The sequence below is a fragment of the Astatotilapia calliptera genome, chromosome 6, assembly GCF_900246225.1.
Source record: "Astatotilapia calliptera chromosome 6, fAstCal1.2, whole genome shotgun sequence".
NCBI classification, from domain to species: Eukaryota; Metazoa; Chordata; class Actinopteri; order Cichliformes; family Cichlidae; genus Astatotilapia; species Astatotilapia calliptera.
The window spans coordinates 18,125,407-18,250,429 of NC_039307.1; the positions used below are offsets into that span (position 1 = coordinate 18,125,407).

General features: G+C 40.4%; 7 protein-coding genes across 24 annotated transcripts; 5 read left to right on the plus strand and 2 right to left on the minus strand.

The window, feature by feature from the left end:
- Positions 1 to 5,408: 5,408 nt before the first annotated feature.
- kitb (KIT proto-oncogene, receptor tyrosine kinase b) lies at positions 5,409 to 24,900 on the plus strand. 5 transcript variants are annotated; one of them, XM_026170761.1, is made up of 21 exons: positions 5,409 to 5,626; positions 8,382 to 8,657; positions 8,758 to 9,042; positions 10,773 to 10,912; positions 12,051 to 12,219; positions 12,381 to 12,570; positions 12,664 to 12,779; positions 13,040 to 13,154; positions 13,914 to 14,101; positions 14,523 to 14,629; positions 15,349 to 15,475; positions 15,574 to 15,678; positions 16,603 to 16,713; positions 17,288 to 17,426; positions 17,518 to 17,585; positions 17,727 to 17,818; positions 20,022 to 20,144; positions 20,533 to 20,644; positions 20,859 to 20,958; positions 21,601 to 21,706; positions 21,863 to 24,900. In XM_026170761.1, exons 1-21 carry the CDS (start codon positions 5,572 to 5,574, stop codon positions 22,004 to 22,006), a joined length of 2,868 nt encoding a protein of 955 aa, XP_026026546.1. In that variant the 5' UTR covers positions 5,409 to 5,571; the 3' UTR covers positions 22,007 to 24,900. The 5 variants fall into 5 exon arrangements, with proteins under 5 accessions (XP_026026546.1, XP_026026547.1, XP_026026549.1 ...); XM_026170762.1 differs by having other exon boundaries at positions 17,521 to 17,585; XM_026170764.1 differs by having other exon boundaries at positions 21,846 to 21,930.
- Positions 24,901 to 26,181: 1,281 nt separating this feature from the next.
- clockb (clock circadian regulator b) lies at positions 26,182 to 43,606 on the minus strand. 5 transcript variants are annotated; one of them, XM_026170768.1, is made up of 24 exons: positions 43,167 to 43,606; positions 41,240 to 41,331; positions 40,758 to 40,902; positions 40,375 to 40,463; positions 39,768 to 39,827; positions 39,316 to 39,464; positions 38,603 to 38,694; positions 38,308 to 38,397; positions 37,998 to 38,118; positions 37,539 to 37,652; positions 37,148 to 37,266; positions 36,953 to 37,035; positions 35,954 to 36,060; positions 35,702 to 35,849; positions 35,429 to 35,504; positions 34,941 to 35,085; positions 34,675 to 34,778; positions 32,918 to 33,052; positions 32,540 to 32,698; positions 31,685 to 31,885; positions 30,791 to 30,996; positions 30,545 to 30,677; positions 29,828 to 29,962; positions 26,182 to 29,560 (listed from the first exon to the last, which is right to left on the minus strand). In XM_026170768.1, the coding sequence occupies exons 4-24, from the start codon at positions 40,389 to 40,391 to the stop codon at positions 29,300 to 29,302; spliced, it is 2,655 nt and encodes an 884-aa protein (XP_026026553.1). In that variant the 5' UTR covers positions 40,392 to 40,463; positions 40,758 to 40,902; positions 41,240 to 41,331; positions 43,167 to 43,606; the 3' UTR covers positions 26,182 to 29,299. The 5 variants fall into 5 exon arrangements, with proteins under 5 accessions (XP_026026553.1, XP_026026555.1, XP_026026551.1 ...); XM_026170770.1 differs by having other exon boundaries at positions 40,758 to 40,899; positions 43,127 to 43,606; XM_026170766.1 differs by having other exon boundaries at positions 43,127 to 43,606.
- A 7,231-nt stretch (positions 43,607 to 50,837) lies between these two features.
- Positions 50,838 to 53,008, plus strand: exoc1l (exocyst complex component 1 like). Its single transcript, XM_026170772.1, has 3 exons — positions 50,838 to 51,126; positions 51,353 to 51,528; positions 52,626 to 53,008. The coding sequence occupies exons 1-3, from the start codon at positions 51,006 to 51,008 to the stop codon at positions 52,893 to 52,895; spliced, it is 567 nt and encodes a 188-aa protein (XP_026026557.1). The 5' UTR covers positions 50,838 to 51,005; the 3' UTR covers positions 52,896 to 53,008.
- Positions 53,009 to 54,148: 1,140 nt separating this feature from the next.
- Positions 54,149 to 56,353, plus strand: LOC113023277 (uncharacterized). Of its 2 annotated transcripts, none has more exons than XR_003272531.1 (4): positions 54,149 to 54,354; positions 55,350 to 55,406; positions 55,918 to 56,007; positions 56,096 to 56,161. XR_003272531.1 is itself a non-coding variant. In XM_026169302.1 (4 exons), exons 1-4 carry the CDS (start codon positions 54,266 to 54,268, stop codon positions 56,342 to 56,344), a joined length of 627 nt encoding a protein of 208 aa, XP_026025087.1. In that variant the 5' UTR covers positions 54,149 to 54,265; the 3' UTR covers positions 56,345 to 56,353. The 2 variants fall into 2 exon arrangements, 1 of the variants encoding a protein (XP_026025087.1); XM_026169302.1 differs by having other exon boundaries at positions 54,149 to 54,345; positions 55,350 to 55,557; positions 56,096 to 56,353.
- A 1,908-nt stretch (positions 56,354 to 58,261) lies between these two features.
- Positions 58,262 to 67,919, plus strand: smc2 (structural maintenance of chromosomes 2). The gene is made up of 25 exons (XM_026170784.1): positions 58,262 to 58,663; positions 59,234 to 59,383; positions 59,471 to 59,593; positions 59,685 to 59,723; positions 59,810 to 59,920; positions 60,014 to 60,058; positions 60,178 to 60,411; positions 60,599 to 60,748; positions 60,850 to 61,083; positions 61,236 to 61,395; positions 61,522 to 61,639; positions 62,918 to 63,056; positions 63,160 to 63,279; positions 63,420 to 63,624; positions 63,784 to 63,919; positions 64,149 to 64,273; positions 64,368 to 64,561; positions 64,714 to 64,857; positions 65,349 to 65,423; positions 65,636 to 65,755; positions 65,891 to 66,091; positions 66,177 to 66,293; positions 66,948 to 67,108; positions 67,194 to 67,341; positions 67,483 to 67,919. Exons 1-25 carry the CDS (start codon positions 58,496 to 58,498, stop codon positions 67,657 to 67,659), a joined length of 3,594 nt encoding a protein of 1,197 aa, XP_026026569.1. The 5' UTR covers positions 58,262 to 58,495; the 3' UTR covers positions 67,660 to 67,919.
- A 564-nt stretch (positions 67,920 to 68,483) lies between these two features.
- Positions 68,484 to 87,788, minus strand: ecpas (Ecm29 proteasome adaptor and scaffold). 5 transcript variants are annotated; one of them, XM_026170775.1, is made up of 50 exons: positions 87,728 to 87,788; positions 86,386 to 86,482; positions 85,532 to 85,662; positions 85,158 to 85,274; positions 84,728 to 84,846; positions 84,456 to 84,605; positions 84,161 to 84,338; positions 82,172 to 82,311; positions 81,867 to 81,945; positions 81,635 to 81,754; positions 81,385 to 81,470; positions 81,213 to 81,288; positions 81,072 to 81,121; positions 80,906 to 80,972; positions 80,639 to 80,761; positions 80,420 to 80,523; positions 80,108 to 80,231; positions 79,934 to 80,014; positions 79,582 to 79,798; positions 79,213 to 79,304; positions 78,899 to 79,033; positions 78,625 to 78,796; positions 78,231 to 78,403; positions 77,953 to 78,054; positions 77,545 to 77,683; positions 77,092 to 77,237; positions 76,802 to 76,856; positions 76,584 to 76,698; positions 74,878 to 74,946; positions 74,595 to 74,712; positions 74,346 to 74,513; positions 74,126 to 74,205; positions 73,866 to 73,971; positions 73,688 to 73,735; positions 73,486 to 73,604; positions 73,104 to 73,254; positions 72,953 to 73,018; positions 72,751 to 72,840; positions 72,532 to 72,598; positions 72,349 to 72,440; positions 72,193 to 72,259; positions 71,873 to 72,070; positions 71,432 to 71,643; positions 71,310 to 71,353; positions 71,033 to 71,225; positions 70,770 to 70,926; positions 70,342 to 70,447; positions 70,166 to 70,254; positions 70,009 to 70,080; positions 68,484 to 69,331 (listed from the first exon to the last, which is right to left on the minus strand). In XM_026170775.1, the coding sequence occupies exons 2-50, from the start codon at positions 86,405 to 86,407 to the stop codon at positions 69,192 to 69,194; spliced, it is 5,565 nt and encodes a 1,854-aa protein (XP_026026560.1). In that variant the 5' UTR covers positions 86,408 to 86,482; positions 87,728 to 87,788; the 3' UTR covers positions 68,484 to 69,191. The 5 variants fall into 5 exon arrangements, with proteins under 5 accessions (XP_026026560.1, XP_026026559.1, XP_026026558.1 ...); XM_026170774.1 differs by lacking the exon at positions 87,728 to 87,788 and adding an exon at positions 86,867 to 86,983; XM_026170773.1 differs by lacking the exon at positions 87,728 to 87,788 and adding an exon at positions 86,867 to 86,983 and having other exon boundaries at positions 86,386 to 86,485.
- Positions 87,789 to 87,878: 90 nt separating this feature from the next.
- kdm4c (lysine (K)-specific demethylase 4C) lies at positions 87,879 to 118,501 on the plus strand. Of its 5 annotated transcripts, none has more exons than XM_026170778.1 (22): positions 87,879 to 87,940; positions 89,554 to 89,720; positions 89,965 to 90,140; positions 90,881 to 90,995; positions 92,707 to 92,900; positions 95,930 to 95,979; positions 97,645 to 97,748; positions 98,008 to 98,145; positions 98,399 to 98,592; positions 99,196 to 99,419; positions 99,600 to 101,623; positions 101,722 to 101,833; positions 102,958 to 103,139; positions 103,552 to 103,795; positions 105,190 to 105,266; positions 105,641 to 105,696; positions 105,819 to 105,927; positions 111,670 to 111,864; positions 114,295 to 114,465; positions 115,273 to 115,392; positions 117,147 to 117,239; positions 117,385 to 118,501. In XM_026170778.1, the coding sequence occupies exons 2-22, from the start codon at positions 89,577 to 89,579 to the stop codon at positions 117,550 to 117,552; spliced, it is 4,890 nt and encodes a 1,629-aa protein (XP_026026563.1). In that variant the 5' UTR covers positions 87,879 to 87,940; positions 89,554 to 89,576; the 3' UTR covers positions 117,553 to 118,501. The 5 variants fall into 5 exon arrangements, with proteins under 5 accessions (XP_026026563.1, XP_026026567.1, XP_026026566.1 ...); XM_026170782.1 differs by having other exon boundaries at positions 117,147 to 117,224; XM_026170781.1 differs by having other exon boundaries at positions 99,199 to 99,419.
- The last annotated feature ends 6,522 nt before the right edge of the window (positions 118,502 to 125,023 follow it).

Below are 125,023 nucleotides of genomic sequence, written 5' to 3' on the forward strand. Positions count from 1 at the left end.
TGTACATTTCCGTATTATGATTCATATTGCCACATTCATTGACCTTGTTTATAGGTAATTTCATTGTTTGATCACGTTAAAATGTTCCTAATTTAATGTCTAAAAGCACTTGGAAAAGGCAGAATCCCATGTAAAATTAGTGCAACAAACTCTATTTTCATTACTGGAAATGACTGTATTTTCATGAGAAAGTTATTTTCTGTTATTTTACGGTAGTATTTTGGCGCCCCAGCTGCCGGAATATTACCGTTTTTTTAAGATGTTTTTTGTAACAGTGTAGCTGAATATGTTTCCAAACCAACTTCATTCTAAGCCAAAGACGAGAAAATATGGTGAAGCATATCTGCCCTTTGGTTTCACCTGCACAAGTGCCAAGGTAGGTCTCCCCTGACGCAGGGAAATTGTTTTTCCCTGCGTCAGGAGCACGCGCTGGGCTCTTGGTTTTTAGTTCACAAACACTTGTTGTAATAACTAACTACTCCTGACATTTTGGAGATGTTAGGTCTTTATACAGTAAAGTTACAGTGGGATACAAATAACATCAGGCTGTTCCTGCCACGATTTGTTCCCCCAGTTCAAATCACAGACTAACAGTATCCTACAGTTGTTTATGTTTTTGAACCCATTTTGCACAGAGAGGCAAGACTAAGAAGTCTATGCTGCAGTTCTAGTGATTGTTCCAGTATTTATTTGGAAGATATTTGGCACTAATTGTTGTTTAGAATGTTGTCATTATCTATCTTTGAGACAGAGTACGGTTGTCCACCAGTGCACTGTGCACTGATGGAATGATACAGAACTTTGCTACTCAAACTTAGCAGTCAAAGTGCTTTTTACTACAAGCCACATTCATTAGTGCTTTCTAACAAACAGAGAATAAAGTTGCACTGCAATGGATGGATTGTGGGCACTTTGGAGTTCACTATCTTGTCCAAGGCCAAGGAGGAACCAGGGATCAAACCACCAATTTTCTGATTGGTAGATGCCTACCTCTATCTCCTGAACCACAGCACCACAATGCATACAGCAAGATTGCTTTGATTTTAGTCACTATATAATGAACAAATGCACAGACTAAAAATTCAAACATTAATTAAAGACACGATGTATGTGCAGAAAACTGGGAGTGACTGACTTCGTATATAGTCCAGACCAATACACAACCTCTCCTATTTTTCCACACACACAACAGATATGGCTATGATATCAATTGCATTCAAGGATTTAAGGGTTGTACTGCCGTGCAGAGATGCTCTCTGACAGCTGCACACACCAAGGACAAGTGGTTCTTCACATTACCCCAGCAGCATGTTTTCTGTCTCAGTGAGTACAAAAAGGTCCACGAGTGTTTCAGTGCACATTTCTTTATGCAGCCACAACTACAAGGGCACCCACTGAGCATGCTTCCTCCAAGCTGTCTCCATGTGAACTAGAAAGCAGTAAAACAAAAACAAGTGAGTATAATCCTGGTCTTGTGCTACTCTCTGCATGGAGAACTCGTGTGTAATTTTAGTGCAGTGGCTGTGCAGACAAATATATGGTGACCATAAAATTCAGGGTACACAAACATCCTCGTGAACAACCTCTGAAGACAAAACTTATTTAGATGGACAAAGTTTAACAAAGGCTTAATTCACCACCAAAATACTTTTTTAAAAACATGATGCTACCTATTCATAGTTATAGTGTTTACTCAATGTCATAACCAAGGAAAATCATCTAAACTGTAAAATACATCAGTGTATCCAATCAGTTATATGAAAATAAATCTAAGACAGTGTTTTCTTCTTAAAAGTGTTTTTTAAATACTCTTAAATGTGTCTTTTTGATTATTTTTTTACTTAGCTTTTTGTCTGATCTGTTCAGTGGTCATAATTGATATACAAAACACCACAATTGAACCATGGATGGACACTTAACAACCACACAGAGGGGGTAAAAACAAAATGGACACAGATATCAGGTTTATAATGCCCAGTCAGCAGACAGAGAAGAGTGTTGGATTGCATTGGAAAAAAAGATTATACTGAGCTTTTAGTCCATCATCAGAAGGAGAAATGATGAGGTATTCTTTGGGCTTAAATGTCTGCGTGTGTGTGTGTGTGTGTGTGTGTGTGTGTGTGTGTGTGTGTGTGTGTGTGTGTGTGTGTGTGTGTGTGTGTGTGTGTGTGCCCGTTTGCCTGTTTGTGCCAACAGGCAAAGGTGTACATAGACACCTGCCTGAGGGCGTGAAGATAGCTCCATTTGTAGGTGATTGAGTTTGGGCGAAGGTGTGTGTTTGTGTATGTGTGTGTGTGCACCATGTTTGCATATATTTGTGGGGACCAGAAATTGGAAGTTTACTATACTTGTGGGGACCAGCAGCCCTTATGGGGACAAAATGCCCATCCCCATGAGTTTGAAGGCATTTTTGAGACTCAAAATGTGGTTTTAGTGTCAGGGTTACAATTAGTGGGAAAGCATTATGTCAATGAAGGTCCTCACTAAGATAGCTGAACGTGTGTGTGTGTGTGTGTGTGTGTGTGTGTGTGTGTGTGTGTGTGTGTGTGTGTGTGTGTGTGTGTGTGTGTGTGTGTGTGTTCACTAAAAAGAAGAGAGAGAGAGCGAGAGAGAGGCAGGGGGAAAGGTGAAAGAGAAAGAAGGAGGAGAGAGAAGAATGTACCACGTAATCTAATCTAAGTGGCTATTTTTCTTGTATAAAACCTGGGCTGCCCTCAATGAGACCGCTGTCCTCATCTGTCTAAAAGCAGTGAGTGAGTCATGCTGTAGGGCTATACACACTCACAACACACACACACATACACGCCAAGTCACAGTGAGTCAGCCCAGATCTGCTATAGATGCTCACCTCAATAATGAATAATGAAATAGGGAAAGGCATATAAACTGCTCAAATAACATGTGAACACAGTGGATAGTAGACATATGGATGATCCTGATGGACGCACACACAGGCACACAGTGACATCTTCACAGAGCACATGAGCAGCTGGACTATGGGCAGGTGAACAGGTGGATTGTACACCAGCACCTTGAGGTTTGTGTTTGTCCACAGGTGGAGAACATTCAACCGAAGGTCGTCACTGCCAGCTGGATGGAGTCGTCTCGAAAACAAAGGTTTTGTCAGCATTTCAGGGGATTTCAGTTTCCAGTTTCTAGTCAATGAATCAAAAGTTCCGGCCAACAGTTGGATAGCTTAGCTTCTAACAGAGCCTAGAATTAGCAGGACTATAGATAACCAAATGCATCCATTTCCGACTGCTGCTGGTCTACTGCCCATTCCCATTCTCCCACTCCATCCCCACTCCCCACAGGCTGCAGGTCTCAGACTGATCATTCATCGTCCAAGATTTGAACTACCCCCTAACCCCATCTGACACAACAAATGTATGACTGCTGCTGGTCTTCTGCTCTGGCCCTTCTTCATACATGTCAGGAAAGGCTGCACAACCAAATGGATTTGCCCTGCAGTGATTTTTCTGCCTTAATAATATTCAACTGATACCACCATCACTAGTCGCATTTTCCAGAAACATATAACACAAACAGATAAATCATTTCTTTAAAAAGTCTATAAAAAGCAATGTTATGCCTCTGTTCCAGTTTGTTTAGCCTCATCCCGCCATCATGTGCTATAAAAGGCACAAACAGCTGCAGGGAGATGCAGTGAGGTTAGAGATAATCATGTGTATAAGAATTTAACACAAACAATCCCAGTGTCTTCTCAAATATTACTCTTGAGCACCAGGAAACACGCACACGTACAGAAAAAAACATAATATTCAATAATTTCCCTTGTGGGATCAATAAAGTATCTATCTATTGATTTAAGAGGCACGTGAAACCAACACATAACCACACACACTTAAACACGCAGAGCTAGCCGAAAGGCATAAAACAAATTAAACACCTATTTATGGTCTCTCAGCCACCAGGAGGCCCTAAAAACAAATTAGAAGGGCAAATTTCTTTTCAGCATTCCCTGCTAAATGTTTTGTGATACCATTGAATAAAATGAGCCTCATTTAGCCTTTTAGGCTTTGTTCTCGCAAAAAACTCACATTTATTTATGATGAGCGTAGATACATTTAATGTCCAGATGTGAGGAGCAAGATTTCCAGGACTTTCACTGTTTTAGATGATGCTTTTGGGGTTTAGGGGGTTTGTGTTTACACGTTGTTTTTTAAAATGAAACCCAAAATGAAGACCACACGATTCCAGGAAAAGCTCAAATTTCATTTCCCCCCCCCCAAAAAAAAGCGCACACAGAACAAACTGTTCAGGTGGAAGCAATAAAACCCAATAATTGTGCTTGAAAGTGTGAAAGTGGGGGGAAAGACAAAGATAGGCAGCAAAACTACAAAAGGCACACAGAGAAAGTAAGAGAGGAAGCGACTAGAAGCGAGGCTTAACGGGGAGTAAGAACAGGAGCAGAAACTGCGCCAAAATCCAAAAACCACGACCATGACTTGAACATCTGTCAATAAGACTTCTTCTGCACAAGAAAGGCACATTTTAAGGTGCATCGTGCAAATCTCAGATTATAACAAAACGAAGTGAATGCACTTGATGATGTCTACAAACTTAAAGAGATTTTCTAAGAATAAGGTCACATTTTATAAATCTGTGTTAGAATAGTCAGGAGACCACACGAGCCTTCAAGCAATTCATGCTTGCTGTAATCATTCCTGCTGTTCTCGAGCATTAAAAGATCAGTTATTTCTAATGATGTTGGTGGTAAACAGTGTGTATAATTACAGCGCCCATTAACTCAGACCTGTGTCTGTGTTCCTACTGGCATCTAAAGATCTAATGTGGAAAAGTGACCATGTCAACCTCCGTCATATTCTGGTTAAAAACGTTTGCCTGACCTTGCACATTGCCAAATTAAGATTGTTTATTGGCTCTTTCTGGGCTATAGAGTTGATTAAATCTGGGAAAAGTGAAACCGCCATAATGCTGATTAGAGTTGGGAAATGTGACACTATGAAGTGCATCACAAACTGAAAGAGCTCCTGCGGGGAAACTCCTGCCAAGCGAGAGCTGTCATCACAACAGGACACGCTGGCCCAGTCGAAGTGTGAGGACAGGCTGCCGCCATAATAATACTTTATTACAATGTCTGTAATATAAAAGAATCACGTTATTTAACAGAACAGTTGATCCTCTGTATCCCTGCACCACCAGGACTTTTATTGATGGAAAATTTACTTATTCTTCCAAACGACTGAGTGAAGATGATTTTTATGGGGGGGGGGGGGGGGGGGGGGGGGTTCAGTAATAACAGACTCATCACCTTGGCCAGACTCCAACCAATGCGGGACAGCAAGGAGTGGCAATGATCCAGAGCAGGGGGGAGGGAGAGAGGCGATGCACTGTGTCTTTAAGCTCCAATGAAATCCATCAGGGGGAGCCAGGCTGCTGGATCATTGTGTCCGTGCGCTCATTACGTTGGAGGAACCTGTGCCGCGTTATCACGCTGGACGAGGTCTCGTTGTTTTAGACACAGGATGGTTTTGTCTGCGCTTGAAACGCATGGGGTAGAGTGAAAGACTTGAAAATCACCCGACAATGAGGTTCCGCTGGGTTCTTTGTGCCTCGTATTTTATTTTGCTGCCACTAACCGGTAAGAAAACCACTTGCGATGTTATTTCAGCGCGGCGTGTGGATATCTTTTTTTTTCTCAGTGTTGACTTTATTGCTTTGTTGTGTTTTTTTTCTCCCAACTCTTTGAGTGGGTAGTTTCAGATATTCTTACGTTTTATTGCTGTTATAGTGGTGGAATTTCTATGACGGCATCCTTAATGCTTTTCACCCTATGGTAATAATTCAAATCATTTATTTCTGTACTTTGTTCGTGCATTATTTTAGAGTCAGTGCTTCTTCGGGTCTTATTCCGTCTCCCACTGGTGCGACATGTGCTGCTGTCACCATTAAAGAGTCTTTTTTTTGCCTATATCTTAGAGTATAGACGTAAACAGCCGAGGAAAAACAGCGTGTATCTTTGCGCATGTTTAGCGCAACCTCCTGTCCGTTTACTGTTTTTCCGGACTGTTTCAAGTCAGTCATTTAGTACTAAAGGTAAATGTAAAGCTCTTGCCAACCCGCCAGCTTAAGTCTACAAATCATTTGTATGCATAACTGTTTAGTGGTGCGCTGGAAATACCTTTGGCGGGCAACAAGTGTGTGTGTGTTTGTGTGTTTGTGTGTCCCTGTGTGTGCTTGAGTGTTTTGTTTGAAGAGAATTAATTATTTATTCTACCCAAACGAAGAGGATAAGGTTGAGCATCCTACCAGAACAGCAAAAGAAACAAAGAAGAAGAAAGAGGAGAAGAAGAAGAAGGGGAAAAAAAGATACGCATCTTCTACCACAAAGCACCCGCAGCATCTTGACATCTAACAGCTCTGGATGTTAGGATCAAAGCTTCGTGTTTAGTCACATAACTGCCTCGGGTTTTGTTTTGTTTTTTTGTTTTTTACTACTGAAACCGTTCGCTTGTTCAAATAGTTCAAATCACTGGTTGCCAAACTCATATTCTGAGAGATGCAGCATTAAAAACATGCCCTCACACCCCGCGCAAACACAGATGTGGATATTTTGGAAGGGAGGGGGGATTCACATCCTTCTCCTTTTTGCTTTCTGAGCTCTGCTTGAGCCTGGAGGCACAACAGTCACATGAAAATCCTGTTTTTGAAATGGCTCTTATCATGTGCAAATCTAAGTGGGGGAAAAGGAGAGAAAGAAAGTGGGAGGAAGACTGGTGGAGCTTAAACTAAAATGTCAGCTGGGTTTACTCATCTTAAGGGAATAGGTTTAGGGACCTTGATGCATGATTACTCAGCGGCTGTATAACTCATAATTATTGATTCTCCAATTGAGCTGTCGTGGTTAGATAGCACTCTCTCTTCAGGGAGTCTCTGTCAATCATGCCATCCTGTTTAACCACCACACTGGGCACTCTGATCTTAAACGATCAATCAACAGAAAAATAACAGCAATTATTTTGATATTTTCAGTCCTAGTCAAGCCAGGATACTGTGCTGCTTTCTTACAGCATTTCAGCTATGAGGAATTGTTTGCTTTTTAGTCTCATGTGGTAGTATTTTTAGATCTCTGGAGTGGCAGTCTGCTAACACAACAAACAGAAAATGCTGTTTTTTGTTACAACATGTACTTCAGGATTTCTGACTCCTGGTAGCTATTTTCACAATTTTCTGACCCTTTAGAAACCAAGCTACGAATGGAATAATCAGAAAAATAAAATCTACATCAGCTTTAATCTGTACACCTGCTCACCTGCTTGTTAATGCAGATACCTAATTAAGTAATCACTTGGCAGCAGCTCACTGCATTTTGCCGTGTAGCAGCGATTGAGACAATCTACTTAATTTGAAACAGAGTATGAGAATGGGGAAGGACAGCGGTGTAAGTGATTTGGACCTGGCGTGGTTGTTGGTGCCAGGCGGTCTGGTCTGAGTGTTTCAGAAACTGCTGATCTACTGGAATTTTCTCTGCGAATGCCTTGTTGATGCCAGAGGTCAGATGAGAATGGCCAGACTGCTTTGAGCTAAGGGAACAGTAAGTCACATAACTGTTTGTTAGAACTCTTGTATGCAGAAGATCGTCTCCGATTGCATAAGATATTAAACCTTGAAGCAGAGGGACTATAGCAGAAGACCACGCCGGGTGCCATTGCTGTCAGCTAAGAACAGGAAACTGTGGCTACAATCCACAGGCTAATTAAACTTGACATTAGAAGATTAGTAAAATGTTGTTGGGTCCGATCAGTATAAATGTCTGCAGCAAAATTCAGATTGCAGAATTTTACATAAAACAGCATGAATGCATACATCCATCCCGCCTTGTATCAATAGTTATGACAGCAGTGCACGCGTCTTCTAATTGCTGCTCCTATAAAGCTAAAGCAATCTCAAACTGTTCACTGTTCACTGTACTTAAATGGCCTCCATAGTCACCAGATAGCAATCCAATAGAGCACCTTTGGGATTTGGTGGAACAGCAAATTTATACCATGCATGTGTAGCTGACAAATCTGTGATGCTATCATTTCAACATGGACCAGAATCTCTGAGGAACGCTTCCAGCGCCTTGCTGAATCTGTACCAAAAGCAATGAAAGCAGTTTTAAATGAGGCTATATGTTGAAAAAAATGTTTCGATTAAGAACAACATCTCCGCTATGCCTTCACTGGGTTTTTTTCTTCAGAGGTTGTATTTAATTATATTATTATTATATTAATACACCAGAAAGCAGCAGCATTTCTTTCCCTTCTGGTGTGGATTTTTATCCAAGCCGAACCCATTCAAAATTAGCAACAGGTCCAACATCCATCATCCTTAATGTTCTTCCTCTCTACCAGTGTGGTCAGAGCCACTCATCTCCCCCGGTGGGCCTCACATCGTAGTTCCCAAGAAGGGGAAGCTAGAGCTGCGCTGCTATGACAATGCCACAACGTCTGGCGCCCCGCCCAGGTTAAGGTGGTACAGGGACAAGTCTCGCAAGCTGGATGGAGAGGTGCAGGAGGGCAACGTGGCTTTCGTCAGGCTATCAGCCGCCCAGCTTAACCACATGGGTCGCTATATATGTGTGAATAACATCACACTGGAACAGAGCTCTATCTACGTATACGTGAAAGGTGGGTGTTTAACGGGGGGGGGGGGGGGGGGGGGGGGGGCATTTGGATGTTTGTCTTCACAACATTAATCCAAATCTTTACCTGTCTGTCATCTCCCTAGACCCCTACAATGCTTTCCTGCACATCATGATAAACATCAAACTGGTGCGAGAAGGCGATAGCTGCACCATTCCCTGCCTTGTTACTGACCCCGAGGTCACCCACCTGGGTTTGGAGACCTGTGATGGACGACCTCTGCCCTCTGGTATGAGTTATAAGAGTGACCTTCAGGAAGGCATCACCATCAACAACATTCAGAAGGAATACGATGGCTGCTACGTATGTGTGGGACTTCTTCACGGAGTCAAAGTGATGTCAAGTAAATACAATCTGGAAGTACGACTCGGTAAGTAAAAGTCAAAAAGCGATATGTATTATTCGTGTTTCCTGAAATTACCATTCATGTTAATGAGAGATTAGTCACTTTTGTCCAGAGTAATTAATTACTGGTGATATATTCCCTTCAGTGTGCATATATAGAAAATATAAGGTCTTGTTACAGAACAGAGCAAGCATCAGTGACAACAGGCAGGAGCCTAATTAAGTCAGACACAGCTTGAACAAGAGGACTGAGGAAGGAAGTGGGATTCAGAGCAGCTGGAAGATGTCCAGCAGCTGCCTGATGTATGGAAGAGTACCAGCTGAGCCATCAGCTGATGTGGGCTGGCACTCAGATGTTGTTGTTATCACCTAATCTATCCGGGTTGTGATCGGAGCTTGATTTTTGCAGCGTGACTAAATGAACACCATGTTTAAGTTGTTTCATGGGTGTTAATGAAGCTAAATGTGGAGGAAGAAAACAATGGGTTTACTGCCACATTCATATTTCTCTTCATACCTGAAATACAAAAACATCCATCTATGAGCAGCTGCTGAGAGCACAGAAGCATCTTTAGAGGAACTGTTTGAATTAGGAAAAGGGAAAACTGCAAAGTCACTAGCAGGCGAGGCGATGGTGAAGTGGAAAAACGTCCATACTTTACCCGTAATTAGTAATTGGAAGTTAAAACCACAGCATTTGCTTTCACTGATGCCTCTAAAAGCATAATGGCATGTCATTAGTTCTGCAGGAATTTGGTTTGATGCAAAATGAAGGATTTTAATTTATGAAATTCATAGCTGCCTAGACTTTGGCAGCTATTGACATTTTGCTCAATATCACCAATAAGCGAAATTGTAGCATCGTAAAAAGCCAAAGCATGAGCAGATGCAATATGCATTCATCCTATGGGAAATCCATCCAGTCTTGGTTAAGACTGGAACATGATAGCGGACCAACACTGGCAAATGCAGAGCAGCTAGCATGGCTAATAATAGACAGTCCAAAAGCCTTCTGTTCACTTTCTTTTTTAGCCACAAAGAGATATTACATTTTTACGAGCTACGTGCATCTTAATAAAATAAAATCGATCATAGATACAATTTAAGTTTGTGCTTCTGTCCTCTGCATTACATCAGCACTCTTTATGCGGACCAGCTGAGGGGCAGTACGGCATGGTGTCCTTTTGAATGATGGGAAGAGGGAGAAAGCGAGAAGTACGTTGAGGAAGGGAGGAGCCGAGGGATTTGATTCCCCCAGTGAACAAAGCTCTGTAACAGAGCATGAAGGCTGTGTTTGGGTTAAATAGAATTAGTCCAGCACAAACACAGCAACCGAAGCGGCGTCTGCAGGCATTTAATGCTGGAAATTAATCGTCCTGCCTACGTGGGGACAAGTGTCTGCATTTGGTCATGCTGCTCACGTCAGTATAAAGCTGCACAGTACAAACCGCATTGGGGTATTTTATTATGGCGTTTAAATAAGCAATTTACTTATTTTTATTACATTTTAGCACAAAACCACCACATTTTTTGTTTCAGGTCAGATGAAAAGCCGCCGTTTGGGATTCATGATTTCAGATCATACCAGTCCAGAGTTATTACAGTGCAGCAGAATGATTTCAGGCTCACATATGTCGTGCTGTTAGAAGTGTCTGTGTGACAATGCACAGGTGAAAAAAATGATATGATGCTGGTTTAGATGAACTCACAAATACAGCAGTTTGCTACAGTTGCTTTTTGAATCCCTTGATTCAGTGCCAGAGTTACGCCCAGTGATCACGCTGTCCCAGAAAGACAAAGTCATCTTGAGGACAGGAGAGCAGTTCGAGCTTACCTGCAGCTCCTCCAATGTCAACGCAGACGTCATTCTCAAGTGGGACTTCCCGTCAACAGCGGTGAGAATGATTCAGGGATTTATTTGCAGTTCTTTGTCAGGGATGTTTGGTTGCCTACTTGTCAAACAGTTTGCAACGTCCTTTAGAAATGATTTCATTTTGCACAAAGCTAACATGGAGAAAAGTGAGCTCATATCCCAAGTAATGCTTTAGAGACTTTTTCGTTCAAGAAACATGTTTCCAAAAGATTTGTGATGCTGTTTAACATGTAAACAAAAAGCAGAACTATATTTTCTGTGAAGAATTATACCCAATATTTTAATATTGAAAAAAAAGTTTGAAAAAAGACAAAAAAAAAGGAGAGAAATTCGTAAAAGTTTTGGAAACAGGTTGTAACTTCGCCTACTTTCAAGGTGCACGGTGAAGGGCAAACATGTGAAGAGGCTGATGGTCCAGCAACATTTGAAGCATGAAGAGCAACTTTCTGGTTCTGCCAGCATATTTCAGCAGCCTGTTCCCGTCATCACTGACAAAGGGTATAGGCTGAAGTAACAAAGTTGCTCTTCATACTGCAAGTGTTGCTGGAGGTTTGACCTTTGACGTGCAGAGGAGTGTCCAGACGGGGGGCTGGGGTGGCAGCTTGTGAATAGCAAATAGTTACATTGTGCTTTTTATTCATATTTGGCACAAATTCCACACTTTGTATATGGTTGTTACTTACAATTTCTTAGTTACCAGTATAGACATTTTATATACTAGTATGTGCCACTGCTACAGTATTGTTTGATCTGTGATTTTAACCCATTGTTAGGTGGTTGCTAGGCAACATGATGGCATCATGATGTGCTAAATGCAAAATTGAGCCTTGTGGATATAAATGAGATGCTACTGTCATTAAATTAAAATGATACTATTATTTGAAGCGTTGCAGGCGCATAAATGTTACACATAGGTCATTTTAACTCCTTGGTAGGTGATGTCATAACATCTGATCTAGATAAGAAACTTAAGAAGGCTAAGACGTCACTGTGTACTGAGCTTGGTCGCTCAACTTTTGATCATAGGGAGGAGGTGCTGACAGCCAGACTTTGTATGTTACAGTAAGACTACAGTTGCTGGATTATGTAGAAAACAACAGATCTGTGTCATGTTACACCTGTAAAGCATGCTTCTTTGCCTCCTCTTTGCCACTTTGCAGCATCCTTTTGAAACACAAACCTCACACATCCTGTCCGGGGGTTTGGGTTACGAGCGTTCAACCTCACTCTTGATCCCAGCTGTTAACCAATCAGACTCAGGGACTTACCGTTGCCATGCTCACAACGAAAGAGGCCGCAGTGACGAAGCGATGGAGCTCAAAGTTTACGGTAAGAATTGGGGGCTTTGTATTTATACTCAAAAATATATTTTCAAGTTGCCCCAGTAATGTTATAGTTATTTCTGAGGCCACACATACCTGGATGTGTGCAGAATGTTATCAACCTTTTGTTCATAAAACATATTAAACTTACACATTTCTGCTCTTCAGATCAGGGGTTCATTAAAATGTTAGTAAGTCAAAGTCCAGTCCAGGAAGAGGTTAAAGAGGGAGAGAGCCTGAGCCTAAAAGTTGAATTCGATGCCTATCCTGCACCAAGCTTCATGTCCTGGTCTTACAATGGGAAGATTCTCCACAACACCACAGAGCACGTCATCACTCTCCACCGAAACAAATACAGGTACAGTTAGTTAAAAGTGAGTACTTCAAGTAACCAGTACGCTAGTATGTCACTGTGGGTTAAAGGATTTTACAAATACACTTGTTCTATCAGATACAGCAGCAAGCTGAGACTAGTGAGGGTTCTTGGCTCCGAGGGCGGGATCTACAACTTCTCAGCCAGTCACAAAGACGCATCTGTCGATCACTCGTTTCATGTGTATGTCAACAGTAAGTAGCTCTCACATTTGTTCCTTTGGGTTGTATACTTAGAACACAGTTAGTAGCTGAAATAACAATCTGTACAGAAGAGTAGCTAGATAAATCAGAGTTTTACAAACTTTTCGCCTGCATTGATTTTAGTTAAAGGAAACCTCATTTTGATCAGCTGGTACTTTTCTGTAGTAATACCACAGGTAGCCAGTATACTGGGAGTCAACAGGAGATGCTTTGTACATGTGCTGTATACGACTTTCTTTTTTCTCCGTAAGGTAAGCCTGTCATTACAGCTCAGGAAGGGCCTGTTGATGGACAAGTGCGGTGCATTGCTGCAGGATACCCCGTCCCTAAGATCAGCTGGTACTTCTGTGAGCTGCCGCGCACAAGGTATCCCGAAAACGCAGCTTATATCAAGATCTTACAAAAGAGGATTAGGCCCACTGAAATTAAAATCTTAATTCTGAAAAAATGATCATGAAACAGGAAATCAGTTTGCCTTTGAAATTTGATTTATTAGTAACATATTATTAAGTAAATATCTAACCAAGCCTTCCGTTCTCAGGTTAGCGACTAAGATACAAATAGTGATTTGGCCCCACTGACGAGAAGCAGCTGTATTAAAGGTCCACATGAAGATATGTATATGTAAAAAAAAAAAAAAAAAAGAAAGAAAAGAAAACAACAACAATTGGCTACAAATATAAATGGCTAGGTTTTAGGATCGTAGGAACAGAAAGGATCATTTTATTCTATTAGAACAGAAGTAATGGAGACGATTGCTAGAAGGAGCTGCAGAAACAGCACCCGGTTTCCACTGGGTGATCTACATCAGCGACACCACCTCTGATGTGTTTGTTGGCTGGTTCATCTGTAACTCAGATGCAGAACTGTGCTCTAGTTTCACATCTATTAGACTTAAAATTGCTTTAATTTTTCCATCTTTTTAAATTTGTTTTAGACAATTTAGCAATTGATGGAAAAGCTTTTAACGCACTTACAGTAAGGAGCTGTAAGTTTAGTATGTCTTATTTTTCCTACCTCTCCTACTGGAGTGGATCCAAAGGCACTGAATCAATAAATTGATTTGTAAAGGCTGAAACCTGCTCTTGCACGGAGTGATCGTAAGCAACCTTAATGTCTCAACAGGTGCTCACAATTGCCCAATGCCACCCAGTGGGAGACCTCAGAGGTCACTGTCCTTTCAGAGTCAACCTTTGGTAGGAGTCAAGTGGAAAGCCGACTGAATGTCAGCAAAGAGTTCACTCAGTACCACACACTGGAGTGTGTCGCTTCTACAGAGGAGGCAGAGGCCTACACCCTGTTCTCCATCAGTGGTAAGACACTGTACGGACCGCAAATAGAGCTGCAAGGAGAGTAACACAGGTGAAGCGTCAGTGTCTGCGTGGTGGGGATTTGTCTTATATAGCGCGCCACAAATACGTTGTGCAAGAATTCAAAAAGACACACAAACCCATTGACCCTTTGTCTGCACAGGCCAGGTGTGTGGTTACTGGGTACAGATTGAATGAGATTAGTGTATGCTGACTATGCAAGCTGGGATTATATGGCGCAGACTCACTAATCCTTGTCACACAAACAAACACCACTGCTGCAGCTGTCTGTTTTAACGGTAGAGGATGTCACTCCGTGTGTGTGTGTGTGTGTGTGTGTGTGTGTGTGTGTAACTACCAAAACTTGGCTACTTCAATGCTCCATGAGATTTCTCACTCTGGGTTTGTTGGTGTTCATTCTCAGAGCGTGTGGTCCCCCATAAACTCTTCACGCCTCTTCTAACCGGCATGGTGGCTACTGGGGTCTTACTCAGCCTCGTGTTAGTGGTGCTGCTTTATAAGTACTTGCAGGTAAGGTAAAAGGAAATAAACTGTGCATGCCTTATGATTATTGTGATTTTAAGCCCGGGTTTAAGTAGGGTCACAGATTTGACGTAAATCACAAAACTCTTTGGCCATCAGCCCCTTTCAAACCCATGAATCAGTTTCAAAGATTATAAACATCAATCTCAAATCAGGATCATCAAGCAGCATTGACATACACTTTGCATCCCAGGAAAGTAAATGGCTTTGGGAGTTTCTGGCAAAGGGCCCATTCTCATTTACTAATGACTCATGCCTCCATCGTGTTTAGAGTACGTTAAAGTTAGAAGCATCTTTCTTTCGTTCTGCATTTGGCAGTGATGTTTTGCACGCAAGAGTGACGGTAAATTCTTTTAATCAACATGAATGTGTCCTAATGAATTTCAGTTGAATCAGTCAACCATTTGAAGTGCAGACATGCTGTAGTTAAAGGATTTTTGACACTGCGATCACGCCTCCAGCCATTAATTTGCCCCCCTGAGCATGCTGTGCTTATTGCTCTCAGATGAGTCAGACTCCTTGAGAAGTATCTCACGCATCTGCAGTGGGATCGTCAGGGGGAAAGTCTAGACTCGGGCTGACAACTAAAGTGCATCTTTGTAAAAGAGCAACGTGAAAGGGAATATGAGCTATACAGTCGAACACAACAAACAGTCCCGGGAAGCTGATCTGACGTCACTTTTTCTCTCCCCTCCAAACTTTAACAGAAACCAAAGTTCCAGATTCAGTGGAAGGTCATCGAGACTGTCCATGGAAACAACCATATATATATTGACCCCACCCAGCTGCCATATGACTCCAAATGGGAGTTCCCCAGGCAGAAACTGCGCTTTGGTAGGACAGTGTGTGTAAGAGTGCAAATGTACAGCGACTGTTATCATTTTTAGAGCATGAATGAAGTGTTAAAGTTTGTTTTTTGTGTTTATTTGAAGGTAAGACCCTGGGCTCTGGGGCGTTTGGAAAGGTAGTGAGGGCCACGGCATACGGATTGTGTTCTGCAGACGCTGTGACAACCGTCGCTGTTAAGATGCTGAAACGTAAGTCTATATTTTCCCCATCACCGTCTCTGTGTTGTAACAATATTATATAAAGTGGTACAAAGTACTCAGTACTGTACTTAAAGAGTGAAAACACCAAAATTCAAAGTGTTTGACTGCAATCCCATGTTTAAAATTGAATGAAAAATGATGAAAAATAAATCTAACCTGGAAGTGACAGAAATTGCAGTTCCTTAAGTGGCTCCGAAAGCAAGTCAGTGCACACAGACTCTGTGTTAATGAATACAGTGGGGCCTTTTGTTTTTTATTTTTAATAACTCATTTTGATACTTGCAAGAAGTAAAGTTAGTTATATGGAAGCTGCCTGCTCGTCCTAACCTTCGCTAATTAAAATCAGTAAACTAGATCGCTCACTTTTGGTCTTTTGGAGCATTTTAAAGGAATTACATGACAAATATTACGGCTTGCTGCTTGGTACAGCTTGTATAAGAAGACTGTGGCTCTGTTTTTACTCCACACTAATTAGGAGGCATGTGTGTCCGAGCTACTCACCCCTACAGTCTATGGGGCCTGCTTGCTGACAGAGCTTGCTTGGGTTAGCTGATAACTTAGCACTCCAACCAATTGTCCAAATATTCTGACTCGAAAAAAACAAACACTCAAACAATAACAACAACATAAACAAGTTTCAGAGTAGAGACGAATATGAAGTTGTTTTTTCTCTTTTTACAATTCTTTTAATCCCCCACATTTATGTTAGATTGGAAAACACTGGGCTGAAAACCAAATAACTGTTACACCGCCACTAGTGTCACTACTGGTACTGTTTCTTCTGTATTTCTGATTGCCGTTAGGCTTTTAAATATGAGAATACGCCAGTCACAAAGGAATACTTTCACTTTACGGCCTTTGATTTTGTGCTTATACGTCTTCCACTTTAATGTTGTGATGATGTCATCTCAGCCAACGCTCACTCCACGGAGAAGGAGGCGCTGATGTCTGAGCTGAAGGTTCTCATTTACCTTGGAAACCACGTTAACATCGTTAACCTGCTGGGAGCCTGCACCGTCGGAGGTGAGAGGAGTCACTACGAGCACAATTAGTTCACTCAGAATCAGATTTGCATGTGAGATATTTTTGGATTGGTTTTGTCGTGTCGGGGGCACATAAACCTTACACATCTGCACTCTTGTTTTATTGTTGACTGTCATGATTTATGATTATGAATATTGTCTGGGAGACACATTTGCCATATCCTCATGTGGTGACTCACTGCTGTACCCGGCCATTATCAGCATCTGCCTTCGATATGAAGACGTGATTCATTTTACCTTGCCACAAATCTGCTGTGTGTGTGTTCAATATTATTTAGCTGTCTAGACCTCAGTATTGATTATAATTTAGTTTGGTGTTTTTTTCCACAGATGTATGCATAAGCACTTATTGTGAGAGAAACAAGGAATAGTGACATTGTTTCCTCTGTTTAAACATGATCAGCTTTTAAACACCCTTGTTGTCAAGCCTCATCACTGTGTCAGAACTGCTTGCCGTTTCTTCTCATTTTCATTGTGCTGTCATGGTTTAAAAATCAGTGACTGATGGTTGTCGTTTTTGTATTGTTTTGGTTTTTGTCCCTGTATTCTGCCAGGACCAATTTTGGTAATTACAGAGTACTGTTGCTATGGGGACCTCCTCAACTTCCTCAGAAGGAAAAGAGAGTCCTTCCTAAACTCCAGAGCTGGGGATGGTTACTACCACAATGTCTCGAACCCAACAGAGTCCACAAGGTGCGTATGTGCAGGAATGCTTCATGGCGATGACAGCTGAAAGTGGCTAGTTTCTCTACTTACGTGTTTGTATCTGTGTGTATTTCTTTAGCAGTGAGGCTACTGGTGCAGGATATATGCCCATGCGTCCCTCTGAGAAAGAAAGGTCCTCTGAGTCAGGTACAACGTCGCTCTCTCTTTACATTTCTAATTACAATACACTGCATAACCAATAGCATGCCTCCACAAAGGATGAAAATTCCCTACAAATGAATCAAAACTGGAATTCTCGCATATAACTGAAGTGCATTGTGTGCCTAGATGACATAGATGAGCTGTCCTTGGATGCTGAAGATCTCCTCAGCTTTTCCTACCAGGTGGCCAAAGGAATGGAGTACATTACTTCCAGGAATGTAAGGCTTTTACAGACTGTTAATAAACAGTATATAGACTCGTCATGGGAGAGATTTAAAAGTGCTGTTCCTAGTTCATAAATCATGGCATGGCTCAGGGCCAATATTCGTGCAGAACTTTTTCTTTCAGCTAATGGCATCATTATAGTAGGAAACCACGGCATTGCTGCATTTCAAACGTATACTGCACACAAGCAGATTAAACAATTAGGCGTCTCTATTTAATGCTGTCAATTCAGCAATGAAAAAAATGCCAAATGTAACGATGAAGTTACAGAGAATTTGTTCAGTTATCACATAACTGCATCTTCCCCCAGGCTGTGTGGAGCATTTTAGCCATTAAGGCACTGCTTTGTTTTATGCCATATTTAGATTCAACGCACAAAGTCGACTAGGCGTATAAATCAAGTCGAGATAATGTCACATATCTGGATTGCATCTCAGGACCAGTGTTGTCTTTACAAACTTCTGTATTTGCTGACACACCCATACAACCATAAAACACTCAAGCTGCAAGCTGCACAATCCAAACATTGATGTTTTGCACACTGCATTAGTGCTTGCTGATTTACAGCATTTCTCACAGCGACTTTCAAACAATCAGGTAGAAGCAGAACTCTTACATGCGCTACCTTGTCAATGCTAGTTACCAAAAACAACGAAGTGCACTTGGTAGTTGTAGGACTACACAAACGTAGACGCAGCAGAAATTAAATCCTACAAGAGTGATCCGGTGGACAGGAACATGATTCCAAATGAAAGGAAATTAAATGAATTAAAGTTTGAAGAAGCTCCACCTTAGTTACATACAAACAGTCAGCCTTAAACCGCTTCAATTGCTCAGACTGTACTTTTTTATTTATTTATTTAATTTATGCATAGTTTGTTGGCTTATTTCTACTAATTTATCCATTTGGATTGCATTCCCTACCATATTTTTTCATGATTTCAGTAGAAACATGGCTTCTGTGCCCAGGTTACCTGAACAGTTAAAAGAAAATATGACATGAATTACAAAAAAGTCCAAAAAAGTTGGGCACCGTTTTGCCCCCAGTACCATCCGAGGCTTTTGAATTGAGTGCTGGATGATTCCTCTCTTCTTTAGTCCACAGGACTTGGCGTCCAAGTTTTCCAAAGAGAATTTCAAATTTCGATTCATCTGCCCTCAGATCAGTTTCCCCCTTTGCCTCAGTCCACTTTAAACGAGCTTTGGCCCAGAGAAGACAGCAGGGTCTCTGTATCATGTGCATGATAGAGCTTTAACCTGTATTTGTGGAGTGCACGGTGAACTGTGTTCACAGTGCTCACGAGCCCATGGAGGGATTTCTATGACAGGATCATGCCTGTTTTAAATGTAGTGCTGCCTGAGTTTCATATGATTTTCAGCCTTGTCCATTGCGCATACAGATTTCTCCACATTCTGTGGAATTGAAGATCATTACTCTGAAATTGTTCCACAGTTTGCAGATTCATTTTTTTGCCGATTGGTGAACCACTCCCCATCTTTACTTCATGTTACTGATCTGTTGCAATCAAATTCGAAATGAGCTAGATTTTTCTTAAATGCATTTTCTTTGTTTAAACGTTTGATGTTTTTCCTATATTGTGTTGTCATTCAAATATGGACTCAAGAGATTTGCAAATGCATGCATTTTGTTTTTACATAGCAGCCCAGCTTTTTTAAAATTATGATCGTAATAACACAATTCCCCTTTTGTTGTGTAAAGAAACTGTGCTCAAACACAGCTTTAACGGTGTCTTTCGCCACAGCTGATTCGTTTCTCACAGACACAAACTGGTGGCAGGCCAACAGAGAGCCCAAGCTGGTGACACTTTTTCTTTGTAACATAAAGATGAAAAAAAGTGTTTTACTTCCCTCTACGATGCAATCTTAAAACCGTTTTATTAACCAGTTACACTCTTAAATAAGACAAAAGTAACTGTTTAGAATGATCGTGTAAAACGTGGCACCCGTTTACCCACACATGCTTTCTTGAATTTTGTTTGGTCATATTGAGTCATTGTTTCTCCTTCTTCTACTTCTTCTTCTTTTGTAAACACGTCAGTTCGCCTTTTGTGTTTGCCACAAGCTTTACCGGCCTCGCCTCCTTTGTAAGCGTGCCCTGTCATTCACTGCAGAAACCGGTTGCTGTGTCAATGCTCATCGCTGTGTTTGTTTCTGCTGCCGCGTTTGTGTGCGCAGTGCATCCACAGGGATCTTGCAGCTAGAAACATTCTGCTGACTCACGGCAGGGTGGCGAAGATCTGCGACTTTGGCTTGGCACGAGACATCACCACCGATGCCAGCTATGTGCTCCGTGGAAACGTGAGTCTGTCTTTCCGTCTGTCAGTCTTTCGCTCCCTCCTCCTTTGTTCTTTGTTCCCGCTCCGTCTCCGCAAACCAAGACAGGAAAACTCCCACGCTCGCTTCTCTTTACTGAGTCTGAACTGCTCTATGAAACAATACATGTAGAATTTTTGTGAAGAAAGTTGGACAGCAAGCTAAAAAGGAAAAGATGAAAAGTTTGCAGTTACACTGGCCAAACAAGAAGAAAGTTCTGTTCATTTTGTACACGAAGGCATTATTTATTGAATTGTATTTTATAAAACTTTCATATAACTTTTTTCACACTGAAAATTTAGATTCTTTTTGATGGGCTATATTATATTCTTATAAATGAGGACACGAGTTCATGGCTCTCTCCCTCCTTCAGGCTCGTCTGCCGGTCAAGTGGATGTCACCTGAGAGTATTTTTGACTGCGTCTACACGATTGAGAGTGACGTGTGGTCCTACGGCATCCTGCTCTGGGAAATATTCTCCCTCGGTAACATTTCCATTTTATGCTTTACTTTCCTTTTACTGTTTCAAATCATCATTGTCATCCATTTGACTGGGGGTTTTAGTACAGGCTTATTAATGCTCACAAGCAGCAACATAGCTTAGGGCACGCACGCAAAGTGGTATTGATTGAGAAGCCAACAGTACCGTGCAAATCAATATTTTTTTCCTTTAAAAATGATGTAAAGTTGTTGTTGCAGGTAACAGCCCGTACCCTGGGATGCAGGTGGGATCTGCATTTTATAGGATGATTCAGGAAGGCCACAGGATGAGCAGGCCTGAGTATGCCCCCACTGAGATGTAAGTGCATGTTTGTGAGAATGAGTCTGTTTCATATACTGCCATCACAAAGGTTGCAGGAAGTCGTGTGTTTTTTTTTTTTTTACTATCAGGTGATAAACAGATTATTTTTTCAATTAATAAAATATGTGTTTTAGGCCTTGGTCAAGCACTTACTTCATCCCAACCTTTTTCTTTGATGATATAAGCAGGGCAGAACCAACAACGCCAACAGTGTAGAAGCTAAAAGCAGAGAACTGTTTTATTCAAAACAAATTATCACTCTGTTTTGTGGTGATCAATTAATAATTCTTTGTTTTTATTTATAACCTGGACTTCTTTTATTATAATTTTACATGATCAGTTATTTAAATAAATTATTTGGATCTAATTTATATGTTGTTTTCCATCAGTGGGTACTTGAACTAAATCAGCAGCAGTTAAGGTGTAAAAGCCAAATATGTTATTATTTGTTCGATGCTGCCTTATATCCATGACTAAAGTCATTTTCTACAACGTGACTGATGCAATATGAGCTGTTACAGGCTATGAACCTGTCAGCCTGTAGTTTAGATGTATAAAATAGCTAGATTGTTTTTGTGTTCTGGCTGTTTCTCTGTATCCCAGACATATAAACTAATGCCAGTGTGACCTGCGTTGTAGGTATGACATGATGCTGTCCTGCTGGAACCACGATCCTCTGAAAAGGCCTTCCTTCAAAAAGCTGGTGGAGAAAACAGAGCTGCTGCTGTCAGAAAATACCAAGAATGTGAGTGCAAGAACGACTCTTAGTCTTACTTTTGTAATCTGTCTTTTTTGTTTTTCACTCATTTCCCTACATTTTATCTCCAAAGCACAAAAATTATGTTGTTTTTTTTTCTTTCTTTCTTTCTTTCGTAAAACACAAGTCTGTGTTACTCCTCAGGTGTACCTGACCCTGAGTAATGCTTCAGGTCCTCCAGAGCAGCAGAGGGCGCCATCACGGAGACTGAGCTCAGTCTGCAGCACAACAGCCCCCAACCAACCTTTACTGCAGAACACAGCTGACGTCTTCCTGGACTATGTCTGACACACCAATTGGACACATACATAAATCCCCACCTTCCTGACCTTCCTCACCTCATACCACACAAACTACACTCCACTCTACTACAACTAACAGCTGATCATTTTAAACAAACTCTCAAATGCTGGCCTTCCTGCATCTTCCATACACACACACACTCACACATACAGAAACACACACACATATAGATATTGTACATATTGAGGGCTGCACTTGGCTCTCAGCCTCTATCTACTCTTGCCCTTTCAATATTGATCTCCATGGTAGGTATTTCAGGTGCACGTCTAAATAAAGCAGACCTCAGCACTAACCGGCCATCAGATACATCACCCATCAGCAGTGGGAAGAGTCTTGGCTCACATTCAGCCTTAGATTACATCTTAAGATGCTTTGGAGAAAACAAAAGGCTGCCAGTACATGTACATACCTGCACAGGGGAGATGATAGTGAACTGATAAATAAATAAACAGAGTTGATGCTGTGACTAGAGGACCTCTTTGTATCAGACTTGTCTGCCATTTCATAGAAATATTTTTGACATTTTGGGACTTTCTTGTTGAGAGATAGATGAGAAGAATTATACCATCCTCGTGTCGCCGCATGCAAATGAGGAAGTAAAGCTTAAAAACTGTAGTTTCTAGTTTAGGAGACACAATACACAGGTAATCAGCTTGTCTGGCTTGGTCCAATGGTAACAAAATCTGCACACCAGCATTTCTAAAGCTTGGACACTTGTGCAGTTGCTAAACATTGAGTAAAAGATATGTAAGATAGTAGAATAGCCCCTGAGCTGCATGCCTGTGGTAGTTTTGCCTTTTTAGAGTGTACAGCTTTGAGTTGTGCTTACGTAACTGTCACCATGCTGCTGTTGTAGGTGTTGAATGGTGTGGTTCATACAAAATTATCAGTCTGTGCAGTCTTTAACTCGTCTCCATATGTTCTTTATTGCTGTCTATCAGTATTTACCAGTGAAAGCCGATAAAACCAATCAGTTGAACTACAAGTTTGTCTTAAAGACGTTAAGGCCTGTAAGAGTTTGGCCCAAGAAACAAGGCATCTAACCAGATACTTGCTTTGGATGGCATCACTTTGGCCTTCATTATTAATGTGAAGATCTAAGATAGATATTTTAACACAGACATTGAAGAAATGTTTAGGAGTGCCTTCTCTAATCTGCACAAGATTGTCAAAGTTAGGAGACCCTGCCTTAGAGGGATGCTGAAAAACTAGTCCACACATTTGCTAATTCTAGTCTGGACTGATATATAATTGTGATATATGCCTAAAAAAAGCATCCATTTGATCAGAATTCCTGGAGGAAGGAACTTAAAACAAGATACTACTATGTGTTTGGTTGGCTGACGCCATCTCTGCCATTAAGATTAGACTAAAATGATAGAGCTTATATTAAAGGCTACCATTAGAAGTGCCTTCTCATTCTCTGTGACTCCAATGCTATGTGAGCAAAGATGATGGCACTGCAGCACTCATTAGAAGTTGCCATGGTAGTTAATGAAGTCTCAGTAATGGGTTTTTGCACATTAGAGGCACCAGATTGTACAGAAGCTATTCGGTGGCTTCTAGCTGGTATTCAGTGGTGACTTGGGGCAGATCCTTCTTATGAGACATGGTAGCTGCACTGTGATGGCGCTTGAAGAGCTTAATCTTGTGGAGGAATGTTGGGATTGAAGAAGATTTTTGACAAAATCCTGCTGGACTTCGGTGAGGGAAAGATTCTTGTTTTTCTAGAGGAGGTTGATTCTGCTGTTGAACTCACTGGGGAGAGATGAGGTCATTCAGAGCAACACTGCCAACCCAGAGTGGCTCGGTGCCTGAAGACCTCTGACAAAGATCCTTCCAGGAGTTTTTGCTGCTTGTGCGTGAGCATCATTTGTATCCTTCCTGAAGTTCCTACATACCCTCTGCCTCTCCGGAAATACCTCTGCATTACCGAGTAATGTAGGAATCATATGATTTAGAAACCAGGACACTGCCATTGTTTAAGGTATTCCATCAATCACATGCTGCCCCATCCGCTGGCTACACACGTGCCGAGCCCGTCTGACCCATTTCCTTTCCTTCTTTCACAAACCCAAGAATAGGTCTCAGGGTTCTTCCATGGTTGACAGTGCATCACTGACGTCATGAAATCGCCCGTGGTGGCGCTGGAGGGTTGAAATGGGGAACATGTCATGAAAAGGGAGTATAGGAGAAGCGTGAGGAGCACACTGCCCTGTGTCGCTGCTGTGTTTAGGAGGCATAGCCTTTCAATCCAGACATCTTGCTTAAAACATTCTGCCTAAGAGGGCAGACTGGATGTTGGAAAGGTTAATTGTTCTTATGTCACTCAGCAAAAATATTTTCCCAAAATGTCAAATCCTAAAACCTTAAAACTTGTTTTCAGCAGGCCTTTAAATGAACACGTTTCTCTAAGGTAGTACAAAGTGTCTTTGAAGAGGAAACAAAAAGAAGAAGAGAAGCCATAGCAGAGTGGCATGCAAGCGATAATTCCTAATGAAAAAGATAAAGCCATAAAAGTTACATAAACACGAATTTCCACCTGTGCGTTGTAGCTTTGAAAACTGTGACTTATAAACAACAATTGCTGTATGTTTTTATGGATAACTTTAGTCTCTTTAGCAAAGCCAGTGTGGCCAAGGATTTAGGACTGATTGTGTGCTTTTTACTGTATGTCAAACCTGTATGCAATGTAAATATCTTAGAGATGTGCCTTTAGACTTTTTTTTTTTTAAGTGAATGCATTTGTTTGTGACAGTTATTGGTGAGAGAGCAGAAAAATGTTTCTGCACTCTGGCTTTCGGGTTCTTGCAGTTTTGATACAGTTGGTTGACTTGTAATAATAAAGAATGTACCTGTGATGGTCAAACTAACTGCAATAAGTCTTTTATTGTTTTCTGTGAAACAACATGGAGTCGTAAAAGAAACTCTTGTGAAATGTTGCCTCAGGTTGCCAACATGGTCCAACCATCATGTGTCGCATGATGCTTCTTGATGAAAGGTTGCCATCCCTGTTCCATGGATGCATTTTAATGGCAGTAATTACTGTAGGAGTAATAGCACTTTTCAGTCAAACTTCTAATGTGAACCTCAGATGGGCACTAGGATTGCCAGCCAGATACACTATGTTGTCAAAAGTATTCACTCACCCATACTGACTTCAGGTGTTTCAGTCACTCGCATGGCCACAAGTGTAAAGAATTAAGCACCTAGGCATGCAGACAACTTTTACAAACATTTGTGAATGAATGGGTCACCTTAGGAGCTCAGTGAATTCCAGCAACTCTGTGCAACAACTCCAGTGGTGAAATTTTCTCACTACTAAATATTCCAGCTATTAGTGGTGTTATAGCAAAGTGGAAGCGATCGGGAACAAGACCAACTCAGCTATGAAGTGGTAGATCGCATAAAATCACAGTATAGCACGGCGCCACTGAACTCTAAACAAGTGCAGACGTGCTCTCTGGGGGATTCATGCTTCTCCATCTAGTAATCTGATGACCAAGTCTGGGCTTGGCAGTTGCCAGGAGAATGGTACTTGTCTCAGTGCAATTTGCCAATTGTGGGTAGGGATGGGGGTTTTTGGAGGAGAAGGGGGGGGGGGGGTTAGGAGTTGGGCTCAACCCCTTGGTTTCAGTGAAATGAACTCTTAATGCTTGAGAATACCAAGATACCAAGAAATTTTGGACATCTTGGTCCCAACTTTGTGGGAACAGCTTGGGAGTGACCCCTTCCTATTCCAACATGACTGCACAGCTTTGCACAAAGCAGAGGTATATATAGACATGGATGTGTGAGTTTGGTGTGAAAGAACTTGACTGGCCTGAGTCCTGACCTCAACTCTATAGATCACCTTTGGGATGAATTAGAACAGACTGTGAGCCAAGTCTTCTCGTTCAACATTCATTTTCTGACCTCACAAATGCGCTTCTGAAAGAAAGGCCAAAAATTCCCATAGACGAACTCCTAAACCTTGTAAAAAGCCTTTCCAGAGGACATAAAGCTATTAGAGCTGCAAAGGGTGGGCTGACATCATATTTAAACCTTATGGATTAAGAAGTTCATATGCATGTGAAGGTAAACAACCGGCAATAAGTGTACTTTACTGTGGGTCAAAAGGAAGGCCATCACTGGCTTAAAAACTGAGTACAACACACATGTCACATTTAATATTTGCAACTGTTTTTATTTTCAAATTGACCAAGATGGGAGAAGAGGGGATTATAATAATAATGTTAGCAAACATTTTGCTTCAAAATATTGATTACATCTGACTTTGGGGTAGATAAAGGAGCACAGTTCAAGAGCAGAAGAAGGGATAGAAATACATACAGTACAGGTTAGCATAGCACCGTTTTTACACTGAATACTGGTGTTTTTAACTTTGTGTATGTGTACAGTATTATACTAGATCTAGAACTGTTTAGAACCAAACGGTGTAGTGGAAAGGTGACCTGTGTATCTGTGTGGAAGGGGGAGCTCGCCGTCTTGTCAATGGCGTCCCGTATCAAATATCCTAGACCTCAACTTTGAAGAGATTTTGAACCCTTTTCCCAACCAAGATGTTGTCAGAAACATATTGCTGCAAACCAATAAAGTCTGTAATGGTGAAACATTCAGAGGTTCTTTTACGATAGACTGAAATTCAGATTGTAAGTTCTGGATTCTTGCAGTGAATTGTGAGTTTCGTTCACACCCCTCCATTTCCTTCATCATAAAGCCTGTCAAACAGGCGCACAGTTACAACATCCATTAGTCTCTTTAAAACACCATTACATTCTTTGGGCTGGGTATCAGTGACACAAACTATAAACATTTCATTACCCTTTAGAGATGCCTTAAAACGCACGCACGCACACACAAACACACTAATCTATACAGGACAAACAATTAATGTGAGACGAGTGGAAGACCTGATTCAAATATTAAAGCCCTCACTGTGTAATCTCGCCACTATTCCTTATTTGTATGGGGGAAAACAAGAAATGAGGTTTTATCCCCGCTAACAGCAATTTAGTCTAAGTTAAGCTTATGTCCAAGGGTTAACATTTGAGACTTGTCAGATAGTACTAGAGTCACTGTGAGCAGTCTGTTATTGCAGAACAATAATAGTACCCATCTTCTTTAGCCTGGCAGGTGACCAGTGCTCTGCAATGCCTAATAACCACTTTCCAGTCACACTTCTGTGCATGAAAATATACTGGGATAAAGCGACAGCTAACATGCACACAGACTCATTCACACAAACATATTCAAGTTGAGCCGTCCCACACACGGGCTCGCACAATATTGCGCCCAACGAGAGCAGACGTTCCTTGAAAATTACAATTCCTTTATACTGCAACGCAAGAACTGATTGGCTATCGCCAGGGGAAAGAAATACTGACCCCCAAGTGATATAAGAAGTAGGATCAAGGACAGGAGATGTTATATTCACACAAACCCACATGCACACTTTTACTACACTCTGAGACAAAACACATTCTAAATGCTCCTTTGCCAACATTTCACTTCCTCCAAACCAAGGCTTTTCTGTATGATATGGCTTAATCACTGAAGTACACAGGCTGAGCCCAAACCATTTAAAGTGGAGCGGGACCCTGTCCTGGTTTTTGACTGCTATTTGAGAACCGAGAGTCAAGTGAACTGGACTGCATGAGGTTTTCTGAGGCCTAGGAAGAAGGACGAAACACTGATGATACAGGAGACCTTAAGATAGTCAGCTGAAATTCAGATGCTTGGGTAGCGTGAGGTTAGCGTATTCCAATAAGAGTGACAACAGAAGGATTTCTCTGCAATTCTGCTCTACTGCGTCTCAACATCTACCCCCACAAAAACAACAAAAAAAACCCACCAGCATATTTTTATATGCTTTGATAAATAAACAACGAAGGCTCTAAAGAAATCTGGGGCAAATTTGATTCAGTCACCACTTCCTTTATGAATCTTCTTCCTATGGTCTTTGCAGCATCACTGTCTAATCCTTCTGGTCTGGTTCCAGACTGAGGCAGAAGCAAAAACTTTCCACATTCCTGAGAATACAAGTACCATCCAACAACTTCAAACCCTTTACTAAGTCAATTATTGTAAGACACAAGGGGCAACACACACACACACACACACCAGCCACAGACACTCTTGTTCACTCATTCACACAAAGATTGTTTTCTCAGAAACACTCATTAGCTCAAAGAATCACACAACAGATTACAAACAACAGGGTCGACAGTGATTTATCGTACACAACCACGTTAAGTGCTAAAGTTGAGGAGCTTGAGGATATACTGTTTTGTTACATATAGGGCTCTTTAACTTTTAAAAAATAATCCCTACTATATACACACGCATTAATTTTAATAGGGGTAATATCTTGTTGGAAAATATATGCCTTTGAATAGTCTGTTTGAAATTTAAAGTAAAAAAAAATTTTGACTATGTTATTGGCACTTGGAATCACTAAACCCGTCATATGTACAGTAATTATCCTGTAAATAATACAGTTAAACTGTAATCTAGTTTCTTGCCAAACATGATCTGGAATTAGAAAGAGAGCCTTTTTTTGTCTCAGAGACACAGTGTTCAAAAAACAACTTCCACAAAAAACACCCAAGCCCAGCCATTTTTTTAAAACACTCAGAACTTTAAAACCTTGTTCTGGACTTAATTTTTTTTTTCCTGGGAGGGGTGGTGGTGGTGGTGGTGGTGGTAGGGCGGGGAGGTCTAAGAGGAGTCAGTGCTCCATCTTTGACCACACTTGACCAAAGTAAAAAGTTATGTTGTTTTTTTTTTTGTTTTTTTTAAAGCAACTAATAAAAGCTTACACAGTTATTTTTTCCATGCAATCATATAAAATACTACATTTCTGTTTTCTGTTAGGCTATGGTGGATATTTACAAGTTTTTGTTTGTATCATACAGTAAATCTGTACAAGGCCAGTTCGCTTTGACACGCTTCTCAGAAAAAAAAAACAAAAAACAAAAAAAGTGACCATAAAGTGATTAATTCAGGTTTTCACGGAAACTGAAGCGTCCCTCACAACACCGCTTCTCATGAGAGGAAATGGGGATTTGAATCCATCCTGTTGCCATGGTGACAGTCTTTTGGTGAGTTCCTTGTGGACTCATTTTCCTCTTTCCTATGATTTGTTTCTTTCAGATGAAGGAACGATTTCGGGGGGGAAAAACAAACAAACAAAAAAAAAAAAAAAAACGTATGCAACAATCCCTTAAGAGTTCCAATTCCCCACATGTTCTCGCTGTACACACTCCCCTCCTCGCTTCACTGCTGTTGGCTGCTGACAGCGTCAGTCCTGTGCGATGACGGGGCTTTCTGCTGTTTCTGGGGCTGTGGTTTAAGCTGCTGCTGGTGCCTCTGGTGGTGAGATTGTTGTTGCTGCTGTTGCTGCGGTTGTTGTTGCTGCTGCAGTTGCTGTTGCTGCTGTGGATGTGTTGCCTGGGTGAAGGTTCCCTGCTGTTGGAGTGGGAAAGCTGCCTGCAGGATCAGCTGCGTAGACTGGTTGTTGTGGAGAAGACGAGGGCCCTGGCAGCAAGACAATGCAATGATATTAGACAATGAAGGAAATTCTTCTCCCTCTGCTCATTCTCTAGTGTCACTGAAAGTCTTAAACATTTACAAGTGTAAATGACACTCCGTACACTTAAGACACACTTTATATAATTTCATAATTATTCGCAATATCATAAAAATGAAATATCTGTACAGTAAAATTAAACATGAATGCTATCCTATCATACCATGCCTCTACAATATTTTAAATCAATGACATCTTCTGCCCTCTAGTGATACCTGTAGGAATTGCTGTTGTTGCTGCTGCCCCTGCTGGTTGCTTTGTGCCACTACAGCTGTCTGGTTTTGGCCGTCTGGTTGTCCTTGAGGTGCTTGGGCCGGCTGCAGAGTCAGCGTTTGGGTCTGCCCCCCTTGCTGAAGTGGTACAGAGGGTTAACAAAGGGAATATGTTGAGGTAAAGGAATAAAAATGAATTAAAAAGTTCACTCACTCACTGCTTTCAGGGTGAATGAGCAGCTACTCTTAGTTTTATCGTTATCAATTATTAAGATGTGTGCCATTTTTTCACTATTTAAGTAATTACCCAACAACCTGCAAGTCTTTGATTTTTCAAGCGTGCTTTTGGGTTTCATTTAATTATTAAAAGGGTTATGCTGTTTTTTTTAAACCCAAAATACTTTTTCTATCATCCTGAATCTCTTCGTTAACTACTTCCAGAACCACACTGTTGCGTTAACTAGTCTTTTTTTCCCCCTCCCCTTTTCATTTCAGTTACAAACACCTAGAAAATTATTGCTAACGAGCATTTTCAAAGCTACTGTGCCAGAATCATTACACCAAGCGTTAAAGAACACACATTTTACTATGCCAGGAGCAGTTTGTCAGCCCTGAGTGGCTCAGATATAATCATTTAAATGGGCTTCACTCCAAATAGTTTTGATCTTAGACAGAGAGAGGCAAAACAAAAGAAACAGACATCATTCAAACTGTGTTTACCTGCTGGCTCCCAAATGGGTTGTATGCGGTAACCACCTGCCCCATAAACATAGAAGTGGGAACCATGACTGCACCACATGCATGCATTGGAGCTGTCACAAGCTTGGTCACAAGCTGCTGCCCTGCTGGGAAGCTGGAGAAAGAACTAGATATATTTATCCATCATAGTAAATATTAGCTTTTCAAATGTACAAACTGTCAGATTGTCATTATAATGGGAATCAGGTTCGATTGTTCTGCACTAACCGGATCTGTCGGTCCTGGGTGAAAGTGGCCACAGCTGTGCCTTGCTGGGTGTTATTCTGCGGCAGGCTGGTGCTGATCTGCAGCACATTTGGCTGTCCTGGCTGGGAAATCATCATTGTGTTGTATAAAGGAGCAGATACAGAGCCCTGGGTCTGGGGTTGAGGTTGGGGCTGAGGCTGAGAAGCTTGCTGAGTCTGACGCTGGGGCTACAGAGGAGCAACAGCAAAGGCCATGACATTGTCTTTTAAATTAACGAAGCATTAACAAGATTATTTAAAGATTTTCTGTGGATTCGTTCTCCAGTTTCACTTTCCCCACTTTTACGCTGTCATGTGTGAAATTTACACATAACACAAAATAAATCAGCATGTAAGTCAAAGTGGTTTTTCGTAAGTTTTCTGTCTTCTAACTTTGAGACACAAAAATGAAATCGGTGAAATGTCTTGCTGCTGTCACACTCACCATTTTGAGCTGACTTCAAAATTGCATGAGATAATCAATAATTCACAACATGGAAATTTAAACTGTGTCTATTCAGAGGAAAGGCGGGGTTTAATGAAAGCCTCCACTATCACTGAGTGACCCCTAAAGTGTCACATTATTAAAAATGCAAACAGCATGAGATTTTAACATTTTATCCTCACAGCATAGCACTGTAATATCTGCATAAAAGTGACTAATACTGTCCCAAATTTAGGTAAGATTATTGTTCACAGAGAAAGCTGAAAGAAGACTACATGCACACACAGGCAACTTCTGAGATTAAAAGGAAATGACAAAATCATGGACATGCAAAGGAAACAGACAAACATTTTCATCTGATCTGAACTTTCAAAACCATTTTCATAGTATTTCCATAGCCTGTCTGCTTGCGTGTGTCTGCCGGTATCGCACCTGCATAAGGGTGTTGGTCTGCTGTTGTAAGCTCTGTTGAGTGGGAGGAGCCTGCTGCTGGATGGTGAGCTGCTGTGTTCCCGAATGGACAGGGTTAATTGTTGTTTGCTGGACCTGATTGGTCAACGTAGTTGTCTGCTGGACTGATCCTACTTGAGGAAGCTGTACATTCATGGGTCCACCCTGCTGCTGCAGCAACATCTGTTAGAATGGACACATGAAACGTCAGGCCACATTCAGATAGTAAGGAGATTTACAATGTGTGCGTGTTACTTTTACCAGATCTGTGCGTGACAACAGAATAATCAACAGAAATAAATTATCTTTACACAATCAGGAGATGGCAGTTTACTGTTTTCTATGAATAGAAGAAATATATAATGCATGCAGGATTCCAGTCCTGATCTAGGTCAAGCAAAACCAGGTACAGGACAATTCACCTACTTGGTCTGAACAGAGGTCACATTTCTTGTTCGATTAATTGATTATTTTTTTTCCACATGTGGAAAATATTACATCAACACTACTTCTTGGCTCTATCTGTATCCTGTGAACAGAATCCACCCTGTTGGTTTATTTTTATAATTAATTTTATTTTGCTGTAAACACTAGGTGCAGTCATACACACCATTTTCTCAATATACAGATGTTAACTTCGACATGAAGACAGAGAAAGAGTTATGAATAGAGAGAAATAAAGCAAAGTAATAGAGGATGACACAAGGTAAGTTACACTAGAGATATAAATAGACACTGAGTAAAGTGGATTTAAACACACCTACTGTAAGAAAAGGCTTTTATGTCATAAAGCAGTGCTGACCTAAAAGTAATCTTGCATACGCATCTACAGCCTACCTGTATACCCTGCCCCTGGACTCTCTGCAGCTGCTCCTGGATGTGTCTGAGCTCCTCCTGCTGCCGCTGAATGTTAGCCTGGATCATTCTGGTCCTCTGCTCCAGCTGCTCCTTTAAGTGCTGCATGGCATTCACCTGCGCTGAGAACTCCATCACTGGCTGCAGACGGAGAGAAAAAGAACAAGCTGTGCAATGTGTATGCAATTAGGATACACTGGCTAATCGAACTCCATAGTTGGGTTGCACAGTTAATTAAATGCCACAAGGTCCAAGACCTCAGAGTCCACATTATACAAGCATTTGAAAAAAAACGTTTGTCACCAATTAACCTGTTGTCAACAAACCATTTGAGCTCTTCTCCACATAATTATGTCTCACCTGCACATTTGTCTGGAGCTGCTGTTGTTGTTGTTGTTGCTGCTGCTGTTGCTGCTGTTGTTGTTGTTGTTGTTGTTGTTGCTGATTGATCATACCAGGAGCTACACTCTGCCCTGTAGTCTGAGAGCTCATAGACTGCAAATATAATGAAAACAAAAACTATGATTACAGGCATGAATTTTTCATTGTATTACACCACTTTATATGCACATGTTCAAGACTTAAAACTGAAATACACTTGCATTTATATAGTGTTTTTCTAATTTTACAGATACATACATCTACACAGGAAAATTTAGAATAACAGTTAACCTAGTATTCATGTTTTTGGACTGTGAGAGGAAGCCAGACTACCCGGAGGAAACCCACACAGGAACAGAGAAAATATGCACACTCCACACAGAAAGTCCCTAGCTGAGGTTTAAACCAGGAACTTTCTTGCTGTGAGGCAACAGTGCGACGCACATCTCTGAGTTTTGACGCCGCTTAACGCCCATTCAAAGCACAACAACTTTAGTACGTAAGTTGAAAAACACAGATTTTATGGTAATTGTGTATTTTTGATTGAAAGATTGTTGAAGTGAAGATGCAAAACAATGAACCTCTCACCATCCCAGCTAACACTGCAGTACTGTCTTGATGCTAACCGCTGGCCTACTGAAACCTCATCAGCATATTAACCTTGCCCGTTGCTCTCCATTGAAGTTTGAAATCAAAACTGTAGCTGAGAAATTTGATTACATGTATTGAAAATTATGGTGGTAAAATCAGGTCACATTCAACATAATGTGATATAATGGAAATTTAAACTCGCGTACAGGTTTTATGTACAGCCCAGACTTTAAGCAGCTAAAAAGATGCTTTATAATTTCCCCAGTGATGCTCTTTCAGGCCTTCACTGTAACTCTGGTTTAGCTCTCTGTCTTTAACAAGTGTTTTTGTGACAGCAATTTTTTTTTAATTTTTGCCTGAAGAGTCATTTAGTTTTAGTTATAATTTAGGGATCTAAGTTTAGGGTCAACTACATATCACAAGATTATCAAAACCTAAATGTGAAGTTGATTTATTTGCCTAAAATATAAAGTGTAAAAGTTTGTGTTTTTACTCCACAAGGTTTGCAAAGCATCTTATTTTCCCAGACTTAAAAAGCGAAATATGTCCATATGTCTGCTCTAAAATTTGTCATGTTTTCATGAGAAACAGAGGCATGGGAGCTTCCTCCACACCCTGTTTGCTGAGGGCAGATCAAATTCTGTGCATCCAACCTTGATGTACACAGAGAATACTGACAGGATCACTTCCAAAACTCGCACCGCCTCTCAGAACATTTTCATCTTGTTTTTATTCGTTGGTACAAGTGTCCGTAGATTTCATCGCAGTTTTTATCCTCATGCATTCGTTTTTATTTTAGTGATTTTGTTTTCGTCAGGGAGAAACAGGTTGTTGACAAAAACTATGATGAAAATTATTAAAATAGTAAATGGCCTGCATTTGTATAGCACTTTACTTATTATTTATTAGTCAGCAGAATTAACACTGTTCTTGAAGTCGGAAGCGTTTGTCTGCGCTTAGTGCTCAGATTACGTAAGAAAGCTTCAGGAAATAGTCAAGCACAAAAGTTCCACCAGGAACCAGATATGCCAATCCATAAAACAAAAAAGGAAACAGTGTTTTCTTGACCAATTTCTGTGTTAGTTATGGCCAGAAGTAGTTTTGTAAGGATTTTCTATGCATTAGCCAGCTGTGTCCTGTCTCACCTGGCTGCTGATAGATGACCGGCGCTGTGATGTCATCTCCATGGTAGATGCTAATGATTGCCGAGGGGGCGTGGCCGTGTCCATGTGTAACTTGGGAGCTGTCGCTGCAGAGAAAGTAATTGGTGGTCAATGGTTATTTTTAGATGATATCATTTTACTACAGGAGTTAGCCACTGAATTTTAATACAGAGAGGATATGTCACCACCTCCCCTTAACAGTATGTCAGTGTATGTCACATTACTTGTGCAACTGTGGGTGTCCTTACAAGTGCAGGTGTTGTCAGACACATGCGATGAGGACTTGCGGGAACTCCGCGAGGAAGTCGAAGGTGTTCTACTGTGGTCAAATCGCTCCAGTGCCTCCTTCAGGCTGGACGTATTGAGCTGTGACTCTGAGCCAGAGTCTTGACTCTGGAAAAATAAGAAAATACCAAAGATTTAAAAAACAAGAAAGCCTATCCATTGTATCTAATGGAGTGCATACAAGTGGAAATTACAGGCCTAAAAGGTAATTGAGGTACCAGCAGAAAATCTGAAGCATAAATTTCATAATCTAACATTGTAACAGCTCCTAATGAAGCTAAATATTGTACTTCAACATGTAATATATTTCTGGTATTTTTGCTTTCATCTGTTTCAGTTAGTCTTACGCAACAACTTCTACCACAACATTGTTTTTAGACTCAATTTTACTCCTGTGCTTGACATGTTTGTAATTATAAGGACCGTGCTACATGTTTTATTTATTTCTCACCTTATCTGCAGTGACTTCTGGATTTGCCTCCTCGATGCCGAGCTCTCTGCGCTGTTCTGCCCTCACCTCTGCATAGCTGCATTTTAGACCAAAAACAAAAACAAACAAAAAAAAAAAAAAAAGGGGGGGGGGTTGAGAAGATGGTTGACCAATAAAAACATAAAAATAGAGACATAAAGAGTCTTTTGTTAACACAAACTCAACATCGTTCCTGAAAAAGTCCAGTGATCAGCAATCTTCTGGAAAAGGGGAATAAAATAAACATACTTGTACCTGACTACTGTGTGCGTGCAGACAATAAACTCAGGTCGAGAGTTCCATTGATGGTAGGTGATGTAGTAGTGTGTCTGCAGCCAGATCCACTGTTGACCTTTCGTCAGGAAACGGTAGTAGCATGACTTCCCTTTACCATATTGCATTACTGAACAGAAGCGGGGCAGAAACAGCCAAAGATGTTACCAAAAACACTCAGAAAAAGGCTTTTACAAAAGATTTTTGCTAGTTTGACTTAAAGTAAGTGCTCACAGTGTTCGTGACATTTCGCTAGCGTCTCCAGGTCGTCCACATGGTAATAGTCGTACCCTGATGTCCCCAAAACCTCAAAAGGCAGGTAGCCTATAATTGGTGGCGCTCTGTAAAAGGTAAAAGAATTTTCTTACTCTGATGTAAAATTGCTGAACGGATACTTTTTCTAGAGAAATGCTTTATTTTCATGTACATTTATTTATTTTATTTATCCATCCATTCGCTTCCGCTTATCCTTTCCAGGGTCGCGGAGGGTGCTGGAGCCTATCCCAGCTTTCATAGGGCAAGAGGCGGGGTACACCCTGGACAGGTCGCCAGTCTGTCGCAGGGCTAACACATAGAGACACAGACAACCAGTCGCATTCACATTCACTCACAGATTCACACCTATGGGCAATTTAGATTGACCAATTAACCTATCCCCACTAACTGCATGTTTTTGGACTGTGGGAGGAAGCCAGAGTACCCGGAGAGAACCCACGCAAACACGAGGACGACATGCAAACTCCACACAGAAAGACCCCGGCCTGATGGTGGAATTGAACTCAGGACCTTCTTGCTGTGCAGCAACGCTGCTAACCACCGTGCCGCCCTCATTTATTTTATTTATGATTTGTTTATTTATTTTCTATGATTTCTTAACTTCTGGTGTCCTGAAAAGTGAAACTAGAAGTGTGGAGGAAAATCTCAATGGAGAAATAAATTGAAGAACAAGAACACAGTTTGTGAAGAACTGAAATGAAACATATTTGAACTATGACCTGGAAAAAGACCGTACTATCCTCTAGTTCACATTTAAATTTGTCAATAATGAATGAAGACAGAACTTAAGAGGTTAGATGCATGAATAAAGTCTCACATTTGCTAAACTGACCAATCATAATGTGTGTGAATGTGTGTTTCAGCCATCTATATAAGACAGCAGCCATGTGGGTGCAACTCAACCACCCAACAACCCGTTGTGATTGAGTATACAGGAGAAGAACTAGATCTGCCTACCGATGGTCTAAAAAGAGGAATTTCCATTCTAGACTGTGTCTTGATGTGAACTCTTCATTGGGCTCCTCCACCGTACACATTTCCTATGAAAATAAAATTGTGAAAATTAGATGTTTTGAGAGATAATTAATAGCTAATTGACAAATAAATACTTGACAGTCTAATGAGTAAAGTCAGTTCATGTCTGAATAATACCTTGATAAACTGAGGCTTAGCTAGCCGGACCGTGGCTACAAAGCACACCTGGTCATCAAAGGCAGGTTGTAGCGACCGCTGTAACACCCCTGCCAGACCGTTCCTAGTCACATTGGGAACTGCACAACAGTGTTACTTACTCAGCATGTCAAAGAATATAAAATGTGGTTCACAGAGCAGTACACAGAATAATATCTTTCTAGGCTAGTAAATGATATCTTAAAATTATGCTTATTTTCCACTTTTTGACTTTAACATTTAATGGGTTTAACACACAAGTTTAATGCTAGTTTGTATCTATACATGCAAGCTTGTTTGGAAAATAGTATTTAAAAAAAAAAAAAAAAAAAACATCTTCTGAAATTCCTCACATGCAGTGCGAGGGACATACCGTTACTGAGAGACTTGAAGTTGCCGATGAACTTAACATATTCATAAACAGGGGATTCTTTGGGGTCAATGGCCCCTCGCAGCATATGACAGCAGAACTCCATGTGATTCTTAGCTGGAGACAAAAAAGAAAAAGAGATTATAATTACCAAGGAAAAAAAATACAACTGCTTGTAAAAACATGCTGTTCATGTGCTCCACAAAGGTCATGTCCAGTCCAGCAGCTTCACTCTGACAAGCCGTGTGTTCACACTATGGTGACGTTTTTGAAATTTGAATCCTTTTTAACATTATTTATTTATCAATTTATTTGAGAAATACTTTTACTTGTGAGCATTTTTAATCTGATAATAATAAATAATCCTGTTTAATCATCAGACATACAAAAAAAAAAAAATTGTAAACCATATCATTTCAAATAAGCAGGTTTTATGGTACAAGATGACGGTGTGTTACTCACACTTTAGGTAATCAGTGCTAAGGTTCTCTAGCTCAGAGGGGTGTGTGGACAGAGCCTTGTACACTTCGGAGTGTTCCCCAACCGGCAGGAAGTTTAACAGGTTCTGGTCCACCAAATCCGCCTGATAAAACACCCACACACAGGCACACACACACATTCAAGAGGAATACAAATGAAGACAAGCCCTTTTCAATACACACTGGTCAGCCTGACATGTTTAATCTGAACCACACAAAAGATCCTATGAAAGCTTTTGTTATAATAAAGTGTATGACTAATACAGACACGGTTGCAGGGGGAGGTGATTTACCGGGAGGTGTTCTAGTAGTGAAGTGACACTCTCAGACACGTAGAGGATGTTGCCATCAGTCATTATTGCTATAAAGAACCCATCAAGAGCCTGTTAAAAAAAAAAAAAAAAAAAAAAAAAAAAAACAGTGTCAAATCCCATAAGGACAAACTTAAAATTGTAAATTTAACTTCAGATATAACTATACTGTACAAAATGAGGTGACACTGACCACTGCATTAATACAACTGTGGGTCAAGTGCCTGTGTTTTTACACAACAAACAAGATTACAGAACGAAACCTAAGATTTCTGACCTCCAGCATGAGCTGGGTGAATTCCTCATTGCTAAGAAATGGAGGCTTCCAGTCTTGCCTGATCTCACTCGACTCAGACTGAGCTGCAATCTCTGGTGAAGGACAGAGAATTCAGTCAGAACTTAATACAGCCATAGTGGAAAACGTCGAGGAAGAATAAGAGCACGAGAGGTGAGGGCATGTAAAAAGACAACAAAAACAGCATAAAGTTAACAGTAAACAACTGGGTGGAAAAATGTTTTGAGACTGCTATGTCCAGTATGAAAACAAGACAGTTAAAAACATACTAGGCGGAAGCTGGTATTTTATTATCTTGCAAGTCAATGACACTAGATAAAAACAAAAGGATCACTGACCTATAAACAGTGATGAAATAATTTAACATAAACACAATATCAGTATTCATAAAAAGTTAAAACTGCTGAAACCCTTATAATTATTAAAAGACATAAAGGTAGATTTACTTTAAGAATAACTTGTTAGGTCAAAAATACACAACTGGTTCAAATAGTTACCATTTTGTAATGTAAAATTACAGCACCAATGTCTCATAAAAAGGCAATAAAAACATACTTTCGCTTTCTAGTGATGAAGGTAAGCAAACCCTGATAAGGCTAAATCGGAATGATCAAGCTAAATATACAAAAAACATCCACCCTGTGAGGTGTTTAGCAAAAACAGGAAGTGAGACGAGCACGGCAGAAAGCTCTGACCTTTGTGTTTACACAGGAAGTCGATGCTTTTCTGCAGGATGGTGGACTTGTCCATCTTTCTAGTGTTGCCAGGCAACATTGTGCCGAGTTCCTTGATGAGGACATTGAACTGGTCTCGCCGTCTCTTCTCAGACTTGTTACGGGACACGCTGCAAGCAAAAATAGTTTTGAAATAGAAGGTTTAAGACATTTTATTTGGTTCTGTTTTCATCCAGTGTTTTGACTGGGCTTTAAAAACACAACCTTTAAAAAAACAGTAATGTAACTTTATCATAAGTGACCCTGGTTATGTGAAAGTCAAGGCAGAATGACTGTTGTGTGAATGGCATTAGGACAAAGTCAGCTCTGACACTGTGTATTAACAAAAATGTACTAACTCATGTTTAATCAATATTCTATGACTTTTTTAAGTCCATACTAGACTAATCTCCTCTCCAGCATGTTTATCTTACCGTTTTGCTTTGTCCTTTTCATCTTCTTCCATCAACCCATCAAAGATGCTACAATCATCCCTAAAGAAGGAAGAAAGCAAACATATTTACAGCCATTCACAGCTTTCAAGACTTACTTGTTTACGTTTTCCTGCATGTGCGGTGGCCTTGAAGGCAGGTATGCATTGTTAATAATAACCAATGACTGATGTTGGCTAATGAGAGAATTCCTATTGTACATGCCAGCAGCAGGTTTATTTTTGGGTCACACAGAAAACGGGTGAGAGAGAGAGAGAGAGAGAGCGAGAGAGAAAGAGAGAGAGAGAGAGCAGTAGAAGGAATGCGTTTTGTTTGCCAAGAAGATTAAGCGCATTTGTGTACTACGTTTCAATTAATATAGGTCAAAAAAAATCATTTGATGGGGACTCATAGATGCTATCCATAACTTTCTTTCTTTAAATGAAAAAATATTCTTTCAAAAGTAAAGAAATATAAAGAGTTAAAATAATGAGTTTTAATTTTTGAGCCAGATGTTACATACATATATTTTGTGATTTTGTACATGTGACTATGAACATATTCTGTATACAGCAGACAACATTTTGAGGTGTTGTGTGCAGCATTATACCCCATGCTTGATGTCATGGTGGCTGCTAATCAGGGCTGTGGCTGCAGTGATTTGTTCTTTAGGCGTGAGGTAGGCATTTGGAAGACCACCTGTTGAGACAAAAAGAGCAGGTAGTTTATTAGTTTAACTCCTAGTTATTTTTCATATTGTATATGAAGGCACTAAATGGGGCTTTGAAGTGAAAGCCTGAAAGGGTAGTCCCTTTTCTAACCATAACATTTGCAGATCATATCTTTTCTCTTAACTAGTTCCTTTCTTTTTAAAAAACACAGTTACATCTCCATACATGCATGCACACACTAAATAATAAAAATTTCTGACATTTAATAAACACTTTTCCATGCACCAGATTAAATCTGTGTGTCTGTGTATTAACTTCTCACCTCACTGCAGCCTATGCACGTGCTCAGTTAACGTATTTTCTCAGGGGGTTGTAGAAGGGGTTTGGGGTCAAAAGTGGAGCTGATGTCATTGGGGTCATGAGAGGGCACCAGGCCACAGGAAGGACATGGTGGTCAAGCAAACCTGCTGGAGAAATCAGAGCAGAAACTAATGGTCATGGGGAGACCAACCAGAGAGTTTGGAAACATAATAACCATCTCCTAGTGCACTGTCTGCCATTTCTTAAACCAAGATTTATTTTTATTTATTCTTTTTTCCCCCTTTAAAATCAGTTTCTTCCTTTTAATTTTGGTACAATATACATTATGGACATAAATGTATTTTATGAATTAAGATTATTAAATTACAGTATAACATGCGGCAGCATCTTCAAAGTGTGAATAACATAAATCAATACAAAAAAAAATACCCTGAAATGAAATTTACTTCTGCACTTACAATAGTTTTACATCATGTAACTTACATTCTGGAATGTCACTTGTTGGTATAATTAGCTGTTTGAGATCGCAGCCTTTGAGTTGCTGACAAATCTTGTGTGTGCAAACCACACCTCACCTGCAACACAAACATACACCCACTGTTTACCATGCACAGAAATTCTAGAAGTCACCCGAAAAATGCAGATGTTAGTTGCTGCAAAGTACAAAACAGGAAACCTGAGCTGCAAGTAATCAGCTTTTACACATAGATTTGTCATACCACTAAAACGCCAAAAACAAGTATGCTCTGTCTAAGAAACGGTTAAAAGTAAAAGGGATTTAATACTACTTTCATATAAAAAAATTAACAACAAATACCCCATTATCTCAGCAACAGTCCAATCATTTTACAGAGATATATGATCACAATTGAGGTGCTGGACCCAATATAACCTTGGCATTTTGTCATGAAAAATGACTGGTGATGACTTAGAGTAGTTGCTGATTGTTTTCCTGTTAATCAACAGTTCTGTTGTTTTGATTCTCAAACTGTTATGACCAATCTAGTCTTCGCATCAATGCTCAGTGTGCGTTTTCTTTTTTTATTAAAAACAACAGTCTAAAGATTTACTCTTTACATTAACACCAACCAGCACCACAACTGAACAGCAATAACTTGTGAGTGTTAGTGCTTTTTTCAACAAGCAAACTCATGCACAAGAGTCGAATAATCAATTTCAGCATTTGCTAAAGGCTTAAAAGATTAGTCTATAGGAGTCGCTTCCAAACTCGTCAAGTAGTCCCACCGGCACAGGGACAACAGACCACCACTTAATCAACGCCTTCTAAGAGGATTTTGCTGTATATAAGTGTGAGCAGAGAGGTCACGAAGACTACACTAACAACTGTGGACAGCATACTAGAGGAGATGCCCTCTCATATCTCCCTCATGTGTATAAAACCATCATAAGGAGATCACACTGGTGGTCCCAAGGCTATATTTCGGGATGCTGACCTGCACTTGGTGTTCTCTTCATGGCCAATAAGTGAAGCCTCGTTAAACTGAGCTTCTTCATTGGACGAAGACGTTGTAAACCATTCCCAATGAATTAACTCTCATATGAGCAACATGACCGAATGTTTTTCCGTCTCCCAAAACAGCAACGAGCCATAAGATAAGGCAATCTAGCGTTTAACATATACAATTTAATGCCACAGGTGTTAGTTATACAACCTAAAAGAGAGCAACCCATATAGCTAGCTAGCAGGCTAACTAAGCTTGCTACCGAAAACTGCCAATTTAACTCAGAGATTTAATGCTCTTACTGCCCCAGTTTCCTCATGCTCACACTCCGAAAACACTGAATGACACTCACGGGTAAAGCATTTCACATTTGTCAAAAATAAACAAGAGGAAAAATATGTCTATCATAGCAAGCTGGCGCCGAGCCCGAAGCTGTCACGCAACAACTGACACTGAAGATGAAATAATCTAAAATATTACCGTCGGGTCCTCAAACGCCGCGCATGAACATCCGCGCGGGGCAAGGTCCTCGCGTAAGCCGACAAAAACATGCCTATCCACCGCGGAGACACATCTATAAAACCAACGACGGTGGAAACATTTTCGCGGCAGATGTACATACACACATACATACACTGTTCCCGGGCACACGCGCGCGCGCTCACACACACACACACTGGCAAGGATACGCGCACGCGCTCGCCCACTCTTACACATAGACACTGGCTGCTCCAAATGTGGGTCACTGGGCCTTGCTCTCCCTCAAGCGTGCGGAAACAGTCCCGAAGCCTGCTCTGCAGTCCGACCGCTTCCGCACGCCGAAAACACCGTCTACAAACCACGGCTGCCGTGCTATTTCACGATCGGTAACCGCCACCAGCTTCGCGTATGCATTAAAAACCCTTACCTTGACGAATAATCGAGAGCAGCCTCCGTGTTTTGCTTACTTGTGAGCGTTGCAGCGAGGTGGTGGGGGCCAGGAGGACTTCGGGTTGGGGAGAAAAACAGGAGGCCTACTTCATATTACGACGTACAGTCATGCGCAATAGAGACAGCAGGGCGCACTATTTTGCAAGTACAGTAGCCGAGGGAAAACTGAGGGAATCGCTGAGTGATCTTCGAAAGGGGAAATGACTCCGCGTTTTTTTATGTGGCTTTTCCACACAAACTACTCCACTGTCCGAGCGACCGAGGTAGCGATTAAAAATTAAGGCATTTAAAATGTTTAAAAATGGCTGACGCCAGTCTGGATAATAGTGATATATAAAAATAGATACACAGTTTACTCGCGTTTTAAAAGCACCTCAATAGCAATATTTAAATAATATATTTAGATAAACTAATAATATCTCTACTGGCTGTAATTTGGGTTGCACGGTATTAACTGTGAATGTGACATTGGACGGTCGCCACAGGGGTGTAGAAGCAGGTTAAAGACAGCCCTCCTGATGACAAGGGGTTCCCCTTTTATCGACATTCAATCGCAGGCATTCACGGCCATGACGTTGTCCGTATTTTGTGTCGAGGTTCCCCCTAACTTTTTCTAAAGGTGCTTTTAGGCTTTAGAGATTCTTTTTATGAGGCATAATCTGGAATTCTACATCAATTTCATGTGTTTGCAGTGATAGATATCTACACTATACTGGTTACTGTCTTTATGGACAAGATGCTATCAAGACAGTACAAATCATATAAAAGTGTCACACCATAAATTGAACAATATCACCAAACTGGGAGACATTTTATTTCACTAGTCCAGCGGCCCTCAACATTTTTTGCACCACGGACCGGTTTATGCCCGACAATATCGGCCTTTAAGGTGTCGCGGATAAATACAACAAAATAAAACTAGTACCGGTACTGAAAAAAAGAAGATTTATTCATAACACACGTGAAAAGACCCAGGAAAACCAAGTTAATGATAAAAACGATAACAAAATAACGCTGAAAACCGATAAAAAACCCTGAGAACCATACATTTCACACCGGAGCCTCTACTCTTGTTGGCCGGTACCAAACGACTCACGGACCGATACCGGTCCGAGGCCCGGGGGTTGGGGACCGCTGCACTAGTCTACTTCCTTCTCTGTTCCTCTGATGTGAGCTGTAAATATTGCTCATACGTGGGGGAAGGATTTAGGCACAGAATAAATAGAGGATGACTGGCAGGAAGCTATAACCCTGATCAAATCTACCTTCATGTGCAAGAGACTCAGTATAATAGTGTTCACAGATTGCATATCACCGCTGATGTTTTGCACAAGAGTCTAAATTGATTTCCAGGTTCTGGAAAGTTATGTCTAAGGAAATTAGTGGAATGTTTAAAATAAGCTTCTTTATTATTATTATTTTTTTAAAGATCCTGGTGTTTTCCTCTTAGGTCTACCCTCTAGCGAGTTGCACCTAGCACACTACAGATTTCTGGAGAAGCTTCTTCTACAGGGAGTGCATAATTATTAGGCAAGTTGTATTTTTGAGGAATAATTTTATTATTGAACAACAACCATGTTCTCAATGAACCCAAAAAACTCATTAATATCGAAGCTGCATGTTTTTGGAAGTAGTTTTTAGTTTTAGCCATTTTAGGGGTGTACTGTTTTCCCTCCTTGTAAATCTCACATTTGATGATGGACCACAGGTTCTCAATGGGGTTCAGATCAGGTGAACAAGGTGGCCATGTCATTAGTTTGTCTTCTTTTATACCCTTTCTTGCCAGCCACGCTGTGGAGTACTTGGACGCGTGTGATGGAGCATTGTCCTGCATGAAAATCATGTTTTTCTTGAAGGATGCAGACTTCTTCCTGTACCACTGCTTGAAGAAGGTGTCTTCCAGAAACTGGCAGTAGGACTGGGAGTTGAGCTTGACTCCATCCTCAACCCAAAAAGGTCCCACAAGCTCATCTTTGATGATACCAGCCCAAACCAGTACTCCACCTCCACCTTGCTGGCGTCTGAGTCAGACTGGAGCTCTCTGCCCATTACCAATCCAGCCACGGGCCCATCAAGACTCACTCTCATTTCATCAGTCCATAAAACCTTAGAAAAACCAGTCTTGAGATATTTCTTGGCCCAGTCTTGACGTTTCAGCTTGTGTGTCTTGTTCAGTGGTGGTCGTCTTTCAGCCTTTCTTACCTTGGCCATGTCTCTGAGTATTGCACACCTTGTGCTTTTGGGCACTCCAGTGATGTTGCAGCTCTGAAATATGGCCAAACTGGTGGCAAGTGGCATCTTGGCAGCTGCACGCTTGACTTTTCTCAGTTCATGGGCAGTTATTTGGCGCCTTGGTTTTTCCACACGCTTCTTGCGACCCTGTTGACTATTTTGAATGAAACGCTTGATTGTTTGATGATCACGCTTCAGAAGCTTTGCAATTTTGAGACTGGTGCATCCCTCTGCAAGATATCTCACTATTTTTGACTTTTCTGAGCCTGTCAAGTCCTTCTTTTGACCCATTTTGCCAAAGGAAAGGATGTTGCCTAATAATTATGCACACCTGATATAGGGTGTTGATGTCATTAGACCACACCCCTTCTCATTACAGAGATGCACATCACCTAATATGCTTAATTGGTAGTAGGCTTTCGAGCCTATACAGCTTGGAGTAAGACAACATGCATGAAGAGGATGATGTGGACAAAATACTCATTTGCCTAATAATTCTGCACTCCCTGTAATTGCCAGAAAGTGTATTTCACTCAACTGGATTAAAGGTTCTAGTGTTACCATTGGGAACTGGGAAATCTTTAATGCTCTTCCACATGAAAGACTACAAGCGACTATAAAGAGTCATGACAAATTGTTTTTGAGGGTCTGGTCACTCTGTCTACACTATCCACCTTCTGGCTTTAAATACTTGCTTCTGGAGTACTCGGTAATATCCCAGAATCTCTGATTGTTAGCTTGATGGCTGTTGATGACAAGTTAACTTATTTATTTATTTATGTTTGTGAATTTGTTAACTATGTAATAGGACTGCAGTGGGATGTTGGGTGGGCTGGTCATTCTTTTGGATGTGTGTAAGACTCTTTGTTACTTGCTAAAACTTAATAAAGTATTTTTTTTAATCCAACAGTACCATAAGGTCATTCACTCATATATAACTTTCATACAGTGCTATGTTCTGTGCATTTATTTCGCTGTTTCTTTCTTTCTTATTCAGCTGCTCCCTTTAGGGTTCACCACAGCAGATCATCTGCCTCCCTATCTATAGCAGTCTTCTCTGTCACACCAGCCCTCTGCATGTCCTCCTTCATTACATCCACGAACTTTCTCTGTGGTCTTCCTCCTTTACTTTCGCCTCGCAGCTCCATATTTTACATCCACTATCCCTCCTCTGCACATGTGGAAACAATCTGAGCCTTTTCTCTAACTGTGTCTCCAACCCACTCAAACTGAGCTGTCCCAATGATCAATTCTGCCGTGTCTGCTCACCCTCCTGATTTTCTTTCTGTGCCACAGTCTACAAACCATAAACCATAGAAGGTCTCACTATCACCTTGTAAACCTTCCCTTTCACTTATGCTCCTCTTGGTTTGTTACAAATCACCCATACAATCACAATCTCCATCCTGCCTGCACTTTCTTCTTCACCTCTGTTATACACTGTCCATTGCCTTGAATCATTTATCCCAGGTATTTAAACCCTTCCCGTTCACTTCAAGCACATTATCATCCACGCCGACACAGGGAGAGCTTGCAAACCCCACACAATTTCATGAAAGCCATTATTTGAGTTTCCAACCTGGCTGAGGTGACAGTGCTAACCACTCCATCACTGTGTCACCCATAATTTACATACATGCAATATTTTCTTTAAACTAAAAAAGAAAACCAAAAAGAAATTATGAAATAAACCTGTGAAAACCTTTCTATGAGCAACTCTATGACAGGAGTAAAGATTTCAATTGTGAGACATGAAAAAAACAGAGGAACATTTTTTTTTATAACTTGAATAATTTTACAACCAAAAGTACCTCTAAATTAAACAATTATCATGTTCCCTTCCTGCAAGTCTCTGCTAGTCCACCTGCCCTTTTCTTCCATATGAGCAATGCACCACTTTGATGGTCTCTTAATCACGCTGACTTCATTCAGCGTAACTGTGTCCATTACTCATTCCTCACTAATGCCTCCGGGTGAAAACGACATGCTATGATAAGACATAACATAAAAACAATCATCCATTAATGGTTTTCACAGCGCAAACAATCATAAAATCAATCAATCTGAGGCCATGGTCCTGAGCTGGAAAAGGCTGGAGTGCCCACCCCAGGTCAGGGATGAGCTCCTGCCCCAAGTGGAGGAGTTTAAGTATCTCGGGATCTTGTTCACAAGTGAAAGAAGAAGGGAGTGGGAGATCGCCAGACGGATTGATGCTGCGGCTGTACCAGTCCGTTGTGGTGAAGAGGGAGCTGAGTGTAAAAGCAAAGCTCTCAATTTAGCGGTCGATCTACGTCCCTACCTTCGCCCATGGTCACGAGCTGTGGGTACTGACTGAAAGAATGAGATCACGGATACAAGCGGCAGAAATGCGCTTCCTCCGAAGGGTGGTTGGCCTCTTTCTCAGAGATAGGTCAAGCAATTCAGCCCATCCAGGAGGGGCTCAGAGTAGAGCTGCTGCTCCTCCACATTGAAAGGAGCCAGTTGACGTAGTTCGGGCATCTGATAAGGATGCTTCCTGGGCGCTTCCTTGGTGAGGTGTTCCGGGCATGTGCCACCATGAGGACGCCCCGGGGGAGACCCAGGACACGCTGGAGAGATTATATCTCTCCCCCGCAACTTGGATAAGCAAAAGATGATGATGATGGATGGATGGAATTTTATATTTGACAATGGTGACGTTAAACCGAACTGATGAAAAAGCCAAATGACAAAAAATAATGAGCTAAACTGAGTTACCTTCTATTTATGCAAAATAAATGCTTTATTAATCCCAAATTTAAGAATTTTTTATGTTACAGCTGTTGAAATAATAATACTTATTCTCCCCTCGAAGGCAGGGAGTATGTAATTGTATGTTTGCAGCGTAGCATCCACAGTTTGCAAGATATCATTTTTTCAAATTTTGCGTAGTGGTAGATACCAGTAACAGCTCAAGCTGATATCATTTTTTTGAAAATTCTGTAAAGATCAGAGCAAAGGAGGAAATAAGGAATAACATTTTTATGGGTCAAACCTCACAATAATATATGAAGCCTTTCGGAGACATGAGTACTTGGGTTGACCTTCATTAGCATTTTAGGTCAAAGTTGACCTTGTAAAACAAATTTGAAGAATCCATATTGAGTAATGTGTCATATGAAAGGGCATGGGGAGAGCTGTGCAACACACTTTTTATTTGATCAATGCGACGCCCTGGGGCGTCACAATGAAGCCATAATCAGCTGTTGTCATCGTACTGTAATCAAAACATCATAAAACGAAAGACATCATAAAAGAGTTTTAGTATAGCCCTTGCTATTCCGGGGGTGTTGCATTCTCTGAGTGCTCTTGTTGTTATTATGATTATAATTCATAGAATGTGGTATGTATATTGGACTATTTCTTGAGCTCTCTTATATCTCATTAATTCATTCCTCCTGCCTGGGCTCATTTTTCTCAGTCTCTCAGCTTCTTATTCCCGCTGTCAAGCTCCTTCTTCTGAACTCCAACTTCTCCTCCACTTTCCTCTCTGTCATCACTTTCACTTTCCTCACTGTACGTTGAGATTAGTCCTTATCTGCTTTTTAAAGGATTATCCACATTTTCCTATCTATTATTTTCTCTCCTTTCTGCTTTTTCCCTCACACAGCACCCCTGCATATTATGCACGATTCAGTCATTCTGTAATTGATCTCTTCTTGTCGCGTTCACATTCTGGGTTTCCTTTACTCAACGTGTTCTGTTCCTTCTTTCTTTCTTGCTTTTGTCTTCCTTCTTGCTTCCTGCTTTCTCCAGCGTTCCACTTTAACACTTGTTCTGCACCCTTCGTGTCAATCACCTTGTGGGTTCCTCAGTAACTTTATTGCATCTCATTCCTTGCGTCTTCAGCTGATTCCTTCTTCTTTTCATTTCCCCCAAGCCTTCATTATTTAGGATTCCAGCATCACATAGTTGATTTCCTCATCCTTGTTGCTATATGTTCCATTCTATTCATTATCTCTTTGTCTTGTTCAATTAAGCATACCTGCATTTCCCCCCATGTTACCTTCTAACAGTAATATAGCTGTTTTATCCCAATGATTTCCATTTCTTACGTGCACTTGTGTATTCCAGCACATACTGCACCCCCCCCCAAAAAAAACAAAACTCTAAACCTTGGATTACCCCAGCAAATGTGCAAATATGAATCTTTTCAATGTATGTGTCATATATACTGGGATAAATCAATGATAAGTAAGTACAAAAAAACCTCATGTGTTATTCATAAGATTCAACACTTGTATGTATTTGCTTTCCTCCCTATACTTCCTGCCTCTCCGCTCATTTTTCCATCTCAGAGGCAAAAAGCCTTTCAAGCGAACACCCACAAAAACCATCAACAACAACAACAATAAAGCACTTAGCAGAGGAGCGACCCATTTTTGTTTTCATAAATGTGACAAATCCAATGGAGCCACACTTTTTAGTGCTAACAAATTGGATCAGAGCTCCGGTCTGGTTCATTCTGGGGTGGTTTTGGCCTGTAGAGAAGTCCTCCCACAACGTTTTGACAAATCTGTCAACAGCTGGGATTCGTTCATAGGTGCAAAATGATGTCCTCCACAGCCTGGCATGTCTAGTAAATTACCTTGTGGAGCCATGATCACTAGAGCAGCTTCCTTTATATGCTTATAAAAATCACCCCCACCTCCCCACCCCTCATCTCCCCATTTAAGTGCTTCACTGTACTTGTACATATTGTCAGAGATTGAATTACTACACGGTAATGGAAACCATGCAGAGTGCTGTGGGACATCCGTTTCCCACACAACAACCGTTTAATCACGGACAAACACTGGGCTGTTTGCCACAATATGTATCAGTGTCTATATGTGAGTGAGTGGAGAAGAGGCCAAAAGACCACAAAAAAAAAAAAGTGAGACCGTCTGTTACATGTGCGCTGCAATGGAGCCATGCAACCACATGGAACCGCAGTTAGTTAATATTCCATCTGCCAGGGAACATGCACAAAAAAACATTGATCTTATATGAGAAGAGCTGCCCCCCCCCCCCCCCCCCCACACCCCCCTAGTTACTGATCATATATAATTAATGCTAAATATACATTTCAAATGCTTATCCAACCATGATATACAAACAGTATCTAAGATATTTTTGTCAGCTACAAATGCAAGAGTGAAATCCATATTTGCAGGAAACCGTCATAACATAATGGATCTTAATTGAAGCAATAAAAACGCAAATGATGAAGAGCTTGGCCTTTTATTGCCCCCTTTCTACTCACTCCCTCCTGGGCAAGTTGGTATGAATGCAGCACTTCAATCAAAGATTAACATACATCATCAGACCATGCCGATCCAGAGTGGACGGTGTGTGTGTGCGTGCATTTGTGGGTAGAGTAAGAGCTTATTTCACACAGAACCAACCCACAAACCCTGCATGCTTTCAGAAGGTCTGGGCACGGGGAGCATCACCACTTCCCTCCCCTCCCGCCACTGCTGGATTCCAGGGTTCTCCAGTGTCACAGTATTTTTGGGGGGGATATCTCATTCCTTTCTTTTGAGTTTCTCTCGCTCTCTTTGGTCCCCCTTCTTGCCGTTGCTGTTTTTTGGGACACTCCGATTCTTCTCCCCCTCTCTCCAGTGATGTCGTCTCTTCTGAGGGAGGAGATGCAGAGAGTTTTGTTTCGACCTGCAAAAGAGAGACTGGTGGAGTTCATTGAAATTGAAGAGCCATCGCACGGAAGACATTTTTTCTGTGCCTCAGGTAAACAGCTTGATTGTTGACTCAGAAATGTGCGTTTGATTTTTACACAGGAGTAAATATCTTCCTCCTTAAAATGTACATTTTTAATGTGTTTAATAACTTACTTCCTTAAAAGCTGTGTATACCTGCACCACACAGGGTGTGTTAAATCTATAAGGCTGGCTTGCTGATGAAAAGCCCGGTGCTGCAGTGCACCTGTTTGTGATGTTTTTCCATTTTTCCGCAGTTGCAAAAAACAAAGAAGTCCAGCTATGTATAGTGCACTGTCAGATGTCTGTGCCCCTAAAGTCTACATCCAAGAGATCCTTCACCAAACGCTCCTGCATACAAGAGTGCTACCGGAGGGCAGAGATCTGGTCCCTGAAAGACCTTACCCTGATTGATGGAAGAAATCCTGACGTGGTAATTAGCCAAATTCTTCTGTAACTTCCATTGTTCTTAACTGGCTAAAATAGAGACAAACTGTCTTTTGGGTAACTGTATGTGGATGGCATTCTTGATGACCACATAGACCGCATAATAATAATTCTGTGGACATTTTGCTTTATCAGTACCTATTAACTAAGTAATTAAAATGTATTTATAAAGTGCATTTAAACACAGTTTTCACCAACCAAACTGGTGCACCAAGTCACTGCACTTTGACCACCACCATAATGTTCTGTTTATGCCACAGCTGCACTAAATTAACAATATTTGTAATTATCCATGTCATTTTTTATGTTTCTGGAATGTTTAATCTACCAGTAAGTACCAAGCTCCTTAATGAAAATGATATTTTTAATGCTAAAATTGCTGTTGTTATTATTATTTTCATCCGTGATTTATATTAAAGCACACTAATTTTTTATTTTATTTTATTAAGATGGCAAATTACAGTGATTGCATTATTCCTAAACAGAAAAGGTTTAGTGATTGAATGTTATGCAGAAGTCCAGTGTACCGGCATTTTTCAAATATAAAAATGTGAAAACAAATTTTGTGTTTGCTTAATAAATAATAATATAACTTTTAGTTTTAAACACGTTTTTGACAGATTTCTAAAATACTGGTGCTTTCTTGTTTTTATGACAAGTGGTCTAATAAATTTGTTAAGCACTGTATGTATCCCATATACACACAGGGGTGTAAATACATTAAGATAAAATCATAAATGAATTTAAGATAATTCCAAGCTCCTTAGCTATTAAATTCTAGATGAGTTATGTTATTAAAATCTTTACTCCTGCTCTGGCACCCTCCCGTGACTCATCAGCAATAAATTTGACATTGTTATTTATCTATTTTTCACATTTTAATTAATCGTTTGGAAAATTTCTACAGTTGCTTAAACACATAATGTTTGTGGGCTAACAAGGGACAAGGTAAAGATGAATGGTCTATGGTCATTTGGCTTTAGTTGCCCTATAATAATGTAAGCTTTCTACAGAACAAACACAATAAAAAAAATGCAGTGATTCTTAAAGGTGCTCCATAAATATAATTTTCTTTGGTTTCAGGATGACCCTTGTTTCCTGCTGCACTTCGACGAGGTGCGTACAGTGACGGCCATCAGCTGCTCAGCCAAATATGCTATGGTGCGTGCCCTGGTTGCCCTCAGTGACCGGTACTGTCAAAGGTCACTGAACCTGAGGAACTTTGACTGGCCTTACATCAAGCCCACCTCCTTCTACTCAAACAAAGGGGACTGCGCTGTTCTGTCACAGATATGCTTCTATGCAATCAATTTGGTTTGTCTCTCCATGTGTCATGTGCCTCTGGATGGATAATAAAAGTACGCAGTTGTTGTGAGAGTGCCAGTTAAGGTGGGTGTTTATATTACAAAGTTGTAGCAAATACTGTACGTGTATATTGCTTATATCAGTTAGTGTGAAGCAAATGTAGGCTCGTAGCTTCAGTTAGCTGGGCTTTGAAGAACTCATATTTACAATGAAATATGTTTTGCATTAATGCTCTGCTAAATGTATCTTCATGGCAAATGCTAGCTATGTGCCATATTTATCATCTAATTTTGTTAACTTTTAATTATATAACCCTGGAAGTTATTATATTATATTCCATGTGCTGAATTTCAAAATAAATGTAGCACAAAAGAAATAAAGCAACTGCAAATTCCTTGCGCTTTTTTCTCCCTTTATCTTCTTAAACACAGGGTACGAATCATGTATTCTGTCCTCTTTATGCAGTGCACAGTACTGTTAACAGCACATGTCACAGGGAGCTGCGCTGCAAAAATCTCATTTAGTTTAATGAACCTTAAAATGTATTTGGTGGATATTTCAGTGTCTGATTCTGATTCCAGTATACTCTATGCCATTTCTAGATAAATAAATGATTAGGTATTTCCTCAATAGATGTATTACTCCAATGATGAGAGGCTTTCAAGCAACATTGGTGTACATGAACTGCTGTGCAAAACTCTTGAGCCACCTCTCATTTCTTTACATTTTGCTGGGAAAATAGATGCAACAAATTTTTAAACATCTGCAAACACGCACAGAAATACAATAAACAGTGAAAAAAAACGAGTTTGTACAATTCCAGTAAGCCTGAGTTAAGTTAGTTAATACTAAATACTAAGTTAGTATTCTGTATGACCAGCTTTTCTCTTTAACATAGCCTGAATTATCTTTGGAAAACTTGTAATTCCTGTAAGTAGTCTTTAGGAATAGCTCTCTGGGCTTCTTGAAGGACATCCAAAACTCTTCTTTGTATGTTGGCAGCCGGAAGAAAAGGAAATGGAAGAAAAGGCCTTTTCTTCCATTCTCTGTCAAGATGATTCCACACTGCTTCAATAATGTTGAGGGGCAGACTCCAGGGAGGTCGCGCCATACACTCTAAAAAATATTCATGGTGTTTGTAGGTAGAACTTAACAAAAAAGCATTTTTCTGCTAAAAAAAGTAAGTTGCCTACATGTACACGTTTCAGTGAGTTGAATAATCAATGTTAGAAGTCAGTGCAACACAAAAATTAAAAAACAGTTCCTTAACTTAAATGTTTGAGTATATTGAATAAAATACTTTTGTCATCAATCAACAACAGAAAATATTAAGTTTGTGTAACATGTAAAAATGAGTTTCAACATCCTTCCTGTTTGAATTGAGACCATTCAGACAGACGAGGGCAACCCCGTAGCATATGTTCGTATCGTGCGCAACAGTTTCTGGATTCTTGTGGCTTCGTGGGAGAAGAGGTGTGTTTGCCCTCGACTGTGTTCGGTGAGTTAAGTAAGTACTGAATTCTAAATAGATGAATTACAAGTTATATTTGTACACTCTAAAATGTCATATTAAAAAAAACTGAAATTTGATGGTTTTAATCGTAATTTAGCAGAGTAGAGTTGTTGTTGTTTTTTTAAGTTTAGCTAGCCGTTTCTTTTAGCTAGCAAACGTTCCTCACAAATAAAAGAGTACAGATACAATTAAAACATGTCACTTGTCAGGGTACATTTGGTTAGCTGATAGACTATGCCGACAGCAGAGCATGTTCAATTTGAACCCGTATATGTTCAAATTAACCGGTCAGTAGCTGCCTGCATTTTTATCATGGTGTCAGAGTAAATTCGTGTTTCCACAAGATGGTCTCGGGTGAGGTAACTAATTACTGACAGAGTCAAATGTGGTGAATTTATCCCTGACTAAAAGTATTTCTATCAATTGTGTTGATGTTCTAAGCTCGACTGGGAATTCTGCCTGAGATTAAAGTTGGTTGACCTAGCAAAAAAAAAAACCAAAAAACAATATTGTGTGTGTGTGTGCGTGCATACGACTTGCATTTGCTTTCTGTAATTGTAAGCATAATGTAAAGTGTGGGATTGTGGCATGTCCACAGTGGTATTTAAATAGTTTAAAAGAAATTTCTCTTGCACATTTGGATTTGACACCTTATTACAAGTTTAAACTGCAGTCTGTAGATGTCAATTTTAAAATTCAATTTTGTTCAGTCTTTATGATTAATCTTTTTCAGTGTTGCATTGTAGTGTTTTAGAGAAGGTTTTATACTTAAAATAGCTTGTTAACTCAAAAGCTTCAATAATTCTTTGCATTACAAAAGGTCGCAGTAAATTTCAAAATGCATTGGACTTGCAAAATTTGCAAGTTTGAAACATCAAGAAGGAATGAGCTCTTAAAGCATTACAGGCTTAAACATAGCCATGGTGGACTGTTTATACCTTGCCTGTACTGGGATTGTTACTGCTCATTTGAACATGTGCTTCTCATAGGAACCGAAAACACACTCCTCACTCATTGGATGACTTCAAGCCTGAGCTGATACAGAGGTGTGTCAGTCGTTTGAATGCAGGAGATGATCCTCTTGAGGAACATAATGAAAATCCATTGTGTGAAGATGTAGCAAATGAAGAGGATGAAGAAATTGGGGAATTGCCTAATTTAATTGAGAAACATTTAGCCCACCTACTACTAAAACTGGAAAGTATATTTAATGTACCTCGCAGGTGTATTGATGAATTAGTTGTTACAGTTACAGTTATAGTTCATGTCATTCTCTGATTCAGGTCCTATTCATCAAAAGCACAATTGTGCTGTTGATGAAATTTAGGTTACATTTACTTTTAGTCACTTTATCCTATTGCTAGCAAAGTGGGCATTTAAAGCAGGCCAGTGTGTAACAGTTTAAATTGAAGTTACAAAGATTAAATCTTTATTTCTTTTAAAAACATATTTAAAATCAATATTTGGCACAATGCAAGTCACATAAATGTAATAGTTTTGACTTTTCACCTAATAAACTGTAAGTTTAAGTTTTGTTTTGCTTTTTTTATTCTCCAGAGTTCGGTGGAAATGAAGAGAGAGGTCGCAATCCGTTGCCTGAAGGTGTATCTGAAAGAGAAGGAAGAGGATCTCTTCAGAGAACAGCTGGTAGGTGAATCTCGCATTCTTTTGTGTTTTATTTTTAAATGGCACATAAAATGCTGACATGTTTCCATTTAAACTACCTACTTGCCAGGATGGTGAACAACAGTTCCCAGAAGAAGTGGTAAAGATTGTAGACACCAGACGAGCAGCAGTGTCTCTCCCAGCTGTCGCTAAAATTGTGATTGAAGGAACAGCAGTCCTGGAAGACCTTGATGTGCCCAGAGTGTGTGCCTTAATGATGGGGCTTATATACACTCTCAATCTGAGCTACCCAAAACAAGTAAAGAACACTCTAGAGGTATTTCTGGAACTTGATGGGCTTAAACCAGTCCACGGGTAATGTCTGTTAAGTGCAAACTTCTGTCATGAAACGAATGTGAATTGGACTGTAGTATTCCGATGTGCCTGTTACGTTTTTGTATGCAGTCCTAGATGAGTGTAGTTTTGAGAAAAGTTTGTAATACATATAATCTTAGCTTTGGATTGTTCTGTTGTTGAACATTAAAATCTTTTGTCATTTCCTTGATTCTGCGACAAGTTGAACAAGTTGATACCAATTGAAGTTAATGTTAATGTACATGAAGTACTTTTTTTTTTTTTTTAGTCATTTATAATTAAAGGGCTGCTGTAATGTCTCATTTATGTTGTATTGACACAGAAGTGTATTACTTTGAAAATGTTTTGTAATAAAATAATCAATTGGAATAAGTGAAATGGCTTTGTGTGATTTTTAGAAAAGCTACTATAGAAACCTAAACTAATTGGCATGGATAATTGTGAGTAGGATACATGTAAAAAAGTTCGTTGGTGTAACTCAACTAATGTAATTTCTCAACTTAATTTTACCAGAAATTTTAAATTAATATTAGGTTGCATAAACTTAATTATGCTTGTGGAGGTCAAGGTAAATCATGTTGGTTTGTTAAACAAGTTGAGTTAGCCAAACCTAAAAATTTCTTGCTGGATTTACTTAATAATATGCAAAATTTGTAACTTAAAAAGCTAAGTGGAAATTGTTACCTCAATTTTTTTAAGTTAAGCCAACAAAATATTTTTTAGAGTGTAGCTGATAGTGTTCCACTGTATGTTTTTCTATCCAGATATGCTTTTAGTGCATTGGCAGTGTGTTTGAAATGACTGTCATGCTGAAGCCCCTACAAATCAGATGTTTTCAAGATGCCTGCGTGGTGGATCAAACTCTTATGGCACTTTTCTGTGTTAATAAGTCCATTAATTTTGACATGATCACAACACCAGTGGCTGAATTGTAGTCCCAAACCATGACAGAGTCTCTATAATGTTTTACAGATGGCTGTACACGCTGTTGCACCTTTTTCCTGACTTCTTCTCTACATATTAACAATGATTTATTAAAAAAAAATTGGTTTCATCACTTCATAAGACCTCTTACCACTGATTTTCAGTCCAGTTCTTATGTAATTTAGCATACCTCAGCGTTTTCTCCGTTTTCCTTCCTTAAGAATTGCTTCTTGAAATTCACCCCTCCACTGAGACCATTTCTGATGAGGGCTCAGCCAGATATCTGGCACACACACACACACACACACACACACACACACACACACACACACGCCAAGACCTGCAAAGGTTTCAGTTAATAGGTGAATCAGAAAATATTACTTCATGCCTGTTCAACTGTGTTATCTTTGGCATTTTATTACAATTACAAGAAGTTCCGGCAGCTTGGAAGCAAAAGATAAAGAAATTAGGGGTGGGTCAAGACTTTTGCACAATAGGTTACATAGGTTAAATAACCGTGGGTGTAATTAGTATTTGAATTCAAGGCTATAACTTCTAGTCAATGCTTTTAGCAAGAGGAGCTACTTTTCGTTATTTAACAGTCATACCTCATAGCGCTTCTAAGTGACAGGTTTTTCAATTTCATTTAATATTTCAGATTTTATATAAAGAAACATTTAATATCTAGCATAATTAAATTATCTTTATTAATTAAAACTATTTTTAGTATAATGCAGTATTTTCTCGACCGGCCAGGTTGACTCGGGACGATTTTACTAAATGCACTTGTACTTCATATCTACAGGTGGCGCCAACAAACACACGCGCGCGCGAGCGCGTGCGTCTAAGAGTTTTAGTTGCCTTGGAAGTTGCCTGACGAAAATAAATATATATCGCAATAAATATTTAAGAATCGTTGTTTCTTTGATTTTACATTGACGTTTATTTATTTTAAAATTGGATCATTATAATATACTTGTTGTGTGTCTGCATATTTTTAATGTAGTTAGGTTTCTTTGTTTTGTTTCCGGCACACAACGGACGCACGCACTCGCGGCTCAGGGTCTGCACGCCTGCCGCCAAAATTCAAGTTAGAAGAGAGAAGCTGTTTCCCAGTTGTCGGTTGTAAACACGGGGCTAATATTTGGTGCTTTCTGTTTAAGGTGGTGGTTTGTCACCTGGCTGTAACAAATCTTGCCTCCGGAATCAGCTGAGAGAGGAAACCCGAAAGATGTACATCAAGTCTATTATTATCGAAGGATTCAAGTCCTACGCGCAAAGGACGGAGATCAACGGCTTTGACCCACTCTTCAACGCCATCACAGGATTGAACGGCAGCGGCAAGTCCAATATTTTGGACTCGATATGTTTCCTTTTGGGTATTTCAAATCTCACCCATGTAAGTGTGCTGTTGTCCGTAAGCTAGCTTAAAAGCTATCAAATCCAGTGTTCCAGTTGTTTATATTTGATTACTTAAGAGTTTTTGTTGAGTTTGATAATGGCAGTGGTTGTATTCCTCTCAGTAACAAGCGAAAGTCACAAATTGTTATAGTGCTGAAAACTACTGTATTTTGCGAAACAAATTTAAAAATAAAATGAAGTATGAATACAAGAAATACATCTAGTTGTAGTTTCGTAGAAGCTGTCAATAGAGTAAGCATAAGAAGGTATCGACACTTTGAGACTGCGGTCGCTTCATGACTGGAAGTAAATAGCCGTCACGATTTGTTTATAACAATATTGTTCTCTCATAGCAAGTGACAAAAAATAATAAAATAAACATATCCTTTCTGAAAACTGACTCAGGTCAAACTGAACTGCCACAAAAGTGAGAAACAAAATATGAAGAACAACTGTTGAATAATACGAAAGTGCAGTGACCCTGAACTGAGGTTAACTAAGTAAGAAGCATGTGTAGTTGTTTCTCATTCAAAATTTGCATCCTTTTTTGTTTCATCTCACCTGACAGGTGCGAGCCTCCAACCTCCAGGACTTGGTGTACAAGAACGGACAGGGTGGCATCACAAAGGCCACTGTGTCCATTACCTTTGACAACTCCAACAAAAGCCAGAGTCCTCTGGGGTTCGAAACACATGATGAGATCACTGTTACGAGACAGGTGGGGAAAGAAATAAAGGAGGAAACTCTCTGACTTTAGGATTATTATGCAGTCCTTGTATTAACACGCATATACTTTTTTTTTTAGGTGGTAATTGGTGGCAGGAACAAGTATCTCATCAATGGAGTCAATGCCAACAACACTCGCGTGCAGGACTTATTCTGCTCTGTTGGTCTTAATGTCAACAACCCACATTTCCTCATCATGCAGGTCAGTCTTGTTTCAGCGGTGTAGTTGTGGTTGTAAATGGATATGATCTGTCACCCCATTCAAAGATTTTCCTTTTGTTTTAATACATTAGGGGAGGATCACCAAAGTTCTGAATATGAAACCACCAGAGGTAAGACAAACACTTTGCCCATTAGGAGGACACTTATTTCCCTCCCTTCTTAGGACTTATAATATTGAATACTTCTCTTCTTTCAGATCCTTGCCATGATCGAGGAAGCAGCAGGTACCAGGATGTATGAATGTAAAAAGATTAGTGCTCAGAAGACCATTGAGAAGAAAGAGGCCAAGCTGAAGGAGATTCAGACTGTATGTTAATTCACTCTGACTGTATCACTATCTATACTTGTTCGTCAGCAAACTGCTGCTGAAGCAAACCATTTGTTGTGTTTGCTCTTTCAGATTTTGGATGAGGAAATCACTCCAACCATGCAGAAACTGCAGGAGGTAGTTTGGCATTAAGATTTGAACCGACTATCTCTCTCCACAGGTTCAACCCGTGAAGCCTGTGTTCTTTTTGTTTTTACTGTTGTAATATCCATTTCTGAACCTTCCTCTGTCCACAGGAACGATCATCATATCTGGAATACCAGAAGCTGATGCGTGAGATCCAGCACTTGTCGCGGCTGTATGTGGCCTGGCTGTTTGTGTGTGCAGAGGAGACCAAGCTGAAGTCAGCAGAGAATCTAAAAGTGATGCAGGACAACATCGCCAAGATGCAAGCCAGCATGGCAGAGAACGAGAGCAAAGTCCAGGAGCTCACAGCCCAGATTCAGGAGCTGCAAAAGAAAAAAGACCAGGTACTTTACACTGGGGAAGAAAGGGAGCGATTTTTCACAATTTGATTTTCTTTTTCTGTAATAGTGGGCAGATTTTTTCAGTACCTTTGTTGAAGTCTTTAAAATAATTTGTATGCTATAGGTCCATCCTCTGTATGTTTTAATCAAACTGCAGCAAAGTAATCTGTATCAATCTGCTCGTCTGTAGGAAGTAAATGGAGTATTAAAGTCTCTTGAGGAGGCTCTAGCTGATGTTCAGCGTGTGGACGCCAAAGCTCAGAGTGCACTTGACTTAAAAAAATCAAATCTCAAAGATGAAACCAAGAAGAGGAAGGAGCTTGTAAAGAACATGGAAGAGGTAATGGATTAATAAAAATCTTGCTATTCTATGACTTGCAAACAAGGGCAATGTGTACATCTGAATCATTTATTCAAACTGTTGTTTTCCTTGATCTGCAGGACAAGAAAATGCTTGTGGTGAAGGAAAAGGAGGTTTCTGTGTTGACCAAGCAGCTTCAGGCTCTGCAGGAGGAGGGAAAGAATGACAGCGCTGCCCTCGAGGCAGCTGAGCAGCATTTCAAAGCTGTGTCTGCAGGTCTTTCTACCAACGAGGATGGAGAGGAAGCCACACTCGCAGGCCAGATGATGGCCTGCAAGAATGACATAAGCAAAGCAGATACAGAGGCCAAGCAGGTGAGTCTTGCTTTTAGAATAAATATTTTTGCAGAAGGCTGATTATGCTTCTGTGACTGGAAAACGTTTTTTTCACTGACCTTATTCCCTGGGTTCTTATTTTATCATGAATTTCCAACCATCTATTTTTTTTCTTCCTTATTTATGCTCAGGCCCAAATGACGCTTAAGCATGCCCAGGCTGAGCTGAAGACCAAACAAGCAGAGGTGAAAAAGATGGACAGTGGCTACAAAAAAGACCAGGACACTCTGAAAGCTGTCAAAAACAGCAGGGAGAAACTAGAGGCTGAGCTAGCCAAGCTCAACTACGAAGGTACTAATTCATGATTATTTATGTACCGGTATTTGTTTAAACAGGAGTCACATGCACTCACGTATGAGGTGCCTTTTCTGTATAAACCTGTGTACTAACTGGAGGGTTTTTTATGTCCTTCTGCAGATGGGAAGGAAGAAAGTCTGCTGGAAAAAAGAAGGCAGCTGTCCAGAGAGATAACTAAACTTAAAGAGACGCATGAGCGTCTTATGTCACGTTTCCCCAACCTGCGCTTTGATTACAAGTAAGAACTCAGATCTCATCAAATTATACCACATCTAATGTTATAAAGACATTTAATGATTTTCTAATTAGGGAAGTATTAAAAAAAATTAAAAAGGAGCACTGAGAAACTTTCATGTTAAAAATGTAGAGGTGTGTAAATTTATTTATTTATTTATTTTTATAAACTTGTATTCCTTTGCACACTTGGCTGACAGTTCCCTCACCTTTTAGCTTTGTTGTATTGTACCTGTGAAGGGGAGTCTTAGCCATTTGTTAATATATTGATATGATGGCAGATATATATGGGTTTTTATGTGGTGCCAGAGGACACAAGCTAATAAAATGCTAGGACATTTCTTTTCCCTCCTGGGTCCCCACTCTCTGTGGTCAGTTGTTGTTGGTGGTGTGTGTGTGTGTGTGTGTGTGTGTGTGTGTGTGTGTGTGTGTGTGTGTGTGCCCACAGTGCTGAACAGTCCAATGATAATAGTTCTGGAGTGTGTCAACACAACATGTAGTTACATTTCTGGGTCGTAGGGTTTGAAAGCGGTTTGCAGTTATGATGTTGGGATAAATCCCCAATAAAGCCCAAAATTTAATTTATAAGAATAAACGAACAAATGAATCACATCCTCTCTTTTGAAAGGCAGGAAAGAGACACTGTGTGGAAAATTTAAAAATAAAAAAACATAAGAAATATGTATTTCAATAATCTCTTAGCTACCTCAGAATATCTTCGATAATTATAATTTCCAATTATTCCAACTCTGTTAATTGATAACTTCATCAAATTTCTTCAGTATACTTATCTTAAAGACTTTGGCCAAACAAAATATGAAAAAATCAATGCTCGAAAACGGGATTTAAAAAAAATCATTAGAGATTAAATCATTCCTTGAAAAACAGGGTTTATGTGTTTTTAGAGGGAGTGAACACTACTTAATGAACTCAGGTGTGCTAACCTCCTAAGACCTGAACTCTTCCATGGCATGCATTTTTAATTTCTCATTGATATTTGGGCATATTGGGACCCAATGAATGTAAAAACAAAGAAATACCTGATGATTTTTTTATTTATTTTTTTACCTGATTTTTGTTTCTAAGAACAATGAGAGCCACATCTGAGGACATTCGTTTTAAATTTTGATAGAACTGTGGCAGTATAATGTCCTTGTAAGTGGATATCAGGCCCTTTAGAGCAAAATTTAGTATTTTGCTCTAGACAACCCAAAATGTGATGTCCACATATGTGGACGCCAGGTCCTAGGAGGTTAATGTTGTTTTTAATGTCCCTCTTTAGGGACCCTGAGCGAGGGTGGGACCGCAGCAAAGTGAAGGGGCTTCTAGCTAACCTGATCACAGTCAGCGACATCTCCTATTCAACAGCGCTGGAGGTCGTGGCAGGAGGACGGCTTTATAACATTGTTGTTGACACAGAGGTAGGTGTGTGTGACCAGTCTGTGTGTTGTTTATTTATTTATTTTCATTCACAGATCAGTGGGATGGCATAACTGAAGTTATTGATTTTTGGTTTTTTTGTAGGTGACAGGCAAAAAGTTGCTAGAGAAGGGAGAGCTGCAGCGAAGGTACACCATCATTCCCCTGAACAAGATCTCTGCAAAGACACTTAATGACAGAGTGATCAACGCTGCCAAGAACCTGGTGAGAGAATCTTCTGAGTGTTTGGGTTTGAAAATGTTTGGAGAAGTTGTAAAAGTGCACTTAATTTTTTTTTTTTTCCCCCGTTTACTGAAACTTACCATTGACTCTTATTGCATTCTTTCTGTCTTATCTTCATCCAGGTTGGAGTGGACAATGTTCACACAGCTCTGTCCTTAGTCGGTTATGAGTCTGACCTACGTAAAGCCATGGAGTATGTGTTTGGCGCCACACTGGTGTGCGACACTCTGGACAATGCCAAAAAAGTGGCTTTCGATAAGCAGGTGATGACCAAGACAGTCACACTCGGTGGAGACATCTTTGACCCACAGGGAACCCTGAGTGGAGGTGAGAGCAAGGAGGACGTGTGTGCTCTGTCATGTGTTATTTATTGGATTTTGTTGCCACTGTTTTATGATGACTTTGAACATTTTACCTGCAGCGATGGTTTTATTTGAACTCACTCAAGCACTCAAAAAGTAAACTGGCTTTTTTTCCTCCTCTCAGGTGCTCGCTCCCAGTCTGCATCAGTTCTGTCCAGCCTGAAGGAGGTGAAGGAGGTTCAGGACAACCTGAATGAAAAGGAGGCCCAACTTCAGGATACTGAACGGCAACTGGCCAGCCTGAAGGGAACCGCTGAGAAGTATGTACATGCAAACACACAAAATATGCCCATGTTTTAACTGTTTACAGCAAAACTCTTAAAAACCTTGTTTTTAAGACTTAATGCACCACAACGCCGTTTAGTATTTAAAAGCAGTGGGAAAAAAACACAACAGAAACACACTGTGATGTAGCTGCCAGCATGTTTTCTCACCTACCCTGGTACATTTCCTTGTTCTTTTCACCACACTTCTCTCTCTCTCTTGCAGGTATCGTCAGCTGAAGCAGCAGTATGAACTGAAGGTGGAGGAAGAACAGATTCTGCAGGCCAAGGTGCAGCAGAGCTCCTTCCACCAGCAGCAAGAGGAGCTGGAGAGGCTGCGCAAAGCAATTGGTCAGAGAAATCAAAATACGTGGGGCAACAAAAAACCATCCAGTCTGCACTTTGTGTTTTCTAACTTGATCAAATGTGCTGTTTGTTAATCCAGAGGAGAGTGAGGAGACGTTGCGTGTTACTAAGGAGGTGCAAAAGCGGGCTGAAGAGAAATACAAGGTGCTGGAGAACAAGATGAAGAATGCTGAAGCTGAGAGGGAGAAGGAGCTGAAAGCTGCCCAGCAGAAACTCAATACAGCCAAGGCCAAAGCCGATGCCTTCAACAAGAAGCTGAAGCAGAAGCAGCAGGTTAAATGAACTTTTGACTGCTTTGAATAATTGCTACAATATACAATAATATATTTTTAATTTTAGCCAGAATTTTAGTCAGCCGGTGTGTGTCTGTCTGTTTTGTGTTTTATTTATTATTTATTTAACGCTTTCTTTGCTCATGTTTGCAGGAGGCTGATGCTGTGGCCCTGGAGCTGGAGGAGCTGCAGAGGGAGCAGGCTGGCTACGAGCAGCAGATTCAGGCTGTAGACGAGGCGATGAAGGCCATCCAGGAGCAGATTGACAGCATGGCTTGCACTGTATCCCAAAACAAGGTATTTGGGCCATTTTGAACATGCAAAGTAGCTCCCAGAAGTCTTTTGGCAAATAGACTTAGATGAGTTTATTACTGCTCCACTCCAGGGGTGGAACTCGTTCACGTGAACTTAAAAAGTGTTATGATTTATCACAATCAATTTGTCTGTGTGGGTTCTCAGTCATCCAGGTCATGACAGTCTTAAGAGGTTGAAAAAGAGGGCGACTGGACTCTCCTTCTTTTGTTAAGCTCTTACGAATCCCAGTCGATTATTAACTCAGATCTTTTAAGTAAAAGTCTGACAACTTTAATTAGGCTGTTACAGGGTTTCCACGTAGTTGTTTTGGTCCTCATTATGAATTATATAGTTTTTCTCTTGTGGATTATTGGGCTGAGCATGTGCCATCTTTCTATGTAAAAAAAACAAAACAAAAAACACCATCAAATGTGATGTTTATAAATTTAAGTATCCAAATGCTTTCCTAATTTATTTTTTCTGTTGTAATGTAGGAGGCAGTGCGTAAAGCCCAGGAGGAGCTGGCCAAACAGAAGGAAGTGATTGTGTCACAAGACAAAGCGCTCAAGGTATATCTATCTATACATCTATATATATTTATTAATTAAATAATGTTACAAGCCTTCCACAGGAGGATTGTTGTTGTAACTGCAACAGTTTCAGTTTCTGACTCAAACATTTTAAAACATTTCACACTCCTCAGCACTGAGAGCTTCACAACTGGTTAGAACTTTCAGATATGACTGATTAACTGAATTGTTTGTCCATCTCAACCCTCCAGACAAAGTCCACTGAGGCCAATAAGCTCAGAGAACAAAACAATGAGGTCCAGCTGAAGATCAAGGAGCTGGAACATAACATCAGCAAACACCGCAAAGACAGCCAGGATGCTGCTGACAAGGTACACGCAAACTCTCATTAGCCCACAGTCCTCCCACTGCAGTAACACTTAATGTTGTCTTGATCCAGAAGATTGGAGTGAGTTTCATCTTTTCTCGTATGACTTGAGCATCATAAACACGTTTCCATCTCTCAGGTGACTCGGATGCTGGAGGAGCACGACTGGATCAATTCAGAGCGCCACTTTTTCGGTCAGCCGAACACTTCTTATGATTTCAAGACCAACAACCCGCGTGAAGCAGGCCAGCGGCTCAAGAAGCTGGAGGAGACCACCAGCAAGCTAGAGAGGAACGTTAACAAGAGGGCTATGAATATGCTGAACGAGGCAGAGGAAAGGGTGAGGAGGGACGAAAAAGTATATTTGTAACTCAAAGGCCTCAGCTACTGTCTGTTCCTCCATGTAACATCATTCCCTTCTGCAGTACAATGATCTGATGAAGAAGAAGAGGATTGTGGAGAACGACAAGGCAAAGATTTTGCAGACCATTGAGGAGCTGGACCAAAAGAAAAACGAGGCTCTTAACGTGGCGTGGCAGAAGGTATACTTCTCAGCACCTTTATTTATTCTTTCTCCTTTACTTATACTTATTGTCACCTTGCTTTGTTTTAAACTTACCATTGCAGGATTTTCAATAAATCTAATATCTGTGGATGTTATAAATCAGTAATGTCAGTGAACAGGACTTATTTTGTGCAGCAGCCACTTCTGCGTCTTTCTCTAACAGGTTTCAGTCACTATGAATATAAAAAGGTGTTAGGATCATAGGCTGTATGAAGAGTGTCACCACCCCATCTTTAAAATGAGGTCAGACAGTGAAACTGTACATATGTTAGGTAATCCTCCTTTCTTACACTCAGGTCATTTTTGTATATTTAGTCATCCTAACATTTTATTCAGTCTGATCCAAAACGGGTGACTGAGCCAAGAATCACATCAGGCTTCTGTAGGTTTTGCCCCCTAGTGGCCATTAAGAAGAAAGCAGGTTGGCTGCCTGTTTTACAGGAGTCACATAGTTTCTTTTTCTGCCTCCATACGACACATATATCATTGCCTCCTTCCTGTCTTGTTGTAGTTTTCTTTGTTTGTTTCTTAGTATCCTGTAGTTGTGGCATTTCAGATACTGGCTTTTGGTTGTTCCTTTTTTGTTTAACTTTAGAATAATTAATTTATTGCCCATTATCTCTCACTGTAGGTAAACAAGGACTTTGGCTCCATCTTCTCCACCCTGTTGCCAGGAGCCACAGCAAAGCTGGCTCCTCCGCAGGGCTGCGGTGTCCTGGAGGGCCTCGAGTTCAAAGTGGCCTTGGGTAACACCTGGAAGGAGAACCTCACAGAGCTCAGTGGTGGGCAAAGGTGAGTAACCTCATTCAGTATGGCCTTTTAGTGTCACTTCGATTGCACCTAAACAATACTGTAAATAAGTTGTGTCTGTTTTCAGATCACTGGTGGCCCTGTCTCTCATCCTGGCCATGCTGCTGTTCAAACCCGCTCCCATCTACATCTTAGATGAAGTGGACGCTGCTCTGGATCTGTCTCACACACAAAATATTGGGCAGATGCTGCGGACGCATTTTAGACACTCTCAGGTAAGTTAAAGCATGAAGGTTTTCACTTTATTTCGCAGAATACACTTCCTGTCGTGAAATACCGTAAACCATTATTCCTCTTTTAAACCAAGTTAATGGGTAAAGTTTTTCCAAACCTTGTAATTTTTATTGTCTTTGCAGTTTGTGGTCGTGTCACTAAAGGACGGCATGTTCACAAACGCCAACGTCCTATTCAAGACGAAGTTTGTCGACGGCATGTCCACAGTGACGCGGACCGCGCTCAGCCAGAGCGACCCCAAGAAAATCCAAGAAAAGCCATCACAGAAAGAGAAGAGGAGCAAACAGCTCATCAGCTAATCATTGCACTGAAATTTCATCGCACATTATGTCATCTAAAAACCTTGTAACATAACCTAAGGAGGTATCGGTTAATAAGAGTTTTCTCTTTATCTCATGTGTTCTTCTTTGTTTACATCTTTGCATTTCAAACAATAACGAGCTTTATTTTGTCTGAACTGTCCTTATTTATCCTTTCTCTTTTGTGGTTCACGTTCCCCTGCTTCCTGTCATCTGATTTATGTGCAGTTTATATTTTAGTAAATAAAGGAATAAATGCATTTTTGTCTGGTCTTGTTAGTTCTCCCATTGAAAGGGGGGGGGGGGGGAGTACATAATTCAATTTGTTACTCAAACATATCGAGTAATATGTGATATAAAAGGGCACAGAGAAAACTGTACGACACACTTTAATCTTTTTCGATACAAAACCCTACGACAGGGGACGGGAACTCCAGGCCTCAAGGTGACCTGCACGTGTTAGATATCACCCTGGGTCAACACAACTGAATCAAATGATTAGTTCATTACCAGGCCTCTTCAGGACATGTTAAGGGGCAAATTTAGCCATTTAAATAAACTGTTTTGGATCAAGGTCACATTTACAACCTGCAGGACACTCGGCCCTTGAGACCTGGCGTTCCCCCACCCCTGCCCTAGACATTAGTGACACCATAGCAGGCTGATATCAGCATAAAAAAAAAAAGCTAATCGTAAGGTTTTGCCTTACGAGGAGTTACACTCATTGAGTGCATTTGTTCCTAGTGCCTTCCACTGAGGCTGAAAGCGCTTAAACATGTGGTTTTAATACAGAGCCTATTTGGAATTAAGTGAAGAGTAATTGGTGCAAATTATTAAGGGGATTTTATTTATTCAGGGACAAATTCAAACAACTATAGCATCTCTTTGAAGTTGACAGCAGGTTTTTGTTTTTAAAAGACTTCACAAAATAGCCTTACATCTTGCTCATCCATCAGGCAAAAAACCTTAATTTTTTTAAGATCCCAAGAGTTCTCCAGTAGCCCCCGTCCTTTCACCACTAAGCAGTGATGGTGTTCACAACCCCTGAAAAGCCCCCCCCCCTCCATCCTTGTCGACTAAGGTGCGCAACCTTCTGTAGTTTCCAATGTTAGGCAAACCCACGACAGCAGTAAAGCTCCCAAAATTGGGGCTACAGGAAAACAGTGTCCACAAACCTAACACACTGGTTTATATATCATTTATCGTCAGCTTACTGTCCATTTAAACAAATAAATCTCAACAAGTTACGATAACAGCCTCGCCCTTCAACATGTCACTGAGTGCAGATGTAGAGCAAGGTTTGTTAGTCTCTTCAAGCTTTGCCAGCCATAAACATGAAACAGTCTGCATAAACAGGTGGGAGTCTCTTGGGCAACCCAGCATTGCAGCTCATGGGAATTATTATTATTATAGAGTGGGATATTTGTGAATCTCAGAGCATCAAAGAGGTCGGGGAAGTGTGCTAATGTATGGTCACTGATGAAGAAGGAAAAAAAGAGACACCGATGCTGTATGTTCTTGCCGCTGTGCGCTCAAGGTTGGCTTTGGATGTGTCTGCGCAGCTCCTGGGCCTTATCCCGCAAATCAGGCCTGCTGTCGGACTGCAGCGTCGACAGGGAGCGCTGCAGCTGCTCCCGGCTCTTCACAGACACACAATCCCACTGTTCACTCTCTGTTCATATCAGAGAAAGCACAGAAATATCATCAGTCAATCGATCAAATCTTTATTTCAACATATGAGTAATAAATGTAATCACACATTAAAAAAAATCAAAACATGAAATCACTCAAACACGAATATGTACACACGATCTACAATTCTTTAACTAAAGCAATCCAAAAGTGTTCCTTTTTATAATATGTAATTATCAATTTTTAATGTATAATACAACCACATCAATTTTTAATACTCTGCTTGATCCATATAGTGCTTTAAGACTACACATGCTCCTCATTGCTGTCTATACTTTTTTTTTTTTTACACTTAGCTCTTCCCTCACCACACAATCTTTCTTTTGTTTAAATTTAGTGACTATTTGTTCATATCAAAGAACATTTGAACTTATTCTTTTCTGTTATGATTCCCTCTAAAAGCTGCTGTAAACTCTGACCTGAACAAAACACGTTCATATCATCTGCAAATAATACAAGTTTCAGGGTGTTTGAGGCTTTACAAATGTCATTTATGCATATGTGGAACAAGTCTGAACCTTAATTCAGAGCAAACCTCACTACTGTAAAACCTTATGATCAAATGGAGATGCTAGAAAAAGAATAACGCTACATCGCCCAAGAATAAAACTGAAAAACAAAATACATGCTTGTATATAAGCAGGAATCGATATTTACCTCCAGTTCTCTTGACGATCACATCCACGACTGACAGGGCCTCGGTCCTCACAGAGGAGTAACTCTTGTTTTCTGGATAGAAAAGCAGCACAGTTGGGCATGAAACGCATGCGTATAAACTATAAAACAAAGTACCAGGACGTAGTGAAGGGCTTACCTAAAGGATATGTGAGAGCAGCACAGGTCTCTGTGAGAATCTCTGACAATGAATTCAAGTCGTCATTACCCTTTTCTAGCAGCAGTAACCTGCAACGAAAAAACAGCTCAATGCCTTTTAATCATTTTTTTTTCTTCACAGCCAGTCGAACACCTTCTCTTTGTTTCGCTGCTTACCCCTGGAAGTATGCCTTCATAGACTGAAGAACAGCCAGCTGCACTTTCCAGGTGCTCAGCTTAAGCTTCTCGCACATCAGATTGCACACCTCTGCCTGGAAACGTGCTACACACACACACACACACACACACACACACACACACACACAGTTGAGAACATTACTTGCAGATCTTTCAATCAGCTCAAACACATTTCTTGCCCATTCTGTGGTAAGAAATTTGTGGAAGTTCTGCCAGATAACTTAAAAATCCAAGATACATGTAGTGGCTTATAATACGTCTAAAAAGTAGACAAAGGGAAAGAATGGTGTCAATTAAGGGGACAACATTTTTGAGCTGGTCCTACATTCCCATTTCTTTAAATGCCATATACAATATGTCAAAACAAATTTGGGGTTCAGTTTTGTCTCTTGTGAGAATAAACTTACTCTGAGTCTCGGGCTTTCTTGGCCAACCTTTTCCAAGAGTCTCAAAAGCACAAATAATAGCTTCGGTCTGCAGCTCTTTCTCCTTCACATCTTTATCATCATCGTCGTCGTCGTCTTCCAGTGATCTTGGGGATCCAACACCACTCTCTGGACTGCTCTGTTGTAAAATTATTAAGACAGGTTGAGTTCATTAAAAGACTTTTGCAAAATATGGCATCAATATTTTAATATTCATATTCAAGAGGCAGTAGGGAGGTTTCAACCTTCTTGATTAGAGAGAAAAGGATCTCTGCCATGTCGGCGAAACGGTCCTCCTGGCTGCTGTGGAGCACGTCCCCAGCACAGCGCAGAGAAGCAATTTTGTACACGAGATTCTCCTTACGACATTCCTTCAGCACAACCTCCAACACCTCAGAGATGGTGGGCTGGCCGCTGCAAGGCTTCTGTAGCTCCGTGCTGAAATGGAAGAAGTGTGACAAGAAATGTTGTGATGTACTTGGAAGAAAACATACAAAGAAAAGGCTGTGAGAGACTTTTTACCTGCATTTGGACACTACAGATCCAATGGCTTTCAAAAGCTCCTCCTGGAACAAAAATAGTTTAAAATAGAAAAATAAAATGAACACTTTCTTGTTTTCTTCAGGTATATTACATATCATTACCTTGCCAGCCCACGTGCGCCCAGATAGACCCTGCATTAAAGCTGTCAGCACCAAGCCGAGGTGTGGCGCCACCAGTGAGCCTGTCTGTTCCTTGGCAACAGTTGCCATGGCAGCTGCACCCTGAGCCTTCATCTTCCAGGACTGGGACTGCAGCGCTTTCTGTGTGATGGCAATCAGCTCGGTCATGTACAGTCTGATGCCTCCAAAGCTTCCTGATTAGAAAAAAGTTTAAAGAAGTGGAAACAGAATTAAATCTTTATGTCATCACAAAAAGACACCATCACAAATATACAGCACATCTGAAGCTGAAAGGATTAGTTGGTAAAACAGAAACCTTGTAAAACAGGAAGATTTGCTTTGTTTCCTTTATATGTTCAGTGTATTGCAGCAGATTAATCAGTAATGCATAATTTTCATTAATGCTGTCTGGATTTTCCTCACCTGGAACGTTCTCCTGCCACACCTCAGACCACAGCGTGGCATCATGGCTCTCTCCTTTGTCCTCATCAGGACCCGGTGCCTGATGCATGCCCAGGAAAGCCAGTGGCAGGGCCACTCCCGCATGCCCTTTCAGCACATCTGGACTGTAGTGGCTGATTGCATGTACTGTCAGTGCACAGGATGACTTGTACACATTCTCTGGGAGCAAGAAAACACAAAGAGCAGAGTCTGAAAGCTAGCACTGAATTTAGTAAACCAACTTCTTGTGTTTTCAAATATAGAGCAGCTGGGAGAAATATAGACATATTTTACTTTCTCACCTTCTTTCTCCAAGTACCAGGTGTTGAGTTTCAGCAGTAGTTTTTCTACACTGCTGTCTTTTGCTGACTGATGGGAGAAAACAGATGTCCTTATGACTTTAACAAATCATTATTTCTAAATCATCAACAAGATTACTTATCACAATTGCTGCTCACCCTGACCAGGTGTCCCAAAGCAAAGGCATAAGCTTTCTGTACTACAGTGCTTCTGTCATGGATGCCATTCAGCAGGGAGCTCATAAGTTTACCTGAGGAAACAAAAACAGTTATCACAGTTAACACCACACTTCCATCATCCAATACACAAACTAGATGAACAGATTCAAACTTGTCCTGTACCTGAGTGTGGGGTCAGATCCTGTGGACACTGCACTGTGAGGGAAACAATTACACTAGCACAGCCACCCTGTGAGGAGAGACAAAGAGTAGCAGGTAAACTTGGAACACCTTGGTAGAAAAAAAAGAAAAGAAAGGAAAGAGCCACTGTGTGGAAAAAAGGCAAATGTACGAAAGATCGGTATGATGATGCAAAGAAAGCTAAATAACTGTGTTTTTTACCTTGGTGCCCAAACCTACTCCACTCTTAAGCAGCTCACAGAGTCTGGGAACCAGTTCTCCCAGAACAGCAACATCCAGGTGCTGCAGACACTGAATACAAAGACAGCAAAATATATGTCACATGCTTTTGTAACACTTTAAATAAGGCACCTCTTTGTGACACATCTACTTAATTAATTAGTAAGGTTGTTTTGTTTTTTACCATGTTAACAGTCTCCATCATTGGAGAGGATTTGGCAGCACTTAGTCTGGCAGCATCCATGGCACTCTAGAAGTAGAGTAATAATAACTCATGACAACTTTTAATAAACTTATAGGCTTCGATTTTTTATGGAGGCGAGTGCTGAGGTTACCTTTTCCTGCTCTGTGGCTCGGAGACTCAGGTAGTTGAGGACCTGAGGCTCCAGAGTGCTGAGGGACTCCAACAGAGCTGGGATTAACCGGGAAGCATGGGGCCTTAGTCTGGCACCGGCAGTCTTACTGATCTTCACCAGGGTCTGGATACTGATTTGGAAAAAAAGAGATTGTTGAGAGAACAGAACACACAATTATACAGCAAAAAATTACGACCTGGTAACGTGATGACCGAATGATGAATTAAAGTTAGCATCGTGCCATGTTGGAAAAGCGGAAAGGTACTACTACTAAAACATTTTACTAGAATTAAAACTAGAATTAAAGCACAAGTTTACATTAAAAGACTGCCACAGAGGAAAAACCAAACCAAGATATTACCTGAGTGAGCGAACCTCTGCGACATTGCTAACAATGCCTTTTTCCAGTAGGGTGGGTAAAATCACCGCCACAGTTCTCTGGGCTCCAGAGCCTGTAGACTCACACATACGGGTGCACACCTGGAGAGAGAAAAGGTACTCAGACAAGCACACATGTACACACAAACACATACACAGGCCAAAGTTGTGGCAAACAGCTTTACCTTACTGAGTGTTTTCAGTGTTAGGTCTGCAGCCTTCCTCACAGACTCCTAAACAGAAAATTTTTTTACTTTGTAATAATGTACATTTTATTTTTTTTGTTATGCATCAGTGAACGAATTCAAACCTTTGTGCCACATCAATGAAAGAAACACTGATCTCTGATCACTTCCTTCCTACCTTGATGTCATCAAGGACTCTAAACAGGGTCTCCCATATTTCTGCCAGGTGATCAATAAGGTCATCAGCCTGACGGCCTCGAATCAGGTCATTTAAGGCCAGGCAGCTGAAAGAAAAATTCACATAAACGTTTAGCCTTTAAATCTTATTCTAAACAAACTGCAAACATTATTAACAAAGCATCCATTCTAATGCAAGTTAACAAAGTCAAAAGCCAAGGCTGATGATCTTATTTTTTTTTAATATAAGTGTACATGCACCTGGACTCTCGCACTCGCCAGGCGTTGTTGGTCAAATTAGAAATCACATCCTGAAGGATCTCTTTGAGATACTTATCCACCTGTAATAAATCAGAACAAGCAAGCAAGCAGGCACATGTAACTAAACAACTATGTCTACAACCATTTTTTTTCTAAAGACAAATAATGTTCTGTAGTTTGTTTTTTTAATGGATGCAAATGTACAACAATCAGCTCTTACCAGGGTCTTATCAGTGACCAAAGCATCCCAGATGCTTGTCATGGCCTGGCGAATGCTAAGGTTGGGATCAAACTGGTAGCGGTACAGACGAGGAATTATCTGAGGCAGGAATGGAGCCAGCTGTTCCCCGGCTTTAGCTGCGATCATGTGGAAACCAAAAGCTGCTCCCTGAAAGGAGGATAGGCATGATCAGGTTGGAAGGGGCATGGATGTCACGGATGTAAAAACTGGTGAATACAAACATGATACCTTGCGAGAGTTCCACATGGCATGATGATTGGCTAGGTTCATAAATTTGTACACAAGATCTGGTTGGTTCAGGTCGCTGGCCAATGAACACAGCTCCTTGTATGTGGACAAACCGTGACTGCCAGAAACCATGAATACAGATTATGTACAGAAGTAGGCCAAGAAGGGTGAATGTGTGCAAACTGAGCACAAAGATTAAATACATTTTAAAAAGCATGAATATATTTATTACACTTTCACTGAAATAGGAGCTAAAAATGCCAGTAGAGGTGATATGCCTTACCCATCAGGTGTTTTCCCCAAACCTTCTCCTTGGAACACCTCTGTATCCCCTGAGACTGCATGTTTCACTCTGTTTACAAAAATAAATAAATAATGATTTAACAATTAGCCCAATGCAAGACACGATTGTAAGCTTGTTACAATCTTTGTCCTTCTTCAGTTTAACACTGGTTTCAATCACAATTTCAAGTTTCCCTGACAAACCACTGGAGACCAACAAACCTGCCTGGATCGAGCACAACTTTAGGTGGAAACTGAAGGACACCCACAACAATATATTGCTTTTGTTCTATTTTTAAAAGCGCAAAATTTGACAGAAGCTCGATGCATGTGTTCATCCTGCCCATGGTGCACATTAGCTAATCATTAGTCCTCCCACAGTGCTTAATGGACCATTTAAATTATTTATTTTTAGACTTCTTTTTTAAACATTTTGTGAATCCACTGCTTTATGATCCAAGTCGAGTCAGTCAGCTCTGTGAAACAGATACATTCAGAGGTCTTAACCCTTTAAGACCTACCATAGAACAAAGCCCGCCAGAGCTTATATTATATTTTTACATGCTGTGGAGCCATTTTTGGGAGCATTTCAAGTTGCTATACATCAATACAACCATTACAGCCTAAATTTTAATAATATGTATGCATTAAGTGCATAGTAATTACATAAATTGCAAAAAAGTGCAATAAACTACAAAAAAATTGAAAATCGTTTTGTTTTTTTTTAACATATATTTCTAGTTAGAGAAATTTAAGAGGCTTATCCCTCAAAACTGTAAATACAGAAAAGTTGCACAAAATAGTTTCCCACCACAGGAAATTTATTTTGAGTGTCTTCATAGTTTTATTTTTGAAAAACACCAATTTTTATACACTGCAGAAAAAACGAAAATAAATATTATAGTGCAAAAACAGCATATATATCAAAATAAAATATTTCCAGCAGTGCAATATGAGTCCTAAGCATCCCAGAAACAACACAGAAAGTCATAAAGTCAAACATAACTTTTAAAAACACCAGTATAGGCTCATGAGGCCCTGACGGTAATAAAAACTACATTTCCGCAAAAATTACGTCACTTCCGGTTTCGGGCAGGTCATGGCGGACATGCGATAGTTCGCGCTGACGTCTATTCCAACGTAGGAAGTGTTATGAACAGCTGATCGGATCGGCAAGGCGTGTTTCTGGAATATTATGTTTTTGTTGCTGCAAGCGCTTTGTATGCAGTTTTTGCAAAGCTTTATGTGGAAGGAAACTGTGACCGAGGACAAGCTGATGGCATAAGATGTAAGTACAACTCCTCCAGTTTCATATGCAAAAAAAATTATTGCGCTAGCTCACATGGTTGCAGAGCTACCGGGATTTTAAAGTAGTTGCACAAAACGGAGCGTGCCCGCTCCGATCGGTTTTAAAGGGTTAACCCAGGAAACTGAGCAGCATCTTTGTGAGTCCATAATATTCCATTCCCATTTCTTCTAATTTTTTATTCTGTACACAAACTTATCAACACTTGCAGTAAAAAAACTAAAATTAACTGTATCTTTAGACCATTTTAGCTTTCAGCTGGGTATGTGGAGGACCTCATTCAACATGCACTACGGTCTAACAGTTTGTTTCAAAACAATAAACCTGTTTCTAGATTTTTCCCTCATTCATGCACAAGCTTGAAGCTGTTGAATCTGTACTCAACCCAACCATCCACTCACCTTTTACCAGTCATGAGCGTTTCAACAAGAGTGGACACCAGTTCCTGCTGGTCACCCTCTCCCCCCATCTCATAGACCAGACCAAGGCCTTTAGATGCCACATCCTGACTCAACTCTGAATGAAAGAGGAAGAGTGAAGCGTGAGGAAGTGCACAGGCACAAAGCTAGCAAGTAATGAGCTGATCAAACAGTTCACTTAGACTTGACTCTGATCTTACCGTCAGGGTCTGAGAGAACAGAGATAAAGGCCCCCTGAATCTCTTTCAAATGTGACTGTAAGAGTTAAAGAAGAGAAACAAAATTACGGGTATTTGACATACGTGCATAAAGAAATTAAATTTGCACACTAAAGACTTTGGCACATGAATATTTTTCCCAGAAAGGTACAATTTCACATTTCAAACATCTGATATGTTTTCTACGGTCTCACAAGATCTGCAAATCATTGCATTCTGTTTTTAATTTACATTTCACCCCGAGTCTCAATTTTGGGGTTAAAAATACACACCGTAATCTCCTTGTGCTGGCTGAGCTTCTTGACAAGGGAAAGCAGCCAGATGCAGGCTGCCTGCCGGACGTGGGGGTTCTGGCTGGTTATATACTTGGTCAGGATGGCGTTAAGGACCCAGGGAACCACATCATTGTTTTTTACATCTGTCAGCAGAAAGGAAAAAGTGGAAATTAAAACTTTTGTGGATAAAACATTCAGCTTTTAGATAAAAATGGACTGCTGCAGGTGAATTTATGCTCAGAAAATTCAAAATAATGTCAGACAGAAAAGATAACCATGGATTTCATTAGGACGACTGCTGGTATAAAGCTGAATATGGTCATGCAGAGTGGACAGTAAGCGTGCCACTATACTGGAGAACCAAATCAGAGTAGTGTGAACTTCAGAAATGGCAAAATTCATTAACAGATAAAAAAAAAATGTTAAAAGCACAATACAAGCTGGGACTACATTTTAGAAATGTACTCTGTGGTGGAGTGTAATGGTCCTCGGTGCAGGTCCATGGATCTCTGGCAGCTCCAGAACTGGTCCCTACTGCACCACTTGTTATGGCCTCTCCTACTGTGAATTGTAGCTCCACCTGCTTGGCCTTGGAAAGATTGAGAATGTAAAAAAAAAAAAAACTTGAGTACTGCTGCCAGCAACGAGTTGTTAAGCCGAGTGACAGCTCAAGTAGAAATGTTTAGAGACAATACCAGCATATCTGTGCAAAAATAACCACCTCAATACAGCCCGATTCATTACCCTGACCTCAAAAAGTAAAATGTTAAAAAACAAACAAACCTTAAGCTACCAATTACACCTGTTCATTTGAACCTAGTCTTTTAAAAATGTACTATCCATCAGTATGTTTCATACCTCTACAGAGTCCATAAGTCCCTGCAGCAGCTTCTTCTGATGAGGGAAATCTTCATCTCCCACTGGCAGATAACCCAAGGTCATGATGGCTCGTTCCTTCATCTGGAACAAAGACACAAACATGATGATCAAGATAAAAAAGTAGGCAAGAAAATCTAAGGACCCGACATATCATTAATTTATACAGTGCAAATAAACCACTGATATAATGTGTGCCAGTAACGATCACTGGAAAGTGCCTCTCAGTAGCCATTTTTTCGATTAGATTTCTAGAATACCTTTGTACTCTCCTTGCCAGAGGGAATGCGGGCCAGCAGGTTTTCTACAACAGAGAGTTTAGTCAAGCCCTCTCCCTCTGCAGGGATCAGCAGGTGGCCATTACGCCCAATTTCCCCCAGAGCTGTACAGGCTGCTATAGCCAGCATTGCACTGCTGTTGTCCAGGAAGGAACCTTGACGAACATGAACAAAAATGGATCAAACAGCATACAAAGAAGCGAATCATTATTTATGATATAAAATTTAAAACTGTCAACTAAAAACTAAGGAATTAAAAAAAAAATACTGTATAATCATTACAGTATAGGCAAAATAAAATTTAGCATCAGTTTTTGGTACTCTAACAGTTACCAAATCAGTAAATGAATGAAGCTGATGTGAAATAATTACATACCAATTGTCTTTGTTGCCATGGCAGCAAGTTCATCATCTTCCTGGGAAGAGATGTTCATTTGCTGCCCCATGTTTTCTGTCGAATCAATGGATGTGGCAGCTTTTTTCCTGCTCATGTTCCTTCCGACCATATAGCCAAGAGCCAAGATGGCACCATGCTGAGTTTCAGGGCTCTGTGATTTGACAAAGCAAGTAAACATTAATGCAAGGTAAATTTTCACAGCTATAAAATAAATGAAGCTACGAACGGCTGTGTAGCAACAAAGTGGCATTACGTGGTTGTCTTTGGTGATTTTGACGAGGTTCTGCACGGCCTTCTGCAACTCGTTGCCAGTCATAGTCGAAACCACAACAGCATACAGCTGGGCTGCCAGCTCCCTCATGTCCTCCTTGTTTGTGTTCATCAGACTCTGGGGGGAAAAAAAAACATCTGCTATTACAGCGATGAGATCTGTAAAATGTGCACTAGGCTGATGGTTTTACAATATCACAACACAGCTGAGCAGCTGGATTATCTGGTATCTGTCTCATTTGTGAAATAGTAAATACCCATATTGGCACTAACATCCCACATATTTATGATACTCACTTTAATCCAGTCGATTTTATCAGCAAATCTGGGAGCCAGTTTCTCCGGGCACACAGACACAACCTCCAGTAAACAGTACATGACAGGGATTCCTGTTAAGAGATTATTACATTAAGTACAATTTCCTGACAAACATAAATACCTGGAAATGCACATGGATTCTTAAAGGAACACAACTTATTTACATGAAGCACAAACTGAATTTTGCAGTCTTTTATCAAAGAGACAGTCTTCTTGAACAGAAGATACTTGCAATTTTTAAGAGTCAAGAGATTTTTTGGTTACTTAAATATTCACTGCACATTTTCAGAGCAAAAAAAAAAAGTTCCAAAAACTGCTTGATTGTTTAATAACTAAGTGCTTCCTCACCTCCTACAGCAGAGAGCAGCTGCTGCAGAAGATCCATGTAGACATGTACAGGATTTGCTTCAGAGCCCTTTGACCCTGAGGGCTGAGAGTCAGAAAACAGCAGCGTGTGGACATAGCGGCCAATGGCAGGGGCATCATCCTGCATGTCTGACAAGCGTGTGGACATGGGCATGGCCCCGGCACTGTGGGCTAAACACATCCTCAGGTAGAGCATGATCTGGGACAACAGGAAACGGAAATGAGACGGATTAGAAGACAAGCATCTAGCACAGGTATAAGAGGTATAAGACTATAAGATGGGCCAGTGTCACGATTAATAGATGCCGTGAGGTCATAACAAATTCATATTTACCTCGCCAAATGCAGAGGGGTTGAAAGGAATTGTGGAAGTTCCCACAATGTACTTAGCTGGAGTCTTGATTCGCTGAGCGGCCTAATAAAGACAAAAGTGCAGAGATTTAAGATTTAAAACGTCTTAGTAAAAACACCATCATGAGAAACTTGGAGAACATGCTCAGAGCCTCACTTTCTCCTGGATATAAGCCACCATATCAGGAAAGGAGGGCATAGGTTTTGGTCCCTCCTTCTCTGAGCTCTTGGTATGGAAAGCCCTCAGCACCCTCTGGGCCTCCCCAGACACCTCTTCTCTTCTACAACACAGAAAAATAAGACACTTCAAGCTTTTCTGCAGGTAAGTACACCTAGGACACATTTTAGTTTAAGCTCAAAGCTTCTTCTTTGTACTATCAATAATTTCATGACCCAGTAAAATGTTTACTGTGTGTTCTTGTCATTTATTTACCACCACACGAAAGATTACTGTGTTTTTCAAACTTACGGGTCTCCAGCAGCCAGCAGCAGTAGGTATCTTGATGGCACATGATCAGGAGCAAAGACCGTGCTGGCAAACTTCATGGCCACCTGGCGAACCTGCACCTCCGGCTGTTACAAAACAAAACAAAAAACAACAAAGAACTATACGAGTGTTTGATTTGCCTCATTTCTACTTATTAAACCCACCAAGATTAAAGTTTATTCTACCAGTTCTGCCTCTCACCTTTCCAATATATGCAGCCACCAGGGCCTCCATTAGGTTGAGCAGTGCTCCTTGGAGGTTAGCGTAAGCTCCAACCATCATAGACAAAGCCTCCTGAATAGCTAGACGGACATCAGCTTCTTCCTGAAGAGGAATTTTAGAAATTTCAATACCAGATGCACAAGAATAGAGTTTAAGGCAATAATTTTATATGGACTGTGAGTGCCAATATCTTGTAATGCATTAGTTGCTTGGTACTCAGTTTTCACTGCAACGTCTTTCCCCTACCTTACACATGGACTCAAAGAACTGCTGCACAAGTGCAATGTCCTTTGTGAAGAGCTGAGGCATACGACTAGAACAGAGGACCGAGATATTTTGTATTACATCATTTGAAATACAATGCAAAACTGGAAATGTTTAAATAAAGAAATAGTTCATTATTTCCTTATACCTTGACAGCTTTCCAACAGCAGAGTAAGCAACACACAGTAACTTAGGATCCTGCAAAGACAAGTGTTTCCCAGTAAGTATATTTCAAATTAAAGTGCGCGACCCTGTATGAACTTCACATTATTTATGTCTTGCATTTTACCTCCTTGTATTCATTGATGAGCTTGGTAAGACCATTAAGCAACATTAGCCCTAAAGGCTTATTAGTGTCAGGGCATCTAATGAAAAATCAGAGAGACAGAATCAGCTTTTAATTACTTGAAACACACTGATGAAGACAGATGTATCTGTAGGAAGACGAAGAAAAGACTTACACCATGCAGATATGATGGACAAACTGTAGGGTGAGAGACAGCAGTTTGTTGTTTGTGCTGGCCCCAAACAGACCGTCATAAACAACCTACAGAGGACAGAAAGCAAACTAGTGAGAAAATCTGGAAAGTTTACTGTTTTGCATGGCAGTACCTGAAAAATACCCATATATCAGAGTTATCTGGATACACTAAAACAAACTTCACACTGAATAAAAAAAGAAAACATGGCCAGAAGCATCACAGATCGTACCTGGATATTAGCTGGAAAGCACTCTGCAGCCAGACGTGAGCGTAGAAGATGCGGCAGGATCTTCAGCTTAACTCTTGTGCTTACTGGCTCATGTTTCAGCTCTTGCTTCATGCCGCCCCCCTACAGTATACATATAAAGGGATTTTACATTTCTACGGGTCAAGAAAATACTTATGTTCACAGGTTATGTTAAAAAAAAGAGAGTTTAAATGTTGAGTTTGAGTTGACAAACCTTTGTTTTAAGAGGGACATCCCCCAGATACACTTTGAACATCTTGTTGATAATTAGAGGATTGTTCCAGTCGATGATGCTGAAACATTACAAAACAAGTGCATTACTAATGATAGGAATGACAGTTTGACAGTTTATTCAGCTCCTCAGAAATACTTGAAAAAGTCTGACTTTTTAAAAATTATTTTTACAAAATCTAGGAAACTGTTAAGTTGTATAAACTACCGGACAAAAGGAGCACTTAAAAGTGGAGGACTTGGTGATGCAAATACAAACACAGACATAAATCAAGTTTCATGGCCTACCTTTGTTTGCTCTTCAGCTCCAGATCAGCTGCAGTGGCCACACTGTGTCTGGTGTCACTTGACGCCACCACCAGGTGGACCACCGTCTCCACTTCTGGGACTTGCTTTGCCTCAATGAACTTCACTATTCCCAGTTTACACTGTTGGAACCAAGTACACAACAAGGAACTATTTAGTCATAGTAAACATGCCACATGGTGCTTCACCGTCCACATTTATATTAAAAAATATACATTACAGAAGAAATTGCTCTGAAGAAATTATACCAAACAGTCAAATTAGGGGTGAAGATGGAAAATTTATAGACATAACTGATTCTAACCTGAATGTTTAGAAGCTATTCAAAGATTTGCCTTACAAAAAAAACCCCTCCATATCAGTGTTTCCCGCAGATTTGAATATTTTTGTGCCGATAACCTGTATGCATCCACAAGCGGAGGCACAAGCACTGCATGTGTACAGCAATAATCATCTCCAGTTACTCTTTACGCCTGCAGATGGACTTCAAATGCACAGTGCTGAACTGCAGCTGGTCGTTTTTGTCATTCTCTGCATCATCTGTGATCTCAGTATAGTTATCCACCTACTGCATGTTTTGATGAACATGAAACTCAGTTACAATGAAACCCAGGGATTGTCTTTGTTAACTGCAGTGCACAATGGTATAGTTGGGCACTATTCCAATGAATGACAGTGAATGATATTCAGGATTGTCATTAAAGTCACCTGACTAGCAAAAGACTGGGATGGCCTAGATTAGTTGGTAAACAACTGAACTTTCAAAACATTGGCAAGGGGGACCAAATCTACCAAATCAACAGGACATTGAGCTATCCACACAGACAGACAAAAACAATACAGGTGCAAGATACACAAAATTCACGGTTCGGTTCGATACTTTGGTGTCACGGTTCAATATTTTTTCGATACAAAAAAAATGTTCATGCCTTTTTAATTTGTCATTTATTAAAATTATAAATATATATTTTAACTCAAAAGTACAGTTTTTAAACTTAATGTTGCTGAAACAACAAAATAAATCTATCTGATCGAGAAATCACTCATCTTTGGAAAAGAGAGTTTATTACAGAGAAATGGCTCTTTCCAAAATAAAAGCTATACTATACGCTTCTTCTGGGCTATATTCTCAGCAGCATATTAAACATATCAGGTCCCCATAAGGAGAATCATGTGCTAACGGCTGTCTAAATGACTCGGGTAAAGTTTGTAGCATGCATGCTTGTTGTTTTTGTCTGCTTCCACTTGTCTTTGCACTAGGATGATGTCGGCGTAAATGTGCAGTCATATTTGTTGTGTTCCCACTAGTGCTGTCAGCGTTAATCTCGTTAAAATGACATTAACGCCATAACGCGGCAAATCTCCGTTAACGAGTTACCGCGGATCGCCCCCCGTGCGTGGGGCTGGACGGCGTCAACACGTTAACGAGCTAACTGCGCTAACGCACTAGTTCCCACAAATTGAGCATTGCTTGGCACATCTGACATACTGTTTTACTTTTGTTTTCATGTGAAGCTTACCATCAGGGTCATGCTTCACATGAAAACCAAGATAGTTCCAAACGCCAGATCTGAATGAGGGTGGGGGAGGTTCAATTTCAGGTAGCGTTGAGGCAGTTGCCATGTTGCAAGCTTAGCTTCTGTCTTGCTAGCTTGCGTTGCGCTCAGTGGAACTGCACTCAACAGTGCAGCCTAGGCAGAGTAGTCGAACGCAGATCCACTGAAGAAAAGTTGATAAAATAAATAAAAAATGTTGTATTGTTCGATACATATGCGTACCGAACCAAAAGCACTGTATCGAACGGTTCAATATCTATACGAGTATCGTTGCACCCCTAAAAAACAAGTCACCAAACATACTCAGATGGGCATAAATATACTTGGCCGGCCTGCCCAAACACTGAGCATATTACCTTTCCAAACAGATAAACATATAAAGCCAGTTCTCATCCTCCCAGTTCAGTTTGTATACCTGCTCCAGCTGTTCAGCATTCCACTGGGCTTCTCCAATCACCCTCTTGGCAGCATAAACACTCATCCCTGGAGGAGGCTGTGGGAGACCCTGACTACTCGCAGCCACTGTCCCATCTCCAGAAGTACCCTGGGAGGAGGAGGGAGCGGGGCGAGTTGGAGATTCATTCAGCACAAACCTAGGAGGAGAAGGACACTACAGGTCAACAATTTGTGGTAAAAATACTTCTCGCAAGGAATTAATTTCACCAGAGGTAGGTCTGCAACCCTTATTCGCTTATGAATCGTCAACTCACCCATAAGGCATCAGTAAAACATCTAACATGAACTCCAACAGCAGGTGCATTGTCTTTGGCCGCTCAGTTAGGTTAAACAGAGAAGCACTCTTGGAGGTGTCAGTAGGATACTTTATGTGGTAAAGAGTAGGGATCAGCAGGTGCATCAGACTAAGAGAGAACATAGAGTATAGACAAATTAAATTAAAAATAATAAGCTGATATCTCAAGATTGCTTAACACACATGTCACACAACCATATCCAAAATGGGTGTTTGGATACATCCCCTTACCTGTCCTGCTGTGGCTGTGGTTTTCCTTCCATGGCAGTGATGAGGGTCGGGGCTAGCTCACACTGTTTTACCACCTCCAGACGAGGGTAGCCCATTTTAATGTAGATGATGGTGAAATTCTGCGTATAAATGTGACCATCAAAACTCTGCTCTCAATAATAGGCCAATTTTTAAAAACACAAGTCAATCTAGGATCACTAACTAGATTTTAAAAAAACCCCACATAAACGTCAATTCAATCATGTGTATTAAATTGTGTTTTTAAAACAAAACAAAACAAAGGGACAAAAACACTGATCTGATTAAATCCCATGTGGTAACTGTGTGATACCTTACCAACGATGTTCATTGGCCCATAAGGCAATCACGCCCACAAGGCAAACACCAGATCCTCCACTATATGGCAAACATCCTAATATGAGATTCTTACCGTAACGAAAGAGGCAGCTGCAGGGTCTTGGTACTGCACAAGCAAAGTTTCTACTGGAAGTTGAATCTTAGGCCGGCTTTTTATCCTCTTATTCAGGTGGACCAACAACTCCATTACCTAGCAGAGAATACGCAGTTTCCACATTTTATTATGTAGTTAAATAAGACAGATGCATAAACAAAGTAAAAGGGATCTAAGCTCCTTGAAGAACCTTTGCATCTAGAGAACTGAGTCTATATCTCTGCTATACCTTCAAATAATTTTTTTCTGGGCTGAACTTTGAAGTAATGATACTGCAGTTTATAAACACATCTCCCTTGTAATGCAGTCATTATAATCTCTTAAGTAACAGAGACAGGCTACACCCTTCTTACTTTCTTCCGCACCCCCTCTTGAACGCTGGAGAGCTTGAGGAGAACAGGGGGTAGGAACTTGGAGATAATGTCCTGCAGCTGTTCATCTGTCTCTGCATGGCCCAGGCGAAGGAACACACGTTCCAGTTGATCTGTCAAAAATACATATAACACCCTTGTTAACTCATTTTCCAGGCGGTATTTGTCACACGCTAATTATTGGCCCCATCATGGCTAATTTCGCAATATCTTTCTACTCAAGTATCTCACCCAGTAGTAAGGTATCTGCAACACAAAGACTACGACCTTCAGTTTAACATAGAGCAACATGCATGCTTAAAACGGTCTCACGGGCATGTTGCTGCAGTTCTGCTGATAAGTTCGTCCTGTCAGCTGCTGTGCTGGTGCGACCATCACCCAGCCCTGCCTTCCTTCTCCTGGCATGGCTCACCAAGCACCCAGCTAGCTACAACAACTGACAAGACTATTCACGCATTTGATCGTTTCTGTATTATTCAACTAGCTTTTCACTTAAGGTCACATCCTGCAGGTCAAATCCCCAATACCCCGAATATCCTAGCAGTTACTGCGCACTTTCAAAGTTTCATAAATGGATATATATTAATAGCCTACGTGATAGTTTCTTTTTGACCATGACTGGGCAAACGGCCTCCTGACGATAGCATTCTGGTTAGCTTAGTAGCTAGCTATCGCACCTACCCCTGGTTTTTAACTACAAGAAGCTTTAGCGTTACACCAAAAAACACCCCAACTGTCAGGGCGGATCAGGCATTTTCCTGGATACGTTTTTAGAAACCACGAGTGCGACATTTGACAAAATATATGAATCGCCAATAACCCAAAAAGAAACTTACTGAGTTCATCCTGGGCAGCCATGTTTGCAGAAAGTCAATCAGCGACCCCCACAGTTTAGAGAGTGTTACTGCATCCACCGACGCCACTCCTAAGCCACTGCTTCATCACCCCAGACACCAAAAATTATTAAATAACACACAAGGAATCACAAGGAAGTTTTGTACATTTAAATTGTGCAGCACAGATCCTACATGCTCTTATTCTACAGGCTCTCACGACAAATACAACTAGATAGATAGATAGATAGATAGATAGATAGATAGATATTATTAGTATTAATTTCCCAGATTTTATTGATTAGATTCATATGGGGACAGGTAGTACTTCAATCTTCTTCCCTTCTTCTGCTCCTCCCATCAGCTGCTCATTTGACTCAGTATCGCCCTATCACTGGCATTCTTTTCTGTCACACCAACTGTCTGCATGTCCCCTTCATTACATTCATGAATCTTCTCTGTGGTCTTCCTTTTTTCCTCCTACCTGGCACCTTGTTATTCGGCATCCTTTGTCAAATATATTGCTCCTCTGCACATGTCCTCTCTGACTTTGTCTCCAAACTGCTCAACTTGAGTTGTCCTTCTGATCTACTCACTTCCATTGAAATGCTTAACCTCTTTAGCTCCACCCATCTCTTTTTTTGTCAGCACCATCATCTCCAAACCATACATCATAGCATGTCTCACATTTCATCCATCAGCTCCTCCTTCCATCGTCCTAGCACACTCATTAGCAGCTCTGTCCTTAATCACGCTAACCAGCTTCTTTGCCAGTCAACCTGTACAAGTTCTCTATTCTTTAGTGTCCAGCCTTGCATACAACTCACTATAAGCTGTGTCCTTTGCTTTTGTTCCAGTACTGCTGCCCCTTTTTTCTTTGTCATCCTCTTCCTTCAAATGCGTTCTTGTACCTTTTCCTTCCACCACCAAAATCTCATTGTCTACTCTCCTCAGTCCAGGGGATACACGAAATAACTTTTTTTTGTACAATTATTCATAAATGACTAATTCCGTACTAATTCTGGAGCATTAAATCCCAACCTAACAAACCTCTCACAACCAGGCAACCCAAAACTTATTTTCATCAGATGCCTAAAAGAGCCTCGGCTAAGTTAAGCTACTATTAAAAAATCCTTTGGGATTTAACTTAAGCTTAATTGTTTTAGCCCTTGATATTACAAATTGCACAATTAACTCCAGATTTTTTTTAAATTTATTTATAGCTTTAAAAACAAAAATAACTTTCACCTCTGGGCCTCAAGGTGCAGCTATAGAAATGACAAAATATTAGACCAGCACTTTTTGACTTTTTAGCGCTGGGGATGCAGGTGCACTTACTACCTACGTCTCTGGCTGCGTTCCAGTTGACGGGCTCGCCTCCCGATCCGCAGATCTCACAGCGCCTGGATAGGTTACTGCACCACGGCCGTGCCTGTGGAGGCGGTGTGGGACACCGCCGTTCTGCACGGCACGAATCAGCAGCAGCTGTCATGTGAATCAGCTGTACGAACAAGGAAGGGGATAAACAACAACACGACCCGAGTCTTTCTAAATCAAGGTAAAACAAAACAAAACAAAACCCTGTACACTTTAATGCGGACATGATGTGAAATACCGGCGAAAATTGTGCAGAGGAAGCTAGCTTTGCGCCAGTTTGTGTGAAAGCAGGGTGCATTTCGTGACTCCTGTGCAGAATTAGCCGAGCTATCAACAGCTAAGCGTTAGCACTGCCACAAACACAAGTTGGCACGCTCTCATGCCACTGGACTTCTCGCGGTGTATGTTTTGGCTTTGTTTGTTGGTCTGTTGCTAAACTTGCATAACACATAACAGTAGAGAAGTGCTAGATGAAATGTTCTGCACTACATAAAGTGGCGAAGGGGGTAGCTACAGGCCTGTGTGCAGCCTTCTTGTGAGGGGCATTTAAATCTCATTGACTCGTGCAGTAAGAAGTTAGCTAACGCGATAGGTGGCTTAACTTAACACTTTGTAATGCTTTGCCCTCTCTAACTGTTAGCACCAAATACTGTTGAGCCGCAATGCCCCACGAGCACACATTAAATTAAAGCCGGTGGGTATCATTTAAATATAAGCGAGCTAGTCAGCCGAGCTAGCAAGCTGCGCTGTTTGTTCAGCCATTATTTGGCATCCTAACAAAACGTAGGCTAGTTGGCTAGTTAGCTTGTTGGCAGACAACAAAGATCAGCAAAGCCAGAAGCGTTCATGCAGTGTTATTAATACGTAAGTACAATTCTGCTGTGATTTAATGGAGATATTTATCCCTATATATATATATATATATATATATATATATATATATATATATATATACATTATGCCAGACAGAGGTTATGCAGGGTTTTAAAACGATTGTTTTAACACCCCGACAAAGAGTAAGGATGTAAACATTGTGCTTAAGCATTTTTTAACTCCCCTCCCAGAAAACTTGCTCCAGCCTGTGATTGCCTATTACATAATTAGGTTGCATACCACTAATTGGGTCGCATATAATGTAGATTGCAGTGAAGTAGCCTTATAAAGAAGTATAAGGCCAAACAAACACAACAGCTTCACCCGTTGATCCTTTGTCTGGATACACAGGAACCTCAGAGTTGGGAGTGGGATGGGTGGAAGGGACAAAAATCTGAAAAGGGTTGTTGGCATGAGCAAAAGGATCACTAGATCACATCCACAGTTGTCGAATCTCTATCTCCATCTAGTGGCGAACCTGTCGGTTACACGCAAGTCAGTTACCCTGCTAATGAGCACAAGATCTTCTAGTAATGCGATTTGTATTTTTTGCAATCGTCAGAAAAACTAAAGAATTTCTAACATTATAACTATAGTGAAGCTGTTTGAAATTATATATCATTGTGATGAGTGTGGAAAAAGTGAAATAGGAGGTGAACAATTGTTAAATGGCATTTTGCATTGTATTTTGCATTTGTAACAAGACTTGGTGCTGGGGGTGCAAAACCATCTGTCCTCTTGTTGCGCCACTCTTGAAATTCACTCTAAATAACTAACTAATACCCTGCATTTTCACTAACCATAGACAGTATAGGGGTAAAGTATTTTGACAGATACTTTTTATGTGAATTTTAAAATTCATACAAAATTCACATTAATGTTGGAACATCATCAATATCTTCTGTTTTTCTTTCTCCTCAGGTTTTACCTGGTAAGGTGGCAGGATGGCGGGAGCAGAGGTGCATACCGCTGCAAACCCCACCTGCAAGATTATGACCTTCAGGCCCACTATGGAAGAGTTCAAGGACTTCAACAAGTATCTGGTTTATATGGAGTCTCAGGGTGCACATCGGGCAGGCCTGGCTAAGGTAAGTAGTGAGTTGAATCAGACCTTGGACAGTTATTTTTTTTTAAACTTATCATATTGTTACCTTATCTTAGTGAGTGGGTTTACATTTTATACGTAGTTTGAACCGAAGTTGGATTTAGTCAATCAAAAGAAGAAAAGGAAGAATGATGTATAGTGTGACATGTAAATGCACAAGGAACTGACTTTTTCTTTTGAATAAATTTCCTACATCGTTGTTTTTGATTCCTCTGTTTATCCTTCAGGTAATTCCTCCTAAAGGCTGGAAGCCCCGTCGCACCTATGATGACATAGATGATTTGGTCATCGATGCTCCAATTCAGCAGATGGTGGCTGGCCAATCAGGGCTCTTCATTCAATACAACATCCAGAAAAAACCTCTGACGGTGCAGGAGTTCAGACGATTGGCCAACAGTGACATGTGAGTTTTAACTAACTGGTTTACATGCTTCGTTAACTCTAATAATCAGGAGGAATAGTTCTTAATTTCACACAAATGTTTCATTTTGATGTTGTCACAGCCAAAACCCAATTTCTTCAGAGTTTGAGTATTTACAAACCTTTGTAAAAGGCCTGTAAGGTTTTGTCTTATACTAATAAAGAGAAATTGACCACAAGCTGGCAAAACAGTATTAAACATGACCATTAACAAAATAGAATAAAGGAGAATGAAATGAAATGAATGAAAGCTTAATAAGGTTAAAATTACATAAAAAGGAGGTCAAGTAAACAGAAAGAGCAGTAAATAAACACGAATCAAACAAAGAAGCTCAATATGTAAAAAATTACGCACATACCATAGAAAGCAATGTGAAAAGCTTAATATACAAAAAGCCATAAATAAAAATCAAAAATACAATAAAAGTGAATTTTTAAAAAAGGTAAATGTTTAAATTAAAGACTATGTAAAAACTGAATAGAGAAGTAAGCATGATGTAAAGAAGCTCACATCAGTAAAGTAAAATAAAAATAGGATACTAAATCTAGCGAAAAAACACAAGCATAGCAAATATTATTAAAACAAAGTTAAGAGTAGAAATAAGTTGCTTTGGTGTTGGTGTCAGTAGCTCTGATTCTGCGTCTCCGGTTTAGACCACAGCAAAGTACTTGTACAAGGATCGCTGTCTAATGTCAAATGAAATTTCTTTCTTTTTCTCACAGGTACTGTACGCCTCGCTACCTGAATTATGAAGACCTTGAGAGGAAGTATTGGAAGAACCTCACTTTTGTTTCACCCATATATGGTGCTGATGTCAGTGGCAGCCTCTACGATGAGGTAGATGGATCTTTCTTCTCTCTGTTTTTGCTTCTTCTTTTTTTTTTTTTAAATGCATGCTGATGCTAAAGCCAACCTTTCTAGTTTAGCTTTCTCTTATTACATTCCCTGCTGAGTTTTTACAATTCGTTTTATCATAAGCAAAATAATAACAAAATTAAATTGACTGACGATCAGGTTCATGGCCTGTTCCTTTGTTATTTCATGACAAATGAAGCAGATAATATTTGAACTTGATGAGTGTGGAACATGTATTTAGTGACTTGTGAAACAAGTGTCAAAGTCTACCTTCATGAATGGAAATACAGAGAGTTACAACAAGGTGCAAATCACTGGTTACACTCAAAAACAAGAAGTCTGGATTAAACTTTGACAGAAAACATCTAAAATAGCCAGAACAGTCCTGGAAAAATCATTTGGACACATGAAATGAAAATTCACTTTTACCACAATGATGGATAGAGAAGAGTATTGAGAAAGGAAGAAACAGATTCAGGCAAATACTGCAAAGCTGATTAGACAGCACTTCACAGTACACGTCAGGGGTGTCAAACTCAAATACACAGTGGGACAAAATTCAAAACTGGAACAAAGTCGCGGGCTAACGTTAATATTTATTGAAATATATTTATTCCTCCAGATATAAGAATGAATCTTTTCTTATGGACTCAAACACGTTTTGCTGAAAAACTGAATATGGAACAAGCAAAGCTTAATACTAAACAATATATATATTAGCTGTATAATACCAGTAGGCCAGCTCTAATAGTAATTTGGTATGGCTTCGCGGGCCAAATGTAATTAGGCTGACGCCTATGGTCCACGTGGATAATGACAAAGCATACTGCAAAAGCAATGGAAAGAAATGGGACATCATTCAATGCACAAGAAAGTCAATTAACCCCAGCACAATAGAGCAGCTTTTCACTTATTAAATACACAACTGAATGCGGAAATACCCAGAAACAGGTAGTAAAGGCTCAGCAGAGCACCTCAGTGGAGGAAGCGCAGTATTTGGTGACGTCTGTCAGATCAAGATTTCGGGCAATGATTGACTCCAAAGGATTTTTGGCCAAGTGTTAAAACCAATCCTTATATTTAATAATGGTTAGCTTTTTTCACCGATTAGTTCTGAGCCTTTAAAAATGAGGGAGTATGTATACAAATAGCTGCAATTCCTAGTTTGGTAATGCAAATAGTTTTGTTAAATAAAAGCTGAAAGTCTGCACTTTGATCATATCTCGATTGCTTGATTTAAAATCCACTGTGGTGGAGTACAAAGGGAAAATTGACATTTTAAACGTGTCACTGTCCAACAACTCACACTTTACTGTATATCAATATTGGAACTGTTTGACATTTCTACATGCACACAAATACACCAGAATAATGAAAGTAATCAGAAGGATCTTCTACACAGGGACTTCAATAGTCATTACAAATCCTCCAGTTTTGCACTGCATTGTTGACCCCCAGTAAAATCAGTGAATAGTGCGGTTTCTATTAATATAGAGTGATTGGAAGCCTGAGTAGCATTTCTTCATTGCTGGCTTGAACAACTGAAGGTCAAAACATGTCGAGCAGCACTTTAGCGACACAGCGCACTTGTCTCTTTGTGTAGCTGAGCTGATAGTGATTGGATTTAAAATGCCATCATCAACTGCGGTACCAATCTGTAACCCAGGTCTAAAGCCTGTTTCTCATTTTCTAGGATGTGGATGAGTGGAACATTGCCCACCTGAACTCTATCCTGGATGTTATAGAGGAGGACTGCGGTGTTTCCATTCAGGGTGTCAACACTCCATATCTATACTTTGGTATGTGGAAGACTACCTTCTCCTGGCACACCGAAGATATGGACCTTTACAGCATCAACTACCTTCACTTTGGAGAGCCCAAATCTTGGTGAGTAAGGAACAGTGATTAGTAGGAGATGGAATCATTTTTGTGTTTTCTATTCGTCACTGAGTTATAATCTGACTCCTACAGCAAGAAGGTCTAATCTAACAATGTTTCACAGATTGTATCAGTCCTTTTTCTCTTTTCTATTAACCAGGCAGACAAATTAGACAAAAATGAGAAATTTGAAGCTAAAGGTGATTACAGCCCTTTAAAAGCATTATATCGAAGTCCTTAAATAATAAATGCAATCAAGGTTCAGAGCACAGAAGGCGTTGATCATTAAAGAATAGTCAAATTGGGGGTTTTTTCCAGTCGATCTTTGTTCCTACCTCCACTTATGGCCAAGGGCTGTGTCTTGTGAGACAAAAGGATGACCTCATGGTTACACTGAGCTTCCTTTGAGTGGTGGCTGGGTTACTTTCGAGACAGGGTAAGGACACTTGGTCATTCAGGAGGAACTTGGAGTCTTTACTCTTCCACACTGAAAAGCAGCCAGTTGAGGAGAAAGCATCTAATTAGGATACAGGTGAGGTGTTTCAGGCACTTCCTACCTGGAGGAGGCCCTGGGGCAGACCCAGGACTGGTTGGAGAGATGATATCTCTCAACTGTCTTGGAAGCATCTCAGCATCCCTCTGGATGAGCTGGAGGCTGTCCAGATAGAGCGGGGTCTTGGCTTCTCTGCTTAGACTGCTTGCTCCATGAACCCAAACCCAGATAAGTGGTTGAAGGTGGATGGTAGATGGTTTGGAAAGCCAAATTCTAGATTTCAGTAGAGGAACCAAATGCAAAAAGAATAGAGAATTCTGCTGTGCAATAATACAATACATTGAACACTTCAACTCTGTTAACAAGTCTCTCCTTTAAGTTAGAGGACACTATTATAAATACTATTCACAAAAAAAGAGGGAAGTTTTCCTCCACTGAAAAGTGGCTGGTTTGCAGATAATTGTCTATACTTTTTTTTTTTTCAAGGTAAAGAGTTAACTCAAGTTTTGTGGATTTGTGAATAGTCAAAGAAACAATTTTATGTGACATGTTTAAACAAATACAGGGCATAGTGGGGACTATTTTAAGGCTGAGAAAGTATAGAGGAGATGCATATCCTTTACATTTCTAGCAGAGCTGGAAAATAGCTTTTATCATGTCCAAAGTGGATTTAAATAGCAAGTATTTACAGTGTTACAGGTTTAATTTGATTTACATGCCAATTCAAATGCATAGAGACCCCAGAGGATTCTCCCTGTGGTTGTTTTTGGCACACAAAGAAATAAATGAGTGTTGAGTCTCTAAGTAGTGGTGAGAGCTGTAAAGGAACAACAGATGAAGCAATTAGGCTACATGTGCAGGCAGGGAATGTGTGGCAGCTGTGCTATTCTCCACGGGTGCAAGCATTTAAATTGACTTCTCGGAAGCTGTCTTTCCTGTATGTACAACAGACCAAGGTGAAATTTGGCATTTTAGCAAGTCAATCAATACGGTACACAGTTAGCACAAACGCTTAACACAGATCAAAACCATAAACTCTTAGTAGTAGTAGTTTGTTAAGCCTGAGATTTCTCATTGTCTTTGAATTGAACGGAACTGCATTAGTACGGACAATTAGAGCTCCAAATCGTCCGTGTTGGAGGGTTTTGTCTTATACTTTGAAAGTGTGGCATCCCAGCAAGCATCATTGATTTTTTTTCTTACAGATTAATTGGGGTCTGGGGATATAATTACTGGAATTTTCTCTGTTGTTACTCTTTCATTGAGCCAGCTTAATGAACAGATTTTTCTTTTTTTCAATTCATCAAACTATCTTCTTCATTTTAGAGGACGTACTGTATTGACCGCAGTGAAAGGTATCATGATCCATCACAGAGTGCCTATTGCACAGGTCTGATTGGTATTTGCGAAAGGAATTATCAGAGCTTAGTCATTAGGAGGTTAGGACTAGAGTAATAAAGGTAAAGAAGAAGTGGAAATGCAGGTAGATCAGAATGAAGTTTGCTTTTCATTTCTTTGTCAGCTTGGTTGTTCCATTTCTCTCTCTTGCCCTGGAGGGAGTTTTGCTCATTAGAGCAGTGAGCCCTGCAACCCCACAGGGATCAGTGTCACAGCCAGACACACAGAAACAGTCATACACACTCAGAAAGAGCAGCCTGGTGTACCAAATATTCACACACATGCATACCCTTATCATCTAGTACTCTCTCATACACACACACTCACTGACGTAGACTCTTTCATCTCACTGATGTGTTGACATCTTGTCCCTGGAGGGGAGCAGCTTAAAAGATGCACTTCTCTCACCTCTTCTCAATCCTGTATACCCTCCCCCTCCTCTCCCAAACTCCCCGTGTCACCTCTACCTGAGGTTTGCTTCCTTTTCTCACCCTGTCTCTCACTGCCGTGTTAAACTGACAGGTGGTATGATGATAGAAATTCCACACACCTGAGGGTGGATGGTACTAGTCAAATGGAATGCCTAGTCAAACCTAGAGGGAATCTTGTCACGCTTCATGGATTTCTTGCAGGGAAGTTTGAGAAGATTATATATTCAGGTTGCATCAGCAGCATGAACGAGAAGACACAGAATAAGGTCATCTTGAAATTCTGCAAACTCATAACTCAGCAGCAATCACCGATGGTTACTGTGTCCTTATCGGACACATAACTGGGCTTGAATTTTGAAATATTATAGTGGCCAAGATTTAATATAATATGAAGACCAAACCTTAAATGGTCACATATGCTGGAAAAATATGGGTAATTGTAAAGGAGTGTGAGCACAGCTGGGGGATTAATGATAGGATCATGCTGTATGTTGTTAAGATTACATATAAAATAACAGTGCAGTGTATTAAAAGCTTGATCCACCTTTCTGAAGTTTTTCACTTGTCCACCACTTGATGGCAGTCTTGAAACTGCAAATGCTCATTGAAAGTTTGTTTGCAACTGTCAACACATGGTGCCCCGTAGACATAATTAACAGAGCATGTTCATACACAGTCAAAAATAACTCTCTGCTCCATATCTCTGTCTTTAACAGGTATGCCATCCCCCCCGAGCATGGGAAGAGACTGGAGCGCCTGGCTACAGGTAAAAGATTAAAAGGAGTTGGGTTGGGTAATTTAACAAATATTGAATCGTGATCGCAGCATACAGAGGCAGGTCTGCATTAAACAACAACATCCACTTCATAATTAATCTGAGTGCGCTCGAGAGAACAACCTAGATGTAGCATGCTAATGAACTCTGGCTGCAAAGAGATGTAACCTGACAAATCCATAAACACATAAGCCCATGTAAAATAGATGTAAAATGCAGTCGAAATGCCGATTGGCTCGCTCAGTAAGTTGAAAGACAACTAATTTGAGAAGAAAGACAAATGCATATAATTCAGGGTTCTCCAGCCTCCTTTAAACTGAAAGCTGTATTACAAAATGAAAGCTGCTGATAGATACTCCTGTCCTACATTTGTTTTTTTGTGTTTATTCATGTGTCACATCAAGACATTCAAACAAATCTCTGAACCAATCCAACCAATGTTGGATAGTTTTAATGAAAAACCACACAATATTTGGTTTAGCCGTATGTCCATGCCTATACATTTCGGCTTCAGTATGGCATTTAAATGACTTAATATTAGTTTCCAATTAATTATTACTGATGGTTTTTGTTATGTTTTTCTTTGTCTGCATATCTCACTTTATCTATTTCATAAATCGTTGAGAGTACTGATGTTGCTTGGGGTCTCAGCGACTTATAAAGCTGGATTGTATCCTGGATTGTATTGTATGTATTAAGGTCACCCTTACAAATCAGATGAGCTCAATTTTAATCTGTTAGTCTTTTTTTTTCTGCTGAAATGGTGTCTGAATAATTAAACTTGAAGTCATTGTCTAGTTTACCATCCTTGCTTTGTCAGACTATATAGACCACTGTAAACAAAGTACTGGTTGTTGCAATGATCTTCTTTTTTGAGTGGATGAACAGAGATGAACAGAGACAGAGATCTTTTTGTCTTATTGTTCCGTTAAAGCCTGCTATCCCCAAGACACCTCCATACAGCATTTTCATGGACGTTAGTAAAACTAAAAACTGTCTTTTAGTAGAATGTATTGCATGTGTTTGTTTTGCAGCTGGAACAGCTTTTCTAAGAGAAACTGTGTCATTTAGTATTTGCACATTACAGCCATGGTTTGCACATGAAACTGCAAATCCAAAAGTGGTTTATGACCCAAAATAATTTTTTGTTACAGACAGCCATTTCCAATTTCTTATATATGAGAGTCCAGTCCACTATGCTAAATTGTAAAAAAAAAAAAAAAAAGAACATAAATAATTGCAGTTCTTTCTCTAGGATAGATGGTACTGACGTGACTGCACAATGCATCAGTGAATTGACAGATACAAAATTAATTGCTGACTGTTGTTTAAGTTTAAGTACAATGTTTTAGGGTTTTTTCTGGCTGTAGTTGAATTCATTCTAAACAGAATACTGCTGTATTTCTTTCACCATTTATCAGGGAAAGTAATTATGTTTAAGATAAGCTAATAATTGAAATAATCTTTGGTTTCCATTATGGAAAAAAATGTCACTCTACTCGATAAATATTAAAAATGTAGCAGTCGATAATAAGCCAGTTCTCACACAGCTTTTCGATTTGGCTTTTTCATTCACCTGTTTTTGTTTTGTTTTTTCTCTCTGACAGATTAAGTCTCTCTAATGGTTTTTTTTGTGTATGTGTGTGTTTCTGTCAGGTTTTTTTCCCAGTAGCATCAAGGGGTGTGAAGCTTTCCTTCGTCATAAGATGACTCTAATCTCCCCTTCTGTACTGAAGAAGTATGGTATTCCCTTTGATAAGGTAGGTTCTCTGTCCCTTTGAAGAATTATTCTCAGTCTTAGTTCCTTTATTTACCACCTGTTTGAAAACAGCTTTTGCTGCTTCTAAAATAGGCAGTGTTAATTTTTATTGGTTGCAGAAATCCTCAGTGGTTTATTTTAAACTTTTCATTTCTTTTTTTTTAAACCACGAGGACATTTAAAGGTCAATCACTCACATACACACATATAAACCAATCTTTTGCTCCTCTTTCTTTCCTTCTTATATGACAAATTGCCAGATTACTCAGGAAGCCGGAGAGTTTATGATCACCTTTCCTTACGGTTACCATGCTGGGTTCAATCATGGATTCAACTGTGCAGAGTCAACCAACTTTGCCACTTTACGTTGGATCGACTATGGAAAGGTTGCTACACAGGTAAGAGTGCACTTAATTCAGTATAATCATAATTTAGATCTTAAATCCATATGGATTTGAGATCTAAATTATTTACATTTTGAATAGCATCCCAAGTTTTTTGGTAATGTTGTTGTAAAGTTTTGGCCAAAGATCATCACAAAAAACGAATATCTTGCTATTTAGCCTTGAGTCTATTGTGGAGTCTTATGCTGAAAGAAATCTCTTTAATATAAATCTAAACTAGAGATCTCTTTTTTTTTTCCTCCTGTAGTGCACGTGTAGCAAAGACATGGTAAAGATATCAATGGAGCCTTTTGTGAAGCGTTTTCAGCCTGACAGATATGCTAATTGGATGCTGGGTAAAGATTCAACGTCAATTGACCACACACTTGCCACTCCCAGTACAACACCAGAGCTGCAGAGCTGGTTGCAGAGGCGCCGCAAGACCAATTCTGGAAACAAAGGGTACTTTGTTTATATTCATGCAATGTTTATTCTCTTTTCTTTAGTTATTTTCACACCTTCACTGAAAACCTGAACTTTTCTAGATATTAACAACAGGAGGTACACGTGAGTTTCTAACGTTCCAGCTCAGTAGTAGAAAATCCGTGTAATGTCTTATTGTACATATGTCAGATAGCATTCACAGCGTCGGTGGCGTGTGTCCTGTCTGCTGCAAATACTATCCATGCTACACGCTTGTCTTAGCCAAATGGGCTATTTTCAGTAGTGATAATGTGGCTGACAATTTCAGACAATGTCCCAACATTCTTCACCCAATATTGTCCTCTTGAATTCATGCGTAAACAGCTTGTGGCACATTATTACATCGAGTAGGGTTAATGGTGGTAGTGGGCACTTCATTTGGAGTAGGAAAGAGAGAGTGCATATATGCATTGGATTGTGATAATTTAACGACTGGTAGCTTTGGTGCAGTCATTGGTGATCTAGTATTTGCCCTCTCAAAAGGCAAATCTTTCTACATTCGCTTTTAATGCTTTCATTGCTTTTCGGTTTCGTTCAGGGTTTTGAGTTTTAATCTTCTTTGATCTCTTCACCTTCTGACAGCAGCCACTCTCGTATGCGCTCCAAGCGCCTCAGGACCACAGAAGAGCCCGTTGACTTGGATGGCACCTCAGCGCTGAAAAGCAAGAGGAAAAGTTCGGCAGGTCCTCCCAGCCCGAAGGTACGAAGGTCTGTGGCTGGGACAACCGGCAAAAAAGAGCAGAAAGAGAAGAAAAAGGAAGCTGAGTCAAAGCACAACCAGAGTCAAAACTCTGTTCAGCTCTCTGGTAAGAAACTGACAGATGATAAAGAAGATATTTGAGATATTACTTAATTTTTTTTTATGTACATAGCTGTCTGTGTTCCTGGTTTCTTATATTTGTAAACTCCTTCATGTGAGGTCTGTAAAAACTTTTGGCAGTGACTGTTTTTCATATTTTAGCCAGCCATTCTTTTATTCTCAACAGGTCCTTGCAGACAGATGTGTGTGGTCAAGGTAAATCGTGTAGAGAGTAAAAGTTTGGGGGTTTCTAAAGACCACTCTCGTGACTCTCACGATAGTCCCCCTGCCTCACCTTTGAAGGATGACCTTAAGGCAGAAACAGACACTCATATTGACCCACAATACCTCTCAGGGCCAGGTCTCACAAGCAGAACTGCTGAAAGTCTCAGACAAAGGCCCGAGGCTACTCAGGCAGATCCAGGAATTAACGAGCCAAGGTGTCCCACTTCTGAACAAAGAGACCTCTCATCTCGTAAAGACTGCTCAATCAGGATGCCTCCTGTGGAAGCCAGTGAACACAACTCAACTTCCCACACAAGCACTGCTGATGAGACTGTGGTGAACTTGTGTTCCCCTGTTTCTAAAGCTCACACATCTGCTTCAGTATGCAGAGAAGACACTTTAAGTGAAATATTCAACACTGATTGCAGCATGGACACAGGTACAGAGAGTTACTCTAACAACAGCTTTAAAGCAGAGAGAACGGACGCAGTTGTTGATTTGAAGCCTATCAATCCACACTCCACTACAGAAGCACTTTATGATCTAAAAAGTGAGCCAGTAGAGGGGGGTAGCTGCACATCATGTAGCTCCCCTTCTACACACAATCGCATTTTAAAAAGTAACACTGAGGAAAATCTCCCCCCCCCTCTCCTGCAGAGGAATGCAGTGGATATGCCACAACTCACTCCGGAGCCTGCAGATAAGGTTGGAATTTGCCCTTTGCCACCTGAACTGACCCAAGAGATGCCCTCGCTTACGCCTGCTGATGATGGCCTGACTGATTTTTCAAAATCTCGATCGTGTAGTCACCAGATTGCACCTGTGCTTCAAAGGGAGATGCCAACTGGCTCTTCATCCTCACATGGAGCCAGACAAGAAGAGAAAGAGGCTGATTTAGTGATGTCAGCAGAACTTCATACAGGAGAACATGCCAACAACTGGCATTTAAATTCCCCATATAATTGTGAAGGGGCAGCGGTGTCTGGTTCAGAAGGAAAAACGGCTCATTTAACTGCCAGTGGTATGCACAAAATAACATCTGGTGGTGTCCATGAAATGATGATAATGCCTGCAGTTGCTGCTGACAAGGATCACGCAAAGCTGGAAAATCTTACTGCACCGAACAATGCCTCCCTTGGGCAGCTTGTTCAGAGCACTGCACCTCAAAGAGAACAGAAACCCAACTTACAAGAGTTTGCAAATAAAGATAATTCCAAAGATCCATTTCAAAGACAAGGCGGATTCAGTACCTCGAACAAAAACATCCCAGCCCCTGCCCCTCCATTATGCACTCAAAGTGACAGCCACTCAGCATTACAACTACAGCATCACACTACATACTCCTCTTCCTTTTGTACACCCCAGCACACATACACAGAGCCTAAAACATTTTCCAGTAGTATCTGGAAAAACTTTAATTCCCAAAATCCTGCAGTCCTCATCCAAAGTCTGCACCCAGAGCTCCCTTCTGACTTTACCCACGACCCTCTACCTTACACCATGTGGACTGAACCTCAGTGCAAAGAGGTCACTGACCTGGAAAACCCTGAGCAAGAACTACGTGAGTCTGAAAACCAGGAAGGAGAAAGTGGGCCTCTCACCTGGGCTCAACTCGAGCCCACTTCTCTAGTTTCAGTTGGTGCTATGGAGCCTTTGGGGCTTTGTGGAGAGTACGAGTTGCAAAGAGATGATGGGGCTGACGCGCTGTCCCTATGCAGGGAGCTGGGGAGACAAAGGGAAGCTGAGGAGAGACTCCATTCGGATACTGCTGTTTCACCTCTCAGAACGGGAGATGGAGAACAGGATAGGGTGTCTGATATGGAAGAAGGAGGATCTGATGACGATGAGGCAGAGCAGCACAGTGCCAAGAGAGAGAGCAGTAGTGACTCCTCTGATGACGACGATGATGATGAAGAAGAAGAAATAAATGATACAAATAATTATAAGTGCAATGAATCAGGCCTGGAACCTGGGGAGGTTTGTGCTGTGAGTGTTTTTTTTAAATAGTCAATTATAATAGTTTACACATTACAGAAACTAAAAAATAATGTTTAACACCTTCAATCAATCCCTGTCCATGCCAGTATCCTGCCCTGTCAATGAAGAGGACCACTAAGAGCTGGCGTCACCCACTCAGGAAACCCACCGCAAGGGCTGTACCAACTGCTGTCAAACAACAGGTTGCCAGTGACGACGGTGGGCACACTGAAAAAACACACGCATATATACAGTTAACACAGTTCGATGAAAGGTATTGCTATGGTTGAGCCTTAAAAAAGACATTTAGACAGCGACACATGCACACAGTATAAGCCAAGAGTCAAGCTTATTTCAATAAAAAACCCAGGGACATTTCCTGTTGTGGTTAGTACTGCATGGTGGGTGGCACCGGGCCAGAACCCATGATCGTTAGACTTCTTTTTGGTTGCACTGGAGCGAACAAGAATGCAATCATCACAACATTTAGATGTTAATCCGTTTTGTAGTCCAAAAACAACAACGCATACTTTGTAAAAGTTTGTATTTCTAACACAATATACTCAGAAGTAATAGAACTGACTCTGTTAGCAGCATGAACAACAGTCTTGACAAATATAAAGTACACTCAGGTAAAATTTGTGTTTTTCCACAGTGAGCCATTCCACCCTGTGGTCCATACTTCCCCTCCTCATTTTTCAAATTTTATGTCCCTCCGAAATGATTCTTTTGACGTCAATGCACACATAAACCAAACACATTTAATTCTCGGGCCTACCACAGTAAAATGATCTAGTGATAGATATTCTATTTGTTTTCATGGTTTTAATGGGGTGGGGGGAGGGGGGCCTCCATTAACAACCACTAATGTGCATATACACACACAGTCACATTTATCATCTCTGTAGTTGTGAGAAAGGATGAATAATTCAGCAGCCGTTGTAGTTGTAGTTAAGAAATGACCATGGCTGTGAGAAGCCTGTTTTATGATCATGAGAGTGCTTAATTATTTTTGGGCAAATTTGGAAACTGACAGGCGTCTATTCCGTGAAAATGTTTTTAAAGTCACTGGAGGAAATTGTCACCACAGCGGCCGGATTAGCTCTGACTTCTGCAGCGATTCTGTGCAGAAAATGCTGCAGAATTCACTTTGTGTTGCGTTTTTTGATATTCTGGCCAGATGATTATTTCACATTCAGAAAAGGCTTAATTAACAAACTACCAGGCAAGAGATTCGTGGTTGGAATTGCATGAATCATTGTCCGCGCCCCAGTAAAAGAAACCACCGTTTGAATAGATGAGTGATTACAGAGTAAGTAAGGCTTTATTTCGTCTCCATTTAGAGCCACCTGAAGCAAGCTTGGCAGAAGAAGAGGGGCAGGAAATGGAAGCGTGGGCAAAGCCGCTTGTCTACCTGTGGCAGAACAAAAAGAGCTGCTTCTCAACAGAGAGGGAGTACAATGCTCATGCAGCCACCATGCAGCCGTACTGTGCAGTGTGCACACTTTTCATGCCCTACTATCAGGTAAAGGGGAGGTCAGCACAAATTGGGAGATGATTGTCTTTAAAACATGCACAGTTCCACTGGTGTAAATTGAGTGCGCATTGCAACTTTCTTCTCTTGAGAATGTTGAAAGATCACATTTCATTCTGTGTTTACATCATTTGCCTCATTTGGCTAGCATTTTTGCTACTCCAATTAGAGGTTGTTTCAGTATTGCACTGGTCAGTGGTTCTTATCCTGTGTTGAGCTCATATGTCTTTTTTTTTCTTTTTCTTTTTCTTTTTTTAAATCCAACCGCTTTACTGATAATTGCAGCTTTTCAGCACATTTCCAGCTCTAAATGTAGTTAAAGTTCAGTCTGGAGAGACAATTTTGAGTTTTTCGTCTGTCAGAGGTTTTTATACATGAAAATTACAGTCTCTTCCTCCCCTAGGCGGAAGACAAAGCAGAGGATAATAAGCCTATGGTAGCTAAAGACACCTTCCAATCTTCATCTCCAATGGAGGGTCCCTCACCTCATGGTGGAGGGTTTAGGAGAAGCAAGCCCCTGATCCCAGAGATCTGCTTTTCTTTTCGGGAGGAGAATTGCCCCCCTACTCCCACTAACCCACTGCTGCAGGAAGACGGCACCTCCCCTCTGCTCTACTGCCAGAGCTGTTGCTTGCAGGTCCATGCAAGTATGTATGCACAAGGCAACAGTAGCACATATATTTGAGTTTTTTTGTGTGAGAGGAGGGGGGTAGAAGATACAAACTGATGTGTATAGTTTTTAAACTTCATGCCATCTGTTTACCACTTACCACCAGGCGACATTCTTCGTTTTCACATGTTGTGCTTGTGTTACTGATGTCATTATTAGAGGGTCAGTGGGTTTAAATCCTGACTCATTTCTTCTGTATGTTCCACCCTCTCTCTGTTTCCCTTTCTCCCCCCTTTCTTTGTGGTTTGGAGTATTTTATTTCCCTCGTCAGACTGGGGGTGAATCCTCTGTTTCCACCACACACAGTTCCTGTTCAAAATCCCCAAGCCAGTAACAAGCTCTCACACATTTTCTTAAAAAAGGGAAGAAAAAATCCCTGGAGCTTTTCTTTTCCAGGCTACTCAGACACGACACATTGTGCATTGTCGTAATCCCTCATTCACACGGATCTCTGTCCCAATCATGCACATTTCGATATCTTAAGCCTCCAGCCGGCCTTACGCGCGCGCGTACACAGACACGCGCGCGCAAACGCAGCTACTTTTAAAAGACTTAGACAGCAGTATGCCCAGCTTTCAGTCAGTTTGAGTCACTCTTACTAACGTTCACTTTGCCATATTTTTAGTCTGCTTGGTCTAGGATGTTGTGCATTTATTGTGTGTGTGTCTGTAAGTCTGGTGGGGTGGGAGTTAGAGATGAAGTGTATGTCATTTGACACTGATGAAAAAGCCACAAGTTCGGTTTCGAGCCCCAACAATAAGTACATGTTGATGTAGCTTTCTGCCCGTTCTGTTATTTGAACTCTGGAAAGGAAACAGAGGTGGGCTTAGATTTTGTTTTTGGTTTTCTGATGGATAATGCAGGAAAAGAATAGTGACATGCACACACATATACAGACTTCAAGTGTGTTTTTTCAAATAAAAATTCCCAACCTACGTGTCTAAAGCCTCTAGCTCATGGATTGTAATCAGCTGCCAGCTTTGAATAAGATCACGTTTGTTTTACTAAATGAAATCCCAGTGTTTTTCTGTTCAAGGCCATTTTTTATTTTGGAAAAACATTTGGACGCGAGGACTCAGACCAAAAAGCAAAGTTGCTGCTGTGAAGTGTCTAAAATGACAGCGTGCTATGACACACGTTAATATGAGATAAACCCACACAGACGGACGCCTTCGTAAACAACGATGAATTGTACACCAACTCTGTCTTTTGTTGTGACATTTTGTTTCCTTAATAACATAAAATTATCTTGCCATTTACTGTCAAGTCTGCTGTTTCTCTCCCAACCCATTGACACAACAGTTTAATAGCATTTGAGGAGTCAGTGAGTATTTTTGCTACAGATTTTTGATCCATCCCTTCTTACTTTAGGTTGTTACGGTGTTTCTGCAGACGACATCAGTGAACAATGGTCATGTGATCGCTGTACCGAGGGAAACTTTACAGCAGTAAGACAATTTTATACCTTTGATTCAAGTATGACTGTGGTGTATAAGGAGAATAGCAGTGCTATCCTAAAATTTTAATGTGAACTAGTGTTAAAATGATTATACGTTATAGCTGATGATGATGGCTCACCCAAAGATCTGACCCTAGTCAGAACAGTCAGTAATATCTTAAAAATATAGATGACCATATTCATATGTGGTAGTTGACACACTGCAGTGTGATCACTGTATACAATAAAGACAACTAATTTTTTCTTCTTTCTGACTATTTAATAAGCAGAAATATCTTCCTCTGTGGCACGTGTATAGATTTTGGTGACTAGAAGAAAAATATCTGCATTTCGTCTTTCTCACTCATTTTTCTCTTTTCCCAGGAATGCTGTCTCTGCAACCTCAGAGGTGGCGCTCTAAAGAAAACCCAAAACGACAAGTGAGACGAGCTTTTGTTCTGCGATTAGCTCTGCACACTTATCCCTCATCTCTAGAGCTCAGCCAAGTGAATTGTCTGGGTATCTTAATCATCACAATGTATTAATTTGTTTGTGTGTATAGATGGGCTCACGTGATGTGTGCAGTAGCATTGCCAGAGGCGAGGTTCAGCAATGAATCCAAGAGGAGTCCCATCGACACCAGCAGGATCCCCATGCAGCGATATAAACTGGTGAGAACACACAGACACACACCCGCACACCACACACACTCCTTGAGGACTGTCCTGGTCTAATTAATGAAGTGTTCACAGTTCTAATTAACAATGTGAGACGAACATGCCCGCAATCAAAGCTAGATAATTAACCACTGGTGGGTGGGAGTGGGGGGGTTTGTGTGTGTGTGTGTGTGTGTGTAAGTGTGTAAGACTCTGTGTGCTGATGTTTGTCTATATGTGTGCAGGTGTATGTCTGCCTCCCTGAGTGCATGTGCATGTGCTTGTGCATTTATTAAGTGTGTATGTGTTTGTTTAATGAGGGAGCTGCAGTGCGTCTCAGCAGACCTGACATGTTGCCACTATACTTAGCTTTCTGCTGCAGGCACTGTGATAAGTCAGCAGAAAGCAAAGTGTTGGAGAAGCACATCCTCACATAAGATGGATCACAGAGATGGGATAAGTTCAATTCTTCTTAGAAGCATATGTAATAAATCACAGTTTAGGACTCCTTAAAACAGCTCATGACAAAAGATACATTAATAAATCAGTTTATTGTTCAAAATGGGTTGCGTGAGCTGAAAGTAACAATGATGTGAATACATCATTAATATATATGAGCTGAGATTACAAAGTTATACAACAAAAATTAAAAGCCATGCTCAATTTAACACTGGCCGTTGTCCCTTCCAAAGTTGTGTTTGAATGCAGTGATGCGCCACTTCCAGCCCTGCTGCTGTTTTTAGAAGTCTTGTTTTGAGCTTTCGTTACAGCACAGCACAGCTGCGATGGCCTGAGGATGTTACAGTAAAAGTCCATGCCTTCACAGTCACAAAAAAGGAAGAATATACAACACCATGAATGGTATTTAGAAGAAAAAAAGGAAGATGAATCAGGTCTCAGGGGTTTCTAGCTCATAGCCAGAGAACTAGATCTCATTTGTCCCCCGACATAAAATGAAGTTCATTTTTGTCCATAGTCAAACTGCAAATGCACAGATGAACTGGACAGATCTGGGCTTCTAAGAAGGGTTGTGAAAAAGGTAGTATAGGCCTCGGATACAAAGGCCTAGAGACCTGTCAGCAACCATCTGGCAACCTCTGGTCATGAGGGAAAAAGAGGTATTCCCTGATAACATTGCACATGGTTGCTGGAGGTTGCTGGCAGCTACATTGAAATTGATTCCTAAAGCCTCGGCCATGCCAGCCTAGAAACGCGTCAGTGACCCCCTGCTAACCACCAGTCACTTGGGAAAGGTGTGTTTTCTATACCTGGTTGCTGGAGGTTGCAGTCAGGGGAAATTTGGAAGTACCTCCACTTCCAAATTAAAGAAATGGTAACAAGACTTTTCAGCGTAACACAATGATATCCAGTTTGAGTTTAGTTATCAGTCCCTCAGAAAACGACATCTGAGTGAATAGACTTCAGTTATAACTAAAATGTCATACTTCACCACAGGGAACCAGCATATTTAGGTTTATACATGACTGCTTACCCAAAAATAGTTCAAGGAATATTGCTGCACTGACACTGAATGGGATGCTAACTCTGTGGACACAGTGACATTACCCATAGGGTATTTACAGGGATATGGTTCATATCTTCTCACACCACATTGAAATTAAGCTCATTTGGATATGAAAGCACAAACCACAAAGTCAGTTTCCATATCCGCAGGCTGAAATCTGAACAAAATGAAAATTATAGTCCAGACGGGGAAGAGGCAGGGTGCTCATAAAAGCCTCTGACATGACCTACGTGATGGCCAAAATATAAGTATATGAAGGACCTAAATTCCTTTTAGAGGAAGTGGCACTTCCTTGCTTTAGATGTTAAATGCTTTATCACACAGTGTGCATGAATAACCAATATGTCCTTCACATGTACACCAGTAGAAAGTGTGCGCCTGTGATGCAGACTTTCTCTCAAAGTTTCGAGGATGGCGTACAGACTACCTTTCTGTTTTGTCTGCGTTGTCATTTGTAGATTCAATCCCCGAGCCACGTGTTCTGAAGTTCGCATTGGACCCGTTGCCCCTGCAGCAGCTCAGTACATTCATAATTTACTATCATACAACACACGCACACCGATGTGCACACATACACATTCATAATTTACTGTGGGAATGTTCTTAACGCATGGCTCAACACAGGCACCCGAATACACACTGCAGAAGTCACAGGGGAGAAATTGGCGAAGTTCACACACGCATTAAAACATACAATTATTCTTACATGTTTATATTACTTTGTGATCTAATTGGCATTATTTTATTTTGTCCCCTCCCCAGCCAATATATGTACATAAGTGCTCATTTGCAGAAATACGAACACAGATTTTGCACACAGTGCATGCCAGCTAGAATCTTGTTATGCTGGCCTCAATAAGTGGACTAGACAGTCGGGCCAGTTCATCTGTGCAGTGCTGTCCATAATGTAGGAGGTATGGGAAAAGGCTTTACGAAATGTAGGCCAAGTTAGTCACCGAGAAAAGCACTGACTGCTTCTCCCTCAGCTCAGGAACAGAAAGGACAAGAAACTTCATTATTAGGGGGGAGGGGGAGGATAAACTTAGGATTTTCATCCCGTTTTAAAAACGGCATTTATATTGCCTTTTGGTTTTCTTCACAAGAGGAAAAGAGGGTAGTCTCTCACTATACACAATACCTACTGATCCCCAACTGATATCTGCATTAAGAGGGCTAAGCTGATAATTGTAAAGACGAAGCCAGCCCTGCTGTAGAGGTTAAATTTAATTAACGCTGAGCCAACTAATTAGATCAGTTATTGATTTGTTCAAATAAATGAACAAAGGGCAGTGGCTTAGCTGATAAGGACAGAGACTTTAAGAAAGGTTCGTACTTGCGCAGCGTCACCTTCTTATTTACCTCTCAGATGCCTTCTCTTGTTTCTGGGCATCATCACATCCTATTATATAGAAATATACACAGGGGAATTAAACTGTCATAAGGTGCTTTTGATATTGTATTTTCTTAATATTTCAACACGTGCTGTTTAAACAATATGTAAACAACAATATTATGCACAAGATATAGCAATGATATGGTAATTTGGAACCTTTTATAGAAATAGATATTAAAAAACCAGCTAATTCCCACTTAAACTCACTGAGGCACTGGAACGTGTCTGCATATAGACGTATTACATGTCGATATTATAGCATGGATTTCCGGGGAATTAGATTAATGAATAAATTACTTTCAGTAAGATGTGAAACCAAGCTGCAAAGACAGAAGCCAGGGCAGGGAAGCGAAGAAGAGAGCGTAGATGGGTGTTTTATTAAGAGCAGACTAGAGAAAATGGAGTGAGATGGAAGGCATGCAAAGGGGGTGAAAGAGGAAGAGGGAGCGAGTGGGGTTATAATGGGAGGCATGTCGTCATATTTTCCCTTTCGTTGGAGAGGACAGACAAGAGAGATGCCACAGTAGAGGGAACTGACTTGATGGGCTGTTTAGTGCAGAAACCCGAGAGATAGTCTTTTACAAAATTTCGCTTCAAGTGTGTTTGTGCATGGATGCATGGCAGTGTTTGTGTGTAGGATGTGTATGTGTATTATGCTCGCCAGTGTGCAGTTGTGTACTCTTCACAGAGCTTAAACGAGGAAAGAAAATACCACAACATACAGATTGAAGCACTTTTTATTTGTGGAAAGCGTAAATGATGTCATCTGATTGGCTTAAGTTGAGGGTTTCTTTGTATTGCAGCAGTCCAATAACATGTTTCTGTTGACTATTAAACTGGGGTCTCTCATTTTATTTTCTGCTATCAATGACTTGTTTACACTACCGTATCCAATAACAGCAGATTTCACAGATATAATTTTTTTGGAGCACATATTGGCTTTAAATTATGTTAGAGGTTCACGGCACAGCTGAGCGGTGATTCACTTAGCGGTCTATTGTCACTAATTTGCTGTTTTTCCTAGCCAACCTTTAAAGTCTGGAGTGGAAATGCAAATGTTAAATTACTTTATTTTATTTTTTTTATTTTACACCAGACATGGGTGCTTTAGTGAGTAAGGTCAGGTTTCCTCCACAGCAATAAAGGCAGTCACTGGGAGTAGGTGTATTGTGCAGTAGTTTGCATTTGAAATTTAAAAAGGAGAACATCCGACTGAAGGGCTTCCATTTACAGTGTGAATTTTTATTTATTTATTACCCTTGGGGTAAAATGATTTTCCCTTTGTGTAAATAATATCTTCAGCCACTCTAAGTGTGTGTAGGATGTTGCTGTCCATCACAACTTCCTCCTTTCATCTCTGGAAGCACAGTATTTCATGTTTTCTATCAGTGTCTTTTGATTTTCTATATAAAAACAACAACAACAAATGTACTAATTAACCAAAAAGTTTGATCGTTGTTCATCGTTCATCAAACTGATGTCAGCAGTGCCAAGATCCAAAAGTGGTGTCGTGGAGATATCCGATATGACGGTCCAGTATGAGTCAGCAGCTGCTGTTGGAAACTACTGTTATATAGATGATATGTTACTTGTCCTGGGTACTGATCAAGAAATCTTTGTTAATATAAAGCAACACAGAGCTGTTTTGGTCTTTTCATTCATTTCTTCAAAGTAACTTTGGTCAGGATGGTGATAAAGCAACAGGAAGATGGAGTAAGTCTGGTGCCAGACTGCGACTGAATGGCTGTTACATCCAGTCTGTCATGGATAATACAGCATTTTACTGATACACTGGTGAAAATCGCAAATCTATTGCTGTCTGTTGCAAATCTGTCGCTGTCTACATATACAGAAATGAACTATTTAAATTCAGAGTCCAGCTAGAACATCAGTTTTGACACTGTTTCAGTAATTCTTTCACAAATAGTGACATTAATTTGCAAAATGATATAAAGATACTCAGTGACATTGCTTTTATATAAGAATATAACTAGAAAATAAATCAGCTGGCAACCAGTTGAGTTGAGTCCCCATCTGCAATTATAAATTAGATGGTAGTTTTTTGGAATCCTTTGCTAATCTGTCTGAGAGTGATTGCAGTCAGTCTGAGCTGTACTGGGATTGTTGCCTCCCACAATGCGACCTGTGCAATTATCTTGTGTTGTCCACAAGTTGAGGGTGTTGCATCCTTGACCTCTGGGCAACAAGTTTTTCACAACATGTACTTGCAATCAGTTTCCAACAGCAAAAAAATTCAATGCAATCACTGCAACCATCAAGTTTTCTTGGTCACGATGAGCTTGGCCATCTTATTCATACTTTAGTGTTATTAAACTGTTAGCAACATGCTTTTAAAAAGACCATATATTCTAAAAGCCAAGAGTGGCGGCCCAGCTGTTGTTTTTATGTGTCTTTAGAACGCAAGCCATAACGATATAGAGGACAAATACTCCTGTTGTAACGATAAGGCTAGAGATTTTATTTATTCGTTGTGTATATTGTTTTGGATAATTTCCAGTAAGGCTTGAAAACATTTTGGTAAAGACGTACTTAAAGAACATGCTTATTGTTTAAAAAATGTTTTTTGAAGAACACTTTGACAGCATTTTAAATCTAGTTATATTGAAACAAAACAAGCTGGATACAGTCTAAAAACACCTTTGGTTTGTCTAAAAGCAGCTGCTGATCGTTCTAGACCACTGGCCATTTTTTGGTTCTTGGCGTCTCTCAATTGTTTTTATAATTCCTTTGCAGTAATAACATTTTCCCAGCTTTTCGTGTGCAACCTAAGTTAATTCAGGCCTATTGACAGTTTGGTCTGGTCCTTATGTGTTTACAGAAGTGCATCTATTGTCGTAAACGCTGTGCGGGAAAGCGGCACTCAGGGGCTTGTATCCAGTGCTCATGTGGCCGGTGTCCCACCTCCTTTCATGTGACCTGTGCCCATGCTGCCGGTGTTATCATGGAGCCCGATGATTGGCCGTATGTTGTGTCAATCACCTGCCATAGACACCAGTCGCGGAGTTCGTCAGCTGTAAGTTATAGGACAGGTGTTTGCTACAGCTGATCTGAACCAGTGCCCGGAATAAATAGACATATTATTGTTTTTGACACGCTTGAAATAACTGACTCAATTATAAGCACTTAATAATTTGTGTTAATGTAATTAAGGAAGTGGCACAAATGACTACTCGCCAGATAATTGAAAACAGCTTGTTAAAGGGGCCCCTTTATGTTATGCCTTTGTCTCTGTTTTACCTGTTGCAAATACTACAGCTGAACTGCCTGAATCACCTTGTTTGTAGTCGAGTCTTTCTTCCATAACTTATACAGGGCACTGTGTAACAACACATCGGCGTGATGCGTGCACAGTGGCTTGTTTGCACTCAAACAAAGAATGAACAACTACTATTTCCCTGCTAGAGCCTTTTTCTGCCAACTCTAACTCTATATTCTATTAATGAAGCACACCAAATGTTCTCTTGTTGGCTGCAAGAATGAACATAAGCATGTTCATTTACTCTTGGCATAAAAGAAGATGAAGATCCAATGGATTACTTTTATTTCTGATGTGAATGTCTCTGCAACACCAGGAAAATCCTTACACTTTATACTGTGTTAGCGTGGGATCTCCTCCTTCTCTAATGTACATGTTCTGTATTTTAATACAAACAAGCTCATAATAAATCATTCAATATTTTGTTTCAGTTAAAACAAATAAAGCGTAAGATAGTAAACTAATGTCCCCACTTTACAAACTGCTGCTCTGCACAACATATTCTCATTTGACCCCAAATAAAATTGAACTTGTGGAATTCCCCCAAAATTGGGATGCTGTGTAAAATGTAAATAAAAACAGAATGAAGTGATTAAAAAAAACTCAAAACTTTATATTTCGTTCACAATAGAATAAAGAAAACATATGAAATGTTAAAACTTAAGACATGGTAATATTTCATGAAAAATAGCAGCTCATTTTGAATTTGAGAGCAGCAGCACTCTAAACAATCTCTTAAAACTGGGGCAAGGGGCAACAAAAGGTTGGAAAAGTAAAAGGTGCTGAAAAGAAGGAGCTGGATGAACAATTTGCAACTAATTACGTCAATTGGCAGCTGGTTAGCCGCATGATGGGGAATAAAAAGAGCATTGCTAAAAACGATGTTTATAATTTGTGGAACAATTACAGAATAATCCTCTATAGTTCATAATACCAAAATATTTAAAGAATCTGGAGAAATCTCTGTGGACAATGGACAGGGCTGAAAAATCAGATTATGTTGGATGCCGCTGATGTTTGGTCCCTCAGATGGCACTTCATTTAAAACAGAAATGTTTCTGTCATGGAAACACTGCTGTCAGAAATCATTGTCTGTGAACACAGTCATTGGGCCATCTATAAATGCACGCTAAAGCTCTATCATGCAAGAAGAAGCCGTATGTGAACATGAGCCACGTGACATTTGGTAAATCATTCTGGTTATAGTCACATTTTAAACGGCGTTCCAGCAGCATTTTTTGTTTTTGGGGGGAATTGCAGTAGTTAATGTAGTTTGACGTTAAGTATTTACTGCAGTCACTTGTAGGTTCAAGTTCAGCTCGTTGCTTTGTTCACTTGCATCATCTATAATAATGCTGGTAACTGAATTAAACGTATAAACTGAAACATTGTCCATGACAGTGCGGTTAGTAGTGCAACATTATGCTAGAAAAGGAGGAGAAAAGTGTGCAGTAAGTCTGTTTTGTTTTGGGTTTTTGTTTTTTGTTTTGTTTTTTGTTTTTTGTTTTAGTTTTGGGCATTTTTTTTATTTTTATGGATAAACCAGCTTAAGACACAAAAGATCATTATTACTGAGTTCAGTTATTTAACAGTTATTCTACTGGAACAGCCGTACAGAATTAACTGCTCGTTTAGAAGACTAATTGCTGTTTTAGAAAGTTCCCGCTTTAAGTGAGCGCAGCATACATTTGCACTGTGCCACAGTGGTGTGAGTGAATGCCAGTATCTAAAATGTCAAGGATGTACTTTCACAAATGAGTTCTTTGTGCTGGTACTGAAGAAAAGTTTTCTTTGGGGTCTTGTTAGAGCTGATGCCCAACTTACACTTAAACTCACACTAATTTAAGGTTTGTCTTCACTATGCTGCAACTAACTTGCATGGTGCAATTTCTTCCCTTCTAAATGCAAAGATAACAACCATACTCTGTTCGTACTGAGCTTAATTAAAAGTAAAAGTTGTACCTCGGTACAAGAAGCTGTCAAGATGACTTGAGAGACAGATCTATAAACCTGATTGTATTAAAAGCAGAGATTTGGGTATCAGAGCCTTTTATAATGCAAATAAATCTAACAGAACATTTCAGTTGTCACTTATTATATAACATTGCTGTACCCCAGTGGAATTTAGTTTGACTTTACTCTGTATTGCCATACATTAGTCTAATTGCTACTCTCTGTCTACACTAGAAGCAGCAAGCAAACCAAGCTTCTATCTCACTTGGCCAGACGGTGATCTCCAAACACAAGAACCTGCGCTACTACAGCTCCAAGGTCACGCAGATCACCTCCCAGACGTTCTACGAGGTCATGTTTGATGATGGCTCTTTCTCTAATGACACGTACCCCGAGGACATAGTGGTGAGGATATGTTTAATTAGACGCACACTCAAGAGGTCACTGCGTAGTTGTATGAGGTCAAACCAGTTGTTTAAATCCCCCTCGTTAAGAGGAACTTCTTTTTCTCCTTTGAAAATATGCTCTAGTGTTTCTCATTGTAAATCTTTCAGCGGGTTTCTGAAAGGGCCTTTCAGAGAAAAATACAATATCACACACCAGGGGTTTCCATGGGAGTATGGAAACTGACAGCTAAACGTGTGTTTCTATATTTAAGAGCACATTAAAGTTAAGAGCATTCAGTCCTGAGCCTCAGCTAGCTACCAAAGATATTGTATATTACACCAAAATAACTGAATGTGTATGTTTTGAAGCCTTGTGCTTGTTTTGTTAAAAAGCTATGTACACCTTAAAGCTTGTTGATTGTCTAGTGTTGAAGCCCCTTACATAGAAGACAAGAAAACAAGTTTCTCGGGGATATTCAGTGTGTCACGGTAGCACAAAGCATTCACGAGGTCCTGCTGTCTGAACACTGAAACAAAACCATTTGCTCTTTACATTACCATAGTGTCTCAACCATTTTGGGCTGAGAAGTTTTGTATGCAGCTTTGAGTTTAGATCTCAACAGCACTCGACTGTCAAATTCTCGACTATAGCAAAAGCTGTTGTCAGTCCACTTGAGTTTTTTTTTAGCAGGTAAATATATCAAAGGGAATTACTCTCTTTAGCAGTTATCCTGACACCCACTTTGAATGACTTCTTCTGTCTTTTTGAAATTGTTTTGAAACACTTAGACACTTACAGACCATCTACTACTCTCTTGTATTTCAGAGCAGAGATTGTGTGAACCTGGGTGCTCCTGAAGTGGGGGAAGCTGTTCAAGTAAAATGGCCTGATGGGCTGTTCTACAGTGCCAAATACCTGGGATCCAACGTCTCCTACATGTACCAGGTACCTGAACATGCGATCCATCTGTAAACTACTCAGTCACGGCAGCAGTGAGTGAGCATGGGAGAGAAAAACAAATGGCCACGTTGTGCTGAATAGACTTTCAGGCATAGTTGCAGGTCAAAGCGGCATAGCAGTAAATTTGTTGAACTCCCTCAACGCTGACGTTGTCAATGTCCCCTGGTCTACGTGTGGACAGAAAAGACAGGGGGATTGAGGGAAGCGCTGAAGTCACGATGATCAAGAGGAGATTAAAGATGACGGGAGGGTAAAAGACAGACGTAGGAAGCAAAAGCTGTTTGGACATAGAGATAGAAAATGGGGAGAGGGGGAAAAAGACGGAGAGTGAGCAAGTGAAAAGTGGCGGAAGAAGAGAAGGAGGTGACAATCTGCATTATTCAAACTCACTGAAATATTAACTAAGCTAAGACTCATGCAGCTTCCATTTAAGCTTTATTTAGGCGAGCTGGGCGTTAACCATTACTTATGCACAAATGCACCTGTGACGCAAAGACGGTTTAATATAGGTCAGATTAAGATGGGGAAAAATGGCTGGACAAGAACTTTCCATTGTCAAGGTGTATTTTAGAGATGAAGCCCCTGCTTTTTTCCAAGAACTCCAGCGTTAATGTTTAAAGAGCAGAGGTAACATGAAGATGGTCTTTATTTGATCTTTTTTTATTAGAGCTAAGGGGTGGAACGGCACACTTGTGCATTCTGGCAAAAATGTTGTTAAAGTGAGGGGAAAGAAATTCTTTGTGGCCTCTTATAGTCTGTAATAATGGTAGCCTGAAAAACACACAGAAAAAAGCCTGTGTTATATAAATGCCTGTGTAGGTTCTCAGCTATCCAGGTCATGGTACTCTAAGGAGCTTGGATAGAAAGCAACTGGACTCCCACTGTGAATGACCATCATTGAGCAGAGGGGGTGGCTTATGACACCACATTCAATTTTAAATTCAATTTCATTTATATAGCACCAGTTGCCTGAGGGTGCTTTTTATTGTAAGGTAAAGACCTACAATAATACAAAGAAAAGAGAAAATCTCAAAAATCATATGACTCCCTTTGAGCTAGCGCTTTGTTGACAGTGGGAAGGAAAAACTCCTTTTAACAGGAAGAAAATGCCAGCAGAAACAGCCTCTCTGAGATGCGGCCATCTGCCGCAACCAAAAGCCACTAGCATCTGCTCTCTTTTGGATTTTCTATTAGGTGTTTTTAGTACCTGCTTGGCCAGAGTTCCAGCTGAGCTGAGCTGGAATCCAAACTCGGACTCCTTCACAAGAATCAAAACCGCCATTTTTGAAGCTCGGCAATGAGGGAAATGCTATTTTGACACCTGGGCTCATGTGACAAGGCGTATGATTAATAGTAGGGTTTAAATACCGGGGAGACTCCAGCATTGGGTTTTAGATCTGAAGAAGCCTCTTGGATGAGAGGTGTAATTTCTTCAAGAAACTTTAAGAAGTCCAGTTGCCTTCTTTCCCAGCTCCTTAGACTGTTCTGCATTATTAATGCAACAAACCTACAGATACCACCATATGTAACTGCAGTATCAAAGATGATTAAGTAAAAAATATTTAGAAGACAGTTAAATGTAAATAGGAGGGGGTTTTTTTTGGCTTTTTTTTAAGCAAAAATGTTCAGTAAATTTGGTGGCAAGATTTTGAGTGTGCATGTGCATGAAAACTGTATAAATGCAACACATTTCTTTAAAACCTCTTGGATAGCTGCTGATTGGTTTCACCTTATCTCAGGTGGAGTTTGAAGACGGCTCTCAGGTGCTGGCCAAAAGAGAAGATGTCTACACCTTAGACGAAGACCTCCCCAAAAAGGTGAAGCGCAGACTTGTAAGTATTAGATTTACAAGATTTACACATAAACTTTAAAAGCATAAGTTTCAAACTTCATTGGCATAAACAAACAGAATATTCTCATGCCATGTGGAACATTTTGCTATTACTCATTGGTGCTTTCTGATGTCTTGTTTTCTAGTCAACGGCCTCGAGCATGCGTTTCCAGGATGCTTTCTTCACCACGCAGGGGGAGAGGAAACGACAGAGAACGCCAAATTCACGCTTCCAGAAAGACTATGTGGCCCTGCCAGGCCTCCGTACAACTGCCAAAAGCACATGGGAGCAACGCAGCCACAAAGGGAAATGAAGTCATGGAGAAGCATCAATGACAAATGAATGCACTGAGTTAACAGTGGATGTAGAGGGGAGCTTGTTTGTGTGTGTGTGTGTGTGTGTGTGTGTGTGTGTGTGCTTGTAAGTTTTGGGGATTTGGGGATTGCTATTTACATCTTAACTCTTGCCCACACAAGTTTCCTGTGAAAAGTTCTGAGGAAATGATGTAAAGGGGGGTTGAATGAGGTGATGTGGATTAGGTGGATGTTGACTTGCGTGTGCTTCTACATTTTACATCAGTGACTGGATGGTGTAACAGGCAGGGGAGGAATTTTGATTGGACTCTTACAGAATGGGTTAACAGAGGGCATTGTTGCCTCAGTTGCCTAATGCTCTCACAACCGTCAGGGAAATTAATTGTGACTTATAATGGTCACATCACCCTTTTTTGGAATAACATTTTTTGCTTTGTACATGAAAACTTCAAAAAGCGATTTTTCTAATTAGCCCACATACGGTAGCCTTTTGGGTGATCTTTTAAGTTTTGATTTTCAATGTTTACGTTCTTTGCCTGTAGTATTTTCCTCATGTCTTACTGCATGTTCAGCATCGTCTCTTAACTGCTTCTGCCGGGCCGAGTCCAGTTACGCAAGAATGGCTTCCTCTCTGCCCATTTTTTAAAAAAAAAAATTCCCTTACAGATAAAAAATAAATAAATACATATGTGAATTGTGTAATTTCAAGTTTAAAAGCATTAAGAAAAATGACCACGTGCTCATAACTTCCTGTGGGGAAAAACAGACAGGAAGCCATAGCTTTGTGTTGGACTTTTCGTCCAATTAACGTGAAATGCTACTGTTGCCCTCTTGAATGAAACACATTGTTGAAATTATTTAAAATTTGTATTTATTTTTGGCTTGCTATAGTTAAGCTATTGCTAACTGCTGTAAGGAAAACAATAAAACATTACATATGTTTTTCTATTCAGTTTTCAGTTATTTTAACTCCAAAAGAAATGATAGTTTAGGAGCCACTGAAAAGCTTTTCAAAGCTATTATGAACACAAATACTGAAACAATACCTGGGTGTTTAATAGTATATGCATTAGAGTATACAATGTAAGGTTTTAAAACTAGTGATAGATTACGGGTTTGTGGGCATTGCCACTAGGTACTGACATTAAATCATCTACAGTTGGGGAAAAATAAAAAGCCCACCTCTTGATTCATATGTGTGTAGAAGCACCTTTAGCAACAATAACCTGCAGCAGTTGTTTCCTGTATCACTTTGTCAGTCTCTCACATTGTTGTTGAGGAATTCTGGTCCACTCTTCTTTACAGTGTTGCTTCACTTCATTGAGGTTTGTGTGCATTTGTCTATGACAGCTCTGTTAAGGTTCCACCACAGCATTTCAGTTGGGCTGAGCTCTGGACTGCAACACCTTGATTCTTTTCTTTCAACTCTGTTGTACATTTGCCGCTGTGCTTGGCATCCTTCCCTATTGCATGACCCACTTCTGGCCAGACTATCAGACAGCTGGCCTCACATTTGATTCTAGAATACTTTGGTATACAGAGGAGTTTATGGTTAATTTGGAGACTGCAGGGTGCCCAGGTCGTGTGACTCAAAACAAGCCAGATGCAACTTTGCAAACATAAGCTGTGCTGCCGTGTTCTTCTTAAAGAGAAGAAGCCTTGTCCTGGCATCCCTTCCAAACAAGCCATACTTCTTTAATCTTTTATACTGCTAACTGAGGGCTGTACACTCTGAGATGTACTTCTGGTGTTTTTTGCAATTTTTCTGAGCAATGCACTGTCTGACCTTGGGATTTATTCCCAGGAAGACTGGCGAGTGCCTCGAATGTTTTCCATTTGGAAATAATCTTTTTCCTAGTAGAATGATCATCTTGAAATTGTTCGGAAATGGCATTATAACCTGTCCAGATTGATCCGCAAACTTCTGCTTTGCAGAGGTGCTCACACTTGCTGACAGTCAATTAAGTGCTGCTACTTACCCTTTTAATTCCAGCACATGACTGCAAAGAACCATGTGAAACTTTCTTTTTCACACAACTGCAGAGTAGATGAAAAGAGGCTGTCAGGAAGTCATCACATGATCAATTATTGTCTTCAGTAATATCACTGAATTTATTTCAAACCATTATTTTTGTCATGCTCTCACCTCTTGGCACAGTGGTTTAAATTTGTTATGCTTTCAAAGATATAACAGTAAATTATGTTTAAATATTAAACTTTTCTGATGTGTTCAGGTTTTCATAAATGCTTTTAGAAACCAAAGCTTCAAGTGCAAGTCAGAAGTACCGGTTACATATGTTTAATCTGGGATACTCTGAACTATGGGGTCAGCCCTTGCAGGTACATACTGTATAAGGGCGCCTCACACTGAACGATAAGGAGCAGAGTGTTCCCAGCAGCTTGGCAGAGCAAACGGAAAGTGAAATCCATGCGGTATCTTAACTGGCTTCAAAAAGCTTTGTACTCCCATGGAAACCACGTCACAGCCAGCTTCAGATGGCTCTTTGTGATACTGAAGCCAAAGCAAGAAGACAAGTCAGCTTTGATGAAAAATGCCAAAAAAGAGAGCTAAACATCCTTTTAACACCGTTCTTTTGTGCGCCCATAATACCCAATCACGCTACCCCTGCTGTTCTTTCAAGTCCTGTAGGACTTTTTTTTCTAAACCTTTGACAAAAACATATCCGAGCAGGCCTTTTAGCTGCTGGTAAATATTCAAAGTTATGCACTGGGTGCTGTGCTATTGAAAAGGTTTACTCCTTTTACCAGGGTAGACTTTGTTAGGAGTCTAATGTTTTGGCCAGCTATATTAGAATTTTTGGATCCTTCTTGAGAATAAAGAGGAAAAGTTAAACTGAAGGTTTGAACAGAGAATTCAAATCTAATTGAAGATACATTTCTTATTTGCATAGTTTGAGTTGTAAGCCAGTTATCGTTGTCGTTGTCACTATAAAGCTTTAAAAAAAAATTAGTGCATCATATATCAATCTGTCACACTTAATGACTCGATTATTTATTGTTCTAACTAATCTGTCAGAACTCACAGGTCAGCTCAAACTTTAAGCTATAACCACAGCTGGACTGGCCATTGGGCATACCGGTGGGCCGATGGTGATTTTTCATTTTTATGTTTGCTTGTTTTTGTAACGTATAAACAATGAAAGGTGGTGGATTAGCCAACAATAAAAGACACAAAGCTGGAGTTATTCTGTGTCTTTGCTGCACAGCTGCCTCTTCTTCTCTCATTCTCTCCCCTCCCTCTCCTGTTGCTACTTCAATCATGAAACTGATCAATGATCAGCTGATCGTCTCTTTTGTCTGTTTATCGCCCACTTTGCGCCAGAAAGAGGCAACCAGCGGATGTCGCGCTAAACAACAGCAGCACGTTTAATCCTGATCAGCTGTTGTTTGAATTTATTTAATATTACTTTCTAATATCAGCTGATGTTCGCTGGAGCCACAGCTGTAAAAGCTGCTGGTCATGATATCGGTTTGGATATCTGGTGAGAGGGAAGCATGAAGATGATACACTGTATACAAATCATACATATATATCAACATGACAGTGTACATCACTGTCACAACTGGTCAATACCCGGGCCGATCTTTTGTCCCAGTCCAGCCCTGGCTATAACTTATTTAGGAATTTCAGTAACATGCATTAATAAAATTTATGCACTCAGTGCTTTCTCTTTACAATACGTTTCACAGTCAGTCAGGAAGTGCTGAATTACTTTTCCTCTATTATCACACTATCAAGTGTGACAGGATAATGGGCAGAGTTATTTAGGTAAGCCAGACCTCTATTTGCACTTGCTTAACCTCTCACAAAGATGGAAGTTTATTTTAGCTAGACTGCTTGGTTTGAGTATTTCATAAATTGCTGGGATTTTCCCACACAACCGTCTCCAGGGTTTAGAGAGAATGGTCAGAGGAAGATGAAAGACAAAATAAATGGCCGTTCTCTTGGTGAAAAATGCCTTGTTGGTGTTAGAGGCCAGTGGAGAATGACCTTTGAGCTCATAGGAAGGCAACAATAACTTAAAATAAATGCACAAGGTAGGCAGAAGCACATCTGCAAATGCACAACATGTTTTTGTTACAGCAGCAAAGACCACATGTGGTGCCACTCCTGTCAGCCAAAAACAGGAAACTGACCTACAACTCACACCAGCTCATCAAAGTTGGACAATAGATGATAAAAAGAATATTCCCAGGTCTACAGAGTTTCTGTCTTGAAATTCAGATACTGGGGTCCGAATTTGCACGGTGCAACAAACAATGTGAAAGTATGGATCCTTTCTTGTATCTTGTATCCATCCAGTTCAGGCTGGTAGTTGGGGTGTAATGGGATGGGGCATATTTTCTTTTGCCTATCAGTTGAACAATGTTTAAACAACACAGAAAAAATTAAGGCAGTTCTGAAGGCAAAACCCAGTACAAAAGAGGCAAAACAGAGAGCACGGGGATAAGTGTAATGATGTAAAAGGCCAAACAAGGGGAAGTGAGATGATAGTTCATAGCACAGGCAAACATTAAAACATTGGTGATTTAGCAAAAGACAGCTCTCAAATGTTCCCTCAGAAAAAAAAGGCTCATTTATTTTCTGTGCCTATACTGAAGTACGAGCCACACATGAATAAGCATCAGCTTCAGCTCTTTCCACTTATTGCCTGAATCTGTTTTCTAATATGACTTTAACAAGACTAAAAGAATAGCACAAAGTCCCGTGAGGCTGCAGTGCTCATTGCACATCCAAACACATTATTGCTGATAAACTGCTGGATCTAAAGCACAGAGATGAAAAAAGAGAGAAAAAAGGAGAAAAAATGTTGCTATTCTGAACATTTTTCCATTAACTGGGGAGTAAAATGTTTTTGGTATGACCAGAGGGTGGCATGAAAGGCTGTCTGTCTGTACAATGACCATATTAGTACACCAGACTCAGCTCTGCAGTCAGAATAAGTTAAGCTGCTGTAAAATATTGTGATTTAATTACTATATTATTATTATCTTGGTTTTAGAAACGCCTCAACAGTGGCTTATGGCTGATAAGGCCTTCGTGCCATTCACATAATAAGAAACACATTAGTTTAAAGAGGAAATAAGAAAGGAATCATTTCAAAGAAGCAGTTAATTAACCAGCAGTAAATGAAGCTTTCACAACAACCACAGTAACTACCACACCACAGTTGGCCTAGCAAAATATAACATCTCAAAAGGAATCAAATAAATCAAACTTAGAGAAAGAGAATCGTTACAAGAGCTGAGCAAATTACAACACTAGAAGAGATAATCGCCCATGTTTTCGTCTTGGATCAGTATTTTTCATCAGTCACAGGTCGAATAACTCACAGGGAAATCCCCCCCCCCCCCCCCCCCCCCACACACACACACACACAGACACAGGAATGGGTCTGAATCCAGAGGTGGAATATTGGAGTGAGGGGGTGCTGTCCAGTGGTTATTTCAGTTACTGCTGCCTTCCTCTCACTTTTGGCATCGACGAGGCATTTTGGCCCAGAGAACTGCTGCATGCCAGATATTTTGCCTTTTTCGGCTTTTTTCTTTATGAACCCCAGAGAGATGCTTGTCCAGGAAAATCGTGGGTGGGTAGATCAGCAATTCCTGTAATACTCAGGCCAGGCCATCTGGCACCGCTTAAATCACCTTTCTTCCCCATTCTGAAGCATGGTTTGAACTTCAACAGGTGGTCTAAACCATGTCTTCATGCCTAAATGAACAGATGTATTGCCATGTGATTGGCTGATTGTAGATTTTTGTTGGCAAACAGTAGAGCAGGTGTACCTAATAAAGTGGTGTATTAACATGAAATGTAATTGTCTCCACGTACGATGATATTATTGTTTTGACTGCTGCCAGCGTAAAGATGCTTTGAAGGGAAAAACTGTGGAAAATCACGTTTGTTATGAGCTGTAAAGGCACCTTTGTTTGCCCTTTTGTGGAGATTGAGTTGCTATTAGCGTTGCTGTTTTGCTGAAAATGTGTACAAGAAAATACTCACCTGCATCTATTTCCTGCCTGCTTTTGCTGGAGCCCATTTGAAGGTGCTCACATTTATAAAAAATAATAATAGTTTTACTGTTTGTTAATTTAGTTTTTATGACTTAGCTTGCTAAGTCTTGTCGGTGGAGTTTGTCTGAATTTGGTTTTCTGTTGCTCCTGGAATAACAGCCTGTAAGCAATATTTTATTTTCTTGTAGCCCATAGACAGTACTGACAACAGTTCTCAACAGTTACACAGTGTATTATTAATTTTTTATACAGACATCTCATAAAATCTACACATTATGCATGAATTACTGAAAAGAATGGGACTTAACGCTGCATATTCACATTGCTCAAAATAATTAAAGGAACACTTTCAAAGCACATCAGCCTTCAATGGGGAAAAAATCATGCTGGATATCTATGGTAAATGGCCTGTATTTATATAGCGCTTTACTAGTCCCTAAGGACCCCAAAGCACTTTACATATCCAGTCATCCACCCATTCACACACACTGGTGATGGCAAACTACATTGTAGCCACAGCCACCCTTGGGCGCACTGACAGAGGCGAGGCTGCCGGACACTGGCGCCACCAGGCCCTCTGACCGCCACCAGTAGGCAATGGGTGAAGTGTCTTGCCGAGACCAAGACTGTCCAAGCCGGGGCTCGAACCGGCAACCTTCCGATTACAAGGCGAACTCCCAACTCTTGAGCCACGATCACCCCACAGCCCATATCTACACTGATATGGGCTGGGTACATCGTCAGATGGAAATGAAAATGGAGGATCTCCTACCTGACTGAGCTCCTGGGCAGTCTGAGGTCCAACCTGGCTGGTGGTTGAACCGAAACATAACATCCCACAGCCACAGGTTTTCTATTGGATTTATGACAGGCGAGAGTGGGGGCTGGTCAGTGGTACCAAGGCACTGACTGTCAGCACCGCCATGGGGTCTGTTAATGTGTCTGAGGATTTCATCCCAATACCTAATGCCTAGCCTATAGAGGTCTGTGTGCCCCATGATGAATATGCCTCCCCATCCCATCAATCGATCATGCTGAACATTATTCACAGTCATGTGTCACATGTGCTCAGGGTGAACTTGCTGTAAACAGCACAGGACAACATTCAGGGTGCCAGGCACAGGCCTCACTAGAGGTCATCCGATCCTTAGGTCACCCTCATGAACTTCCTATTGCACTGTTGTGTCCGTATTGTTTTGTTCAGTCTGCTGTTTTTTTGCACACTTGCACTTTATGTAGTCCTGTGTTGATCGTCTGTTATATGTAACACCATGGTCTTGGAGGAACACTGTCTTGTTTCCCTGTGTGAGGTACCACTGTACCACTGATTGAAATGACAATAAAAGCACTTGACTTGACTTGAAGTCTGATTGTTTGGTCAAACACATTCCCACTTGTGGCCTGCTGGAGATCTTCGTGTCATTTTTCACTAAA

Bases quoted from the DNA above. Each gene is read 5' to 3' on its own strand.
- kitb (XM_026170761.1), top strand. From the start codon at position 5,572: ATGAGGTTCCGCTGGGTTCTTTGTGCCTCGTATTTTATTTTGCTGCCA. The intron at 12,780-13,039 runs GTAAGTAGCTCT...TTTCTCCGTAAG, and splicing joins GTTTCATGTGTATGTCAACA to GTAAGCCTGTCATTACAGCT. The intron at 14,630-15,348 runs GTAAGGTAAAAG...AAACTTTAACAG, and splicing joins TGCTTTATAAGTACTTGCAG to AAACCAAAGTTCCAGATTCA.
- clockb (XM_026170768.1), bottom strand. The intron at 35,505-35,701 runs GTACAAGTATGT...TCTAAAATGCAG, and splicing joins TGCACGCACACAGTAGTCAG to CTATGCAGAGGTGAGGGCAG. The intron at 29,561-29,827 runs GTATCACTAGAG...TCTTGCTGCCAG, and splicing joins AACAACAGCAATTCCTACAG to GGCCCTCGTCTTCTCCACAA.
- exoc1l (XM_026170772.1), top strand. From the start codon at position 51,006: ATGTCGTCTCTTCTGAGGGAGGAGATGCAGAGAGTTTTGTTTCGACCT. The intron at 51,127-51,352 runs GTAAACAGCTTG...ATTTTTCCGCAG, and splicing joins ACATTTTTTCTGTGCCTCAG to TTGCAAAAAACAAAGAAGTC. The intron at 51,529-52,625 runs GTAATTAGCCAA...CTTTGGTTTCAG, and splicing joins ATGGAAGAAATCCTGACGTG to GATGACCCTTGTTTCCTGCT.
- LOC113023277 (XM_026169302.1), top strand. From the start codon at position 54,266: ATGTTCGTATCGTGCGCAACAGTTTCTGGATTCTTGTGGCTTCGTGGG. The intron at 54,346-55,349 runs GTGAGTTAAGTA...TGCTTCTCATAG, and splicing joins TTTGCCCTCGACTGTGTTCG to GAACCGAAAACACACTCCTC. The intron at 55,558-55,917 runs GAAAGTATATTT...TTTATTCTCCAG, and splicing joins CCCACCTACTACTAAAACTG to AGTTCGGTGGAAATGAAGAG.
- smc2 (XM_026170784.1), top strand. From the start codon at position 58,496: ATGTACATCAAGTCTATTATTATCGAAGGATTCAAGTCCTACGCGCAA. The intron at 61,084-61,235 runs GTGAGTCTTGCT...ATTTATGCTCAG, and splicing joins CAGATACAGAGGCCAAGCAG to GCCCAAATGACGCTTAAGCA. The intron at 66,092-66,176 runs GTGAGGAGGGAC...TCCCTTCTGCAG, and splicing joins TGAACGAGGCAGAGGAAAGG to TACAATGATCTGATGAAGAA.
- ecpas (XM_026170775.1), bottom strand. From the start codon at position 86,407: ATGGCTGCCCAGGATGAACTCA. The intron at 84,339-84,455 runs GTGAGTTGACGA...TTCTCCTCCTAG, and splicing joins GTTTTACTGATGCCTTATGG to GTTTGTGCTGAATGAATCTC. The intron at 74,206-74,345 runs GTAAGAGCTGAT...GATTTATTACAG, and splicing joins TGGTCACTGATAAGACCCTG to GTGGATAAGTATCTCAAAGA.
- kdm4c (XM_026170778.1), top strand. From the start codon at position 89,577: ATGGCGGGAGCAGAGGTGCATACCGCTGCAAACCCCACCTGCAAGATT. The intron at 103,140-103,551 runs GTAAAGGGGAGG...TTCCTCCCCTAG, and splicing joins TTTTCATGCCCTACTATCAG to GCGGAAGACAAAGCAGAGGA. The intron at 105,928-111,669 runs GTGAGAACACAC...ATGTGTTTACAG, and splicing joins CCATGCAGCGATATAAACTG to AAGTGCATCTATTGTCGTAA.